Below are 144179 nucleotides of genomic sequence, written 5' to 3' on the forward strand. Positions count from 1 at the left end.
AGCCAAGAAGGTAAGATATATATGTGTAATGGCCATGTGAAGCAGTTTATTGATATCTATATACTCCACACCTGGAAGTTAGTCAGCCAGAAGTTACCTCAGCCTAAGGGGTTATAAGAGCCTATACCTCTCAAAGAGCCTATTACTTGGATTACAGCCAAAGCTAACTGTATGTGCATTATATGGATTATAACTACCTCTGCCATGTAAATGAACTGCAAGATCTATCTCCAGGCAATTGATTTAGTAGTAAAAGTTCCAGTTATTTAAACAAACTGTCTTTTCTTCATTCTTCACTTCATTTGCACCTAACGGTGTTGGCGTCACGAACACCAGAGACCCTGACTCCACGGCATCTAAAAATCATACCACCAAGGGTACCTCAACCACCATCTGGCGGGAGTCCCTGGACAACAAAGTGTGCCCCAAAGGAACTGGTGCGGTCCTTCCATTCACTGCATGCCGGCCCAGGGAGCTGCTAACCGTGAGTAAACTACTACTACACCCATTGGCCGACCGTAAGGCTCCATTCACACGTCCATACTGTGTTTTGCGGATCCATGGATCCGCAAAACACGGACACCGGCAATGTGCATTCCGCATTTTGCGGACCGCACATCGCCGGCACTAATAGAATATGCTTATTTTTGTCTAAAATTTCGGACAAGAATAGGACATGTTCTATTTTTTTCGGGAACGGAAATGCGGACCCGGGTCCGCCATTTCGAAGCCGGACCGCACGTCGTGCGGCCCCATAGAAATAAATGGGTATGCAATTCCATTCAGCAAATTGCTGAACGAAATTGCAGACGTGTGAATGGACCCTAACTCACATATTACACCCCTGCGGTCACGGTTGCTGCAAGTCCACCACCTAGCTCTCCAAGCAGAAGCACTCATTAGTCACCCTGATACCGACCTGCAATTCTGTCCCTCTCCTGCCTTTGCAGCTTACAGTGGTTGGGATAGACTGGGGAGGGGAGAGTCTATAGGCATTGAAAATAGCAGCAAAGTACCAATACAATAGACTGTAAAGACCTGTCCTGTCCTCCGTTCCCCCATTTTGTTTGCACCCCTATGTCTCCCCATTCCCTCATGGCTGAGTTTGAGTGCTAAAAGCCTTACAGCCAATGGACAAATGGAGTCAGGATTTTTTTTTTTCCTTAAAGGGAATGTGTCTTTAGAAGATGACCTGCTGTTTAAATCACTTTCTTGTGTTTAACATATTTTGAAATAGTTTTTGATGATATTATTTTCAATTTTCCATGTCACTTTTTATATTTAAACTAAAAAAAGCAAATATCCTGCAATTTTTGCACTGGCCACTATGTCTAATAATTTGGTGCCACTTCTTGGTTTGTACATATTACTTTACTGCAGTTATCTCATTTTAATGATGTCTGTAATGATGTGTATACTGTAGATAAGACAGGATCCACCATTCACAATAGGTGATTGTCAGAGCTTATCTATTCTTTCTTTGTACAATGACCTCTGCACAGGTCACAGAGCATCCCTAGAAAACTCTTCCATAGGAGTCAATTGGGTCTCCTCCTGTCCATTGCATCTATGGCTCATTGGGCATCCTTAAAGCAATTTTTTTAATGCTATGTAAATGCTGTTAAGAACAACTCAGGCAAGATGGCAGCCCCCATAAAAATGTTCAGGAAATAAAATAAAAAAATCTACAATCAGAAATTAGGAGATGACCTACTATCTGGTTTTAACTTGCTTCTACTATATACACTCACCTAAAGAATTATTAGGAACACCTGTTCTATTTCTCATTAATGCAATTATCTAGTCAACCAATCACATGGCAGTTGCTTCAATGCATTTAGGGTGTGGTCCTGGTCAAGACAATCTCCTGAACTCCAAACTGAATGTCAGAATGGGAAAGAAAGGTGATTTAAGCAATTTTGAGCGTGGCATGGTTGTTGGTGCCAGACGGGCCAGTCTGAGTATTTCACAATCTGCTCAGTTACTGGGATTTTCACGCACAACCATTTCTAGGGTTTACAAAGAATGGTGTGAAAAGGGAAAAACATCCAGTATACGGCAGTCCTGTGGGCAAAAATGTCTTCTGGATGCTAGAGGTCAGAGGAGAATGGGCCGACTGATTCAAGCTGATAGAAGAGCAACGTTGACTGAAATAACTACTCGTTACAACCGAGGTATGCAGCAAAGCATTTGTGAAGCCACAACACGCACAACCTTGAGGCGGATGGGCTACAACAGCAGAAGACCGCACCGGGTACCACTCATCTCCACTGCAAATAGGAAAAAGAGGCTACAATTTGCACGAGCTCACCAAAATTGCACGGTAGGAAGACTGGAAAAATGTTGCCTGGTCTGATGAGTCTCGATTTCTGTTGAGACATTCAAATGGTAGAGTCCGAATTTGGCGTAAACAGAATGAGAACATGTATCTATCCTCTGATGGCTACTTCCAGCAGGATAATGCACCATGTCACAAAGCTCGAATCATTTCAAATTGGTTTCTTGAACATGACAATGAGTTCACTGTACTAAAATGGCCCCCACAGTCACCAGATCTCAACCCAATAGAGCATCTTTGGGATGTGGTGGAACGGGAGATTCGTGCCCTGGATGTGCATCCCTCAATTTTCTATCTGCAAGATGCTAGCCTATCAATATGGGCCAACATTTCTAAAGAATGCTATCAGCATCTTGTTGAATCAATGCCACGTAGAATTAAGGCAGTTGTGAAGGCAAAAGGGGGTCCAACACCGTATTAGTATGGTGATCCTAATAATTCTTTAGGTGAGTGTGTGTATATATATATATATATACACTGCTCAAAAAAATAAAGGGAACACTTAAACAACACAATGTAACTCCAAGTCAATCACACTTCTCTGAAATCAAACTGTCCACTTAGGAAGCAACACTGAGTGACAATCAATTTCACATACTGTTGTGCAAATGGGATAGACAACAGGTGGAAATTATAGGCAATTAGCAAGACACCCCCAATAAAGGAGTGGTTCTGCAGGTGGTGACTACAGACCACTTCTCAGTTCCTATGCTTCCTGGCTGATGTTCTGGTCACTTTTGAATGCTGGCAGTGCTTTCACTCTAGTGGTAGCATGAGACGGAGTCTATAACCCACACAAGTGGCTCAGGTAGTGCAGCTTATCCAGGATGGCACATCAATGCGAGCTGTGGCAAGAAGGTTTGCTGTGTCTGTCAGCGTAGTGTCCAGAGCATGGAGGCGCTACCAGTACATCAGGAGACGTGGAGGAGGCCGTAGGAGGGCAACAACCCAGCAGCAGGACCGCTACCTCCGCCTTTGTGCAAGGAGGAACAGGAGGAGCACTGCCAGAGCCCTGCAAAATGACCTCCAGCAGGCCACAAATGTGCATGTGTCTGCTCAAACGGTCAGAAACAGACTCCATGAGGGTGATATGAGGGCCCGACGTCCACAGGTGGGAGTTGTGCTTACAGCCCAACACCGTGCAGGACGTTTGGCATTTGCCAGAGAACACCAAGATTGGCAAATTTGCCACTGGCGCCCTGTGCTCATCACAGATGAAAGCAGGTTCACACTGAGCACATGTGACAGACGTGACAGAGTCTGGAGACGCCGTGGAGAACGTTCTGCTGCCTGCAACATCCTCCAGCATGACCGGTTTGGCATTGGGTCAGTAATGGTGTGGGGTGGCATTTCTTTGGAGGGACGCACAGCCCTCCATGTGCTCGCCAGAGGTAGCCTGACTGCCATTAGGTACCAAGATGAGATCCTCAGACCCCTTGTGAGACCATATGCTGGTGCGGTTGGCCCTGGGTTCCTCCTAATGCAAGACAATGCTAGACCTCATGTGGCTGGAGTGTGTCAGCAGTTCCTGCAAGATGAAGGCATTGATGCTATGGACTGGCCAGCCCGTTCCCCAGACCTGAATCCAATTGAGCACATCTGGGACATCATGTCTCGCTCTATCCACCAACGTCACGTTGCACCACAGACTGTCCAGGAGTTGGCAGATGCTTTAGTCCAGGTCTGGGAGGAGATCCCTCAGGAGACCGTCTGCCACCTCATCAGGAGCATGCACAGGCGTTGTAGGGAGGTCATACAGGCACGTGGAGGCCACACACACTACGCCACACTCGCCAGGCTGAGAGACCCCGGGGCACTGTGACAGCCCAAAGTTTGGGGAACACTGTGACGCTGGGATTCAAAGGTCACAAGTCCGGAGTCGGGAGGACTGTTGGGCCACACTTCCTCATACAGGCCCGTGATTGATTACAGCTGGAGAGGCTGGGGAACTACAGGCTAAGAAAAAGCCGCATATGGGATCCGTGTGTGAACAGGGTTCTATAGCTGAGTCAGGGCCACGTTAACAGGTGTAGTGAGAGCCCAGCCGGGCAGGTATTTGTTTGATGTATGTGGGAACCTCACCACACAGTGATTATTAACTGGACTGTGCCGTGTATGAAAAATGTCACAATAAATGCAATGTTTGGCCCCAAAAGCTGCGGTGGACGAGGATTCTTGTGAGAATGACCCCCCAAGTACAGCGATCCCTTACAATATATATACAGTTGCAAGAAAAAGTATGTGAACCCTTTGGAATGATATGGATTTCTGCACAAATTGGTCGTAAAATGTGATCTGATCTTTATCTAAGTCACAACAATAGACAATCACAGTCTGCTTAAACTAATAACACACAAAGAATTAAATGTTACCATGTTTTTATTGAACACACCATGTAAACATTCACAGTGAAGGTGGAAAAAGTATGTGAACCCCTAGACTAATGACATCTCCAAGAGCTAATTGGAGTGAGGTGTCAGCCAACTGGAGTCCAATCAATGAGATGAGATTGGAGGTGTTGGTTACAGCTGCCCTGCTCTATAAAAAACACACACCAGTTCTGGGTTTGCTTTTCACAAGAAGCATTGCCTGATGTGAATAATGCATCGCACATAAGAGCTCTCAGAAGACCTACGATTAAGAATTGCTGACTTGCATAAAGCTGGAAAGGGTTATAAAAGTATCTCCAAAAGCCTTGCTGTTCATCAGTCCACGGTAAGGCAAATTGTCTATAAATGGAGAAAGTTCAGCACTGCTGCTACTCTCCCTAGGAGTGGCCGTCCTGTAAAGATGACTGCAAGAGCACAGCACAGACTGCTCAATGAGGTGAAGAAGAATCCTAGAGTGTCAGGTAAAGACCTACAAAAGTCTCTGGCATATGCTAACATCCCTGTTAGCGAATCTACGATACGTAAAACACTAAACAAAAATGGATTTCATGGAAGGATACCACAGAGGAAGCCACCGCTGTCCCAAAAAAACATTGCTGCACATTTACAGTTTGTACAACAGCAGCTGGATGTTCCACAGCAGTACTGGCAAAATATTCTGTGGACAGATGAAACCAAAGTTGAGTTGTTTGGAAGAAACACACAACACTATGTGTGGAGAAAAAGAGGTAGAGCACACTAACATCAAAACCTCATCCCAACTGTAAAGTATGGTGGTGGGGGCATCATGGTTTGGGGCTGCTTTGCTGCGTCAGGGCCTGGAAGGATTGCTATCATCGAAGGAAAAATGAATTCCCAAGTTTATCAAGACATTTTTCAGGAGAACTTAAGGCCATCTGTCTACCAGCTGAAACTCAACAGAAGATGGGTGTTGCAAAAGGACAACGACCCAAAGCATAGAAGTAAATCAACAACAGAATGGCTTAAACAGAAGAAAATATACCTTCTGGAGTGGCCCAGTCAGAGTCCCGACTGCAACCCGATTAAGATGCTGTGGCATGACCTCAAGAAACCGATTCACACCAGACATCCCAAGAATATTGCTGAACGGAAACAGTTCTGTAAAGAGGAATGCTCAAGAATTACTCCTGACCGTTGTGCATGTCTGATCTGCAACTACAGGAAACGTTTGGTTGACGTTATTGATGCCAAAGGAGGTTCAACCAGTTATTAAATCCAAGGGTTCACATACTTTTTCAACCTGCACTGTGAATGTTTACATGGTGTGTTCAATAAAAACATGGTAACATTTAATTCTTTGTGTGTTATTAGTTTAAACAGACTGTGATTGTCTATTGTTGTGACTTAGATGAAGATTAGATCACATTTTATGACCAAGAAATCCATATCATTCCAAAGGGTTCACATACTTTTTATTGCAACTGTATATATATATATATTTTTTATTTTTTTTTGCCTTTCTCTGGATCAACTTGCAGGATAACAGGCTGAACTGGATGAACAGATGTCTTTTCTCAAGTCCATCTCCCCTACTCTAGAACCCACATGGAATCAAGGTCATGCGAGTGACCTGTGTAGTTCGGAAGAAGAGGTGGTTGTCGCACAGAGCTACCAGCACAGCAAAAGAGGGAGCAGGCTACAAAAGAGTCTGTTACATTCTTGGGTGACATCTTACCATTTTTGCCGTATACAAACCTCTGCTCTGCATAGGTGACAGGGACCTAAATTTCTAAAAATCGTCTGTTACATTCTTGGGTGACATTTTACCATTTTTGCCGTATACAAACCCCTGCTCTGCATAGGTGACAGGGACCTAAATTTCAAAAATTCGTCTGTTACATTGATGGTTGACATTAACTCATTTTTGCTGGTGAAAAACCCCTGCTCTGCATTGCTGACAGGGAAATAAATTTAGTAAAAATGTATGTTACTGATCAGAAGATGTGCGACTACAAGCGCACGCTGGTAGACCCGCTGCTGATGGCATTCCCACCTGAAAGTAGCAGCTCAGTGGAAGCACAAGGCAAAGGCTGAGGAGGAGGAAGAGGTCACCAACGCAGCTGGGGCACCGCCAGCACCTCAGAAGGCAGGGTTAGCATGGCCAAAATGTGGAAAAGCTTTGTCAGCACGCCACAACAACCAGCACCACCAGCTGATATGGTACGTCTTAGCAGTAGGCATCATTTCAGTAACATGGTGGAGCAGTATGTGTGCACACGCCTACACGTACTTACTGATAGGTCTGCTCCCTTCAACTTCTGGGTCTCCAAATTGGGCACATGGCCTGAGCTTGCCCTTTACGGCTTGGAGGTGCTGGCCTGCCCTGCAGCCAGTGTATTGTCTGAGCATTTGTTTAGCACAGTAGGAGGGGTTTATCACAGACAAGTCGCCTGTCCACAGCCAATGTGGACAAACTCATGTTCATGAACCAGGCAGGGATCCCACATGACTTGTCCGTACCTTGCGCAGAATAGACATGTATACCGGCCTCACCCAGCTATTGTTGTACTCCAGCGCACTTTCTCTTTGTTTTATTTTTTATATTTCCGAATGTTTTGGGGTCTACCCAAATTTAAACAAAAATAAAAAAAAATAAAAAAATAAAAACAAATCCAAAAACCAGTGTTGGCTAACTCCTCCTACTCCTCCTCCACCGCTGCTTTCACCTACACTGTCACATCCACCGCCTCCTCAACCTCCTACTCCATATAGACCTCATCCTCCTAGATCAAGATTATTATTTTTTATTTTTACGTATTTTAAGTTATTTCCCTATCCACATTTGCTTGCAGAGCACTTGCCATGCTCTTAACCACATTTTGCTGCCTTTTGCTGCCCTCTAGCCCTTTCCATAACTTTTTTTAGAGCCATTTTAGTGCTCCAAAGTTCAGGTCCCCATTGACTTCAATGGGGTTCGGGTTCGGGGTCAAGTTCGGGTGCCGAACTCAAACTTTTTTGCAAAGTTCGGCCGAACCCGTCAAACCCGAACTTCCAGGTGTCCGCTCAACTCTACTTTGTTTATATTTTGTTAACCTACCAAGTGTGAATAAACACTGAACTGTTTAAGTTAAAGACTTTGTTGTTGCCTCTATACTGCGTCCGCTATCCTGCCTACCAGAGACAATCCCCACAAATGGAACAGAAAGGTTGGAAAACTGAACATACAAAGTCTGCTCTGGTCTTGGCACATGAATGATGTAAGAATGTTATGGACACAACATGGCTAAAGCATTCAAGAAAGAGGAAATCAGACTACATGAATTTAACATTTTTAATATCCGCTGTGATTCAGGTAAAACCAGGATATTCACATTGCAGCTTAGCCTGATGTATTAGTCATGGCATTTACTGTATTTCAAACATTTTAAACATCTTCTTTAAGAATGTTCAGGTTGGTAGGGTTTCTTTGATTGCTTAGCAGTCAGTAATGCACAGTATGAATGTACTCCTTATTTGTATGTCAGGTGCTTAACAATGTAACAAAGAAAATTAGTATATTGGTTGTAAAGAGCATTACCAAGATATCAGCAGGTAGGTGAAGCTGGAATTAACAAAGAAACGTCAAGCCTTGACACAGCTTTCAACTTTTTTCAACCTCCTTTTCTATTTTCTTTGCTTTTTTCTCCATGTGAAATGCTAAAGAAAAAAATAAAGTGTCCACACTTAATGATTATTCTTAACATAATCTTGTGGCTCTGTGCAACTCAATTACTGACAAGGCCCAAGTTCTAGATAAAGATGCTGAGAGGAATTTCAGCAAACAAACCAAAATGAAAAACAACAAAATGAGAGAGCAGCAGGATTTCCTGACTTTCTTCAAGGAAAAGGTTTTGTGGCAAGATTATTGGGAAGCAATAAGTTGGTTATTATCTTCAGACTGCAGGGAGTCTCTAAGCAGCTGAACTGCTGCAACAGCTTCCATTTGTGGAACCCTAAAGACAAATATAGTACTACATGTGCACTGATTGACTAGATAACAGCTAAACAAAAAGCCAAGTGCTCTACAGTAGGCAGCCAATCCGCAGACAGCCATGCCTGATCCCGCGCGGTTGGCGCCATTTCACTGTGAGCTGAGCATAGGGTGAGATGTGGCAAGCACTTATGCACTAGGGACAGTGTTGCTGAAAACTGTTTTAAAAAGGAATATTGGAGAGGGAGAGACCAGGGAGATTGTAGGGAGAGTTTTTTGAAACTGTAGGGATAATGTAGGGAGACAGAAGGGAGACTGCAGGTATAGTGTAATAGTGGTGTGCATCACATTTAGAATTAATCCCTTATTTAAATTTTACAGTTAGGCCTCTTTCACATCGAGTTTTCTATGCGGGTGCAATGCGTGAAGTAATATTATAGCACCCGCACTGAAACATGACCCATTCCTTTCAATGAGTCTGTGCACATGAGCATTGTTTTTCACACATATTTTCTGCGAATCGCAGCATATTCTATATTCTGCATGTTTCACGCAGCTCGGGCCCAATAGAAGTGAATGGGGCATCAGTCCAGATGCAATGCCTTTTTCACTGATGGTTGGTAGGAGATGTTGTTTGTAAGTCTTCCGTTTTTTTCACGCATGTGAAAAACGCATCAAAACTAATTGCACCCAAGTGGAAAAAACTAAAACACTGAACACAATTGCATACAAAACTGACTGAACGTGCTTGCAAAATTGTGCAAGTTTCACTGAACACATCCTGAACACATCCTGACACAATCTGTATCGTTCGTGGGCCTGAGTATACACTCACCTAAAGAATTATTAGGAACACCTGTTCTATTTCTCATTAATGCAATTATCTAGTCAACCAATCACATGGCAGTTGCTTCAATGCATTTAGGGGGGTGGTCCTGGTCAAGACAATCTCCTGAACTCCAAGCTGAATGTCAGAATGGGAAAGAAAGGTGATTTAAGCAATTTTGAGCGTGGCATGGTTGTTGGTGCCAGATGGGCCGGTCTGAGTATTTCACAATCTGCTCAGTTACTGGGATTTTCACGCACAACCATTTCTAGGGTTTACAAAGAATGGTGTGAAAAGGGAAAAACATCTAGTATGCGGCAGTCCTGTGGGCAAAAATGCCTTGTGGATGCTAGAGGTCAGAGGAGAATGGGCAAACTGATTCAAGCTGATAGAAGAGCAACGTTGACTGAAATAACCACTCGTTACAACCGAGGTATGCAGCAAAGCATTTGTGAAGCCACAACACGCACAACCTTGAGGCGGATGGGCTACAACAGCAGAAGACCCCACCGGGTACCACTCATCTCCACTACAAATAGGAAAAAGAGGCTACAATTTACACAAGCTCACCAAAATTGGTCTGTTGAAGACTGGAAAAATGTTGCCTGGTCTGATGAATCTCGATTTCTGCTGAGACATTCAAATGGTAGAGTCTGAATTTGGCGTAAACAGAATGAGAACATGTATCCATCCTCTGATGGCTACTTCCAGCAGGATAATGCACCATGTCACAAAGCTCGAATCATTTCAAATTGGTTTCTTGAACATGACAATGAGTTCACTGTACTAAAATGGCCCCCACAGTCACCAGATCTCAACCCAATAGAGCATCTTTGGGATGTGGTGGAACGGGAGCTTCGTGCCCTGGATGTGCATCCCTCAAATCTCCATCAACTGCAAGATGCTATCCTATCAATATGGGCCAACATTTCTAAAGAATGCTATCAGCACCTTGTTGAATCAATGCCACGTAGAATTAAGGCAGTTCTGAAGGCAAAAGGGGGTCCAACACCGTATTAGTATGGTGTTCCTAATAATTCTTTAGGTGAGTGTATAAGTAAGGTTTAATATATCGCCTTGTGACTCACGTTCTAGTATACCCACATTCAGAGTTAATCCCTTATTTTAATGATACAGTTAGTGTGCCTGAGTACACTATATAATGCAGGTGTAGTATATTGCCTTGTACAGCTGTAGCCAAGCTAAACTTGACTTTGATAACTCTGATAACACATCATAGTGTTAAATTGTGCCATCTTGTGACAAAAGCCATTGAAATACATTGAAAGAGTTAGTTCACCTTTTTGTGCCATTTTTTATTTAATGCGTTAACCATCAAGTTTAGCTCGACTACATCAATACATAGGGCCAGATTTATCATTAGCTCAGGTCAGAATAATGGAGTGAAAAAGTCCCAAAAAAAGTCCCAAACGCTAAAACTGCGCACAAATTTGTGACTTTTTTCTGCTCTGCACTATGCTCGCCAGTTTTCTGAAAGTGGGCATGTTTTCTTATGTAAATGAATCTCTAGACAGATTTACTATTGGGACTTTTTAAAAAGTCGCAAAAAAGTCGCAATTTCACTCCAGTGAGGACCATGCTTATCTTATGAGACTTTTTAATAGAACATGCGACTTTTTCATAAAAACGTGCGACTTTTTCGTAAAGATGTGTGACTTTTGTAAAGCTGCTTACTGACGGATAAACTGCTACCGTCAAACCACATTTATTAAAGTTTAAAGGGCCGATCATAAATCTGACTTGGCTAAAACTGACTTTAGCCATATGTGAAAGTGGAGTGAGCTGTCAGAGTCATGATAAATCTGGCCCATAATGTTCTAGTGGAACCACATTCTGAGTTAATCCCTTATTTTAGTGATACAATTAGTGTGCCTGAGTATATAAGTCAAGTGTAATATACTGCCGTGTGCTTCACGTTCTAGTGAATCCATATTGAGAGTTATTCTGTTATTTTAGTGATAAGTTAGTGTGCCTCAATTTTAAAGACAAGTGTATATATATATATATATCACCTTGTGCATCACTGTTCAATGCACCGACATTCATTGTTAATCCCTTCTGTTAGCTGTAGCACTACGTTAAGTCCGTATTATGCACAGGTGTAATTTATCCCTGTACATAACTGCAGTGGAGCGAAAATTATCATAACTAATCCATTCTGTTAGCTGTAGCATTACGTTAAGTCAACGGGCAGGTGTAATTTATCGCCCTGTACAGCAGTGGATTGAAAGGTATCATAGCTTATTCCTTTCTGTTAGCGATACAGTTGTTATACAATATGGCCAATAAACAGTTGCCTGGGCCCTCCAAAGGAATGGGTAGAAGCAAAAATGTTGCTGTAACCAGCACAAGTAGCAGCAGAAGAAGAGGAGGTGATATTAGCTGCAGCACAGGCCAGAGCTGCCACTGTAATCCAGTGGTCATGTTTTGACCAACAATTCAGCTGTACTGGAATGGTTGATTCACTCTTTAACATCATCTCAAGTGACAAAAGATACACATAACCAGGAATTGGTAGGTTCTCTCTGACACCACGATTAGTTGGTATGGCCCAGGAACTTCCTCTGTGCCCTCACCTGCCCTCACCTGCCTCTTGCTTTTGCTGTTCCTTCTGCTAGCCATGTAATGATAGCTGCCAGCTCCACTTTTCAGCGACAATGAGCTTTGTGAGTACAGTCAGCAGTTACAGGCCAGCCCAAACCTGGAGGAGAGGTCCGCTGCGGACTCCTTTAGGCAAGTAACTGCCGATGATGACAGTAGGGTAGGAACACATGTAGTGAGAGGTGTCACTGCAATTTAGGACAAATCCCAAACTAAGGGACTACACATCGCTTGTCTGTGGGATTCAAATTGATTCATAACCCCCCCCCCCCCATTGATGTCTATACAATTCAGACAGTGGACAGCCAAACGCTCCCTAGGCTGTTATACCTCACAACTCCCCCATAGGCAAGATACAAACAATACACCAGAGTGTACTCCTCCTGTATTATACTGACGAGATACAGACAATACACCCGAGTCTGCTCCTCCTGTATTATAGTAACTAAATTCAGACAATACACCAGAGTTTGCTCCTCCTGTATTAAGAAGAGTTCACAGTTATTTTTCCGTTCTTTTGATCCATCAGAAGAACGGATATGTGAAAAAACGGATCCTGTTTATCAGTTATGGACGTTTGACATCCGTTTGAGCAATTTCCTTCTGAGATCCGTTATTTTCTGCATGCAGGACCTTTTTTTTCCATCTAAAAAAACCGATCTTCGACTGAAATTGCTCAAATGGCTGCCAAATGTGCATTACTGATACACTGGATCCGTTTTTTTTTTTATAGGATCTGTTTTTTTATTTCTTTATTTTTCTGATGATGTGAACTCTCCCTTAGGGCCCAATTACACGGACCGTATGGCTATGGTGGCCAAGATAGAACCCAAAAGCCAATGGAAGCACTTCCGAGTGATTACTTGGGCTTCTAGTTCATGCCCCCGCTCTACAAAAGATAGGACATGTCTTTTTTTGTGCCGTATCTTGTGGATTGTGGACGCATTCAAGCCAATAGGTCCGCATCCGTTATACAGAATTCACACGGCGGGTGCCTGTGTTTTGCAGTCCGCAATATGGGCACAGCGACCATACGGTTGTATGAATGGGCCCATATACTGACCATACACATATCCCATAGGTTATAGTCGATCTCCTGCTTATAGTGCATATACGGTATAGTGATATATTATATACATGCACTATATGCAGGAGATCTACTATAGTGTATATACCCTATATATGGAATATATGCAGGAGATTTACGATATATACTTTATATGTAAGACATCTCTTTCATATAGTTCATATATAGTAGTATATAGTAGATATCCTGCATATACCGTATACTACTATATATGAACTATATGCAGGAGATCTACTACATATACAGTATTTACAGTAGATCTCCTTTACATAGTGTATATATTGGGTATATATGGTAGATCTCCTGCACATATACAACTATATATGCACTATATGAAGAAGATCTACTATATATAAAGTATTTATAGTAGATCTCCTTCATATAGTACATATCAAGTATTATATATGCAGGAGATCTACTATATACTAGCATATATGCCCAATATGCAGGAGATATACTATATATACAGTAATAGTAGATCCCTTGCATAATTGATAGCATGGGGATCCCTACCTGCAGCCACGATCAGGATGCAGTGCTCACAGGGGACTTCAAGCAGGCATGTGCAAGGGAGGACAGACCAGAAAGGTAGGCACCGAGGGCAGACAGTTGGGAGCAAGGAAGGATGGGTGGGCAGGCATTTAGGTAGACAGGAGGATGGGTGGGCAAGCAAGTATCACAGGCCTGCTCAGATGCTTCCTCATTGGAGGGCTCGGGAATGCTTTCTGTCTGTAAGCTGATTGGTGGAGCGGCAGTGAGTGGTGGTGCTGCTCCACCAATCAACTTACAGTTAGCAGTGCTGTACAGAGGAGAGGTTAGAGAATTGCTCCTCTCTCTCCTCCTCCTCTGCCATTAAGGTGCCGCTAATAGCTTCGCCAAAGGCAAGAAAGTCATGCTGGGGTTGTAGCCTGCAGCAGTGCACCATTTAAAACAAGCCCCCTTCCTCTCAACCTGGATGCCTGAAGGCAGAAATATAAAAAAAAAAATGAAATAAATAAAAAATGTCCTCTGTGGTGGTGCCCCCTGCTTGCTGCCACCCTAGGCGGGTGTCCTATAGTGCCCTATTGGAAATACATCCCTGGTGGCAGTATGTAGGATGTGTGGGCAGAAGGTGAGGTGCAGCCAGGGTGCTAATGTTATCAGGGCAGCCCTGCGTCAACACATTGAGCGTCACCCTGAAGTGTCGTGAAAGAACCATGCCACTCATTTAGTGTTACAGCCTGATGCAGCAACTATGCATCTCTCAACTGCCCACAATCCCTCTTAATCAGTCAGGGCTTGTCAACATCAGCAGAAGGAAGCTGTCATTCCTTCCCGACTTCAATATTGTCTACTGCTCCTGATGCTCCTCCTGTTCTTCGTGATTTGTTTCAACAACGATCAACCACCAAGGCGATTGCAAAAAAACAGCATGTATGCACTCATCCAACGGTGTAGAAGCTGAAAGAGCACCTGGCCAAGTTGCTGGTACTTCAGTCCCTCCCTTTCCATGTAGTTGACTCTGCACATTTCAGAGAACTGATGGCATGTGCCCACCCCAGGTGGAGAGTCTCAAGCTGACAGTACTTTCCCAAAAAAGCTGTACCAGCCCCGCACAGGTACAGTACGTTGAGCAGAAGTTGGGTCAGTCCTTGGGCCTCTCAGTGTCTGCTACACTTCATGCCGGCCCTGAAGTATGGAGTGGTAACTATCAGAGTTGAGCGAACACCTAGATGTTCAGGGTTCGGGGAGTTCGGGTTCGCTCAACCCTATTAACTATGGTTAAGGACAATATATGTAATTTATATCCCACTGGGTAATTGTGGTTCTGGCCCAGGCACACCAGCAACTTGTTCAGGTGAAGGCAATGCCACCTCCGCTTTCTAATGCTGGGATTTCTGTGCCAATGTCCTCAACCTCAATCTTTTCCTCACCCTTCTCTATAGGCATAGTTCACAGTGGTCCTCCAGCATATCACCTATGCAAAGCTAGGCATTGTCACGTGGTTCTGCACCTGGTCAGTGCCACACCGTGGAGGAACTGTTTGGCGTCATATAGAAATCAAACACTGGCTGCCTCTTCGCCAACCGGAGATAGGATCCATGGTTTCTGAATTCTGATAAGGAAGAACATTTTGTCTGCACTGCTTCAGGGAGGACTGATCCATGCACCCTGCATGGCACATGTTTTTCATTCTCGTTGACAACCGGTTCCTCAAGTCTTCCACTGAACTGCAAGAGCTATTAAAAATGTCCAGGAAACTGCAGACCAACAGGTCTAGTCCCCACTATAACTGCCACATTAGCTAGTGGCAGTTTATGCGTGACACGTGCCGTTTGCTCAGGACCTTTGAGGAGGGCAATTTATTTGTAAGTCGGCAGAACTATAGGATGAATGTTGTTATTTCACTCCACACGTTGAAGGTGATGCTGAGAAATATGATTGGCGAGGGGACAGAAGATGTGGCGCCTATATCTCACGGCCACCTGAGCCCTGAGGAAAATGAACTGGCAGAGGACGAAGATGAGAAGGAGGACATAAACACCCACAAAATTTGGTTTATCTGCCCAAGCAACAGGAGATAAGCAGAAGGGTGACGACGAATATGACACAGATACTGCTACAAAAGTAGACACAAGGCATACATACAGGCACTTTATATAATATATTTACAAATAGTCTTTTGGACTAATAATTGCCTTACTTTCACATATGCCTCTTGTTTGTTATTGCTAAGACGTAACTTTTAATACATAGTATATAAAATGTCTTTTAAGAACTACAGTAGTAAATGGGTTTAAAACTCTCAGTTGTGTTGCATTCTTTTTCTCATTGGTAGGATATAATGGCACTGTTGTCTTCTCAGCGCTCCTACTGTAGCAATGGGCCGTGGCAGGCTGGTTGCTGCGCGCTGCTACCAGCCCCCTTATTGTTTCTGTCCCTTGCTACTATAAAGTTTAGGCCACTGCTTATAATCTTTATAATGTTACACCTCTGTACTTAAAATCCCTCAAACTCTGCCCCCCGACATGTTTTACCAGTTACAGTGGTGTCCTCAGGGGAACGGGCAATGATTGTTTGAGATGGGTGGGACGGATCTTTTAATGCCCCCTGACATCATCTGGTAAGCGCCCTATCTCCTTGGGCGCACTTTACGCATATTAGTCCATAGTTTACTATGGGATCATCTATTGGTGCATCTTGCTAAACCCCTCCTTACTCTGATGACATACTCACATTTCTGTACCTCCCATCTATCGCTTTGCGGTGCGCATGTCTCCGGACTTAGAAACCGTCCGTCTCACTAGTTTTACTGCGCATGTCTTCAGACTTAGACTCTGTCCGTCTCCCTCATGTAACTGCACCTGTCTGAGGACTAGCTCCATTCTTGTCTTTTGCGCAGCCCAAAAACGTCACACTCGTAGCTAGTGCCATCTACGCACATCTGGGTACTTTATCATTTTCTTTTTCATTTCCTCTTAAATAGCATGTTTTTACCCATTCCAGGGCCACAATGTGACTTTTTAGCCACACATTAATAGATTTTATTTTATTTTAGTAACATTTTACATAGTCAGGTCCATAAATATTGGGACATCGACACAATTCTATAATGTTTGGCTCTATACACCACCACTATTGATTTGAAATGAAACGAACAATATGTGCTTTAACTGCAGACTGTCAGATTTAATTTGAGGGTATTTACATCCAAATCAGGTGAACGGTGTAGGAATTACAACAGTTTGCATATGTGCCTCCCACTTGTTAAGGGACCAAAAGTAATGGAACAGAATAATAATCATAAATCAAACTTTCACTTTTTAATACTTGGTTGCAAATCCTTTGCAGTCAATAACAGCCTGAAGTCTGGAACGCATAGACATCACTAGATGCTGGGTTTCATCCCTGGTGATGCTCTGCCAGACCTCTACTGCAACTGTCTTCAATTCCTGCTTTTTCTTGGGGCATTTTCCCTTCAGTTTTGTCTTCAGCAAGTGAAATGCATGCTCAATCGGATTCAGGTCAGGTGATTGACTTGGCCATTGCATAACATTCCACTTCTTTCCCTTAAAAAACTATTTGGTTGCTTTTGCAGTATGCTTTGGGTCATTGTCCATCTGCACTGTGAAGCGCCGTCCAAGGAGTTCTGAAGCATTTGGCTGAATATGAGCAGATAATATTGCCCGAAACACTTCAGAATTGATCCTGCTTCTTTTGTCAGCAGTCACATCATCAATAAATGCAAGAGAACCAGTTCCACTGGCAGCCATACATGCCCACACCATGACACTACCACCACCATGCTTCACTGATGAGGTGGAATGCTTAGGATCATGAGCAATTCCTTTCCTCCTCCATACTCTTCTCTTCCCATCACTCTGGTACAAGTTGATCTTGGTCTCATCTGTCCATATGATGTTGTTCCAGAACTGTGAAGGCTTTTTTAGATGTCATTTGACAAACTCTAATCTGGCCTTCCTGTTTTTGAGGCTCACCAATGGTTTACATCTTGTGGTGAACCCTCTGTATTCACTCTGGTGAAGTCTTTTCTTGATTTTTTTTTACTTTGACACGCATACACCTACCTCCTGGAGAGTGTTCTTGATCTGGCAACTGTTGTGAAGGGTGTTTTCTTCACCAGGGAAAGAATTCTTGGGTCATCCACCACAGTTGTTTTCCGTGGTCTTCCGGGTCTTTTGGTGTTGCTGAGCTCACCGCTGCTTTCCTTCCTTTTAAGAATGTTCCAAACAGTTGTTTTGGCCACACCTAATGTTTTTGCTCTCTCTTTGATGGGTTTGTTTTGTTTTTTTCAGCCTAATAATGGCTTGCTTCACTGATAGTGACAGCTCTTTGGATCTCATGAATCTCTAGAGTTGAGAGCAACATATTCCAAATGCAAATAGCACACTTGAAATGAACTCTGGACCTTTTACTTGCTCTTTGTAATTGGGATAATGAGGGAATAATACACACCTGGCCATGGAACAGCTGAGAAGCCAATTGTCCTATTACTTTTGGTCCCTTCACAAGTGGGAGGCACATATGCAAACTGTTGTAATTCCTGCACCGTTCACCTGATTTGGATATAAATACCCTCAAATTAAAGCTGACAGTCTGCAGTTAAAACAAATCGTGTATGTTTCATTTTAAATTCATTGTGGTGGTGTATGGAGCCAAAAATGTTAGAATTGTGTTGATGTCCCACTATTTATGGACCTGCACATATGGTGTTATATTGGATTAATAAGCCCAAAATAAAGGAGAAACAACAACCACCACTTATGATAGAACTTAATCTATATTGGCTGTGCACATACGGTAGACAATAACTTCCAGTTACCAGACTTCCATCATGATGGCCACCACTGCACCACCAATGCTGATATGTTGATTTACAAGCACCACTAGACCCATCTAGTCCTGGACCTGGCAGTAGATTTGGAATAAGGGAAGTATGAATATATCTTCCTCTGTGACTCATATGATTGAGTATACAGACTTGCCCCCCATATTATTAGCTTTAGCTTAAGCTCATGTATTGCTGTATTATTAGCATTAACACCTTTATCATCTGCTATATCTATTGTGGGGTTTTGCTCTGGTAGATAGGATAATAAGGCGCAGTACAGAGGCAAAATACAAGTTCTTAACTCAAAACGTCAATATTTATTCACACATGAGGCAATTGCATAAAACAGCATGTAACTTAGCAGTTTTGGTGTTAATTCACACACAATGGAAATTGCATATAACACAAGTCACCTTGTTCTGCCTCCAGTAGTCCACAGCAGGAATTAGGGGGCCTGTTTCCCCAGCATGCAGCTCTCAGCCCTTCAGCACAGCACAAAGCCTCAGTTCCCAAAAACAGAGACATCTGAGCCCAGCTGCCTATTTAAGTACAGCCAGGTGCTGCCAAACCCCGGACCGGCACTTAAACTGGAAACCAGCCCAGCCGCACATGCTGGGAGGAAAATACCTGCCTTGCCAGACACAACCCCACACTGTGTAACATACCCCCCCCCCTTTTGTTCAACCCTGAGGGGGTGGACACACACCAGACAATGCACCTGGGACACGGTATCCGCACTTCCCTGCAACCGGCCTGCTCTGTGTTCTACCAAGAACTTAAAGTTCTGCAGAGACAAAAACCATCTGGTGAGCCAGGCATTCCTGTCTTTGGCCTGGCTCATCCACTTCAGAGGGGAGTGATCGTCACCAGGCGGAACTTTCTCCCCAACAAATAGTAGTGGAGAGACTCGAGTGCCCACTTGATAGCCATGCACTCTCTCTCCACTATACTGTACCTGCGGTGAGCTTGCGGCTTAGTAAGATAATAGATTCTCCTTCCCATTGATTTCCTGAGACAGTACAGCACCGAGGCCTACTTCGGAGGCATCAGTTTGTACCACAAACTCCCTCTTGAAGTCGGGCGTAACCAAAACCGGTGACCCACACAGGGCCGACTTAAAAGCAGCAAAAGCCTCTTCCACCCGATCATCCCAGCGAACCATCACTGATTTTCGTCCCTTCAAGAGCTCTGTCAAGGGCGCAGCTAGAGTAGCAAAGTGGGGAACAAGCCTCATGTAATAACTCACCATTCCCAGGAATGACTTTATTTGCCTAGTGGTGACAGGTCGGGGCCAATTCCGCATCGCCTCTATTTTGTTCACTTGGGGTTTGATGACTCCATGCCCAATGACATACCCCAGTTACTTAGTCTCTTCTAACCCTATTACAATTTTTTTTGGGTTAGCGGTTAGGACTGCTTTCCGAAGGGAGTACACTACAGCCTGCACTTTGGGTAGGTGACTTTTCCAGTCTTTGCTGTGGATGACAGTATCGTTCAGGTAAGCCGAAGTGTACTGACGATGTGGACGAAGCACAATGTCCATTTGTCGCTGAAAAGTGGCGGGGGCGCCATGCAGACCAAAGGGTAAGACTTTATATTGATACAGACCCTCAGGTGTGATGAAGTGAGTTTTCTCTTTGGCAGCCTGTGTTAAGGGCACCTGCCAGTACCCTTTCATGAGGTCCAAAACAGAAAAATACCGGGCTTGCCTCTCGATTAGCTCATCCACCCAGAACATGGGATACGCATTAAATTTGGAAACCTCGTTAAGTTTTTGAAAGTCATACAAAACCGCAATGTCCTGTCCGGCTTGTGTATCAATACTATCGGACTGGCCCACTCAATGACGTCTAGCTGCAACATTAGCTGCACCTCCTCTGATATGGCTTGTCGCCAAGCCTCGGGTACCCAGTATGGTTTTATTTGGACTTCTACCTGAGGCTCAGTGACAATGTCAAGCTGAATTATGGAAGTGCGTCCAGGGAGGCCTAATGAACTCCCTGGCCTCCACCTCTCTTGCATCAGACAGAGGGGTCGGTACCTCTTCTCCTAGAAAACCCGGCCGCGGGCTGTCCTCAGTACAGGTTTCCCTATCTTTCCACAAGTAAATTGAGTAAATTCACATGGTAAACCTGCTACGGCTTTTGCCACCCTGGCTGGTGTACCTTGTAGTTTACATCTCCAAATTTCTTGAGTACCTCGTAGGTCCCCTTCCACCTAGCCAGGAACTTACTATCCACGATCGGCACCAGAACTAAAACCCGATCACCCGGCTTAAAGATCCGGACCCGAGCCTGCCGATTATATACCTGACTCTAGGCTCGCTGAGCTGCCTCCATATGCTCCCTAACAAGAGTCAACACTGTCTCTATCTGATCTTGCATCTGGGTAACATACTCAATGACACTTTTATGTCGAGTGGGTTGTTGTTCCCATGCCTCTTTGGCCACGTCCAAAAGTAGCAGTTCGAAGGGCGAGAACCTAGTAGAGGCCTGGGGCACCTCTCACACTGCGAACATGAGATAGGGCAGAAGAAGGTCCCAGTCCTTCCCATCTTTAGACACTACATTTTTCAATATATTTTTTTATGTTTGGTTAAACCATTCTACCAGACCGTCCGTTTGCGGATGGTAAACGGACTTCCGTAGTTGTTTTATGTGCAACAACTTACAGAGTTCCCTCATCACCTTGGACATAAAAGTGGTCCCTTGATCGGTCAGAACCTCTTTAGGTAGTCCTACTCGGGAAAACATCTCTATTAACTCCTCAGCTATGAGTTTGGCCAAGGTACGGTATGTCGCAGTGGCACCGCCTCCGTTTGGCTAAGATGTGTTGATGCCCTCTGGTGGACTTCGGTACTGGGCCTATGAGGTCCATAGCTATTCGGTCAAAAGGTACTTCGATAATCGGGAGAGGTACTAGGGGACTAAGGAAATGTGGCTGGAGGCTAGTTATCTGGCAGGTCGGGCAAGACTTACAAAACTCTTCTACTTCTCTGAATATGCTGGGCCAGTAAAACCGCTGTAGAATACAATCCTGAGTTTTCTGCAGCCCCAGGTGACCCCCGAGAACGTGTTGGTGGGCTAGATCTAACACAAGTATGCGATAAGCCTACTTGGTGGTCCCCAACCAACTGTTCAATAGGCTCACACCGTAGTTGTTTTACCCGAAACAACATATCCTGATGAACCACAAAATGGGCAAAAAACTGACTCTCCCCCAGGTTGTTGCGGTTCACCATCTACTATTAAGAAAAATTACTAAAATAAAGTGCCAGACACAACCCCTCAAAGTGTCACAGTATATACCATTAATGGTGATTGTTTTTCAAAAGGAGTATATAGATATGCTTCTCCTATTATCAGCTTAACTTTATGCATTGCTATATCATGAGCATTAAAGCCTTTATTGTCTGCTGTATGTGCACAGCCAATATAGATTGAGTTCTATCATAAGTGGTGGTTGTAACTCCTTTATTTTGGGCGTATTAATCCGATATAACACCCTATGGGTATTGTGGATTTAAGTTGAATCGCACATATATTTTTCCTTTATCGTTAAAGGTTGATAATATTTATGTTGATGTGGTCCCCTGATGAACTGATTCCATTATATGGATCAGGGAAATGCTTCGGAACTAAGTAAAATACCTGGGACATATGATATCTGCTCCAGTTATCTGATGGTAATTATACAATCTTGATGCCATTGTATACTTAGATGCAGATAGAATATGTGCGTGATTACCATATATTAATTTTTGATGTATCTTGACCACTGACATTATATACTGGCCAAATAGATGCAGAAGGTTTCTCATTGGGTCGAGGCATCTATCGCTTGTCAGGGACTTATAGGGCTAATTGGAGGTTCCTGACCTGGGATCGCCGCTATCGGGGCGGCCATTCAGTTTTTATAGGCAGGGACATTAGCATGTAGGGAAAGTGTGAGGGTAAGATATTTTTCTTTTCCTCAGCCTACCCAGCCTACCAGTCAAAACTGTTTTTATTTGCACATTTTGGGTTATTTTAAATATTCGAGATTAACTTAAATATTCGAGATTAAAAATGACTTACTGCCTGAAAAAGAACGCTTAAAATCTATTTTATTTAAATTATTAAAACTATGTGGCTATCCGCCAAATTACTTAAATCAAGCTGCATGCATGAGGGTGGCTACTATCAGTTTAATTATTTATCACATAGTCGCCCTTCTGTCACACATAAATATTGTTACCAAATCTGGAGATATATGAAGACATATATTATACGTGTATTGTATCCATAGATATATCCCCACACAATGTATCTCTCTTCATTTACAACATGGGTAACAATTGGATCTTGGGGAGCTATTCTAAGATCTTATGTACGTTGAGTGCTATTATTTTTCATTCACAAAACCTCCTACAAGCCCCAATCACTCCCACACGTCACTGTATTGATTCCACATAAACCCCTGTATAATTCTGTGTCGACCCGTTTGTATGCCCCTTCGATTTGTATTGGCATGTCATCAGGAGCAGAAGGAGCGCTCCTATGTACAGTCGTGGCCAAAAGTTTTGAGAATTACACAAATATTGGAAATTGGAAAAGTTGCTGCTTAAGTTTTTATAATAGGAATTTGCATATACTCCAGAATGTTATGAAGAGTGATCAGATGAATTGCATAGTCCTTCTTTGCCATGAAAATTAACTTAATCCCAAAAAAACCTTTCTACTGCATTTCATTGCTGTCATTAAAGGACCTGCTGAGATCATTTCAGTAATCCTCTTGTTAACCCAGGTGAGAATGTTGACGAGCACAAGGCTGGAGATCATTATGTCAGGCTGATTGGGTTAAAATGGCAGACTTGACATATTAAAAGGAGGGTGATGCTTGAAATCATTGTTCTTCCATTGTTAACCACGGTGACCTGCAAAGAAACGCGTGCAGCCATCATTGCGTTGCATAAAAATGGCTTCACAGGCAAGGTTATTGTGGCTACTAAGATTGCACCTCAATCAACAATTTATAGGATCATCAAGAACTTCAAGGAAAGAGGTTCAATTCTTGTTAAGAAGGCTTCAGGGCGTCCAATAAAGTCCAGCAAGCGCCCGGATCGTCTCCTAAAGAGGAACGGAGTGCCACCAGTGCAGAGCTTGCTCAGGAATGGCAGCAGGCAGGTGTGAGCGCATCTGCACGCACAGTGAGGGGAAGACTTTTGGAAGATGGCCTGGTGTCAAGAAGGCCAGCAAAGAAGCCACTTCTCTCCAAAAAAAACATCAGGGACAGATTGATCATTTGCAGAAAGTATGGTGAATGGACCGCTAAGGACTGGGGCAAAGTCCTATTCTCCGATGAAGCCTCTTTCCGATTGTTTGGGGGCATCTGGAAAAAGGCTTGTCTGGAGAAGAAAAGGTGAGCGCTACCATCAGTCCTGTGTCATGCCAACAGTAAAGCATCCTGAGACCATTCATGTGTGGGGTTGCTTCTCATCCAAGGGAGTGGGCTCACTCACAATTTTGCCCAAAAACACAGCCATGAATAAAGAATGGTACCAAAACACCCTCCAACAGCAACTTCTTCCAACAATCCAACAACAGTTTGGTGAAGAACAATGCTTTTTCCAGCACAATGGAGCACCGTGCCATAACGCAAAAGTGCTAACTAAGTGGCTTGGGGACCAAAACATTGATATTTTGGGTCCATGGCCTGGAAACTCCCCAGATCTTAATCCCAATGAGAACTTGTGGTCAATCCTCAAGAGGCGGGTGGACAAACAAAAACCCACTAATTCTGACAAACTCCAAGAAGTGATTATGAAAGAATGGGTTGCTATCAGTCAGGAATTGGCCCAGAAGTTGATTGAGAGCATGTCCAGTCGAATTGCAGAGGTCCTGAAAAAGAAGGGCCAACACTGCAAATACTGACTATTTGCATAAATGTCATGTAATTGTCGATAAAAGCCTTTAAAACGTATGAAGTGCGTGTAATTATATTTTACTACATCACAAAAACAACTGAAACAAAGATCTAAAAGCAGTTTAGCAGCAAACTTTGTGAAAACTAATATTTTTGTCATTCTCAAAACTTTTGGCCACGACTGTACACTTGTTCCCAGTAATTGTCCTGAATATCGTGCCGTGTAAAAGATTTCCTGGTAAAAAATTATTTTTAAAGGGAGTCTGTCACCTAATCTGGACCTTTTAGACCACTCAGATCAGGTTATAGACTCCCATGCCCTCATTACAATGGTACCTTTATTTGTTCTGTCCCTTGCCGAGATTTTCAAAAAAAGACTTTTTAAACTTATGCTAATGAGGTCCAGCAAGTACCCAGGCCCCTCGGCAATGTGCCCAGAAAACCACACCTCTTTCACCCCTCTGGCCCGCCATTGTTTCCTATTATTACAGCAGTGTGCAGGTGCGGGACAAGTGTGGAGCAGCACAGGCGCGAGATCTGGGAGGGAGGAGGTAATAATAGGAAACAAGGGCGGGCCAGAGGGGTGAAAGAGATGTGGTTTTCTGGGCACATTGCCGAGGGGCCTGGGCATTTGCTGCAGTAACGCCGCCCCTGGGCACTTGCCGAACCTCATTACCATAAGTTTAAAAATTCTTTTTTTGAAGATTTTGTCGAGGGACAGAACAAATAAAGGTACCATTGTAATGAGGGCACCGGAGTCTAAAACCTGATCTGAGCGGTCAAAAAGGCTCAGATTAGGTGACAGACTCCCTTTAACACGTTCCTGCAGCATGGGCCTGAAACAGAAGATTCATACTTTCCTGCTCCCTGCCGCTCCCACTGTCTCCATCTTCTGGTTCCCGCGCTGTTTACATCCAGTTGGATATGGGCATAGCCACATGTATCTGTCCAGCCAATGACTGGCTTCAGTGGTGATGTGGCCACAAGCATCGTTTCACCGCTAACGTTAGGCATTTGCTGGAGAGCTGCTTCGGTACCGGAAGATGGAGGCAGCGAGAGCAACACGGAGCAGGAAAGTAGGATTCTTCTGTGTCAGGGGCCATGCTGCAGGAACTTGTTAAAAATAATTTTAACTAGGAAACTCCTTTAAATGGCGAAGTTTCCTTCCTGCCTCCTATTCACAAATGAGTATTCACAATAACCAGTAAGCGTTTTCCCTGAAGGCTCATGCACACGGCCATTGTTTTAGTCCACATTTGAGCCACATTTTTTTTTTATGTGGCTTGAATGTGGATCCATTCACTTCAATGGGGCCGCAAAAGATGCGGACAGCACTTCATGTGCTGTCCTCATCCGTTACTCCGTTCTGCAAAAAAAATGGCTGGTGTACTGCGGACCAAAAGAAAAGGTACGATCGTGTGTTTGATGCCTTACTAGCTGGGAAAGTAATTATTGGTTAACCCTTAAATAACGAGGCCTGATTTAGCACACGTGGTTCAAATACTTGTAACTTTTTTATTTTTTGGACTACCAAAATAACTTTTCCATCATAGACATAAACCAAGGTCTGGACATTTAAACCGCAAACAAACTATAATCAAGCAGTAACTGGTGAACAGTATTCAGGATGCACTTTATGCGAATTTTTAAATCAAATATAAAGATTTAGTTCAGTCTCATCAGAAAATTACCCTCATTTATTTTAGGAACTACCTGCATATACGATTTATGACGTATTTTTCCTACAATATTTAATATGTGTGAGCATGCATATGTTTGTTTGATGTTTTTATGAACTTTTAATAGTTTTATAGTGTCATTACGATTGTTTTTCATTTATTAAATTTGAGTGTGATCACCATAATTATTGTGTATTCATTTGAAGCCACACATACAGAGTGCCAGTCCACAATTTACAAGTAATCCTTAAATAACGAGGCCTGATTTAGCACACGTGGTTCAAACACTTGTAACTTTTTAATTTTTTGGACTACCAAAATAACTTTTGCAGCTATTTATTACATAACACAGGGCTTTTTAATATATTTGTTTTAGTTTTATTAGAGGGAAACTGTACAATATTTTTTCTTAAATGTCATTTTTATTCAAACTATAGCTCATTATTTAAATATGCAAATTATTATAATTAGTTCCCTATATGTGTTGGATCATTTTATTATACAATATAATGTATAGTTTCATTATTTCACATTTATTATATAATTTATAGTTTCACATTATATTATATTATATTATATGGTTGGTGTGGGCAATTTTTTTTTATATGGTACTTTACTATTTTTTTCTTTTTTTACCTTATTTTTTTTAGATATTTCTGCTACAAAAAGACCTTTGGGGGACACTGACTTTTTTATTTTCCTTTTTTTTCTATTTATTTGATCTGTTTTATTTATCTGTTTGCTAAAATTTTCTTTTCTTTTTTTAATATATTTTTTTCAGCACTGTATGTCCCCCAAGAGCTCTTTAATCTGAAATGTTTTTGGTTTTTTTTGCACTTTTTTTCCCCTTTTATTTGTTTACTGTGTTTTCAAAATGTATTTTTAACTTTAATATATACAGTATATTTGCACCATAATTTATCCCCAAAAAGGTCTATAAAAGACCTTTGGGGACACAGACTTTTTTTTGCACTATTTCCACTGTTACTGGAGCATCCAAAGGAGCCCCAGTTACAGGGAAAACCAGCCTTCTGGCGAGGCTTTGTACAAGGCAGAGCTCGTGCGGCTCTGCAGTCCTCTGCCCCTGACACCCAACGATCACGTAACATGTTAATACACCCTCTACACCCTCTACACCCCAGACTAGTGGACAATATAGCTGTGTTTGCCATATTTTATTTGCTAGCCAGAGATCCCACTATCAGAGACTTTAGCAAAATAAGGAGTAACCAGAGGGCCATTCCTGCAACCATCTGCCTAGCTTTTACATTGTGAACAGATAACTGCTGGATGAACTACAACTTTTATTTTGCACCCAGTAAAGCAATGCTGGGTTTGATTAATCTGGCCTGGTTACTGACTGCTATAACACCACAGTGCATCATCGTATGCAATGCCTTGCACCAACAAGGCCATTAACATCAAGGGGCGCTCCTCCATCACTGCACTGACCTAGGGAGCAAGAGTCTTAGGCTCCATTCACACATCCGCAAAATGGGTCCGCATCCTTTCCGCAATTTTGCAGAAAGGGTGCGGACCCATTCATTCTCTATGGGGACGGAATGTGCTGTCCGCATCCACATTTGCGGATCCGCACTTCCGCATCCATGCTTCCGTTTCCGCAAAAAAATAGAACATGTCCTATTCTTGTCCGCAATTGCGGACAAGAACAGGCATATTCTATTATGTCGGCAATGTGCGGTCCGCAAAATGCGGAACACACATTGCCGCTTTCCGTGTTTTGCGGATCCGTGTCTCCGTGTATCCGCAAAACACATTGCGGACGTGTGAATGGAGCCTTAGGGACTACACCATGACACATCATCTTTAGATCTACTACCACTCCAATCCTCTGCTCCTGAGACTCACTGCAAATCCAACTGTTAAGGGTTTGTTACTATATATCCTACTATTCATTGCCTTTTTTCCCCACTGGTGTAGTAGAGAAACACTGCAGATAACTTGATACTCTGAACTAATCTAATATTTTTTTTTTATTTTTTTTTTAGGAAAGTTTAAGGGAATTAACACATCAGCTGTAACCCTGGATGTCTATCTGTGCTGGACTTAAATATCACGCTGCTATACCAGACCACTGCAAGTCAGACCTCCACTAATAAGATACTTATCAACTATCCTGTAGATAGGTGGTAAGTTGTTATAGAGGGACATTCCCTTTAATTATTAGTAAGTAATTATAAATAATGTTAATATTGAATAAAATGCAAAATGTAACAAAACTAACTTATATTGCAATATTTATCTCTTTCTACCTGATTGAACATTTTTCTGCCTTGTACTGATAACCTGTATATACAGCATCTATGAACCTTCATGAGTCTTTAAAGAATAAATTGAATTAGAATTTTGGCCCAACATTATATTTAAATACTATGAATACGTACTGGTAATTGCCAAACATCAAACAAAGCAATTTTATGCTTACTAGAAACGATCTGCTGTTGCTGCTTTCTAACCTGTCCTTATTCAAGTAAATTGTACAAGGTCAATTCATTTCTTCACAAAACAGCATGTTACCCAGAGAAGAAATAATCAGATTAACAATGTGTTCGAAAATGTGAGCTATCAGCAGGAAATAGCTGCAATGCAGTAGCACAGTGGGAAATCAACTGAGAAGGAATGAAATCTCACTGAGCAGGGAGATCGTACACCAAGGTGCCCCAGTAACGTACTTATCATCAAGGACTGCATCTGTAAATAATGGTAAAGAGTAGATGTAATATTTAAAGAATCTCGCCAATGTGATTCATGTTCAAAGGGCTAAATTCTCTAAACATGTGGAGGGAAAGTGGAGCTAAAGATTCCTTAAATTAAAATGAAAGTCTTATTGCATAAATAAGGTCATGCTGAAGAAACCACAATCTGTGGTACAAGTTGTCTTTTCCTTTTTGTAATATTCCGTGAAAAAGTATTTGCCTCCAATTTTGAGTCCCAGGAGTATTTTTTTCTGTTTCGCTATAGAAGAACTTTCCAAATGGCCATCAAATACTAATCCAATAGCAAGAGGAATAAAGAAGCTGCCGACTTACTGTGAGAAGAGAAGAATTGAAGGCAACCCTTCACAATGCACACGTGTAATACTTTGGAAATCCTTCATGTGGATCCAATAAATTTTTTTCTTTGTGCATTTCTTGCCCAAGTTAGTTAAAGACATTTGGAGAACTCTAGCTTGTATGGGTGGTGTGCTTATTCTTAATAGTTATATGTCCCTTTAAAGAACTGACTGAGAATCTGGGTACAAAAAGAATTATAAATACTTACAATCACAATTTCTATAATTGGGAATGTAATTAATAGGGGAAACTGTTAAATATAAAGAAAAGTTCTGGAAAATTAATAAAAATCTGATAGCAATAAAAAGACAGAGCCTCCCATAGGCTGGTCATGCACTCAAAGCAAATAATGCACTAATCTGAAATTGCAGGAGTGTTTGATTGTCATCGTAGAAATCCTTACCTGCAAACTATTAAAAACTGCAATATCTCAAGTACCACATAACACTTAATGAAATATAATTGTTTTTGAAAGTACAGCAGTATGATTGAAGAAAACAACACTTTTTCAACGGTTAAGGGCTTGTCAGCATATTTCCTACTTTCTATTGCTATTTTGTGGTAGTAAAACACTGGAGAAAAACTGATGCCCTGAACTGATCCCGTTGATTTCTTTTGGATCATTTCAGGGATTCAATGCATCAGTTGTAATGCTGTATGTCTATCTAGGCTGCCATGCAGTTATGGCACCTGACCAGTGCAAAAATGTCATCAGTTATGTCTTGCTTGGGCATAAAAGAACTGGTTTGAACAACTGATATACTGTATGTCAATCTAGCCTAACCATGAGTGCTATTGCCACTAGAATTATGCCTCAGGAAGAAGATGTAATGAATTCTATTACATTTGAACAAATCCTAGAAGACAAAGTCCTACAGTCATAAGACAAGGACAAGAAAATAATCAGGCACAATTATCAAATGGTTCATGACAATTTAGTGCTGTAAAGAAGTTGTAAAGTATGGTGCAGGGGCATGGATCAGCGGTAGATGGCATGGACTCCTGTGGCCTAACATATTTACAATCATTTACAACTGGTATAAATTATAGTTCAGATCTACACCAACTCATAGTTGGCATAGATTTGATCTTCTGACTCCAGGAAATGTGTCAAATGTAATAAGGGGCCTGTCTGTGCCTCTTAGTAAATTTGGTGTATTTTGTGCTGATAGACATTAAAATAAGATTTTTATATGTAATGTCAGTCTTAGTATATCTTTAGTATAGCTACACAAATGATCCTTCAAAATTAAATTGAAAAAAAAAAAAAAAAGTTGAACCTTGAATTAAAAGAATATATACTCATTAATTTTGAATATTATTTACATATGAGTAAACATACTATGCAAGTAAAGTTTAGTCTGAACTAGAAGCATTCAGCCAGAAAGAGTAGGAAAGAATTCCTAAAGTGCAAATCAAAATTTCAGATTATTAGCTGGTGACAAAAAATACTTGAAGGCTGTGAGTTATAGCACAAGGAGTTCTAGAATTTTATTTCAATATTTATATGATGATCATTTTAGCAAATAAATCATAATGGTACCTTAATGGGTATTCCTGTAATTTGAAGTTATTTCCTATTCACAGGATAGGGGATAACTGCTAGATTGGTGGGGTCTTACCACTCAGACCCCCAACCATCATGACAATCGGGACCGCATATCCCTGAAATGAATTGAGTGGCAGGCTTAGCACTCATTTCTATGAGACTGCCAGAGATAGCTGAGTATAGCACACTCACAGAAGATAGAATGATTTATCTAAAATGGAAGTTTCTATATTCAAAGCCTTAAGGATCACTAATGAGTTAGATAGTACCATCCATACCATCATACTCATGCAAAAAGTTATTTCCCTCAGAAGACGTTTATTCTATCACACATTCACATATAATCAAACAAAAGAATACTGTGTCCTAATTTTTACTAATGCATCACTTTAATTCGTTTTGCCATAATGCACAATCTCACATAATTCTTTAAATTCCAGAAATCTTTTTTATTTTTAAGTTGACTATGCCCCTGTCAACCTAATAATACAAGTTGGCAATCCATCTTCCCCAGGTACTGGGTGCCAGGAGGGGACAAAACCACTCTGTATTAATTAAAATTAGAGATGAGCAAATTTCTCAATAATTCAATTTGGCCGGTTCGCCGCATTTTTTGAAAAAATTTGGTTCGATCCGGATTTATTTGTGGCGAATCGCATTAAAAAAGGCTATTTCCTGGCTGCAGAGAGCCTTTATAGTGGTGTAGAAAACTGTGCCTTTCAGTAACATGCATAGGGAGTCTGCTATGGTAGTTAAACAATACTGTAAATCAGTATCACATGCAGATGACAGGCGTCGCTCTTAGAATCAGTGCACACTTCACTTATTTGGGCAGTTTTGGGGCCAAAACTGACCAAATAACTCAAATGTGAACTCTGCCTTACAGGTCAATGTTAGCGTCAAGAAGAAGAGCACTCCTTTTACACCGTCATCAGCTGATTCCACATAGATGTCGACAGAACCTGTTCTATTAAATGCTTTTACAAGTAGAGCCCCCTCGACAGAGTGGACAGGGTGTCAGCAGTAAGTTTGTGTTGACCTCACTGATTATTTTTCCATTCCTCTGATCCGTCAGAACAATAACCCACAAAAAACGGATCCTGTCTGTGGAGCATCCACCTTTATTCGGTCAGCATTTGGTCATCAGTAATCCATCAGTATTGCTAAAGCCCAAAAAAAAGGAGTGGATCCAAAACAGAGATGACACATGAATAGAATATTTGCATGTCTTCTGTGTTTTGTACCCACTCCTGCTTTTGGCTACCAAATCATAAGCCAATTCTGATGCAAAATAGGGACCATGTCATGCAGGCCTTACAGCTGTTACATAGACAGGATCCATTGTACGTCTCATTTTTCCTTCCTTCTGACAGATCAAAAGAAGGGTCAAATAAATAAGAATTTCAGCCAGGCCGAAAGGCAAAATAGTGGCCCAGTCATTAAGTGGGAAGGGTGGGAACAGCATGAGAAGTCCACAGAGTGGCCTTATGACATAGTGGTGAGGTGGAAGCAGCATAAGGAAACCACAGATTGGCCAATGACAGAGTCTGGAGGTGGCAGCCGCATCAGGAAGAGGCCACAGAGTGGCACAATGACAGAGTGTGGAGGTGGTGGAGCAGCATCAGGACAAGGCCACAGAGTGGCATAATGACAGTGTGGAGGTGATAGCAGCAGCATCAGGAGGCCACAGAGTGTCACAATGACATAGTGTGAGGGTGGCGGCAGCAGCACCAGGAGGAGGCCACAGGGTGGCACAATGACAGTGTGGAGGTGGCAGCAGCAGCATCAAGAGGCCACAGTGTGGCACAATGAAAGAGTGTAGAGGTGGCGGCAGCAGCAGCATCAGGAGAAGGCCACAGGGTGGCACAATGACAGTGTGGAGGTGGCAGCAAAAGCAGCATGAGCAGACCACAGATTAGCACAATGACAGAGTGTGGAGGTGGCAGCAGCAGCATCAAGAGGCCACAGAGTGGCACAATGAAAGAGTGTAGAGGTGGCGGCAGCAGCAGCATCAGGAGAAGGCCACAGGGTGGCACAATGACAGTGTGGAGGTGGCAGCAAAAGCAGCATGAGCAGACCACAGATTAGCACAATGACAGAGTGTGGAGGTGGCAGCAGCAGCATCAGGAGGCCACAGAGTGGCAAGGTGACATAGTGTTGAGGTAGCAGCAGCATCAAGAGACCGCAGAATGTCAAGGTGACATAGTGTGGAGGTGGCAGCAGTATGAGGAGACCACAGAATACCAAAATGACAGAGTGTGGAGGTGGCAGCAGCAGCATCAGGAGGAGGCCACAGAGTGGCAAGGTGACATAGTGTTGAGGTAGCAGCAGCATCAGGAGACCGCAGAGTGGCAAGGTGACATAGTGTGGAGGTGGCAGCAGCATGCGGAGACCACAGAATACCAAAATGACAGAGTGTGGAGGTGGCAGCAGCAGCATCAGGAGGAGGCCACAGAGTGGCAAGGTGACATAGTGTTGAGGTAGCAGCAGCATCAGGAGACCGCAGAATGTCAAGGGGACATAATGTGGAGGTGGCAGCAGCATCAGGAGACCACAGAGTGGCAAGGTGACATAGTGTGGAGGTAGCAGTAGCATAAGGAGACCACAAAGTGGCAAGGTGACATAGTGTGGAGGTGGTAGCAGCATCAGGAGACCACAGAGGGACCAAGTGACAGAGAGGGGAGGTGGGTGGCAATGCCAGTACCAGCTAAAGATGGTGGGTGAAAGATAGAGCACTTGGCATCAGATGTGTGGCATCAGGCGGGTGACAGAATCAGAATAGTAGCTGAGGCAGATAGCCAGAAGAAACAGGTCTCTTTTGTCAAAGTGTTGGTGTGGCACCATGGATGATCAGGCATTGGTGGGTGGAAATCCTGGATGATCCACGTCTGATTCATCTTGACAAAGATCAGTCTCTCCACATTTTGGGTGGACAGACTAGGTCTCCTTGGGGTAACTATGGCCCCTGCCGCACTAAACACCCGCTATGATGCCACACTACTGGCCGGGCAGGACAGCTTTTCCAGGGTAAACTCTTCCAGTTGCGGCCACAAATCCAGTTTGGCTGCCCAGTAGTCCAGAGGATCTTCAATGTGGGTGGCAGGGTGCTGTCCAAGTATGCCACCACCTGCTGGTTCAGGTCCTGCTTCAGGTCTATCTGCTGCTGCTGCTGCTGGTGAGTCGTTTCTTCACTAGGCGGGTGAAGAAAGCTGCTTATCAGCAAATCAAGACTCAAGTTGCTGCTGATGGAGCTGGAACTGCTCCTACCCTCCCACCCTGCCACAGCAGCCATGGCACAGGAACATGAGCACAGAGGGTCCCTCCTGGTCAGACCTGCGAGAGGATAGACGATGGTGCAGATAAGCAGCGACCATCTGACTACATAGAATATCTCTATAGTAGTTCAGTTTGTCCTCATTCTCAGCGGGTGCAAAAAGGCCCCCATTTTGGACCGGTAGTGAGGGTCCAACAAGGTTGAAAGTCAAAAGTCATCCCTCTGCCAAATGGTGGCAATTCGGCTGTCACTACACAAGCAAGTGAGCATGCAGCAGGCCATTTGTGCAAGTGACTCGGAGGGACACCCTGCCTCCATCTCTACTGCATACTTCCACAGTGTGTCTGGGTCCTCTGAGTCATATTCATCATTGCCCTGTAGCTCCTCTGACTGCTCCTGCTCCTCTTCTCCGGTCATCTGTGTATAAATACCACCCATTTTGCTACACATTGCTTGTGCTCCAATGTCCTCCTCCTCCTCCAGTTCAGCTCCCACAGGGCTCATCTAGGTGTCACGTCTCCAGTCCCCTTACCAGCCAGATTTACCAGCATCTGTTCCAGGACATGAAGCAGAGGAATTATGTTGTTCATCCCGTAGTCCTGGCAACTGACAAATAATGTGTAGTGTTGAACGCGAATATTCTAATCGCGAAGTTTTATAGTGAATATCGATATTTTGAAAATTTGCGAAAATCTAGAATATAGTATTATACAGTATCTTCGTAATCGCAAATATTCTAGATTTTTTTCCTTTTTATCCTTATTATGTTATCTGTCATCCATAACCTTCTTTTTTTATAGTTATTAATTTTCCTATCATTAATAAACTTTTATTAGAAGTATTTTTCTACCTATTATCAATTTCTGTTTTATAGATGCTATATTATTTTATTTTTTAAATAAATCATTACCTATAACATACAATAGACAACATATAGCAGACAATCACACAAAGGCTGTATGCCAAAAGCCGGGTATGTGCAATCTAACAACCTATCCATGAGACTGGTACAGTCAGCATACCTTACAATGTCTTTCCCAGTATAGAAAGGTTATTGAATATAAATGTTAGGACAATTAGAAAACTGAACATTTTTATGCAGCCCTCCTAAGCAGTGAAAGAAGAGTTAGCTGGCATCCCAATTTTTTTTTTTTACATTTTTGTCACCCTAATGATAATGATCTAGGTGCGCAGGTCCCCCAAGCCACCCAACAAAAGTCAGGCAACTTTGAGGCTCACTGGCTCTCAAGTCTGTATGGATAGAGAGCTGGTCTTGAATGTCTCATAGTGCACAAGGCTGCCATTGTAAGGTATGCTGACTCTACCTGTCTCATGGATAGATTGTTAGCTTGTACATACCTAGATTTTGGCATACAGCCTTCGTGTAATTGTCTGCTTATTAAATGTTATAGGTAATGAAATTGTGCATGCAATACGTGTACATTACATTACCAATTTTTACAATTATGAATTCTTGAATTATGGCGAATATTCAGCCAAAAATTTGCAAAATATTTCAAATTTGAATACTGCCTATGCTGCTCATCACTAATAGCGTGGCCTCCTCAAAGGGCCAGAGCAAACGGCAGGTGTCATGCATGAGCTGCCACTGGCTGACATCGAAGTTACACAGGGGAGTACTCCTGTCCGCTTGGATCATCAAGAAATCATTTATGGCCTTTCTCTGTTCGTATAGTCAGTCCAACACATGGATGGTGGAATTTCAACTGGTGGAAACGTTGCATATCAGCCTATATTGGGGGATGCCGTTCTGTCACTGCAGCTCAAAGAGGGTGTGCTTGGCAGTGTACAAGTGGCTGAAGTGCATGCAAAGTTTCTAAGCCATTTTTAGGATGTCTTGCAGATGGGTGGAAGACTTCAGGAACCACTTGACAACCAGATTGAACACGGGTTGAGAGTTAGATTACTTTTGAGAGTTAGATTATTATCATTAATACTTTTATTTATGTATAACTTCATTTTAATACATAACATGACATTTAATGCTATGTATATCAATTTTTATTTTTTTTTTTTTTTTTTTTTGTATATGACATTGATTTACTTTACTCTTCCGTTGTAAAGAATAATATTGCTTTTTTGAACTTGGAAAATTTGAATAAAGAAAGAATTGAAACAGATTGAACACGTGTGCCATGCAGGGCACATGGCTCAGCCCTCCTTGACGCAGCGCCAACACCATGTTCTTTACGTTGTCGGTCACCATGGTTCCGATTTTGAGTTGTCGCAGAGAAAGCCAGGATTCGATTTCTTGATAAAGGACCTGGAGCAGGACTCCTCCCCTGTGTGATTCCATTCGCTCAGGCAAACAAGTTGCAGAACAGCATGACACCGCCGTGCCCTGCACATGTGGTATGCTGGAAAGGCACTGTGAATTGTCCCTGCAGTGGAGGCTGAGAACACAGTGAAGGATGAGGAGGCAGAGGCGGACATTGTCGCAGGACCAATGGCGTGAGAACGTGGAGGTGGAAGCAGCATTACCTGGCCAAGTTGCTGGTGTTGCTGTGCAGGAACCATATTCACCCAGTGGGCTGTAAAGGACATGTATTGTCCCTGACCGTAGTTACAGCTCCACACGTCGGCACTGCCATGCACTTTGGCAGACACCGATATGTTCAAAGACTGGCCCACTTTCTGTTCTACATACGTCTGCAGGGCTGGTGCTGCCTTTTTGGCAAAGAAGTGACGGCTTGGGACTCTCCACCTTGGCTCGGCACAAGCCATCAGTTCTCTGAAAGGTGCAGAGTTTACCACTTTGAAAGGGAGGGACTGCATCAGCAGCAACTTGACCACAGAATTACATTCAGCTTCTGTTCTGTTTGCTAAGTGCACGCATACTGTTGTCTCTTGGCAATCGCTTTGGTGATCCATTGCTGACGGAATAATTGACAAGGAGTAGGAGGAAGAGCAGGACCATCAGGACCAGCAGATGATGGGAAAAACAGACAGCTCCCTTTGGCTGAGGTGGTAGAGCCTTGACTGCCTGAAATCGGGTGCATGCCAGTGGGTGATGCAGCGTTTGCTGCTGCAGGCTGGAGCAACATATTGCAGCCACGGTTCTCCCAGGTCACTTTATGGTGACGCTGCATATGTTGACCCAGGGCCATGGTGCCAACATTGGCCCCCTGGTCACGCTTCACCTTCTGCCCACAGATTCTACAAATGGCCATTTTCACCTCCTCAGGCGGCTTAACAAAAAACTGCCACACCACCGAGTAGGTGATTTTACCCCCAACACTTCACACTGACTGACTGACTGATACCGCTTCCGTGAACCCCTGCACCCCTCTTTTCCGGGCAGGTAGGCTCCTGCAAAGCGGGTGGTCTATCCCAGGCACGTTAGTCTCCCGACCTCGCACTGCTGCCACCCTGCTGACTCCAGGCCACGCTAGCAACTTGCTAGCTCTGCCACTTTCTCATGGGCAAGCTTCCACCCTCTTCTCCCCCGATGATGATGAAGCTTCTAATTCACCTGACTCTCAAGTGCGATCAGCTACATCATCATCATCGAGTACTGTCTGCATGTTACTGATGTCCTTCTCAACGGTCTCTGGGTCAGGAGCCGCTTGCAACACCAACCCCTTCACGTCACTCTTCTAATCACTACATTCCCGCCTAGCGGAGAAAGCGGCGGATGTCTCCTTCAGATCTTGGCTGGGCAGTAGCTGCTGACTGTCCTCTAGTAGCTCGTCCTCGCTGTATAGTGTTGCTGAGCCCACAGCATATAGTTCTCTGGCTGAGGGAACAGAAAAGGACAGAGACAAGTTGAGGACAGTTGAGGACACAGGGCCTGCTCGCGGGCCATGCCAACTAAGGGTTGTGTCTGATGAACCCACCGAATCTTGGCTGGGGGTGTCTGATGTAACTTGGGACGAAGTGGATGACCTAGTCAACCATTCAAAAACTGCTGGGTTGATGGTCAAGACAAGACCACTAGATGACACAGGGAGCTCAGGCCACTCGCTGTAACTCCTGCTGTCACGCCCCCTTAATCTGCTGCGACCCGTGCCTGTGCCAGAAACTAGGCCTCTGCCACTCCCCTGTGCAGGGCCTGGCACTTCTCTGTCTGACATACTGTTAGATCAAATAAATAAATAGGAAATTAAAACACCCCAAAAAAGTCAATAATTTTCTCACTTCACCATACAACGGCTAATACGCCCTTTTTTTTCCAATAATACATGCTAAAAAGGGCTTTAGAACATATAACTGAACCTCTGAATGGCAAATAGGCCCTTATTTTTTTTCCACTTATACACGCCACAAAAGGCTTTAGAACTAGAGTTGAGCAGACACCTGGATGTTCGGGTTCGACGGGTTCGGCCGAACTTCACAAAAAAGTTTGAGTTCGGAAACTGAACTTGACCCGAACTTGACCCCGAACCCGAACCCCAGTCAATGGGGACCCGAACTTTTGAGCACTAAAATGGCTGTAAAAATGTTATGGAAAGGGCTAAAGGGCTGCAAATGGCAGCAAAATGTGGTTAAGAGCATGGCAAGTGCTCTGCAAACAAAAGTGGATAGGGAAATGACTTTAAATAACAAAATACGTAAAAATAAAAAATAATAATCTTGATCTAGGAGGACGAGGTCTATATGGAGTAGGAGGTTGAGGAGGCGGTGGATGTGGCGGTGTAGGTGGAAGCGGAGGTGGATGAGGAGGAGGTAGCCTACACTGCTTTTTGGTTTTAAATGTATATATATTTTTTTAAATAGGGTACACCCCAAAACATTGGGAAATATAACCTGTGATAACCCCCTCTAGTCGTGCTAAACACACGTTCAGACAATACACTGGCTGCAGGGCAGGCCAGCACCTCCAAGGCATAAAGGGCAAGCTCAGGCCATGTGCCCAATTTGGAGACCCAGAAGTTGCAGGGGGCAGAACCATCAGTCAGTTCATGTAGGTGTGTGCAAACATACTGCCCCACCATGTCGCACGTCCCCGTGATGATCACGATCCAATTGTATATCTGCTCTATCAACTTTTAATGTTCTTTTCTGCGCCTACCATGTTGATCACGGTTAGCGGCGAATCAGGGTTCCACCCCGGAGAGGGAGCGTGAGAAAGAGAGACCACATCCAAGGGAGATCAATCTGTGAAATTTAATTGTGATCGAGCGGAAATGTGGGAGAAGCTATTAAAACTGAAGAATTGAAGGAAAGCAGCGGGGAGCGCAGCAATTACCCACTCCCGACTCGGGGAGGTAGTGACGATAAATAACAATACAGCACTCTTAAGATGCCCTGTTATTTGAATGATTAATTAAAAATTACAGGGAATATCACTGCAGTATTTTGGATTAGGAAATGTTAGACAGGAGAGGCCCTGCTGCTGCTTTGTAGACTCTAGATAACTTCTGCCTGATCGCACGTCCCTGTGACGTCCACCATCCATTTGGATATCTTCTGTATCAAATTTCAGTGTTCTTTTCTGAGCCTACCATGTTGATCATGGTTATCGGCGAATTAGGGTTCCACGCCGGAGAGGGAGCGTGAGAAAGAGAGACCACATCCAAGGGAGGTTAATCGTTTCAAATTAAATATGATAGAGCGGAAATGTGGGACAACTTGTTAAAGTTTAAGCAATGAATGAAAGGAGGTGGCGCGCAACAATTAAAGAAGAATTTCTGAAATTTAATTCCCTGTCACCTATGCAGAGCAGGGGTTTCTATCCGGCAAAATGTGTAAAATGTCACCTGACAATGTAACAGACGATTTTTTGAAATTTATGTTCCTGTCAGCTATGCAGAGGTGCCCCCGTGACGTCCACCATCCATTTGGATATCTTCTCTATCAACTTTCGATGTTCTTTTCTGAGCCTACCATGTTGATCACGGTTATCGGCGAATCAGGTTTCCACGCCGGAGAGGGAGAGTGAGAAAGAGAGACCACATTCAAGGGAGATAAATGGATGAAATTTAATTTTGATCGAGCAGAAATATGGGAAAAGTTATTAAAGCAGAAGGATCGAATGAAAGGGCCAATTAAAGACGAATTTTAGAAATTTAAGTCCCTGTCACCTATGCAGAGTAGGGGTTTTTCATTGCCAGAAATGGGTTAATGCCACCCACCAATGGAACAGATTATTTTAAAAAATTTCGGTCCCTGTCATCTATGCAGAGCAGTGGTTTAATCACGTCAAAAATTGTAAAATGTCAACCCAAGAATGTAACAGAAAAATTGGTGAAATTTATTAACCTGTCTACTAGGTAGAGCAGGGGTCTATCACAGCCAAAAATTGTTTAATGTCACACCGAAAATGTAAAAGAAAAATTTGTGAAATTTATTAAGCTGTCAACTAAGTAGAGCAGTGGTATATCACACCTAAAAATGGGTGAATTTCACCCGAAAATGTAACAGACAAATTTGTGAAATGAAATAAAATAAAATAAAAATATGTGCAAATAAAAAAATTAAAAAATTTGATTCCATATGGAGTAAGAGTTGGAGGAGGCAGTGGACGTAGCGGTGTAGGCGGAAGCAGCGGTGGAGGAGGACAAGGTAGCTAACACTGGTTTTTGGTTTTAATTTGAATTTTTTTATTATTAGGGTACACTCCAAAAGAGTGTGAAATATCCAAAATACAAGAATGAGCAATTGCGCTGCAGTATAACAATGGCTGGGTAAGGCCGGTATACATGTCAATTCTGCACAGAGTATGGACAAGTCCTGTGGGATCTATGTCTGGTTCATTTTAATGAACGTGAGCTTGTCCACATCGGCTGCGCTTGTCTGTGATAACGCCCTTGTCTGTGATAATGTCCCCTGCCGTGCTAAACACACGTTTAGATAATACACTGGCTGCAGGGCAGGCCAGCACCTTCAAGGCGTAAAGGGCAATTTCAGGCCATGTGCCCAATTTGGAGACCCAGAAAATGAAGGGGGCAGACCCGTCATTCAGTACGTGCAGGCGTGTGCACACATACTGCTCCACCATGTTGGTGAAATGCTGCCTCCTGCTAAGACATTCCATATCAGCTGGTGGTGCTGGTTGTTGTGGCGTGCTGACAAAGCTTCTCCACATTTCGGCCATGCTAACCCTGCCTTCTGAGGTGCTGGCGGTGCCCCAGCTGCGTTGGCGACCTCTTCCTTTGCCTTTTGCTTCCACTGTGCCCCCGCTGTCAGGTGGGAATGCCACCAGCAGCGCGTCTACCAGCGTGCGCTTGTACTCGCGCATCTTACGATCACGCTCCCGTGACGGAATTAAGGACGGTACATTGTCCTTGTAATGGGGATCCAGCAGCTTGGCCACCCAGTAATCAGCACAAGTTAGAATGTGGGCAACTCGGCGGTCATTGCGGAGACACTGCAGCATGTAATCGCTCATGTGTGCCAGGCTGCCCAGAGGCAATGAAAAGCTGTCCTCTGTGGGAGATGTATCGTCTGTGTCCTCTGTATCCCCCGAGCCACGCACCAGTGATGGCCATAAGCTGGTCTGGGTGCCACCCTGCTGTGAACAAGGTTCCTCCTCCTCCATCTCCTCCTCCTCCTCCTCCACCTGGTCATCCTCCAGAACTGTGCCCTGGCTGGACAATTGTGTACCTGGCGTTTGTGGGTGCAGGAACCCACCCTCGGAGCCACTTGTAAATGACTGGCCGGAAACCCCACGAAATGATCCCTCTTCCTCCTCCTCCTCCTGTGCCACATCCTCTTCCATCATCGCCAGCAGTGTTTTTTCAAGGAGGCATAGAAGTGGGATTGTAACGCTGAGAACGGCATTATCAGCACCAGGCCATGTTGGTGGAGTACTCGAAACAGCGCAACAAGGAACACAGGTCTCGCATGTAGGCCCAGTCATTGGTTCCGTAGAGCGACTCACCCGTGCGTGCTGCAGCTGAAACTCCACTATCACCTGCTGCTGCTTGCACAGTCTGGCCAGCAGGTGCAAGGTGGAGTTCCACCTTGTGAGCACGTCGCATATGGGGCGGTGAGCGGGAAGGCGGAAGTTACACTGCAGCGCTGACAGGCGAGCAGCAGCAGGGTGATAACACCAAAAGCGCGCACAGACGGCCCACATTTTATGCAGCAGCTCTGACATATCGGGGTAATTTTTAAGGAATCTCTGCACCAATAAATTCATCACAAGCGCCAGGCAAGGGATGTGCATCAAACCGGCTAGTCCCAGAGCTACTACGAGATTTTGCCCATTATCGCACACCACCAGGCCGGGCTTGAGGCTCCTTGGCACCAACCACTCATTGGTCTGTTGTTCAAGGCCCGTCCACAGCTCCTGCCCGGTGTGGGGTTTGTCCCACAAACAGATAAGTTTTAAAAATGACTGCTGTCGTTTACCCATGGCTGTGCTGAATTTGGTGGTGAAGGTGTTACGCTGACCAGATGAGGTGGCAGTAGAGGATGAGGAAGCAAAGTAGGAGGAGGAAGCAACAGGAGGCAAACTGAAGCACCCTGCAATCCTAGGTGGTGGAAGGACATGCACCAAACTGCTATCCGCCTCAGGCCCAGCTGTCACTGCTTTTACTCGGTGTGCTGTTATGGAGATATAACGACCCTGACCATGCTTACTGGTCCACGTATCCGTAATGAGGTGCATCTTGCCACAGATGGCGTTGCGCAGTGCACACCTGATTTTGTACCCCATTTGGTTGTGCAGGGAAGGGATGGCATGCCTGGAAAAGTAGTGGCGGCTGGGCACGACGTTCTGTGGGACAGCCAGTGCTGTTGTGCTCAGGTTGAGAACGTTTATGCCTCGCTTCAGGCTCTGATTGCACAGCGTGCAAACCCCTCGTGTCTTGTAGTCAGCACATTGTCTGAAGAACTGCCAAGCCAGGGAACTCCTTGGAGCTGGCTTTGGTTTGCTCGGTCCCTTGCTGCGGTGGGCAGTAGCAGGCATACTGTCTAGGGGACGGCCACTCGACTTTTGCACCCTGCTCCATCTTCTGCTGTGCTGGTGGCTCTGTGCGACCACTGCCTCTTCCTCCGAACTACACAGGTCTCTCGAATGACCTTGATTCCATGTGGGGTCGAGGACCTCATCGTCCTCCACATCATCTTCCACCCAGTCTTCACCCCTGCCCTCCTTGTCAGTCTGCACACTTTCGAAAGCCCCAGCAGTTGGCACCTGTGTTTCGTCATCATTCGAGAAGTGCTGCGATGGTCCTCCCATGTACTCATAAGTGGTTGGGCATCGGAGCACTCAATCTCTTCCACTTCTGGGGCAGGGTTAGGTGGATGGCCCTGGGAAACCCTGCTAACAGAGTCATCAAAAAGCAGAAGAGACTGCTGCATGACTTGGGGCTCAGACTGCTTGGCTGATTTGCAAGGGGGTGAGGTGAAAGACTGATGGACATCGGCTGCAGGTGCCAACTCTGATCTTTCAGCAGGAGTCTGGGTGGGAGACAATGTGAAGGAACTGGAGGCACTGTCAGCAACCCAATCTACTATCGCCTGTACTTGTTCAGGCCTCACCATTCGTAGAGCCGCATTAGGCCCAACCAAATACCGCTGCAGGTTCTGTCACCTACTCGCACCTGAGGAAGGGGTTTCACTTGTGCGTGTAGCTGGCACAGATCGACCACGTCCTCTCCCTGCATCAGAAGCTCCACCAGCAGCACCACGACCTGGGCCACGTCCCTTATTTGATGCTCTCCTCATATTTCTCAAATTTAGGATCTTGCCCAAAATGGGTGTTTTATTAATAGCAGAATAGAACCACAGTATGTAAATGGTGTATTTCACACGTACAGATCCAGACAAGGCCGCAATTAAAGATTTTTGCCCAAAATGGGTGTTTTTTCAAATAACAGAATAGAACCACAGTATCTAAAGTGTGTATCTCACACGTACAGATGTTGACTAGGCCGCAAGTAAAGATTTTTGCCCAAAATGGCTGTTTTTCAAATAACAGAATAGAACCACATTATCTAAAGTGTGTATCTCACACGTACAGATGCAGACTAGGCCGCAATTAAAGATTTTTACCCAAATTGGTTGTTTTATTAATAGCAGAATAGAACCACAGTATGTAAAGGGTGTATCTCACACAAACAGATGCAAACTAGGCCTCAATTAAAGATTTTTGGCCAAAATGGGTGTTTTATTAATAGAAGAATAGAACCACAATAGAATCACAGTATCTCACAATGACATATTCAGCAAAGGCTGCAAAATAAAAAAAATTGTCCAAATGACAGAATATGACAGCAGTATATAACGCTTGAATTTCACACGTGCAGATGCAGCAAAGGCTGTAAAATTGTGTATTTTGCACAAAATAAAATTTTGCTGAAAATTATAGCTGTATTTCTAGCTTAAATTGCACACTGACTAAGGCTGCGTTCACACGGGCGAGATTTCCGCGCGGGTGCAATGCGGTAGGTGAACGTATTGCACCCGCACTGAATCCCGACCCTTTAATTTCAATGGGGCTGTTCAGATGAGCAGTGATTTTCACACATCACTTGTGCGTTGCGTGAAAATCGCAGCATGCTCTATATTCTGAGTTTTTCACGCAACGCAGACCCCATAGAAGTGAATGGGGTTGCGTGAAAATCGCAAGCATCCGCAAGCAAGTGCGGATGCGGTGCGATTTTCACGCACGGTTGCTAGGAGACGATCGGGATGGAGACCCGATCATTATTATTTTCCCTTATAACATGGTTTTAAGGGAAAATAATAGCATTCTGAATACAGAATGCATAGTAAAATAGCGCTGGAGGGGTTAAAAATAAAAATAAAAAATTTAACTCACCTTAGTCCACTTGATCGCGATGCCCGGCATCGCCTTCTGTCTCCTTTACTGAACAGGACCTGTGGTGAGCATTCATTACAGGTCAAGGACCTGTGGTGACGTCACTCCGGTCATCACATGATCCATCACATGATCCATCACCATGGTAAAAGATCATGTGATGACTGGAGTGACGTCACCACAGGTCCTTGACCTGTAATGAATGCTCACCACAGGTCCTGTTCAGTAAAGGAGACAGAAGGAGATGCCGGGCATCTCGATTAAGTGGACTAAGGTGAGTTCAAAAATTTCTTTTTTTTAACCCTTCCAGCGATGTTTTACTAAGCATTCCTTATTCAGAATGCTATTATTTTCCCTTATAACTATGTTATAAGGGGAAATAATACAATCTACAGAACACCTAACCCAAGCCCGAACTTCTGTGAAGAAGTTCGGGTTTGGGTACCAAACATGCACGATTTTTCTCACGCGAGTGCAAAACGCATTACAATGTTTTGCACTCGCGCAGAAAAATTGAGGGTGTTCCCGTAACGCACCCGCACATTTTCCCGCAACGCCCGTGTGAACCCAGCCTAATGCGGCAGAGGCCCAAAATGAAGGTTATTGCCAAAAATGGGTGTTTTTTTTAAAGCCAGAAAATTATTGAAGTATTTCAAACTTGTTTTTAACAATCACAGATGCAGCAAGGGCTGCAAAATTATTTTTTTTGCCAAAAAAAAGGTGTTTTTTTTACTAACAGAATATGAAAACTGTATATAATGTTTAAATTTCTCACTTGCAAATGCAGCAAGGGCTGTAAAATTGTGTATTTTGCCAAAAAGGGTGTTTTTAAAAACCCAGAAAATTGTAGCTGTATTTCTAGCTTAAATTGCACACTGACTAATCCTGCAAAGGCACCAGATGTAGGATATTGACAAAAAAGGGTGTTTTTTTTAAACCAGATTATTATTGCAGTATTTCATGCCTGGATTTGAATGTCGCAAAAGCACAGATGCTGTGCTGGTGCACTGAGCTTGCATTAAATCGCCGCTGCCGCCCACCTAACAGAAGGATAAAAGTTATTTTTCTCTGTCACTGGGCTCAAGGCAGGGTAAAAAGATTGTGCACTGCACCCACACAACTAAATCTATGTAGATTGCTGAGTTCAATTGGAGTTCTGATAACAGATTCTGTCCTATTCTCTCCCTCACTGCAGCATCCTCTCCCTACACTAAGCACAGCAGAGTAACGTGCAGCGCTACGTGACTCCAGCTTATATAGAGGCTCGGTCACATGCTGCACTGGCCAATCACAGCCATGCCATTAGTAGGCATGGCTGTGATGGCTTCTAAGGTCACATAGTTAAACGCTTGTTGATTGGCTGCTCTGCAGCCTTTCAAAAAGCGCTAAGAAATCGCCGAACACCGAACCTAAACTTTTACTGAAATGTTCGGGTTCGGGTCCGGGGTCCAAAAATCCTAAAGTTCGGTACGAACCCGAACTTTACAGTTCGGGTTCGCTCAACCCTATTTAGAACATATAACTGCATCGCTGAATGGCAAATATATATATTTTTTTCCACTAAGACATGCCAAAAAGGGCTTTAGAACATATAACTGCACCGCTGAACGGCAAATTGGCCCTTACTTTTTTCCACTTGTACACTCCACAAAAGGCTTTAGAACATATAACTGCACCATTGAACAGCAAATAATATATTTTTTTTTCACTAATACACGCCAAAAAGGGATTTAGAACATATACAGATGTAACAGGGTAACACACATGCTTTATGAGGCATGTTATCTAAACTAAATGCAACTAAATGGGTTAAGCAATTGATTTTCAATGGCTTTTGTTTCAAGATAACATGAGGAGTTAAGAAATTGGAGTTAAGAATGTGTGTGTTACCCCTGCTACATCTGTAACTGCACCACTGAACAGCAAATATATATTTTTTTGCCACTACTACACGCCAAAAAGGGCTGTAATTTTCTTACTTCACCACATAACGGCTAATAAGCCAGTTTTTCCCACTAATACAAGCCAAAAAATGCTTTAGAACATATAACTGCACCGCATAAGGGCAAATAAGATGTATAAATATTTCCTTTTAAAAAACCCTGTTAATGGCTGTATCAAACAGCACTTGCACTCCAATAACAAGAATGGTTTGCTGGAATTACAGAGCTGTATAATGGCAATTTGGATCTGCAGTCAGTGCAGCAAGGTGTAATAGGATTGTTCCTATTTACCCAGGCTGTAAACTCCCCTACTGAACCCTGTTCTGCTTCAATACAGTGGAATGATTCCTCCCTATCCTTTTCCTGAACTTCTATACAGCAAAATAAAAGTTTTAAAGTCTTGTCTTCCACTGTCCCTAGTGCCCACTGGAAAATTGCTGAATCCAAGATGGCTGAGGCTATTTATAGGGCTGTGACATTACAGGGCTGGCTGCTGATTGGATGCATGCATGACATTGTGGGTGATCCCTCGTTCCCAGAGTTCCTTGCTCCATGTCCTAAAATGTGCAGTAGCCATTTCAGGAAAAAATGCAATTTGTTACCACAAAGCGTAATGAAATTCAAATTCGGTGCAAATCGAATTTTTCATGAAATTCGAATCGAATTCCACTTCGTCAACTTCGATTTGCTCAGATCTAATTAAAATGTTTAGACCCAGGGCAAAGGAAGCACACTGAAAGTTTACCCCAAAGGAAAGCCTAGCTACAAATTGAAATTTTTATTGTTCCCTCTAAGTTGTTTGCTCTGGAAAGAAAATAGTTAAAACAGCATACTAATTAGGTCAACCAGCCAAATAACAGCTCTACCTTTCTGCTGGGTTGTTTTTGCAGGAGTAGTTTTGCATGTTGTGCCATGTACAGCTACATTAGCATTTAATTTATATGAGTGTATTTATTTTTTTCCAAAATCCTTTCAATAACAATTTTACTTTATTTTTATGCTGTTAACTGTCCATCATAAGTCTCGGTTTAGGCAAGGGTAATATTGCTGTATTATGGATGCAATTGTAAACTCTAGCTTGACTGCGGGGTTAATGTCCAGAAATATCACCATAAGAGATCATGTGACTACAGATGTAGCATAGCTAACCTGAACTGTTGCAGCATGCTACTTTAGTCAATGTAGTACATCTATGAGTAGAGCATTAAGTTAATAGAGTAGCGTGCCAAATTCTTGTTTGCTGCTTACTACATTTGTATATTTAATTGTTGTTTTTTTATTCTATAGGTTAAATATAATTTTTAATGTGTGATATATACCATATTTTTTGCTTTATAAGATGCAACAGATGATAAGATGCACTCCAATATTTTGGTTTTCATCAGACCTCATATAAGATCCTCAGATTAGACCCCCATAAATATCAGGACATCGGATCAGACCCCCATGTCAGAAGCCCATCAGACCTCCATGTCAGACCCTCATCAGACCTCAGATCAGCCCTCAATGTCAGACCCTCATCAGACTTTATACAGAAAATGCTAAGCAGGTGGCTCACTCTGATTTGTCACGACAGGTGCACAGGTTCAAAAAACACCCCTTAGTTCTGGTAGATAGATATAGATTTGGATAGAACCGGCACTCAAAACAATTGGAATAAGCGTGGAAGTAAATTAAAATTATTTATTAAACAGTAAGCATTAGTTATGCTATATTCTGTGTACATCAGAGTAAAAATTCATAAAAATGACATAAAAAACATAAAAATATATATACCAAATATATATCTCCAATATAAAGGGGTCTCAAATGCTGGGCACAGCAGACTGCATCCGTGTCCCTCCCAGTTGGGTAGGGCTATTAGATCGCAGGCGTCTATGCCAAAGCAGAATATTTGAGATATACACCGTGGTACATAGCATAAAATACTATATTTGAGGGGATTCAATGGCAGGTATCCCACATAATCCTAATTGCATAAATTGCTCCAACGTGTAGGGTAGGGAATCTAAGATAGTCAGATGTGGTCTATATTTTGGACCATGAATGGATCGTCCAGCACCTGTAACAGTCTCAGATTCAAAGTCACTTGTCCAGCACGTCTGTAATCACAGTGCCTGTGCTGTCTCTCATGCGGAGAATCGGTGTAGTTCCTCTGAACTAAGTGTTACTCACTGTGTCTCCGTATAGGATCACTCAATTGGATCTGCGGCGGAATTTCTACCGTGGCGTCCCACGCTTCAGCTTTTTCTCCGCTGTGTTTGTGTTGGATCCGGTTAGTAGTAGGATCCCGTCTCTACTCTCGCGAGAGACCTGTGTTGGACCTGTGTTAGCTATTTCAGCTGTTACACTTCAGTGAGTCTTACAACACTTGCAGATCTTCTATAGGTGGATATATTCTCTCCGTCCTTTTAGTACATGGCCATGTACTGCTGAGATGATTCTTTCACAGGTAATACGCCCAGATGCTTACTGTTTAATAAATAATTTTAATTTACTTCCACGCTTATTCCAATTGTTTTGAGTGACGGTTCTATCCAAATCTATACTCATCAGACTTTATATTAGCTCACAATATCAGACACCCATCAGACCTCAAATCAGCCCTCAATGTCAGACCCCCAATCAGAGTTCTTTGGTAGAACACCATCAGACCTTAGATCAGATTAAAATAAAAAATTCCTTTTACACCTCTCCTGCACTCAGGCTCCTCTCCACCTCTAGGAGAAATTGTGATCCCCTGACTTCTCCGGCCCACGCTACACTGTCACCTGACTGCATGCAGCGTTAGGTCATAGTGCTTGCACTACGTCCTGACACTGTACGGAGTCAGGACAGTGCAGCACCGGCACCAGGAAGGAAGACCAGGGAGGGTGAGTATCGGAAGCACTTGCAGCACTTCACACTCCACTCCTGACACCTAATGCATACTAGTGAGCTCACTTGCATTTGCTTTGTAAGATGCACAGCCACATCCCCCGCAAAGAAATATAAATTGTGTGTCTTATAAAGCAAAATATACTATATATATATATATAGTCATTTATCAAACTGGTATAAAGTAGAACTGGCTTAGTTTCCCACAGCAACCAATCAGATGTCAAGAATGAAAGGTGGAATCTGATTGGTTGGTATGGGCAACTAAGCCAGTTCTACTTTTCACAAGTTTAATAAATGAGAACAATATTACTTATAGGGGAAGAGAGAGATACTGTATATCATATTTTATACACGGTCATAATTCTATAAGCTCAACCATTAGCATGTGTCCTGGGTCAATGAAGATGTTCCCAGATGCTCCCAGATGATTTTTAATTCCACTCCATTTTAACCCATCCTAATAACAAACTATTTCTAAATAATATCCAGCTTTCAAACTTTATATCATTCTTGCTTTCTGTACAACAAACTCAATTTGTAAAAGTCATAAAATATATTTTACAGGCCTTTAAGCTACTAAAATTTACAATAACCTGGTGTAGTAAATTCATTGTTATAATTTAGCCATACTAAGGTTTCATTATTATTTACATATCTAAAACAGAGTTTAAAAGCTTCACTAGTTTTAATATCTGCAATAAAGCAAAGCTGTTACATTACGGGAATTCTTTCTTTTTGTTGTTGTTGAACTTCTCATTATCAAATAACAATCTATTCAGAAAAGCCATTTCACAATCCAATTAAAGTTAATCAAAATCTGTTGTTCATGCTGTTAAACTCATTGAAAATATTTTATGATGTTGCATTTTGTAACAGGATATCGATCTATATTATGATCTCTTCACTGTATCTTATGGTAAGTCCCTAGATATACTGTATGGTGACTGGACTGTGATAAAATATTGAAAATTTTATGTTCTTTCACATGTTTATACCAAAAGATTTAGCTCACAGGAAATCATTATAGGTGAGAAGCTCTAATACCATTCGATTAGGAGTGTTTTTCTGAGATATACAGTACTGTATATGTATTTTTTTATTTATTATATACTTGCAGCATCCCACTACTATGGTGGTGGTACACTGCAAAAGGAGTGTAAAGCTGTGTTTTCATGTAACATATGCATTTCATGTATTTTTGCTGACCAAGGAGTTAATAGGCTATAGCCACAACCACTAGATAGGGCTGTTGTCACCCTCTCTATATAAAGAGAAGTGATTAGAACAAAGCAGTCAGAGTCAGAGTCAATGTGTGTGTAGAGAGAGACAGTGTCCAGACAGTTATGTGAGAGCTGAGAGTAAAGTCAGCCTTGGATGAGGTACCTGCTAGAGCAAAGCAAGAGAAAAAACAAAGAAAGCTAACAAAACATACCGGTGATTTAAGGAGATGCAAAGTAGAGCCCTGTGGAGATAAGCTGTCTGAAAGGACTTTAAAGGCTCTATAGCAACATTGCATAGAAGTGTAAAAGTTTCTGACCCTAGACAAGCTTAGAAAAGGCAGAATCTGGATATGCCCATGATAGTACAGTCCGTCAAGGAAACCTGTAGTAACCCTAACTGTAAGAATGGCAACCTACACAAAAGGTGCAGAGCATAGTCTAATGTTGGAGTCTTTCCTGTGGCTGCATCATATAATAGACAGTGCTGCATAATTTCTGGACGTTGATGCAAAAGTCAGCTGGAGAAGTACAGTGTGAGGAAGATTTATTTTAAAGAGTCATCTTAGCCTATTAACCACCTGTGCAGCAATGTAACCTGTGAAATCAGTGGAATTTGCATTTTGTGTACAAACTGCTGGTCCATGTATGCTGAGAACTGTAACTTATGTACCTGAACTTCATTCTTCAATAAAGAATTGTTCTACTGCCTCATTACTTTCAATGCTGCAGTGGACCCTGCATTGCATCTCCCAGTTTATTACCATTAAGGGCACCATCAGGCCGGAGAACCCAATGAACCAAGGTGTGCCCTAAGGGCTCATGCACACGACCCTTGTTCTGGTCCGCATCCGAGCCACAGTTTTTGCGGCTTGGGTGCAGACCCATTCTCTTCAATGGTACGGAAAAGATATGGACAGCACTCCGTGTGCTGTCCGCATCCCTTGCTCCGTTCCAGGTCCCCTCCAAAAAAATATAACATGTCCTATTCTTGTCCGTTTTGCGGACAAGAATAGGCATTTCTACAATGGGCCGCCCATTTCGTTCCGGAAGGCACACGGGCGGCTTCTGTTTTTTGCGGATCCGCGGTTTGCGGACTGAAAAAACGGAACGGTCGTGTGCATGAGGCTTAAAGGGAAGAAACTACAATCACTTATATCCTCTCATCTGCTCTCCTCTCCTTGGCTTGCAGCATACTTACCTAACCACCACTACTTTCCAAATCCTATACAACATATAATGCAACAGCTCTCTGCGAACCAAATAAAGTACAAAAACATATTATAATGCTTATGCTATGCTAATAAAGTAGAGATGCTTGGCAAATACATTTTGTAGAAAGAATTTTGGGCCCGTCTGCCGCACGTCAAGGCGATCTCTGTAAGACGGGAACCTAACACTAAGTTCTACCTGTTAAGTGCCATGACAGCGAGCATGAAATTCAGGGGGTGTAGGTTCTACATGCATGCTGGGTCCCCTTTGGAATCCTTGCAATAGGATATTGCAATTGTTGGTTTAGTAAAAGACTTCAAAATGGTATAGATGGCTTTCCTGAAATAAAAATGATTACAAATTATGTACTAGATTGATGGAGATGGGTTTTTGATACAGAGATTTGTAAATGGAACCCATAGTTTGTTAATTAAATGTTAAAATAAGCAGCTATTGGCCTCATGCACACGACCGTTTTTTTTTTAAGGTCCGCAAAAACGGGGTCCGTAGGTCCGTGATCCGTGACCGTTTTTTCGTCCGTGGGACTTCCTTGTTTTGGAGGATCCACGGACATGAAAAAAAAAAGTCATTTTGGTGTCCGCCTGGCCGTGCGGAGCCAAACGGATCCGTCCTGAATTACAATGCAAGTCAATGGGGACAGATCCGTTTGACACAATATGGTGCAATTGCAAATGGATCCGTCCCCATTGACTTTCAATGTAAAGTCAGGAGTCCCTTTTATACCATCGGATCAGAGTTTTCTCCAATCCGATGGTATATTTTAACTTGAAGCGTCCCCATCACCATGGGAACGCCTCTATGTTAGAATATTCCATCGGATTTGAGTTAGATCGTGAAACTCAGATCCGACAGTATATTCTAACACAGAGGCGTTCTCATGGTGATGGGGACGCTTCAGGTTAGAATATACTAAAAGAACTGTGTACATGACTGCCCCCTGCTGCCTGGCAGGTGCTGCCAGGCAGCAGGGGGCAGACCCCCCCACTGTATTTAACTCATTGGTGGCCAGTGCGGCCGCCCCCCCCCTCCCTCCCCTGTAGTTAACACATTAGTGGCCAGTGCGGCAGGCCCCCCCTCCCTCCCCTGTAGTTAACACATTGGTGGCCAGTGCGGCCGGCCCCCCCTCCCTCCCCTGTAGTTAACACATTGGTGGCCAGTGCGGCTGGCCCCCCCTCCCTCCCCTGTAGTTAACACATTGGTGGCCAGTGCGGCCGGCCCTCCCTCCCTCCCCTGTAGTTAACACATTGGTGGCCAGTGCGGCCGGCCCCCCCTCCCTCTCCTGTAGTACTGTAGATTCATTGGTGGCCAGTGGGCCCCCCTCCCTCCCCCTCCTAATTAAAATCTCCCTTCCTATCATTGGTGGCAGCGGAGAGTACCGATCGGAGTCCCAGTTTAATCGCTGGGGCTCCGATCGGTAACCATGGCAACCAGGATGCTACTGCAGTCCTGATTGCCATAGTTACTTAGCAATTTTTAGAAGCATTATACTTACCTGCGAGCTGCGATGTCTGTGACCGGCCGGGTGCTCCTCCTACTGGTAAGTGAAAGGTCTGTGCGGCGCATTGCTTATAGCACAGACCTGTCACTTACCAGTAGGAGGAGCACCCGGCCGGTCACAGACATCGCAGCTAAGTATAATGCTTCTAAAAATTGCTAAGTAACCATGGCAACCAGGACTGCAGTAGCGTCCTGGTTGCCATGGTTACCGATCGGAGCCCCAGCGATTAAACTGGGACTCCGATCGGTACTCTCCGCTGCCGCCAATGATAGGGGGGGAGATTTTAATTAGGAGGGGCAGGGAGGGGGGGACCCACTGGCCACCAATGAATCTACAGTACTACAGGGGAGGGAGGGGGGGGGCGGCCGCACTGGCCACCAATGTGTTAACTACAGGGGAGGGAGGGAGGGGGGGCCCACTGGCCACCAATGAATTTAAAACTGGGGAGGGAGGGGGTGTGCCCCCTCCTGCCTGGCAGCACATGATCTCTTACAGGGGGCTATGATACGCACAATTAACCCCTCAGGTGCAGCACCTGAGGGGTTAATTGTGCGGATCGCAGCCCCCTGTAAGAGATCGGGTGCTGCCAGGCAGCAGGGGGCAGTCATGTACACAGTTCAAAGTATATTCTAACTAGAAGCATCCCCATCACTATGGGAACGCCTCTGTGTTAGAATATACTGTCGGATCTGAGTTTTCACGAAGTGAAAACTCAGCTCTGAAAAATCTTTTATGCAGACGGATCTGCGGATCCGTCTTTGTGAAAGTAGCCCACGGCCACGGACCACGGACGCGGATGCCAATCTTGTGTGCATCCGTGTTTTTTCACGGACCCATTGACTTGAATGGGTCCGTGAACCGTTCTCCGTCAAAAAAATAGGACAGGTCCTATTTTTTTTTGACGGACAGGAAAAACAGATCACGGATGCGGCTGCAAAATGGTGCATTTTCCGATTTTTCCACGGACCCATTGAAAGTCAATGGGTCCGCAAAAAAAAACAGAAAACGGCACAACGGCCACGGATGCACACAACGGTCGTGTGCATGAGGCCATTACCGTAGCTTTTCCTTTTTTCATATTAAGAGGATTTTCCAGGATCAGCACATTGAAGGCCTATAACGTGCTCATGAGAGTAATGTTTCCTCTTATTTGTTTAACCTTAGCCTGTCTACCTGTATGCTGTACATATAGTGAAGTAGTGCAGAGTTTTACAGTTTCCACCCATTTAAGTGCATGGGACAAATCTGCAGTACCCTGCACTGGCCGTTGCTACTAAGTAGATGGCATTCAGTAAGACAGGCTGAGGTAAGCATTAAAGAGGACCTTTCACCGATCCTGAAATTGTGAACTAAGTTTCATGACAAATACAGCGGCGCCCAGGGATCTTACTGCACTTACTATTATCCATGGGCGCCGCTCCGTTCTCCCGTTATGTCCTCCGGTATGTTCGGGGACTTGGTTATAGTAGGCGGAGTCTGCCCTTGTTCTGCTGGGCGTCTCCTTCTCCTAGGCTGTAGCCCTGGCCAATCGCATCGCAGAGCTCACAGCCTGGGAGAAAATACCTCCCAGGCTGTGAGCTCTGCGCTGCGATTGGCCAGCGCTACAGCCTAGGAGAAGGAGACGCCCAGCAGAACAAGGGCAGACTCCGCCTACTATAACCAAGTCCCCTAAGTCTCCGCCTACTATAACCAAGTCCCCGAACATACCGGAGGACATAACGGGAGAACGGAGCGGCGCCCAGGGATAATAGTAAGTGCAGTGAGATCCCTGGTAGCCGCTGTATATGTCATGATACTTAGTTCACAATGTCAGGATCGGTGAAAGGTCCTCTTTAACCACCTCAGCCCCCAGTGCTTAAACACCCTGAAAGACCAGGCCACTTTTTACACTTCTGACCTACACTACTTTCACCGTTTATTGCTCGGTCATGCAACTTACCACCCAAATGAATTTTACCTCCTTTTCTTCTCACTAATAGAGCTTTCATTTGGTGGTATTTCATTGCTGCTGACATTTTTACTTTTTTTGTTATTAATCGAAATTTAACGATTTTTTTGCAAAAAAATGACATTTTTCACTTTCAGTTGTAAAATTTTGCAAAAAAAAACGACATCCATATATAAATTTAGCTCTAAATTTATTGTTCTACATGTCTTTGATAAAAAAAAAATGTTTGGGTAAAAAAAAAATGCTTTGGGTAAAAGTTATAGCGTTTACAAACTATGGTACAAAAATGTGAATTTCCGCTTTTTGAAGCAGCTCTGACTTTCTGAGCACCTGTCATGTTTCCTGAGGTTCTACAATGCCCAGACAGTACAAACACCCCACAAATGACCCCATTTCGGAAAGTACACACCCTAAGGTATTCGCTGATGGGCATAGTGAGTTCATAGAACTTTTTATTTTTTGTCACAAGTTAGCGGAAAATGATGATTTTTTTTTTTTATTTTTTTTTCTTACAAAGTCTCATATTCCACTAACTTGTGACAAAAAATAAAAACTTCCATGAACTCACTATGCCCATCACGAAATACCTTGGGGTCTCTTCTTTCCAAAATGGGGTCACTTGTGGGGTAGTTATACTGCCCTGGCATTCTAGGGGCCCAAATGTGTGGTAAGGAGTTTGAAATCAAATTCTGTAAAAAATGACGAGTGAAATCCGAAAGGTGCTCTTTGGAATGTGGGCCCCTTTGCCCACCTAGGCTGCAAAAAAGTGTCACACATCTGGTATCTCCGTATTCAGTAGAAGTTGGGGAATGTGTTTTGGGGTGTCATTTTACATATACCCATGCTGGGTGAGATAAATATCTTGGTCAAATGCCAACTTTGTATAAAAAAATGGGAAAAGTTGTCTTTTGCCAAGATATTTCTCTCACCCAGCATGGGTATATGTAAAAAGACACCCCAAAACACATTCCCCAACTTCTCCCGAGTACGGAGATACCAGATGTGTGACACTTTTTTGCAGCCTAGGTGGGCAAAGGGGCCCATATTCCAAAGAGCACCTTTCGGATTTCACTCGTCATTTTTTACAGAATTTGATTTCAAACTCCTTACCACACATTTGGGCCCCTAGAATGCCAGGGCAGTATAACTACCCCACAAGTGACCCCATTTTGGAAAGAAGAGACCCCAAGGTATTCGCTGATGGGCATAGTGAGTTCATGGAAGTTTTTATTTTTTGTCACAAGTTAGTGGAATATGAGACTTTGTATGAAAAAAAAAAAAAAAAAAAAAAAATCATCATTTTCCACTAACTTGTGACAAAAAATAAAAAATTCTAGGAACTCGCCATGCCCCTCACGGAATACCTTGGGGTGTCTTCTTTCCAAAATGGGGTCACTTGTGGGGTAGTTATACTGCCCTGGCATTTTCCAGGGGCCCTAATGTGTGGTAAGTAGGTAAATGACCAGTGAAATCCGAAAGGTGCTCTTTGGAATATGGGCCCCTTTGCCCACCGAGGCTGCAAAAAAGTGTCACACATCTGGTATCTCCGTACTCGGGAGAAGTTGGGGAATGTGTTTTGGGGTGTCTTTTTACATATACCCATGCTGGGTGAGAGAAATATCTTGGCAAAAGACAACTTTTCCCATTTTTTTATACAAAGTTGGCATTTGACCAAGATATTTATCTCACCCAGCATGGGTATATGTAAAATGACACCCCAAAACACATTCCCCACCTTCTCCTGAGTACGGAGATACCAGATGTGTGACACTTTTTTGCAGCCTAGGTGGGCAAAGGGGCCCATATTCCAAAGAGCACCTTTCGGATTTCACTCGTCATTTTTTACAGAATTTGATTTCAAACTCCTTACCACACATTTGGGCCCCTAAAATACCAGGGCATTATACCTACCCCACAAGTGACCCCATTTTGGAAAGAATAGACCCCAAGGTATTCGCTGATGGGCATAGTGAGTTCATGGAAGTTTTTATTTTTTGTCACAAGTTAGTGGAATATGAGACTTTGTATGAAAAAAAAAAAAAAAAAAAAATCATCATTTTCCACTAACTTGTGACAAAAAATAAAAAATTCTAGGAACTCGCCATGCCCCTCACGGAATACCTTGGGGTGTCTTCTTTCCAAAATGGGGTCACTTGTGGGGTAGTTATACTGCCCTGGCATTTTCCAGGGGCCCTAATGTGTGGTAAGTAGGTAAATGACCAGTGAAATCCGAAAGGTGCTCTTTGGAATATGGGCCCCTTTGCCCACCTAGGCTGCAAAAAAGTGTCACACATCTGGTATCTCCGTACTCGGGAGAAGTTGGGGAATGTGTTTTGGGGTGTCTTTTTACATATACCCATGCTGGGTGAGAGAAATATCTTGGCAAAAGACAACTTTTCCCATTTTTTTATACAAAGTTGGCATTTGACCAAGATATTTCTCTCACCCAGCATGGGTATATGTAAAATGACACCCCAAAACACATTCCCCACCTTCTCCTGAGTACGGAGATACCAGATGTGTGACACTTTTTTGCAGCCTAGATGCGCAAATGGGCCCAAATTCCATTTAGGAGGGCATTTTTAGACATTTGGATACCAGACTTCTTCTCACGCTTTGGGGCCCCTAGAATGCCAGGGCAGTATAAATACCCCACATGTGACCCCATTTTGGAAAGAAGACACCCCAAGGTATTCAATGAGGGGCATGGCGAGTTCATAGAAATTTTTTTTTTTTGGCACAAGTTAGCGGAAATTGATATTTTTTATTTTTTTCTCACAAAGTCTCCCGTTCCGCTAACTTGGGACAAAAATTTCAATCTTTTATGGACTCAATATGCCCCTCACGGAATACCTGGGGGTGTCTTCTTTCCGAAATGGGGTCACATGTGGGGTATTTATACTGCCCTGGCATTCTAGGGGCCCTAAAGCGTGAGAAGAAGTCTGGAATATAAATGTCTAAAAAATTTTACGCATTTGGATTCCGTGAGGGGTATGGTGAGTTCATGTGAGATTTAATTTTTTGTCACAAGTTAGTGGAATATGAGACTTTGTAAGAAAAAAAAATAATAATTCCGCTAACTTGGGCCAAAAAAATGTCTGAATGGAGCCTTACAGGGGGGTGATCAATGACAGGGGGGTGATCAATGACAGGGGGGTTGATCAATGACAGGGGGTTGATCAATGACAGGGGGGTGATCAATGACAGGGGGGTGATCAATGACAGGGGGGGTGATCAATGACAGGGGGGGTGATCAATGACAGGGGGGGTGATCAATGACAGGGGGGGTGATCAATGACAGGGGGGGTGATCAATGACAGGGGGGGTGATCAATGACAGGGGGGTAATCAATGACAGGGGGGTGATCAGGGAGTCTATATGGGGTGATCACCACAGTCATTGATCATGCCCCTGTAAGGCTTCATTCAGACGTCCGGATGCGTTTTGCGGATCCGATCCATCTATCAGTGGATCCGTAAAAATCATGCGGACGTCTGAATGGAGCTTTACAGGGGGGTAATCAATGACAGGGGGGTGATTAATGACAGGGGGGTGATCAGGGAGTCTATATGGGGTGATAACCACAGTCATTGATCATGCCCCTGTAAGGCTTCATTCAGACGTCCGGATGCGTTTTGCGGATCCGATCCATCTATCAGTGGATCCGTAAAAATCATGCGGACATCTGAATGGAGCTTTACAGGGGGGTGATCAGGGAGTCTATATGGGGTGATCACCACAGTCATTGATCATGCCCCTGTAAGGCTTCATTCAGACGTCCGGATGCGTTTTGCGGATCCGATCCATCTATCAGTGGATCCGTAAAAATCATGCGGACGTCTGAATGGAGCTTTACAGGGGGGTAATCAATGACAGGGGGGTGATCAATGACAGGGGGGTGATCAGGGAGTCTATATGGGGTGATAACCACAGTCATTGATCATGCCCCTGTAAGGCTTCATTCAGACGTCCGGATGCGTTTTGCGGATCCGATCCATCTATCAGTGGATCCGTAAAAATCATGCGGACATCTGAATGGAGCTTTACAGGGGGGTGATCAGGGAGTCTATATGGGGTGATCACCACAGTCATTGATCATGCCCCTGTAAGGCTTCATTCAGACGTCCGGATGCGTTTTGCGGATCCGATCCATCTATCAGTGGATCCGTAAAAATCATGCGGACGTCTGAATGGAGCTTTACAGGGGGGTAATCAATGACAGGGGGGTGATCAATGACAGGGGGGTGATCAGGGAGTCTATATGGGGTGATAACCACAGTCATTGATCATGCCCCTGTAAGGCTTCATTCAGACGTCCGGATGCGTTTTGCGGATCCGATCCATCTATCAGTGGATCCGTAAAAATCATGCGGACATCTGAATGGAGCTTTACAGGGGGGTGATCAGGGAGTCTATATGGGGTGATCACCACAGTCATTGATCATGCCCCTGTAAGGCTTCATTCAGACGTCCGGATGCGTTTTGCGGATCCGATCCATCTATCAGTGGATCCGTAAAAATCATGCGGACGTCTGAATGGAGCTTTACAGGGGGGTAATCAATGACAGGGGGGTGATCAATGACAGGGGGGTGATCAGGGAGTCTATATGGGGTGATAACCACAGTCATTGATCATGCCCCTGTAAGGCTTCATTCAGACGTCCGGATGCATTTTGCGGATCCGATCCATCTATCAGTGGATCCGTAAAAATCATGCGGACATCTGAATGGAGCTTTACAGGGGGTTGATCAATGACAGGGGGGTAATCAATGACAGGGGGGTGATCAGGGAGTCTATATGGGGTGATCAGGGGTGATTAGGGGTGATCAGGGGCTAATAAGGGGTTAATAAGTGACGGGGGGGGGTGTAGTGTAGTGTAGTGGTGCTTGGTGGGACTTTACTGAGCTACCTGTGTCCTCTGGTGGTCGATCCAAACAAATGGGACCACCAGAGGACCAGGTAGCAGGTATATTAGACGCTGTTATCAAAACAGCGTCTAATATACCTGTTAGGGGTTAAAAAAAACACATCTCCAGCCTGCCAGCGAACGATCGCCGCTGGCAGGCTGGAGATCAACTCTCTTACCTTCCGTTCCTGTGAGCGCGCGCGCCTGTGTGCGCGCGTTCACAGGAAATCTCGCGTCTCGCGAGATGACGCGTATATGCGTCCACTCGGAATGAATCAACCACCTCCAGGACGCGTCTGTGCGTACAGCGGTCCGGAGGTGGTTAAAGAGGCTGTAGCACCTCTAATGATTAATATGCTAACCCATGAAAACCATTTTATAAAATCCCATAACATTTAATTTAACCTTTAATGTACTGTATATATGTTAGGCTACATGCACACGACCGTAGGTGTTTTGCGGTCCGCAAAAAAAAAAAACGGATGACATTCCGTATGGCATCCGTTTTTTTTGCGGATTAGTTTTTTTGGCGGATCCATTGTAATAATGCTTATCCTTGTCCTCAAACTAGAAAGAAATGGGACATGCACTATTTTTTTTGCGGGGCAATGGAACGGACATACTGATGCGGACAGCACACGGCCTGCTGTCCGCGTTTTTTGCGGACCCATTGAAAGGAATGGGTCTGCATCCTATAATATGCTACCTTCAGATTGCACTGCATCTTGTGGAGACAGTCACTGTTGGATAGTTAAAAACAGTAGCCTTGATGGATTAGCCTAGCCTTGTATATCAAATGTTTTCCAGCATATGCCAGTATTCAGACCAAGTGGTTTGCTAACAAACTCCAGCACTACCATATATGGTATATATGGTGGTTGATTGCTGGTCTCTTTCTACAGACATATTTGTGTGGTCTGTATTGAATTCTATTTCTATTTTAATCACATGATCACTATGGTTTTATCTGGTTTTGTATAATAATTTTTGTATGCTTTAGAATATGCTGTCAACAGAATCCCTGGGATTTCTCCCCATCAGCTGGATTATTTTTCTATCCCCCATTCAGGGGAGTAGCTTAAACAGACATTTTCTTAATAAGCCCAGCTGTGGAGAGATTTCCCACAAGTCATGAGTAAGAACAGTTTTGTTTGAAACGCGTTGACTTTAAGATGGATGTTACTGGATGTCGTTGAATTGCTGCCTGAATTTTACCACTGCAATAAAGGAACGCACAGTTTTATATCTTTCTCGGTGCTGGATTCATTTCATTAGTCAAGCATCTCAAGGTCTTACCTTTTCTGTGCCCCAGGAACACATTCAAACAGAATGATACATCTGGTGAGCTGGACTTTGTTCACCGATTTTTACTTGGATTGTTAAGGTCTCAGAACTCATTAGGCCTTCGTTTCCACTTTTTTAGATGAATTCGTTTAAAAAAACAAGTACAGAAAGAAAAGCAAGAGTATACACAGTCCTATACCGGCCACTCCTCTCACCCCTTGTGCTGTGTGTAAGGGTAAAAAAGAATAAATAAAGGAAATTATATACAATGCATTCAGGAAGTCTTCAGACCCTTTCACTTGTTTTCACATTTTGTTATGTTGCAGCCTTGTGATAATATAAAAAAAAATTCAAGTTTTCCCCTATGAATCTGCACTCAATACCCCATAATAGAGAAAGTGAAAACAGATTTGATACATTTTTGCAAATGTATAAGGATAAACAAAAATTTTGCATGGACATAAGTATTTTCACTTTTTGCTATGACACTTAAGAAATTATCTCTGAGGCCTCCCACCTGTGGTAAATTCAGTTGATTGGATATGATTTAGCATGATTTAGAAAGACACACCCCTGTCTATATAAGCTCTGACAGCTGACAAGCCATGAGGAGAAAAGAACTGCCTCTAGAGCTTAGAGACAGGATTGTGTGGAGGTAAAAATCTGGAGTAAAACTTTCTGCTGCACTGAAAGCTACCAATAACTGTGACAGTGACATCAATAATTCTTAAAGGAAATAAATTTGGAACAACCAGGATTCTTCCTAGAGCTATCCATCTGACCAAACTAAGTAATATGGAGAAAAGGGCTTCGGTAACAGAGGTGACCAAGAACTCAATGGTCGCTCTGGCTGAGCTCCAAAGATCCTGTGTGCAGACAGGTTTTATGGCAGAATAGACAGCAAAAGACACATGAGAGGCAACCTAGAGTTTGCAAAAAAAGGACCCAGACTGTGAGAAACAAGATTTTTTGGTCTGATGAAAAAGAAAGATTGATTATTTTGGCCTCAATTCTAAGAATCGTGTATGCAGTAAACCAGGCACTGCTCATCAGCGGTCCAATAACATCCCTTCAGTGAAGCATGGTGGTGGCAGCATGGTGGTGGCAACATCTGGGACAGGGAAACTGGTATGGGTTGATGGAAATCTAAAAGAGACAAAGTACAATAATATTCTGAATGAAAACTTGATCCAGAGTACTCTATACCTCAGATTGGGCCAAAGGTTCACCTTCCATCAAGACAATGATCTTAAACACACAGCCCAAAAAACACAGGAATAGCTTAGGGACAATTCTGTGATTATCCTTGATGACCCAGCCAGAGAAAAGTGAACGTCTCGTAGATTGGCCTGAACATGTTAGTCCACCAACAGTCCCCATCCAACCACACAGAGCTTCAGAGGATTTGCAGAGAAGAATGTAGAACATCCTCAAATTCAGGTGTGAAAGCCTTGGTTCAGCATACCTGAGAAGACTGAAGGCTGCAATCACTGTTTTAGTGGGGGCACAAGGTCTGCCCGTATTTATACACATGCAAGTGTAAATTATCAAAAGACACAGTGGCTTGTTACTGAGTTGAATAAGCCCAGAAAATGTTCCCTTTTATTTGGGAGCAGCAGCAGTACAACAGAATGTTGTGAATAGGTAATAGTGACAGCAATAGTAGTGACAGAAATAGCAGCACAACATTGAACAGACAAAGCATTAAATGTGTGTGTGCGGCTGTGTTGGGGTAGTAGTAGTGACAGCTGTCTAATGGTAATGACAGTGGCAATAGGATAAATGGAAGTGGCAGTAGGGGGAATAGGAGCAAGGAGTTGTAGCTGTGGCAGTGGTGGCAGTAGTAGGAGCCATACAGTACAGTATTTGATGATATGCAGGCAGACAGCAGCAGTGGCATGATGGCAGCAGCAGCCATACAGTACAAAAAATGATGGTAGGGAAGCAGTGTCCCTGGCATGATGGCAGTTGAAGAAGCCATAGGTTGCAGAACATGATAGCAGGCAGGCAGATATGGTAAAGAAAATCATGGTAAACAGGCTGACAGCATCAGTAGCATGATGGCATCTGCAGCAGCCACACAGTGCAAAAAATCTTGGTAGGCAGACCGACAGCATCAGTGGCATGATAGCATCTGCAGCAGCCATATGGTACAGAGCATAATGGTAGGTAGGCAAACAGCAGCAATGGCATGTTGGCAGCAGCAGCCATATGGTATAGAACATCATAGCAAGCAGGCAGCCAGCAGCAGTGGCAAAAGAGGGAACTGTTAGCAACAGCAAATCAAATTGTTGATCTCAGCCAAAGGTGTGTGAAAATCTGAATCGAGGATTGGTTTATTTTGACAAAAGTGATGTTTTGTACACTGGTGGAGGACAATGTTGTCCATATGGGTGGGACAACGCCACCTGCCATGCTGAAAACCCTTTCTGAGCTGACACTGGAGGCGGGATAAGACAGCCTGGGGAGAGTATACTGGGCCAGTTCTGGGGACTATTTTAATCTGGCTGTCCAGGAGTCCATGGGGTCAGGGAACATGGTATGTGCTGGGAAAGGACCAAAGTCCAGGTAGGACTTAACCTGGTGTTCAGGCGGTATGTCTCCTTTTACTGATTTTCGTCATGCTGGCAAAGCACATCAAAAAATTGCTTCATGATGTTGATTATACTGAATTGGCTGCTGCTGAAGTGGCTTCTGCTGTGGAGAAGACAAAGGGGTGGATGACTCAGCGAGAGGGCAGAGAGGGGGTTACAAGCCAAATATACGGCCAGCTTCATACCCAGTGTATCCTAGTAATAAAGCAATTTGACCCACCTTCGAGTCCCCCACTTTGGTTTGAAAATGAGGGTCTAAAAGAATGCCTAACCAGTAATCCTTAAATTGCTGTATGGTAAGGATATGCCATTATGTAAGGAAGTAAGCATACAGCTTGCCATTCTTGCCAGTGTTCCAGTGGACACAGTTCTTTCTAGCCTGCTCACCCACTCAAATGATTGCTCATCATGGCCAGTTTGATCATCATCATAATCATCAGCAGCAGCCTGGTCCTCCAGCAGAACCAACTCCTATTCCTGCTGCTCCTCATCCTCCACTTCCTGCTCCATGGGATTATGTCCATGTGGGTCCCCAACAGCTATAGTTCAGCCGGCAAAATGCCTAAGCTGTTCTTCCTCCACCATACCTTTTTTCATCAGTGTGAGTCTGAACGTCTTACTCTAAGATAAAAATCATAAAGATTAAATAATTGATGCTGCAGTTGTCCCAGACAAATCTGGGGAGTATGCAACATGCGTCTGTGATGAGCTATCACTGCCTGACCTCAAAACAAGAAATGGTCCCTGATGAGGTGGCCTGGTGCATGATAATATCATTCATGTTTTATGCAGCTTGTACAGATGCTCTAGCATATGCAAGGTGGAATTTCAGTGAGTTGGAACGTCATGGATCAATTGGAGCAATGGCAAACTGTTCGATCACTGCAAGTCCAGGAGGGCATTCCTTGCTAAATAAGAATGGCTGAAATGTGAGGACAATCTCCTGGACATGGCAAGCACCCACTTCAAACCACTTTACTTATTCAAAGAGCTTTGCATGATTAAATTGATCATCTGCGCCATGCAAGGATTATATGTTCTTTCCCCCAAATTCAGTATGGTCATGAGGTTTGTGCCACTGTCGCTAACCACCTTGCTCAGTTAAAGTTGGTGAAGAGACAGTCAGCTGTTTCTTGCTTGTTGCACTTTAGCAAGTGATCGGCTATGTGGCTACTCATGCCCATGCTGATCAGCTCTAACACAGCATTGCAATGCTTGACTTCATACATATAATTGGAGGGACGGTGAGTGACGCTCTGCCCTGCTGCTGTTGGGAATGGGAGGATGTGGAGGAGGTAGGCAATCAAGGAGCTGCTAATGTTCTCTACCATGTGAGAGTACAAGACAGAGATTGTTTTTTTGGAGAAATAATGGTGACAATGTACCTTCCAGGGAGGCTGAATACACCCTATCAGCTCCCTAAAGGAAGTAGAATCTACTTAATGGCATGGCAGTGACTGCACAGTCAGCAACTTAGCCAGGTGGGAGTTAAGCTTGCACACCTGTGGATTTCTGGGGGTGTAAAGTTATTTCCTTGAAACACATTTCGTTATTGAAGGTTCACAATGGAGCAGATTAGGAAGAGTAGTCTGAGCAGGAAAAACAGCAACTGATAATGATGATGACAAGGACACTGTACTGCACATGAATACGGCCGGGCTGCTGTAAAAGTAACCGGAGAAGAAGGGCACCTTTGTTGCGCTAGCTGGTGGCTTCTGTTTTCCCATCAGTTCGTAACAAACCAGGTTTGTTACGAACTTCCCAAAGTTTGGATCTAGTAAAACAGCGCACAGTGTCATTTTACTGAGCACCATTGACGGAGGAAGAAGGGTGCTCACATGACCTTGAGGGGGAAGGGGGGCTTACCCTGATAAACTCACAGGCTAACAGATAACAGACAGCCTGGATGAGCAAATCAGTGCTGCAGCAGGTAAGAGGTGCCCTTGCAGAATGAGTATAGCATAATTATGTGTTGGGCTGTGAATGAGGGTGGATGGGTTTAGCAGTGTCTGACAGAAAATTATCTTAGGGACAGTGTACAGTCACAAAGAAGCTAGTGTCAGAGACAGTTTAGAGAAAGGCTAGAAAGAAGAAGAATTGTTTAGAATAGATAAAGACAGGGTAAGATTTCAGCCAGGGAGTTAGGAGAGATTAGCTGAGGCTGGGTGTGCTAGGCAGTTCCTTTTAGCTGCAGTTACTGCTTTATAACACAGCTGCAGCTGCTGCAGAACCTCAAAAACAGATATCTACAAGGACATTTCTGTTCTTTTTCCCCATTTGAATAGTAATACAGCTTTTTTTCCCCAAACCTGATTTCAAGTATTGGTGTGGGAGAGTATAAGCTCAATACAACTGTTCAACATTTTTTTTTTTTTTTTTTTGGGGGGGATAGCAATACAGGGGATAGTATTTTAATTCTTAGTAAAAACACCTGAAATAATTATCCAAAATCTGGGACAGAGCTTCACCAGACCGTTCAAGTTTTTTTTTTTTTTAGGTGGGTGCTGCATTATTCATAAAGTAAATTGTCAGTAGCAGTGTATTCATTGTGTTTGCAGAAAGGGAATTACATTTTATTGCACCTCTCTCCCTTTAAGTTAAAAAAAAATAGCATTCTTACAAACCATTCAATATTTTATGTGACTGTGTACATTAGGCCAAATGTTTGGAATACAGAATGGTTCCAAACAAAAGACCCAGGGCCAGTTCTTGTCCTCTCATAATCAAAATGGGGGCAGTAGCAGCACCACCTATCTGGTCAGAAGTAGTTGTAGTAGGCCACAGTTCTCCCTGGCTTTGGAATGGCAATACATGATTTTTGAGGAGAAAGAGGATGAGATTGTAGATTGGATGGCTCACTCCTCCTCTCAGTCACAGCACTCCTTGTACTCACCCTCCTTGTAGCCCCAGAGAAGCTATTCAGTGGGGTCCTCTCTGTCTTCACTGCCTCTTCTTAGTGGGGCACCTTATTTTTTTCTAAGAAGAGGCAACAAAACCCCACCATGCCCTATGGCAGGTAGTCAAGAGAGTCTCCTTGTTGACGACTTGTATGAGAGCAGTCAGTGTTTGGACTGCACTGAGAAGGAGGTTCTGGAGCAAGTGGGGGACCCAATGCATAGCTGTGTTGGTGGAAACCGTGGCATCCGTAGCCACAGTATTGGTGGTGGGGGCAGCATACAGATGTAGCAACGCTACCACTCCTATCACAATCGCGAAAGCGAAGAACGATAACGCAAGTAAAAATAGAAACTAAAAAATCAGAACGCAATTTACCTCTGTATCCAGTAGATGGCACATAGAACTATTACATTCTAAGATTTGAACATACCTGCAGACATTTTACAATGACCACATTAGCACTTCAACTATTTTTAATTCTATCATTCATTTATTTTATAAACTATTTTTAATTCTATCATTCATTTATTTTATAAACTATTTTTAATTCTATCATTCATTTATTTTATAAACTATTAATCAAATTTTATAGTTTTTATTTATCCTACCATTTATAATTAATAATTTTATTAAAGTTATTTTTATTTAAATGCCTATTTATAACACAACACAAATAAACACACAGGCTATGTGCCAAAAGCCGGGTATAATGCAAGCCAGCACCTATTCATAAAACAGGTAACCGGGATACCTTACAATGGCAGCCTGGTGCACTATGAGACATTTAAAACCATCTCTCATCTATCAACTTTGAGTCAGTAAGTCTCAAAGTTGCCTGAAAGCTCTTGGATAGCTTGGGGGACCCATGCACCTAAATCTTTATCATTAGGGTGATAAAATAATAATTTTTAGATATATATTTTTTTTTATTGCTAGCTAAATCTTCTCTAACCACTTAGGAAGGCTGCATAAAAATTTACGGGTTTCTAATTGTTCAAATATATATTTAATAACCCATCTATACTGTTTTGTTATGTAAACTAATTTGCATAAATATGAAAGACATAGCACATGTGATTAGCCTACTTTCCATCATGAACAGCGCCATCTATTGGATACATAGTGTTATGTCCTGTCCTACAGTCTGCAGACTATTATCATTTTCCTCATTAACAGCGCCATCTATTGGACAGCTGAAACACTGTTTGCAATATCTTGGCCATATTTATGCAAATGAGCTTACTTGACAAAACATTATAGAAAGGTTATTTTAATTGACTGTAGTTCGGACAATTAGAAAACAGAACATTTTTATGCAGCCCTCTTAAGCAGTGAAAGAGGAGTTATCTAGCGTAAAAAAAAAAAAATTACAATTGTTTTCACCCTAATGGTAACGACAGGTGCACAGGACTTTCTAGAATTCCGAAATAAACCAATATTAAGACTTACTGGCACTCTCCTTTTGGATAGAGAGCTAGTGTAATATGTCTCAGGCTGCCACTGTGAGGTATACTGATGGTACCTGTCTCACAGATAGGACATTGGCTTGCAGATACCTTGCTTATGGCATATAGCCTTCAGTTAAAAAAAGAACTGTTTTGTGTTGTCTATTGTTATTTTGGTAATAAGAAGTTATAAATGGTAGGAATGGAACTATATAATAAGTAATTATTAAAATTAGGTAAAGACAAAAAAACTATTTATTTGTCCTTTGTGTGTGTTTGTCCGATATTTATACACAATTCTAGGCACGTGTGTCTCTTTGTCAGTATTGTAACTGACAAAAATGTATCTCACACCAGTTGTGACTAACACCAACCCCCAACATTGTCCATCTATTGTTCTCAAGCTGTGATGGAAGAAAGGAGATGCACTACGCCCTTTGTTATTTAATATATTTTTTCCTTTGAGAACAATACAGTAGATGGAGAATGTTTAGGTGGGGGGAGGGTTTAGTCACAGCTGGTGACTATGGCAATTCTCTGTGTTTTATGATTTTATGTGTTGATACATCGCGATACCAAATTTATATACTTTAATATTTTACTACTCTTTCATCATAAAATCCGTTTTGTGCTGAACAAATTTATATTTTGAATCGCCATAGACTAAATTCCACAACATTTGTAATTTTTTTGCCAATGTAGGCTTTCATACTCTCGTTTCACGGAACAGATGACATCCTGATGCAAACTGAACGGATTTCTTTCCATTCAGAATACATTGGGATATGCCTGATCAGTTACTTTCCAGCATAGAGCCCCTGTCACATGGACTCTGATGTCACCCGGACATTCATCCCCGCATTTTGGCCTATGTCACATGGACTCTGGTGTCATGCAGACATGCACCCCCGGCGTTTTCAGCAAAGTCACATGGACTCCATGTCCTAGTGACATTGGCCAGAACAACGAGATGTATGTCTGTGTGACACCAGTCTATGTGACATAGGCCAAAACGCGGGGATGCATGTCCGCGTGACACCAGAGTCCATGTGATATAGGCCAAAACAAGGGGATGCATGTCCACGTGGATTGCACGCTGTGCCATCAGAGCCTGAAGCGAGGCATTAACGTTCTGAACCTTAGCACAACCTGCATGACCAGGCATCTGCATGGAAAGCATGGACTGCAGTGGAGTAAACACCTTAAAAACAAGGAACTCACTCAGGCTCCCCCTGCTCCCTCTTCTGCTGCTGCCACCTCGGCCTCTGCCTCCGCCTCGGGAGAAACGTTGGCACCTGCCGCCCAGCAAACAGAGGATGTACCACCAACACCACCACCTCCGTCACCAAGCATCTCCACCATGTCACACGGCAGCGTTCAGCTCTCCATCTCACAAACATTTGAGAGAAAGCGTAAAATCCCACCTAGCCACCCTCGATCCCTGGCCCTGAATGCCAGCATTTCTAAACTACTGGCCTATGAAATGCTGTCATTCAGGCTGGTGGACACACACAGCTTCAAACAGCTCATGTCGCTTGCTGTCCCATAGTATGTTGTTCCCAGCCGCCACTACTTCTCCAAGAGAGCCGTGCCTTCCCTGCCCAACCAAGTATCCGATAAAATCAAGTGTGCACTGCGCAAAGCCATCTGTGGCAAGGTCCACCTAACCACAGATACGTGGACCAGTAAGCACGGCCAGGGACGCTATATCTCCTTAACTGCATACTGGGTAAATGTAGTGGCGGCTGGGTCCCAGGCGGAGAGTTCTTTGGCGCACGTTCTTCCGCCGCCAAGGATCGCAGGGCAACATTCCTTGCCTCCTGTAGCCTCCTCCTCCTACTCGGCTTCCTCCTCCTCTTCTTCCACCTGCTCATCCAGTCAGCCACACACCTTCACCACCAACTTCAGCACAGCCCGGGGTAAACGTCAGCAGGCCATTCTGAAACTCGTATGTTTGGGGGACAGGCCCCACACCGCACAGGAGTTGTGGCGGGGTATAGAACAACAGACCGACGAGTGGTTGCTGCCGGTGAGCCTCAAGCCTGGCCTGGTGGTGTGCGATAATGGGCAAAATCTCATTGCAGCTCTGGGACTAGTCGGTTTGACGCACATCCCTTGCCTGGCGCATGTGCTGAATTTGGTGGTGCAGAAGTTCATTTACAACTACCCCGACATGTCAGAGCTGCTGCATAAGGTGCGGGCCGTCTGTGCGCGCTTCCGGCGTTCACATCCTGCCGCTGCTCGCCTGTCTGCGCTACAGCGTAACTTCGGCCTTCCCGCTCACCGCCTCATATGCGACGTGCCCACCAGGTGGAACTCCACCTTGCACATGCTGGACAGACTGTGCGAGCAGCAGTAGGCCATAGTGGAGTTTCAGCTGCAGCACGCACGGGTCAGTCGCACTGCGGAACAGCACCACTTCACCACCAATGACTGGGCCTCCATGCGAGACCTGTGTGCCCTGTTGCGCTGTTTCGAGTACTCCACCAACATGGCCAGTGGCGATGACGCCATTATCAGCGTTACAATACCACTTCTATGTCTCCTTGAGAAAACACTTAGGGTGATGATGGAAGAGGAGGTGGCCCAGGAGGAGGAGGATGAAGAGGGGTCATTTTTAGCACTTTCAGGCCAGTCTCTTCGAAGTGACTCAGAGGGAGGTTTTTTGCAACACCAGAGGCCAGGTACAAATGTGGCCAGACAGGGCCCACTACTGGAGGACGAGGAGGACGAGGATGAGGAGGAGGTGGAGGAGGATGAGGATGAAGCATGTTCACAGCGGGGTGGCACCCAACGCAGCTCGGGCCCATCACTGGTGCGTGGCTGGGGGGAAACGCAGGACGATGACGATACGCCTCCCACAGAGGACAGCTTGTCCTTACCTCTGGGCAGCCTGGCACACATGAGCGACTACATGCTGCAGTGCCGGCGCAACGACAGCAGAGTTGAATACATTTTAACGTGTGCGAACTACTGGGTTGCCACCCTGCTGGATCCCCGGTACAAAGACAATGTGCCCACCTAACTTCCTGCACTGGAGCATGATAGGAAGATGCGCGAGTACAAGCGCGCGTTGGTAGACGCGCTACTGAGAGCATTCCCAAATGTCACAGGGGAACAAGTGGAAGCCCAAGGCAAAGGCAGAGGAGGAGCAAGAGGTCGCCAACGCAGCGGTGTCATGGCCAGCTCCTCTAAGGGCAGGGTTAGCATGGCAGAGATGTGGAAAAGTTTTGTCACCACGCCACAGCTAACTGCACCACCACCTGATACGGAACGTGTTAGCAGGAGGCAACAATTCACTAACATGGTGGAACAGTACGCGTGCACACCCCTCCATGTACTGACTGATGGTTCGGCCCCATTCAATTTCTGGGTCTCCAAATTGTCCACGTGGCCAGAGCTAGCCTTTTATGCCTTGGAGGTGCTGGCCTGCCCGGCGGCCAGCGTTTTGTCTGAACGTGTATTCAGCACGGCAGGGGGCGTCATTACAGACAAATGCAGCCACTTGTCCACAGCCAATGTGGACAAGCTGACGTTCATAAAAATGAACCAGGCATGGATCCCACAGGACCTGTCCATCCCTTGTGCAGATTAGACATTTATAACTACCTCCCCTTAACCATATATTCTTGTACTCCAGGGCACTTCTTGATTCAATCGTCTTTTTTTAATTTTACCATTATATTGCGGGGCAACCCAAAGTTAAATGAACCTCTCCTCCGTCTGGGTGCCAGGGGCCTAAATATCGTAAACTGGCCTGTTCCAATGGTGGGTGACATGAAGTCTGATTCTCTGCTATGGGACCTCTCTCCTCTGTCTGGGTGCCGGGGCCTAAATATCTCACAGTGGCCTGTTCCAGTGGTGGGTGACATGAAGCCTGATTCTCTGCTATGGGACCTCTCTCCTCTGTCTGGGTGCCGGGGCCTAAATATCTGACAGTGGCCTGTTCCAGTGGTGGGTGACATGAAGCCTGATTCTCTGCTATGGGACCTCTCTCCTCTGTCTGGGTGCCGGGGCCTAAATATCTGACAGTGGCCTATTCCAGTGGTGGGTGACATGAAGCCTGATTCTCTGCTATGACATGAAGCCTGATTCTCTGCTATGGGACCTTTCTCCTCTGTCTGGGTGCTGGGGCCTAAATATCTCACAGTGGCCTGTTCCAGTGGTGGGTGACATGAAGCCTGATTCTCTGCTATGGGACCTCTCTCCTCTGTCTGGGTGCCGGGGCCTAAATATCACAGTGGCCTGTTCCATTGGTGGGTGACATGAAGCCTGATTCTTTGCTATGGGACCTCTCTCCTCTGTCTGGGTGCCGGGGCTTAAATATCTGAAAGTGGCCTGTTCCAGTGGTGGGTGACATGAAGCCTGATTCTCTGCTATGGGACCTCTCTCCTCTGTCTGGGTGCCGGGGCTTAAATATCTGAAAGTGGCCTGTTCCAGTGGTGGGTGACATGAAGACTGATTCGCTGCTATGGGACCTCTCTCCAATTGATATTGGTTTATTTTTTTATTTTTTATTTTTTTATTCATTTCCCTATCCACATTTGTTTGCAGGGGATTTACCTACATTTTGCTGCCTTTTGCAGCCCTCTAGCTCTTTCATGGGCTATTTTACAGTTTTTTAGTGCCGAAAAGTTCGGTTCCCCATTGACTTCAATGGGGTTCGGGTTCGGGGCGAAGTTCGGTTCGAGTTCGGATCCGAACCTGAACATTTTCGGGAAGTTCGGCCGAACTTCTCAAACCCGAACATCCAGGTGTTCGCTCAACTCTACCCATGGCACTTCCATCAGGTTGGACAGGACAGCCAATTGAGACATTTCAGCACATGGACACACCCCCAACCCTATAACAGAACCCAATCTGGCAGCCATTTTAGATTATGTGTTTTGCCAGTGTAGGGAGAGGTTCATTTTGGAGCAGGAAAAGGCTGTTAGGAACTTAGGGACACCAAACGCTAGCTTATAGGGCCACAAAAGTTATTTTAAGGACTGGTAACGTTGTGCTATCGATAGGTGTGATACACAGAGGAGTGTAATATACGTATAATATACTTTCTAACTAGGGATGAGCGAACCCGAACTGTATAGTTCGGGTTCGTACCGAATTTTGGGGTGTCCGTGACACGGACCCGAACCCGAACATTTTCGTAAAAGTCCGGGTTCGGATTCGGTGTTCGGCGCTTTCTTGGCGCTTTTTGAAAGGCTGCAAAGCAGCCAATCAACAAGCGTCATACTACTTGCCCCAAGAGGCCATCACAGCCTTGCCTACTATTGGCATGGCTGTGATTGGCCAGTGCAGCATGTGACCCAGCCTCTATATAAGCTTGGGTCACGTAGCACTGCACGTCACTCTGCTGATTCAAGCATAGGGAGAGGTTGCTGCTGTGACGTTAGGGCGAGATTAGGCAGATTATCTCCTCTAAAAGACTTCATTCTGTGATCGATCTCCAGCTGTGGATCATTGAAGTGCTAATATCGAATTGCTCACTTTTTTTAGGCTGCCCAGAGCGTTTTTATATCACTTTTTTCTGGGGTGATCGGCGGCCATTTTGTGGCTTGTGGTGCGCCAGCACAAGCTACCACCAAGTGCTTTTAACCATCAATAGTGTGGTTATTTTTTGGCCATATACTACATCAGGTGCAGGCTGAGCCTGTGTCACCCAAGTGCATTTAACCATCAACAGTGTGGTTATTTTTTGGCCATATACTACATCAGGTGCAGGCTGAGCCTGTGTCACCCAAGTGCATTTAACCATCAACAGTGTGGTTAATTTTTGGCCATATACTACATCAGGTGCAGGCTGAGCCTGTGTCACCCAAGTGCATTTAACCATCAACAGTGTGGTTAATTTTTGGCCATATACTACATCAGGTGCAGGCTGAGCCTGTGTCACCCAAGTGCATTTAACCATCAATAGTGTTGTTATTTTTTGGCCATATACTACATCAGGGGCAAGTTGAGCCTGTCACCCAGCGCCTAAAAAATAGACCTGACATTTCTATTCAACCAAATCTGTACTGTTTTAGCTGGTCAAGTTATTTGTAGTGACCGTAAAAGCACAGTTTTTGTTCTGGGTTGAAAAACTATTCCCAAATTTGCCATTCTCAAAATAAGTAGTATATGCTATATCAGGCCTACTTGAAATCTATCCCAAAAAGGATATCTTAGATTCAAGGTGCTGATAGTGTCATTCAGAAAAACTTAACACACACGCTACCATGCAGATACAAGACTAATTCTGTGATTAAACGTATACCTGTCACACAGCGCAAAAAAAAAAATTGGCCTCACATTTCTATTCAACCAAATCTGTACTGTTTTAGCTGGTCAAGTTATTTGTAGTGACCGTAAAAGCACAGTTTTTGTTCTGGGTTGAAAAACTATTCCCAAATTTGCCATTCTCAAAATAAGTAGTTTATGCTATATCAGGCCTACTTGAAATCTATCCCAAAAAGGATATCTTAGATTCAAGGTGCTGATAGTGTCATTCAGAAAAACTTAACACACACGCTACCGTGCAGATACAAGTCTAATTCTGTGATTAAACGTATACCTGTCACACAGCGCAAAAAAAAAATAGGCCTCACATTTCTATTCAACCAAATCTGTACTGTTTTAGCTGGTCAAGTTATTTGTAGTGACCATAAAAGCACAGTTTTTGTTCTGGGTTGAAAAACTATTCCCAAATTTGCCATTTTCAAAATTGTGGTGAACGGGATCAATGAGGAAAACATCTAATAAGGGACGCGGACGAGGACATGGACGTGGTGGTGTTAGTGGACCCTCTGGTGCTGGGAGAGGACGTGGCCGTTCTGCCACAGCCACATGTCCTAGTGAACCAACTACCTCAGGTCCCAGTAGCCAGCAGAATTTACAGCGATATTTGGTGGGGCCCAATGCCGTTCTAAGGATGGTAAGGCCTGAGCAGGTACAGGCATTAGTCAATTGGGTGGCCGACAGTGCATCCAGCACGTTCACATTATCTCCCACCCAGTCTTCTGCAGAAAGCGCACAGATGGCGCATGAAAACCAAGCCCATCAGTCTGTCACATAACCCCCATGCATATCAGGGAAACTGTCTGAGCCTCAAGTTATGCAGCAGTCTCTTATGCTGTTTGAAGACTCTGCTGCCAGGGTTTCCCAAGGGCATCCACCTAGCCCTTCCCCAGGGGTGGAAGAGATAGAATGCACTAACGCACAACCACTTATGTTTCTTGATGATGAGGACATGGGAATACCACCTCAGCACATCTCTGATGATGACAAAACACAGGTGCCAACTGCTGCGTCTTTCTGCAGTGTGCAGACTGAACAGGAGGTCAGGGATCAAGACTGGGTGGAAGACGATGCAGGGGATGATGAGGTCCTAGACCCCACATGGAATATAGGTCGTGCCACTGACTTTCACAGATCGGAGGAAGAGGCAGTGGTGAGACCGAGCCGACAGTGTAGCAAAAGAGGGAGCAGTGGGCAAAATCAGAACACCCGCCGCCAAGAGACTCCGCCTGCTACTGACCGCCGCCATCTGGGACCGAGCACCCCAAAGGCAGCTTCAAGGAGTTCCCTGGCATGGCACTTCTTTAAACAATGTGCTGACGACAAGACCCGAGTGGTTTGCACGCTGTGCCATCAGAGCCTGAAGCGAGGCATTAACGTTCTGAACCTTAGCACAACCTGCATGACCAGGCACCTGCATGCAAAGCATGAACTGCAGTGGAGTAAACACCTTAAAAACAAAGAAGTCACTCAGGCTCAACCTGCTACCTCTTCTGCTGCTGCCGCCTCGGCCTCTTCTGCTGCTGCCGCCGCCTCGGCCTCTTCCTCCGCCTCTGGAGGAACGTTGGCACCTGCCGCCCAGCAAACATGGGATGTACCACCAACACCACCACCTGCGTCACCAAGCATCTCAACCATGTCACACGGCAGCGTTCAGCTCTCCATCTCACAAACATTTGAGAGAAAGCGTAAATTCCCACCTAGCCACCCTCGATTCCTGGCCCTGAATGCCAGCATTTCTAAACTACTGGCCTATGAAATGCTGTCATTTAGGCTGGTGGACACAGACAGCTTCAAACAGCTCATGTCGCTTGCTGTCCCACAGTATGTTGTTCCCAGCCGCCACTACTTCTCCAAGAGAGCCGTGCCTTCCCTGCACAACCAAGTGTCCGATAAAATCAAGTGTGCGCTGCGCAACGCCATCTGTGGCAAGGTCCACCTAACCACAGATTCGTGGACCAGTAAGCACGGCCAGGGACGCTATATCTCCCTAACTGCACACTATGTAAATGTAGTGGCGGCTGGGCCCCAGGCGTAGAGCTGTTTGGCGCACGTCCTTCCGCCACCAAGGATCGCAGGGCAACATTCTTTGCCTCCTGTCTCCTCCTCCTCCTACTCAGCTTCCTCCTCCTCTTCTTCCACCTGCTCATCCAGTCAGCCACACACCTTCACCACCAACTTCAGCACAGCCCGGGGTAAACGTCAGCAGGCCGTTCTGAAACTCATATGTTTGGGGGACAAGCCCCACACCGCACAGGAGTTGTGGCGGGGTATAGAACAACAGACCGACGAGTGGTTGCTGCCGGTAAGCCTCAAGCCCGGCCTGGTGGTGTGCGATAATGGGCGAAATCTCGTTGCAGCTCTGGGACTAGCCGGTTTGACGCACATCCCTTGCCTTGCGCATGTGCTGAATTTGGTGGTGCAGAAGTTCATTCGCAACTACCCCGACATGTCAGAGCTGCTGCATAAAGTGCGGACCGTCTGTTCGCGCGCCCCGCGTTCACACCCTGCTGCTGCACGCCTGTCTGCGCTACAGCGTAACTTCGGCCTTCCTGCTCACCGCCTCATATGCGATGTGCCCACCAGGTGGAACTCCACCTTGCACATGCTGGACAGACTGTGCGAGCAGCAGCAGGCCATAGTGGAGTTTCAGCTGCTGCACGCACGGGTCAGTCGCACTGCGGAACAGCACCACTTCACCACCAATGACTGGGCCTCCATGCGAGACCTGTGTGCCCTGTTGCGCTGTTTCGAGTACTCCACCAACATGGCCAGTGGCGATGACGCCGTTATCAGCGTTACAATACCACTTCTATGTCTCCTTGAGAAAACACTTAGGGCGATGATGGAAGAGGAGGTGGCCCAGGAGGGAGAGGAGGAAGAGGGGTCATTTTTAGCACTTTCAGGCCAGTCTCTTCGAAGTGACTCAGAGGGAGGTTTTTTGCAACACCAGAGGCCAGGTACAAATGTGGCCAGACAGGGCCCACTACTGGAGGACGAGGAGGACGAGGATGAGGAGGAGGTGGAGGAGGATGAGGATGAAGCATGTTCACAGCGGGGTGGCACCCAAAGCAGCTCGGGCCCATCACTGGTGCGTGGCTGGGGGGAAACACAGGAGGATGACGATACGCCTCCCACAGAGGACAGCTTGTCCTTACCTCTGGGCAGCCTGGCACACATGAGCGACTACATGCTGCAGTGCCTGCGCAACGACAGCAGAGTTGCCCACATTTTAACGTGTGCGGACTACTGGGTTGCCACCCTGCTGGATCCCCGGTACAAAGACAATGTGCACACCTTACTTCCTACACTGGAGCGTGATAGGAAGATGCGCGAGTACAAGCGCACGTTGGTAGATGCGCTACTGAGAGCATTCCCAAATGTCACAGGGGAACCAGTGGAAGCCCAAGGCGAAGGCAGAGGAGGAGCAAGAGGTCGCCAACGCAGCTGTGTCACGGCCAGCACCTCTGAGGGCAGGGTTAGCATGGCAGAGATGTGGAAAAGTTTTGTCACCACGCCACAGCTAACTGCACCACCACCTGATACGGAACGTGTTAGCAGGAGGCAACATTTCACTAACATGGTGGAACAGTACCTGTGCACACCCCTCCACGTACTGACTGATGGTTCGGCCCCATTCAACTTCTGGGTCTCCAAATTGTCCACGTGGCCAGAGCTAGCCTTTTATGCCTTGGAGGTGCTGGCCTGCCCGGCGGCCAGCGTTTTGTCTGAACGTGTATTCAGCACGGCAGGGGGCGTCATTAAAGACAAACGCAGCCGCCTGTCTACAGCCAATGTGGACAAGCTGACGTTCATAAAAATGAACCAGGCATGGATCCCACAGGACCTGTCCATCCCTTGTGCAGATTAGACATTAACTACCTCCCCTTAACAATATATTATTGTACTCCAGGGCACTTCCTCATTCAATCCTATTTTTATTTTCATTTTACCATTATATTGCGGGGCAACCCAAAGTTAAATGAACCTCTCCTCTGTCTGGGTGCCGGGGCCTAAATGTGTGACAGTGGCCTGTTCCAGTGGTGGGTGACGTGAAGCCTGATTCTCTGCTATGACATGAAGACTGATTCTGTGCTGACATGAAGCCTGAATCTCTGTTACGGGACCTCTCTCCTCTGCCTGGGTGCCTGGGCCTAAATATGTGACAGTGGCCTGTTCCAGTGGTGGGTGACGTGAAGCCTGATTCTCTGCTATGACATGAAGACTGATTCTGTGCTGACATGAAGCCTGAATCTCTGTTACGGGACCTCTCTCCTCTGCCTGGGTGCCTGGGCCTAAATATGTGACAGTGGCCTGTTCCAGTGGTGGGTGACGTGAAGCCTGATTCTCTGCTATGACATGAAGACTGATTCTGTGCTGACATGAAGCCTGAATCTTTGTTACGGGACCTCTCTCTCTGTCTGGGTGCCGGGGCCTAAATATGTGACAGTGGCCTGTTCCAGTGGTGGGTGACGTGAAGCCTGATTCTCTGCTATGACATGAAGACTGATTCTGTGCTGACATGAAGCCTGAATCTCTGTTACGGGACCTCTCTCCTCTGTCTGGGTGCCGGGGCCTAAATATGTGACAGTGGCCTGTTCCAGTGGTGGGTGACGTGAAGCCTGATTCTCTGCTATGACATGAAGACTGATTCTGTGCTGACATGAAGCCTGAATCTCTGTTACGGGACCTCTCTCCTCTGTCTGGGTGCCGGGGCCTAAATATGTGACAGTGGCCTGTTCCTGTGGTGGGTGACGTGAAGCCTGATTCTCTGCTATGACATGAAGACTGATTCTGTGCTGACATGAAGCCTGAATCTCTGTTACGGGACCTCTCTCCTCTGCCTGGGTGCCTGGGCCTAAATATGTGACAGTGGCCTGTTCCAGTGGTGGGTGACGTGAAGCCTGATTCTCTGCTATGACATGAAGACTGATTCTGTGCTGACATGAAGCCTGAATCTCTGTTACGGGACCTCTCTCCTCTGTCTGGGTGCCGGGGCCTAAATATGTGACAGTGGCCTGTTCCTGTGGTGGGTGACGTGAAGCCTGATTCTCTGCTATGACATGAAGACTGATTCTGTGCTGACATGAAGCCTGAATCTCTGTTACGGGACCTCTCTCCTCTGTCTGGGTGCCGGGGCCTAAATATGTGACAGTGGCCTGTTCCAGTGGTGGGTGACGTGAAGCCTGATTCTCTGCTATGACATGAAGACTGATTCTCTGCTGACATGAAGCCTGAATCTCTGTTACGGGACCTCTCTCCTCTGTCTGGGTGCCGGGGCCTAAATATGTGACAGTGGCCTGTTCCAGTGGTGGGTGACGTGAAGCCTGATTCTCTGCTATGACATGAAGACTGATTCTGTGCTGACATGAAGCCTGAATCTCTGTTACGGGACCTCTCTCCTCTGTCTGGGTGCCGGGGCCTAAATATGTGACAGTGGCCTGTTCCAGTGGTGGGTGACGTGAAGCCTGATTCTCTGCTATGACATGAAGACTGATTCTGTGCTGACATGAAGCCTGAATCTCTGTTATGGGACCTCTCTCCTCTGCCTGGGTGCCTGGGCCTAAATATGTGACAGTGGCCTGTTCCAGTGGTGGGTGACGTGAAGCCTGATTCTCTGCTATGACATGAAGACTGATTCTGTGCTGACATGAAGCCTGAATCTCTGTTATGGGACCTCTCTCCTCTGCCTGGGTGCCTGGGCCTAAATATGTGACAGTGGCCTGTTCCAGTGGTGGGTGACGTGAAGCCTGATTCTCTGCTATGACATGAAGACTGATTCTCTGCTGACATGAAGCCTGAATCTCTGTTACGGGACCTCTCTCCTCTGCCTGGGTGCCTGGGCCTAAATATGTGACAGTGGCCTGTTCCAGTGGTGGGTGACGTGAAGCCTGATTCTCTGCTATGACATGAAGACTGATTCTGTGCTGACATGAAGCCTGAATCTCTGTTATGGGACCTCTCTCCTCTGCCTGGGTGCCTGGGCCTAAATATGTGACAGTGGCCTGTTCCAGTGGTGGGTGACGTGAAGCCTGATTCTCTGCTATGACATGAAGACTGATTCTCTGCTGACATGAAGCCTGAATCTCTGTTATGGGACCTCTCTCCTCTGCCTGGGTGCTGGGCCTAAATATGTGACAGTGGCCTGTTCCAGTGGTGGGTGACGTGAAGCCTGATTCTCTGCTATGACATGAAGACTGATTCTGTGCTGACATGAAGCCTGAATCTATGTTACGGGACCTCTCTCCTCTGTCTGGGTGCCGGGGCCTAAATATGTGACAGTGGCCTGTTTCTGTGGTGGGTGACGTGAAGCCTGATTCTCTGCTATGACATGAAGACTGATTCTGTGCTGTCATGAAGCCTGAATCTCTGTTACGGGACCTCTCTCCTCTGCCTGGGTGCCTGGGCCTAAATATGTGACAGTGGCCTGTTCCAGTGGTGGGTGACGTGAAGCCTGATTCTCTGCTTTGACATGAAGACTGATTCTGTGCTGACATGAAGCCTGAATCTCTGTTACGGGACCTCTCTCCTCTGTCTGGGTGCCGGGGCCTAAATATGTGACAGTGGCCTGTTCCTGTGGTGGGTGACGTGAAGCCTGATTCTCTGCTATGACATGAAGACTGATTCTGTGCTGACATGAAGCCTGAATCTCTGTTATGGGACCTCTCTCCTCTGCCTGGGTGCCTGGGCCTAAAGATGTGACACTGGCCTGTTCCAGTGGTGGGTGACGTGAAGCCTGATTCTCTGCTATGACATGAAGACTGATTCTCTGCTGACATGAAGCCTGAATCTCTGTTACGGGACCTCTCTCCTCTGCCTGGGTGCCTGGGCCTAAATGTGTGACAGTGGCCTGTTCCAGTGGTGGGTGACGTGAAGCCTGATTCTCTGCTATGACATGAAGACTGATTCTGTGCTGACATGAAGCCTGAATCTCTGTTATGGGACCTCTCTCCTCTGCCTGGGTGCCTGGGCCTAAATATGTGACACTGGCCTGTTCCAGTGGTGGGTGACGTGAAGCCTGATTCTCTGCTATGACATGAAGACTGATTCTCTGCTGACATGAAGCCTGAATCTCTGTTACGGGACCTCTCTCCTCTGCCTGGGTGCCTGGGCCTAAATATGTGACAGTGGCCTGTTCCAGTGGTGTGTGACGTGAAGCCTGATTCTCTGCTATGACATGAAGACTGATTCTGTGCTGACATGAAGCCTGAATCTCTGTTATCGGACCTCTCTCCTCTGCCTGGGTGCCGGGGCCTAAATATGTGACAGTGGCCTGTTTCTGTGGTGGGTGACGTGAAGCCTGATTCTCTGCTATGACATGAAGACTGATTCTGTGCTGACATGAAGCCTGAATCTCTGTTACGGGACCTCTCTCCTCTGCCTGGGTGCCTGGGCCTAAATATGTGACAGTGGCCTGTTCCAGTGGTGGGTGACGTGAAGCCTGATTCTCTGCTATGACATGAAGACTGATTCTGTGCTGACATGAAGCCAGAATCTCTGTTACGGGACCTCTCTCCTCTGTCTGGGTGCCGGGGCCTAAATATGTGACAGTGGCCTGTTCCAGTGGTGGGTGACGTGAAGCCTGATTCTCTGCTATGACATGAAGACTGATTCTGTGCTGACATGAAGCCTGAATCTCTGTTACGGGACCTCTCTCCTCTGCCTGGGTGCCTGGGCCTAAATATGTGACAGTGGCCTGTTCCAGTGGTGGGTGACGTGAAGCCTGATTCTCTGCTATGACATGAAGACTGATTCTCTGCTGACATGAAGCCAGAATCTCTGTTACGGGACCTCTCTCCTCTGCCTGGGTGCCTGGGCCTAAATGTGTGACAGTGGCCTGTTCCAGTGGTGGGTGACGTGAAGCCTGATTCTCTGCTATGACATGAAGACTGATTCTGTGCTGACATGAAGCCTGAATCTCTGTTACGGGACCTCTCTCCTCTGCCTGGGTGCCTGGGCCTAAATATGTGACAGTGGCCTGTTCCAGTGGTGGGTGACGTGAAGCCTGATTCTCTGCTATGACATGAAGACTGATTCTCTGCTGACATGAAGCCTGAATCTCTGTTACGGGACCTCTCTCCTCTGCCTGGGTGCCTGGGCCTAAATATGTGACAGTGGCCTGTTCCAGTGGTGGGTGACGTGAAGCCTGATTCTCTGCTATGACATGAAGACTGATTCTGTGCTGACATGAAGCCAGATTCTCTGTTACGGGACCTCTCTCCTCTGCCTGGGTGCCTGGGCCTAAATATGTGACAGTGGCCTGTTCCAGTGGTGGGTGACGTGAAGCCTGATTCTCTGCTATGACATGAAGACTGATTCTGTGCTGACATGAAGCCAGAATCTCTGTTACGGGACCTCTCTCCTCTGTCTGGGTGCCGGGGCCTAAATATGTGACAGTGGCCTGTTCCAGTGGTGGGTGACGTGAAGCCTGATTCTCTGCTATGACATGAAGACTGATTCTGTGCTGACATGAAGCCAGATTCTCTGTTACGGGACCTCTCTCCTCTGCCTGGGTGCCTGGGCCTAAATATGTGACAGTGGCCTGTTCCAGTGGTGGGTGACGTGAAGCCTGATTCTCTGCTATGACATGAAGACTGATTCTGTGCTGACATGAAGCCAGATTCTCTGTTACGGGACCTCTCTCCTCTGCCTGGGTGCCTGGGCCTAAATATGTGACAGTGGCCTGTTCCAGTGGTGGGTGACGTGAAGCCTGATTCTCTGCTATGACATGAAGACTGATTCTGTGCTGACATGAAGCCAGATTCTCTGTTACGGGACCTCTCTCCTCTGCCTGGGTGCCTGGGCCTAAATATGTGACAGTGGCCTGTTCCAGTGGTGGGTGACGTGAAGCCTGATTCTCTGCTATGACATGAAGACTGATTCTGTGCTGACATGAAGCCAGATTCTCTGTTACGGGACCTCTCTCCTCTGCCTGGGTGCCTGGGCCTAAATATGTGACAGTGGCCTGTTCCAGTGGTGGGTGACGTGAAGCCTGATTCTCTGCTATGACATGAAGACTGATTCTGTGCTGACATGAAGCCAGATTCTCTGTTACGGGACCTCTCTCCTCTGTCTGGGTGCCTGGGCCTAAATATGTGACAGTGGCCTGTTCCAGTGGTGGGTGACGTGAAGCCTGATTCTCTGCTATGACATGAAGACTGATTCTGTGCTGACATGAAGCCAGATTCTCTGTTACGGGACCTCTCTCCTCTGTCTGGGTGCCTGGGCCTAAATATGTGACAGTGGCCTGTTCCAGTGGTGGGTGACGTGAAGCCTGATTCTCTGCTATGACATGAAGACTGATTCTGCTGCTGACATGAAGCCAGAATCTCTGTTATGGGACCTCTCTCCTCTGCCTGGGTGCCTGGGCCTAAATATGTGACAGTGGCCTGTTCCAGTGGTGGGTGACGTGAAGCCTGATTCTCTGCTATGACATGAAGACTGATTCTGTGCTGACATGAAGCCAGAATCTCTGTTACGGGACCTCTCTCCTCTGCCTGGGTGCCTGGGCCTAAATGTGTGACAGTGGCCTGTTCCAGTGGTGGGTGACGTGAAGCCTGATTCTCTGCTATGACATGAAGACTGATTCTGTGCTGACATGAAGCCAGAATCTCTGTTACGGGACCTCTCTCCTCTGCCTGGGTGCCTGGGCCTAAATATGTGACAGTGGCCTGTTCCAGTGGTGGGTGACGTGAAGCCTGATTCTCTGCTATGACATGAAGACTGATTCTGTGCTGACATGAAGCCAGAATCTCTGTTACGGGACCTCTCTCCTCTGCCTGGGTGCCTGGGCCTAAATATGTGACAGTGGCCTGTTCCAGTGGTGGGTGACGTGAAGCCTGATTCTCTGCTATGACATGAAGACTGATTCTGTGCTGACATGAAGCCAGATTCTCTGTTACGGGACCTCTCTCCTCTGTCTGGGTGCCGGGGCCTAAATATGTGACAGTGGCCTGTTCCAGTGGTGGGTGACGTGAAGCCTGATTCTCTGCTATGACATGAAGACTGATTCTGTGCTGACATGAAGCCAGATTCTCTGTTACGGGACCTCTCTCCTCTGCCTGGGTGCCTGGGCCTAAATATGTGACAGTGGCCTGTTCCAGTGGTGGGTGACGTGAAGCCTGATTCTCTGCTATGACATGAAGACTGATTCTGTGCTGACATGAAGCCAGAATCTCTGTTACGGGACCTCTCTCCTCTGTCTGGGTGCCGGGGCCTAAATATGTGACAGTGGCCTGTTCCAGTGGTGGGTGACGTGAAGCCTGATTCTCTGCTATGACATGAAGACTGATTCTGTGCTGACATGAAGCCTGAATCTCTGTTACGGGACCTCTCTCCTCTGTCTGGGTGCCTGGGCCTAAATATGTGACAGTGGCCTGTTCCAGTGGTGGGTGACGTGAAGCCTGATTCTCTGCTATGACATGAAGACTGATTCTGCTGCTGACATGAAGCCAGATTCTCTGTTACGGGACCTCTCTCCTCTGTCTGGGTGCCTGGGCCTAAATATGTGACAGTGGCCTGTTCCAGTGGTGGGTGACGTGAAGCCTGATTCTCTGCTATGACATGAAGACTGATTCTCTGCTGACATGAAGCCAGAATCTCTGTTACGGGACCTCTCTCCTCTGCCTGGGTGCCTGGGCCTAAATATGTGACAGTGGCCTGTTCCAGTGGTGGGTGACGTGAAGCCTGATTCTCTGCTATGACATGAAGACTGATTCTGTGCTGACATGAAGCCAGATTCTCTGTTACGGGACCTCTCTCCTCTGCCTGGGTGCCTGGGCCTAAATATGTGACAGTGGCCTGTTCCAGTGGTGGGTGACGTGAAGCCTGATTCTCTGCTATGACATGAAGACTGATTCTGTGCTGACATGAAGCCAGAATCTCTGTTACGGGACCTCTCTCCTCTGCCTGGGTGCCTGGGCCTAAATATGTGACAGTGGCCTGTTCCAGTGGTGGGTGACGTGAAGCCTGATTCTCTGCTATGACATGAAGACTGATTCTGTGCTGACATGAAGCCAGAATCTCTGTTAAGGGACCTCTCTCCTCTGCCTGGGTGCCTGGGCCTAAATATGTGACAGTGGCCTGTTCCAGTGGTGGGTGACGTGAAGCCTGATTCTCTGCTATGACATGAAGACTGATTCTGCTGCTGACATGAAGCCAGAATCTCTGTTACGGGACCTCTCTCCTCTGCCTGGGTGCCTGGGCCTAAATATGTGACAGTGGCCTGTTCCAGTGGTGGGTGACGTGAAGCCTGATTCTCTGCTATGACATGAAGACTGATTCTGCTGCTGACATGAAGCCAGATTCTCTGTTACGGGACCTCTCTCCTCTGCCTGGGTGCCGGGGCCTAAATATGTGACAGTGGCCTGTTCCAGTGGTGGGTGACGTGAAGCCTGATTCTCTGCTATGACATGAAGACTGATTCTGTGCTGACATGAAGCCAGATTCTCTGTTACGGGACCTCTCTCCTCTGCCTGGGTGCCTGGGCCTAAATATGTGACAGTGGCCTGTTCCAGTGGTGGGTGACGTGAAGCCTGATTCTCTGCTATGACATGAAGACTGATTCTGTGCTGACATGAAGCCAGATTCTCTGTTACGGGACCTCTCTCCTCTGTCTGGGTGCCGGGGCCTAAATATGTGACAGTGGCCTGTTCCAGTGGTGGGTGACGTGAAGCCTGATTCTCTGCTATGACATGAAGACTGATTCTGTGCTGACATGAAGCCAGAATCTCTGTTACGGGACCTCTCTCCTCTGTCTGGGTGCCGGGGCCTAAATATGTGACAGTGGCCTGTTCCAGTGGTGGGTGACGTGAAGCCTGATTCTCTGCTATGACATGAAGACTGATTCTGTGCTGACATGAAGCCAGATTCTCTGTTACGGGACCTCTCTCCTCTGTCTGGGTGCCGGGGCCTAAATATGTGACAGTGGCCTGTTCCAGTGGTGGGTGACGTGAAGCCTGATTCTCTGCTATGACATGAAGACTGATTCTGTGCTGACATGAAGCCAGAATCTCTGTTACGGGACCTCTCTCCTCTGCCTGGGTGCCTGGGCCTAAATATGTGACAGTGGCCTGTTCCAGTGGTGGGTGACGTGAAGCCTGATTCTCTGCTATGACATGAAGACTGATTCTGTGCTGACATGAAGCCAGATTCTCTGTTACGGGACCTCTCTCCTCTGTCTGGGTGCCGGGGCCTAAATATGTGACAGTGGCCTGTTCCAGTGGTGGGTGACGTGAAGCCTGATTCTCTGCTATGACATGAAGACTGATTCTGCTGCTGACATGAAGCCTGAATCTCTGTTACGGGACCTCTCTCCTCTGCCTGGGTGCCTGGGCCTAAATATGTGACAGTGGCCTGTTCCAGTGGTGGGTGACGTGAAGCCTGATTCTCTGCTATGACATGAAGACTGATTCTCTGCTGACATGAAGCCAGAATCTCTGTTACGGGACCTCTCTCCTCTGCCTGGGTGCCTGGGCCTAAATATGTGACAGTGGCCTGTTCCAGTGGTGGGTGACGTGAAGCCTGATTCTCTGCTATGACATGAAGACTGATTCTGTGCTGACATGAAGCCTGAATCTCTGTTATGGGACCTCTCTCCTCTGCCTGGGTGCCTGGGCCTAAATATGTGACAGTGGCCTGTTCCAGTGGTGGGTGACGTGAAGCCTGATTCTCTGCTATGACATGAAGACTGATTCTCTGCTGACATGAAGCCTGAATCTCTGTTACGGGACCTCTCTCCTCTGCCTGGGTGCCTGGGCCTAAATATGTGACAGTGGCCTGTTCCAGTGGTGGGTGACGTGAAGCCTGATTCTCTGCTATGACATGAAGACTGATTCTGTGCTGACATGAAGCCAGATTCTCTGTTACGGGACCTCTCTCCTCTGCCTGGGTGCCTGGGCCTAAATATGTGACAGTGGCCTGTTCCAGTGGTGGGTGACGTGAAGCCTGATTCTCTGCTATGACATGAAGACTGATTCTGTGCTGACATGAAGCCAGAATCTCTGTTACGGGACCTCTCTCCTCTGCCTGGGTGCCTGGGCCTAAATATGTGACAGTGGCCTGTTCCAGTGGTGGGTGACGTGAAGCCTGATTCTCTGCTATGACATGAAGACTGATTCTGTGCTGACATGAAGCCAGAATCTCTGTTACGGGACCTCTCTCCTCTGCCTGGGTGCCTGGGCCTAAATATGTGACAGTGGCCTGTTCCAGTGGTGGGTGACGTGAAGCCTGATTCTCTGCTATGACATGAAGACTGATTCTCTGCTGACATGAAGCCAGAATCTCTGTTACGGGACCTCTCTCCTCTGCCTGGGTGCCTGGGCCTAAATATGTGACAGTGGCCTGTTCCAGTGGTGGGTGACGTGAAGCCTGATTCTCTGCTATGACATGAAGACTGATTCTGTGCTGACATGAAGCCTGAATCTCTGTTACGGGACCTCTCTCCTCTGTCTGGGTGCCTGGGCCTAAATATGTGACAGTGGCCTGTTCCAGTGGTGGGTGACGTGAAGCCTGATTCTCTGCTATGACATGAAGACTGATTCTGTGCTGACATGAAGCCAGATTCTCTGTTACGGGACCTCTCTCCTCTGCCTGGGTGCCTGGGCCTAAATATGTGACAGTGGCCTGTTCCAGTGGTGGGTGACGTGAAGCCTGATTCTCTGCTATGACATGAAGACTGATTCTGTGCTGACATGAAGCCAGATTCTCTGTTACGGGACCTCTCTCCTCTGTCTGGGTGCCGGGGCCTAAATATGTGACAGTGGCCTGTTCCAGTGGTGGGTGACGTGAAGCCTGATTCTCTGCTATGACATGAAGACTGATTCTGCTGCTGACATGAAGCCAGAATCTCTGTTACGGGACCTCTCTCCTCTGTCTGGGTGCCTGGGCCTAAATATGTGACAGTGGCCTGTTCCAGTGGTGGGTGACGTGAAGCCTGATTCTCTGCTATGACATGAAGACTGATTCTCTGCTGACATGAAGCCAGAATCTCTGTTACGGGACCTCTCTCCTCTGTCTGGGTGCCTGGGCCTAAATATGTGACAGTGGCCTGTTCCAGTGGTGGGTGACGTGAAGCCTGATTCTCTGCTATGACATGAAGACTGATTCTCTGCTGACATGAAGCCAGAATCTCTGTTACGGGACCTCTCTCCTCTGCCTGGGTGCCTGGGCCTAAATATGTGACAGTGGCCTGTTCCAGTGGTGGGTGACGTGAAGCCTGATTCTCTGCTATGACATGAAGACTGATTCTGTGCTGACATGAAGCCAGAATCTCTGTTACGGGACCTCTCTCCTCTGCCTGGGTGCCTGGGCCTAAATATGTGACAGTGGCCTGTTCCAGTGGTGGGTGACGTGAAGCCTGATTCTCTGCTATGACATGAAGACTGATTCTGTGCTGACATGAAGCCAGAATCTCTGTTACGGGACCTCTCTCCTCTGCCTGGGTGCCTGGGCCTAAATATGTGACAGTGGCCTGTTCCAGTGGTGGGTGACGTGAAGCCTGATTCTCTGCTATGACATGAAGACTGATTCTGTGCTGACATGAAGCCAGAATCTCTGTTACGGGACCTCTCTCCTCTGCCTGGGTGCCTGGGCCTAAATATGTGACAGTGGCCTGTTCCAGTGGTGGGTGACGTGAAGCCTGATTCTCTGCTATGACATGAAGACTGATTCTGTGCTGACATGAAGCCAGATTCTCTGTTACGGGACCTCTCTCCTCTGCCTGGGTGCCTGGGCCTAAATATGTGACAGTGGCCTGTTCCAGTGGTGGGTGACGTGAAGCCTGATTCTCTGCTATGACATGAAGACTGATTCTGTGCTGACATGAAGCCAGATTCTCTGTTACGGGACCTCTCTCCTCTGCCTGGGTGCCTGGGCCTAAATATGTGACAGTGGCCTGTTCCAGTGGTGGGTGACGTGAAGCCTGATTCTCTGCTATGACATGAAGACTGATTCTGTGCTGACATGAAGCCAGAATCTCTGTTACGGGACCTCTCTCCTCTGTCTGGGTGCCTGGGCCTAAATATGTGACAGTGGCCTGTTCCAGTGGTGGGTGACGTGAAGCCTGATTCTCTGCTATGACATGAAGACTGATTCTGTGCTGACATGAAGCCAGATTCTCTGTTACGGGACCTCTCTCCTCTGTCTGGGTGCCTGGGCCTAAATATGTGACAGTGGCCTGTTCCAGTGGTGGGTGACGTGAAGCCTGATTCTCTGCTATGACATGAAGACTGATTCTGTGCTGACATGAAGCCAGAATCTCTGTTACGGGACCTCTCTCCTCTGTCTGGGTGCCGGGGCCTAAATATGTGACAGTGGCCTGTTCCAGTGGTGGGTGACGTGAAGCCTGATTCTCTGCTATGACATGAAGACTGATTCTGTGCTGACATGAAGCCAGAATCTCTGTTACGGGACCTCTCTCCTCTGCCTGGGTGCCTGGGCCTAAATATGTGACAGTGGCCTGTTCCAGTGGTGGGTGACGTGAAGCCTGATTCTCTGCTATGACATGAAGACTGATTCTGTGCTGACATGAAGCCTGAATCTCTGTTACGGGACCTCTCTCCTCTGTCTGGGTGCCGGGGCCTAAATATGTGACAGTGGCCTGTTCCAGTGGTGGGTGACGTGAAGCCTGATTCTCTGCTATGACATGAAGACTGATTCTGTGCTGACATGAAGCCTGAATCTCTGTTACGGGACCTCTCTCCTCTGCCTGGGTGCCTGGGCCTAAATATGTGACAGTGGCCTGTTCCAGTGGTGGGTGACGTGAAGCCTGATTCTCTGCTATGACATGAAGACTGATTCTGTGCTGACATGAAGCCAGATTCTCTGTTACGGGACCTCTCTCCTCTGCCTGGGTGCCTGGGCCTAAATATGTGACAGTGGCCTGTTCCAGTGGTGGGTGACGTGAAGCCTGATTCTCTGCTATGACATGAAGACTGATTCTGTGCTGACATGAAGCCAGATTCTCTGTTACGGGACCTCTCTCCTCTGCCTGGGTGCCTGGGCCTAAATATGTGACAGTGGCCTGTTCCAGTGGTGGGTGACGTGAAGCCTGATTCTCTGCTATGACATGAAGACTGATTCTCTGCTGACATGAAGCCAGAATCTCTGTTACGGGACCTCTCTCCTCTGCCTGGGTGCCTGGGCCTAAATATGTGACAGTGGCCTGTTCCAGTGGTGGGTGACGTGAAGCCTGATTCTCTGCTATGACATGAAGACTGATTCTGTGCTGACATGAAGCCAGAATCTCTGTTACGGGACCTCTCTCCTCTGCCTGGGTGCCTGGGCCTAAATATGTGACAGTGGCCTGTTCCAGTGGTGGGTGACGTGAAGCCTGATTCTCTGCTATGACATGAAGACTGATTCTGTGCTGACATGAAGCCAGACTCTCTGTTACGGGACCTCTCTCCTCTGCCTGGGTGCCTGGGCCTAAATATGTGACAGTGGCCTGTTCCAGTGGTGGGTGACGTGAAGCCTGATTCTCTGCTATGACATGAAGACTGATTCTGTGCTGACATGAAGCCAGACTCTCTGTTACGGGACCTCTCTCCTCTGCCTGGGTGCCTGGGCCTAAATATGTGACAGTGGCCTGTTCCAGTGGTGGGTGACGTGAAGCCTGATTCTCTGCTATGACATGAAGACTGATTCTCTGCTGACATGAAGCCAGAATCTCTGTTACGGGACCTCTCTCCTCTGCCTGAGAGCCTGGGCCTAAATATGTGACAGTGGCCTGTTCCAGTGGTGGGTGACGTGAAGCCTGATTCTCTGCTATGACATGAAGACTGATTCTGTGCTGACATGAAGCCAGATTCTCTGTTACGGGACCTCTCTCCTCTGTCTGGGTGCCTGGGCCTAAATATGTGACAGTGGCCTGTTCCAGTGGTGGGTGACGTGAAGCCTGATTCTCTGCTATGACATGAAGACTGATTCTGTGCTGACATGAAGCCAGAATCTCTGTTACGGGACCTCTCTCCTCTGCCTGGGTGCCTGGGCCTAAATATGTGACAGTGGCCTGTTCCAGTGGTGGGTGACGTGAAGCCTGATTCTCTGCTATGACATGAAGACTGATTCTGTGCTGACATGAAGCCAGAATCTCTGTTACGGGACCTCTCTCCTCTGTCTGGGTGCCTGGGCCTAAATATGTGACAGTGGCCTGTTCCAGTGGTGGGTGACGTGAAGCCTGATTCTCTGCTATGACATGAAGACTGATTCTGTGCTGACATGAAGCCAGAATCTCTGTTACGGGACCTCTCTCCTCTGTCTGGGTGCCGGGGCCTAAATATGTGACAGTGGCCTGTTCCAGTGGTGGGTGACGTGAAGCCTGATTCTCTGCTATGACATGAAGACTGATTCTGCTGCTGACATGAAGCCAGATTCTCTGTTACGGGACCTCTCTCCTCTGTCTGGGTGCCGGGGCCTAAATATGTGACAGTGGCCTGTTCCAGTGGTGGGTGACGTGAAGCCTGATTCTCTGCTATGACATGAAGACTGATTCTCTGCTGACATGAAGCCAGAATCTCTGTTACGGGACCTCTCTCCTCTGCCTGGGTGCCTGGGCCTAAATATGTGACAGTGGCCTGTTCCAGTGGTGGGTGACGTGAAGCCTGATTCTCTGCTATGACATGAAGACTGATTCTGCTGCTGACATGAAGCCAGAATCTCTGTTACGGGACCTCTCTCCTCTGCCTGGGTGCCTGGGCCTAAATATGTGACAGTGGCCTGTTCCAGTGGTGGGTGACGTGAAGCCTGATTCTCTGCTATGACATGAAGACTGATTCTGTGCTGACATGAAGCCAGAATCTCTGTTACGGGACCTCTCTCCTCTGCCTGGGTGCCTGGGCCTAAATATGTGACAGTGGCCTGTTCCAGTGGTGGGTGACGTGAAGCCTGATTCTCTGCTATGACATGAAGACTGATTCTGTGCTGACATGAAGCCAGATTCTCTGTTACGGGACCTCTCTCCTCTGCCTGGGTGCCTGGGCCTAAATATGTGACAGTGGCCTGTTCCAGTGGTGGGTGACGTGAAGCCTGATTCTCTGCTATGACATGAAGACTGATTCTCTGCTGACATGAAGCCTGAATCTCTGTTATGGGACCTCTCTCCTCTGCCTGGGTGCCTGGGCCTAAATATGTGACAGTGGCCTGTTCCAGTGGTGGGTGACGTGAAGCCTGATTCTCTGCTATGACATGAAGACTGATTCTGTGCTGACATGAAGCCAGAATCTCTGTTACGGGACCTCTCTCCTCTGCCTGGGTGCCTGGGCCTAAATATGTGACAGTGGCCTGTTCCAGTGGTGGGTGACGTGAAGCCTGATTCTCTGCTATGACATGAAGACTGATTCTGTGCTGACATGAAGCCAGAATCTCTGTTACGGGACCTCTCTCCTCTGCCTGGGTGCCTGGGCCTAAATATGTGACAGTGGCCTGTTCCAGTGGTGGGTGACGTGAAGCCTGATTCTCTGCTATGACATGAAGACTGATTCTGTGCTGACATGAAGCCAGATTCTCTGTTACGGGACCTCTCTCCTCTGCCTGGGTGCCTGGGCCTAAATATGTGACAGTGGCCTGTTCCAGTGGTGGGTGACGTGAAGCCTGATTCTCTGCTATGACATGAAGACTGATTCTGTGCTGACATGAAGCCAGAATCTCTGTTACGGGACCTCTCTCCTCTGCCTGGGTGCCTGGGCCTAAATATGTGACAGTGGCCTGTTCCAGTGGTGGGTGACGTGAAGCCTGATTCTCTGCTATGACATGAAGACTGATTCTGTGCTGACATGAAGCCAGAATCTCTGTTACGGGACCTCTCTCCTCTGTCTGGGTGCCTGGGCCTAAATATGTGACAGTGGCCTGTTCCAGTGGTGGGTGACGTGAAGCCTGATTCTCTGCTATGACATGAAGACTGATTCTGTGCTGACATGAAGCCTGATTCTCTGTTACGGGACCTCTCTCCTCTGCCTGGGTGCCTGGGCCTAAATATGTGACAGTGGCCTGTTCCAGTGGTGGGTGACGTGAAGCCTGATTCTCTGCTATGACATGAAGACTGATTCTGTGCTGACATGAAGCCAGAATCTCTGTTACGGGACCTCTCTCCTCTGCCTGGGTGCCTGGGCCTAAATATGTGACAGTGGCCTGTTCCAGTGGTGGGTGACGTGAAGCCTGATTCTCTGCTATGACATGAAGACTGATTCTGTGCTGACATGAAGCCAGAATCTCTGTTACGGGACCTCTCTCCTCTGCCTGGGTGCCTGGGCCTAAATATGTGACAGTGGCCTGTTCCAGTGGTGGGTGACGTGAAGCCTGATTCTCTGCTATGACATGAAGACTGATTCTGTGCTGACATGAAGCCAGATTCTCTGTTACGGGACCTCTCTCCTCTGCCTGGGTGCCTGGGCCTAAATATGTGACAGTGGCCTGTTCCAGTGGTGGGTGACGTGAAGCCTGATTCTCTGCTATGACATGAAGACTGATTCTGTGCTGACATGAAGCCAGATTCTCTGTTACGGGACCTCTCTCCTCTGCCTGGGTGCCTGGGCCTAAATATGTGACAGTGGCCTGTTCCAGTGGTGGGTGACGTGAAGCCTGATTCTCTGCTATGACATGAAGACTGATTCTGCTGCTGACATGAAGCCAGATTCTCTGTTACGGGACCTCTCTCCTCTGTCTGGGTGCCTGGGCCTAAATATGTGACAGTGGCCTGTTCCAGTGGTGGGTGACGTGAAGCCTGATTCTCTGCTATGACATGAAGACTGATTCTGTGCTGACATGAAGCCAGATTCTCTGTTACGGGACCTCTCTCCTCTGTCTGGGTGCCTGGGCCTAAATATGTGACAGTGGCCTGTTCCAGTGGTGGGTGACGTGAAGCCTGATTCTCTGCTATGACATGAAGACTGATTCTGTGCTGACATGAAGCCAGAATCTCTGTTACGGGACCTCTCTCCTCTGTCTGGGTGCCTGGGCCTAAATATGTGACAGTGGCCTGTTCCAGTGGTGGGTGACGTGAAGCCTGATTCTCTGCTATGACATGAAGACTGATTCTGTGCTGACATGAAGCCAGATTCTCTGTTACGGGACCTCTCTCCTCTGTCTGGGTGCCTGGGCCTAAATATGTGACAGTGGCCTGTTCCAGTGGTGGGTGACGTGAAGCCTGATTCTCTGCTATGACATGAAGACTGATTCTGTGCTGACATGAAGCCAGAATCTCTGTTACGGGACCTCTCTCCTCTGTCTGGGTGCCTGGGCCTAAATATGTGACAGTGGCCTGTTCCAGTGGTGGGTGACGTGAAGCCTGATTCTCTGCTATGACATGAAGACTGATTCTGCTGCTGACATGAAGCCAGATTCTCTGTTACGGGACCTCTCTCCTCTGTCTGGGTGCCTGGGCCTAAATATGTGACAGTGGCCTGTTCCAGTGGTGGGTGACGTGAAGCCTGATTCTCTGCTATGACATGAAGACTGATTCTCTGCTGACATGAAGCCAGAATCTCTGTTACGGGACCTCTCTCCTCTGCCTGGGTGCCTGGGCCTAAATATGTGACAGTGGCCTGTTCCAGTGGTGGGTGACGTGAAGCCTGATTCTCTGCTATGACATGAAGACTGATTCTGCTGCTGACATGAAGCCAGATTCTCTGTTACGGGACCTCTCTCCTCTGCCTGGGTGCCTGGGCCTAAATATGTGACAGTGGCCTGTTCCAGTGGTGGGTGACGTGAAGCCTGATTCTCTGCTATGACATGAAGACTGATTCTGTGCTGACATGAAGCCAGAATCTCTGTTACGGGACCTCTCTCCTCTGCCTGGGTGCCTGGGCCTAAATATGTGACAGTGGCCTGTTCCAGTGGTGGGTGACGTGAAGCCTGATTCTCTGCTATGACATGAAGACTGATTCTGTGCTGACATGAAGCCAGAATCTCTGTTATGGGACCTCTCTCCTCTGCCTGGGTGCCTGGGCCTAAATATGTGACAGTGGCCTGTTCCAGTGGTGGGTGACGTGAAGCCTGATTCTCTGCTATGACATGAAGACTGATTCTGCTGCTGACATGAAGCCTGAATCTCTGTTATGGGACCTCTCTCCTCTGCCTGGGTGCCTGGGCCTAAATATGTGACAGTGGCCTGTTCCAGTGGTGGGTGACGTGAAGCCTGATTCTCTGCTATGACATGAAGACTGATTCTGCTGCTGACATGAAGCCTGAATCTCTGTTACGGGACCTCTCTCCTCTGCCTGGGTGCCTGGGCCTAAATATGTGACAGTGGCCTGTTCCAGTGGTGGGTGACGTGAAGCCTGATTCTCTGCTATGACATGAAGACTGATTCTGTGCTGACATGAAGCCTGAATCTCTGTTACGGGACCTCTCTCCTCTGCCTGGGTGCCTGGGCCTAAATATGTGACAGTGGCCTGTTCCAGTGGTGGGTGACGTGAAGCCTGATTCTCTGCTATGACATGAAGACTGATTCTGTGCTGACATGAAGCCAGATTCTCTGTTACGGGACCTCTCTCCTCTGTCTGGGTGCCTGGGCCTAAATATGTGACAGTGGCCTGTTCCAGTGGTGGGTGACGTGAAGCCTGATTCTCTGCTATGACATGAAGACTGATTCTGTGCTGACATGAAGCCAGAATCTCTGTTACGGGACCTCTCTCCTCTGTCTGGGTGCCTGGGCCTAAATATGTGACAGTGGCCTGTTCCAGTGGTGGGTGACGTGAAGCCTGATTCTCTGCTATGACATGAAGACTGATTCTGTGCTGACATGAAGCCAGAATCTCTGTTACGGGACCTCTCTCCTCTGTCTGGGTGCCTGGGCCTAAATATGTGACAGTGGCCTGTTCCAGTGGTGGGTGACGTGAAGCCTGATTCTCTGCTATGACATGAAGACTGATTCTGTGCTGACATGAAGCCAGAATCTCTGTTACGGGACCTCTCTCCTCTGCCTGGGTGCCTGGGCCTAAATATGTGACAGTGGCCTGTTCCAGTGGTGGGTGACGTGAAGCCTGATTCTCTGCTATGACATGAAGACTGATTCTGTGCTGACATGAAGCCAGAATCTCTGTTACGGGACCTCTCTCCTCTGTCTGGGTGCCGGGGCCTAAATATGTGACAGTGGCCTGTTCCAGTGGTGGGTGACGTGAAGCCTGATTCTCTGCTATGACATGAAGACTGATTCTCTGCTGACATGAAGCCAGAATCTCTGTTACGGGACCTCTCTCCTCTGCCTGGGTGCCTGGGCCTAAATATGTGACAGTGGCCTGTTCCAGTGGTGGGTGACGTGAAGCCTGATTCTCTGCTATGACATGAAGACTGATTCTCTGCTGACATGAAGCCAGAATCTCTGTTACGGGACCTCTCTCCTCTGCCTGGGTGCCTGGGCCTAAATATGTGACAGTGGCCTGTTCCAGTGGTGGGTGACGTGAAGCCTGATTCTCTGCTATGACATGAAGACTGATTCTGTGCTGACATGAAGCCAGATTCTCTGTTACGGGACCTCTCTCCTCTGCCTGGGTGCCTGGGCCTAAATATGTGACAGTGGCCTGTTCCAGTGGTGGGTGACGTGAAGCCTGATTCTCTGCTATGACATGAAGACTGATTCTCTGCTGACATGAAGCCTGAATCTCTGTTACGGGACCTCTCTCCTCTGCCTGGGTGCCTGGGCCTAAATATGTGACAGTGGCCTGTTCCAGTGGTGGGTGACGTGAAGCCTGATTCTCTGCTATGACATGAAGACTGATTCTGTGCTGACATGAAGCCTGAATCTCTGTTACGGGACCTCTCTCCTCTGCCTGGGTGCCTGGGCCTAAATATGTGACAGTGGCCTGTTCCAGTGGTGGGTGACGTGAAGCCTGATTCTCTGCTATGACATGAAGACTGATTCTGTGCTGACATGAAGCCAGAATCTCTGTTACGGGACCTCTCTCCTCTGCCTGGGTGCCTGGGCCTAAATATGTGACAGTGGCCTGTTCCAGTGGTGGGTGACGTGAAGCCTGATTCTCTGCTATGACATGAAGACTGATTCTGTGCTGACATGAAGCCAGAATCTCTGTTACGGGACCTCTCTCCTCTGCCTGGGTGCCTGGGCCTAAATATGTGACAGTGGCCTGTTCCAGTGGTGGGTGACGTGAAGCCTGATTCTCTGCTATGACATGAAGACTGATTCTCTGCTGACATGAAGCCTGAATCTCTGTTACGGGACCTCTCTCCTCTGCCTGGGTGCCTGGGCCTAAATATGTGACAGTGGCCTGTTCCAGTGGTGGGTGACGTGAAGCCTGATTCTCTGCTATGACATGAAGACTGATTCTGTGCTGACATGAAGCCAGAATCTCTGTTACGGGACCTCTCTCCTCTGTCTGGGTGCCTGGGCCTAAATATGTGACAGTGGCCTGTTCCAGTGGTGGGTGACGTGAAGCCTGATTCTCTGCTATGACATGAAGACTGATTCTGTGCTGACATGAAGCCTGAATCTCTGTTACGGGACCTCTCTCCTCTGCCTGGGTGCCTGGGCCTAAATATGTGACAGTGGCCTGTTCCAGTGGTGGGTGACGTGAAGCCTGATTCTCTGCTATGACATGAAGACTGATTCTGTGCTGACATGAAGCCAGAATCTCTGTTACGGGACCTCTCTCCTCTGTCTGGGTGCCTGGGCCTAAATATGTGACAGTGGCCTGTTCCAGTGGTGGGTGACGTGAAGCCTGATTCTCTGCTATGACATGAAGACTGATTCTGTGCTGACATGAAGCCAGAATCTCTGTTACGGGACCTCTCTCCTCTGTCTGGGTGCCTGGGCCTAAATATGTGACAGTGGCCTGTTCCAGTGGTGGGTGACGTGAAGCCTGATTCTCTGCTATGACATGAAGACTGATTCTGTGCTGACATGAAGCCAGAATCTCTGTTACGGGACCTCTCTCCTCTGTCTGGGTGCCTGGGCCTAAATATGTGACAGTGGCCTGTTCCAGTGGTGGGTGACGTGAAGCCTGATTCTCTGCTATGACATGAAGACTGATTCTCTGCTGACATGAAGCCTGAATCTCTGTTACGGGACCTCTCTCCTCTGCCTGGGTGCCTGGGCCTAAATATGTGACAGTGGCCTGTTCCAGTGGTGGGTGACGTGAAGCCTGATTCTCTGCTATGACATGAAGACTGATTCTGTGCTGACATGAAGCCAGAATCTCTGTTACGGGACCTCTCTCCTCTGCCTGGGTGCCTGGGCCTAAATATGTGACAGTGGCCTGTTCCAGTGGTGGGTGACGTGAAGCCTGATTCTCTGCTATGACATGAAGACTGATTCTCTGCTGACATGAAGCCTGAATCTCTGTTACGTGACCTCTCTCCTCTGCCTGGGTGCCTGGGCCTAAATGTGTGACAGTGGCCTGTTCCAGTGGTGGGTGACGTGAAGCCTGATTCTCTGCTATGACATGAAGACTGATTCTGTGCTGACATGAAGCCTGAATCTCTGTTATGGGACCTCTCTCCTCTGCCTGGGTGCCTGGGCCTAAATATGTGACAGTGGCCTGTTCCAGTGGTGGGTGACGTGAAGCCTGATTCTCTGCTATGACATGAAGACTGATTCTCTGCTGACATGAAGCCTGAATCTCTGTTATGGGACCTCTCTCCTCTGCCTGTGTGCCTGGGCCTAAATGTGTGACAGTGGCCTGTTCCAGTGGTGGGTGACGTGAAGCCTGATTCTCTGCTATGACATGAAGACTGATTCTGCGCTGACATGAAGCCTGAATCTCTGCTATGACATGAAGACTGATTCTCTGCTGACATGAAGCCAGATTCTCTGCTATGGCATGAAGAGACTGATTCTCTGCTGACGTGAAGCCCGATTCTCTGCTATGGGACCTCTGTCCAATTGATATTGGTTATTTATTTATTAATTTTTTTAAATTCATTTCCCTATCCACATTTGTTTGCAGGGGATTTACCTACATGTTGCTGCCTTTTGCAGCCCTCTAGCTCTTTCCTGGGCTGTTTTACAGCCTTTTTAGTGCTGAAAGGTTCGGGTCCCCATTGACTTCAATGGGGTTCGGGACGAAGTTCGGGTCGGGTTCGGATCCCGAACCCGAACATTTCCGGGAAGTTCGGCCGAACTTCTCGAACCCGAACATCCAGGTGTTCGCTCAACTCTATTTCTAACATAGATTTTGTTAGTTGAAGCTGGTATATCACGCTCAAGCAATAATTTTGTGGATGCAGCGGGACCAACAGTTCCTAACCATGACGAAGAAAAAGGAAGCCAAAGTAACTGAGAAAAAAAATCCAAGATTGCACCAGAGCAGCAACTCCGGGGAGCCTGGGCCGTGCAGCAGAAGCGCAACGTGAGGCTGCAGCAAAACTGGAGAAATATGCCCGAACATCTTCTGCCCTATCTGGAAAGGGAACACAAAAAAAGCAAGTACATACACAACATGTGTTAACTATGTAGTCCGATACTGAAGGAGACGGGGCTGAAGGGGTGCAGACTGATAGACCTAATTGATATCACGTCCTACTAATAGATGACAAGGATGTAGATTCGGGGGCACAAGATTCAGATTCAGATGAACTGACCCTAAAAGATGTTATGCACGCTATCACTAAATGTGACAAATCTCTAAGCACCCTCACTGTACAAGTGGAAGCTATAAAGGAATACATAACCATTGTCCGGCATGATTTGAAAAAGTTGGCAGAACGTACAACAGCCCTAGAGGGCCAAATGGTAGATGTGGAAGATGTCATACCATCAATAAAAAGAGATTTAAAGGAATATAGCCAAACAAGATGACTTAGAAAACCTGTCCCGCCGAAATAAAGTTAGACTAGTGGGGGTGCCCGAGAAAGAAGAAAGGGGCGGATCCTATGGAATTTTTTAAATTATGACTCAAAGAAAAAATTGGAACAGAGGTGTTGGCTCCGCTTTTTGCTGTCGAACGGGCTCATAGAGTCCCAACCCGCCCATTACCATCGGGTGCACCTCCAAAACCTGTATTGATGAAAATACTGCACTACAGAGATGGGGACATTATCTTGAAGAAAGCTAGAGAAATGCCTGACCTTACCATTAACGTACACAAGGTGTCGTTCTTCCCTGACTACTTCCAGAAAATACAGAAAAGTAGAAAAGCAAGATTCCTGGACATTAAACGACGCTTGAGGTCACTAAATGTATCGTACTCTATGATATATCCAGCTAAACTGAGAATAGTCACATTGGGGAACACTACCTTCTTAAGCGACGAGATGGCTAGATCGTTATGAGCGACAATTGGCAGAGGAAAGAAACTAAAAGACCCACAGTGATAAGAACTATACCCAAGCACAAGTAACAAGTCTGCTCAAAGTGCGGCTGTATGTATGTACGTACGTACGTACGTACGTGAGAATGACTAGACCAAGTGCATGGTACAGCGAGACAGGCAAATGGGTCAGCTCTATAAGATAAGAATGAGAGATATGAATAACATAGCCTAAAGGTTATAAAATTTGGCAGTCTACAGTATAGACTTTCTGAAAGAGGTGCAGAGGGCTAGGATGTGTTTTATTTGCTAATTAAGGTAAGAGTTAAAAGGTTATACAGTATAGTTATTTGCCTTAGCGCCACCCTGTGATTCGGTGGTGAAACTAACCAAAAGCAGTCGACCTCGGTGGCAGGTACTATTTTGTCCAACAGACCTATAATAAAGATGTTTTAGTGGGGACCTGCTGGGGATCTCCGAAGTTTTGAAAAATTGTCTTTCTACAGGCAAAAAGTTTGAGGGGTGTTGTATTCTGTATTGCGGGAATTGCAACCATGTTATTTGAAGTTAGAAAGGAAAGAGGTCAGAACCATTACTGAGCACTGAGGATATGCCATTTTCAGGCCACTTTCCCTGGACAGGACCAGAAAATAATTTACTACATCAAATTTACATATGTCAGGGATGGTTAGGTTTTTGAGCTGGAATGTTAGGGGAGTAAAAGAAACCAATAAAAGAAGGGCCATATTGGATAGCATAAAACAATATCAACCTTTAATAGGTTGCCTACAAGAGACCCATTTAATGCCAGACCAAACCCAGTTACTTAATCCTTAATGGGCGGGGCATTGTTTTCATGCCACTTATTCTACATATGCGAGAGGAGTGAGTATCCTTATTCATAGGAATATAGCATTTACATGTCTATCCCAAAAGATAGATGCCGAGGGGAGATATATTTGCCTACAGTGTAAAATCTATACAACCCAATGTATTATAATAGGTGTATATGTGCCACCGCCATATTCGCTGCTGGTGCTTGGGAGTGTTCTGGCTTTTGGAGCGGAGCTTCCTGACATTTCGTTAATAATATTGGGAGATTTCAATAATGTTATACACCCAGGTCTGGATAGGATGAGTATGGGTCAGCAACAAACGGCAAGTGAAATCACCTCATTTGGGAGATTAATACAAGAAGCACTCCTGCTAGATTACTGGAGATTGAAGAACCCACAGACAAAACAATACTCCTGTTATTCCAGGATAGATTTAATCCTAGGTAATGCCGCCATGAGACTAACGCTTCAAGAAATACATTACTTGCCCCGCAGATTATGGGACTATTCTCCGGTATTGGCGGTAGCCAATTTTTTGCCTCCCAGGTTACGAGGCAGTAGGATTTGGAAATTTAATCCATACTGGTTACACATACTGCCAGATGTTGGTGGAATAGGAGATACGATAAAATAATTCTTTGAATATAACTTACCTTCAGCTTCCAAACTAGTGGTTTGGGAAACGATGAAAGCCTTCTTACGAGGGTTATTGAAAGCAGATGTAAAAAAAAATATGAAACCAGGGCCACAATACAGAAACTAATAACAGATGTAGAGACAGAGGCAGAGTATATTATTCACCAAGAGACTGAGCTAGAGAAAAAAATCAAAAGAGGCACAACAAAAACTGAATGATAGACTGATATTAAATGCAAGGAATAAAATATTTTTTTCAAAAACAATTATATTATGAAGGGGAAAAGGCCGGTAGACTGTTAGCAATGGTTTCTAAAGCTCAACAACAATCAACTTAAATAGCTGCTCTTCGAAACATAGATGGGGAAATTCATACGTTGCTGCAACAAATACTTAGGATCATGCACTCGTTTTACTCTTCTTTATACGAGTCTAAGATGTGTGCATCAGATGAAGAGATACAGAGGTTTCTCCATCCATTAAAACTTTGCACCTTATCTGTAGAACAAAGAACTATGCTTGAGTCACATAACTAAAAAGGAAATGGAGGTGGCTCTGGGAGATATGTCTAATAATAAGGCCCCGGGGAGGGATGGGCTACCGGTGGAAATATATAAAAAATATGCTTCGATACTTCTTCCCCAACTATTAGAAGTTTGGAAGGAGGCCAAACAGACAGAGCGTTTACCGGCATCGATGAATGAGGCTATAATAGTGTTGTTACCAAAACCTGGCAAAGATATTCTGGAAGCAGAATCATATCGACCCATCTCTCTACTTCCGGTAGATGTAAAAATACTATCAAAAGTAATGGTAAACCGTTTAAATATCGTAATAACCCATCTCATTCACACTGACCAGGCCGGCTTTATGCCAAATATGTCGATAGCGGTGAATATTAGGCGATTATTTATGAATATCCAGGCAAGCCAGGTCCACACCTCGAATGCAGCGTTGGCATATCTTTATGTGGCCAAAGCATTTGACAGTGTGGAATGGCGATACCTGTGGATTGTGCTTGAGAGAATGGGCTTTGGTCCTGAGTTTATAAAATGGGTACAACTGTTATATGCTTGCCCCAGGGCTACAATAAGAGTGAATGGTAGTCTCTCAGATTCGTTTGAGCTGCATAGAGGGAAGAGACAGGGGTGTCCGCTGTCGCCGCTACTGTTTGCGGTGGCAGTGGGACCTCTGGCAGAGGCCCTGAGGACAGTGAGTGCGGTCACAGGTTTTCAATATTAAACCCTAACTGAAAAAGTCATGCTATATGCGGACGATTTGCTTTTATTTCTAGATAATTGGGAATCATCTCTCCCGGAAGCCATGACAATTATAAATCATTTTGGTAAGCTATCTAGACTAGTCATCAACTGGTCAAAATCTGTCCTGATGCCACTGGCTAATGGGGGAAATTCAACCCCGTATAGTAGTCACTAGAGATGTTGCGAACATAAAATTTTCAGTTCGCGAATTTCTGCAAATGTTCGCGAACCGGGCGAACCGCCATAGACTTCAATAGGCAGGCGAATTTTAAAACCCACAGGGACTCTTTCTAGCCACAGTAGTGATGGAAAAGTTGTTTCAAGGGGACTAACACCTGGACTGTGGCATGCCGGAGGGGGATCCATGGCAAAACTCCCATGGAAAATTACATAGTTGATGCAGAGTTGGGTTTTAATCCAAAAAAGGCATAAATCACCTAACAATCCTACATTTTTTTGAACAACGTGGTTTTAAACATCCAGTGTGTGTATACGATCAGGTATGATGTTGTATCGATCAGGTAGTGTAAGGGTTACGCCCGCTTCACAGACATTGACAGACCAAACTCCCCTTTTAATGCACCGCAAACAACCGCAAACAGTCCATTTGCCTAACCGCAACCTCCGCATTTGCACAAGGTTGGATACCAAGTTAGCCATGTCCCGTTGATGTCATTGAAGGTTTCTTCCTCCACCCAGCCACGTACAACACCAAGGGTCCCGAAAGGTGAATTGAATTGATTTTTCGAACGGGGAGATGGTTAAAAAAATGCTGGCTCCCTCCCCTTTGTTTGAATCCACGCCACGGTAACTGCGTCTGCGCCGTGCAATTTACTCTCACACCTGATATGAGTGGTATTTTCTGTAGTTCTCTCTTCTCATCAGTTTAATCCCTGTTACGTCCCCAATCTGGGGTCTATTTATTAAATTGATTTTTCGAACGGGGAGATGGTTAAAAAAACGCTGGCTCCCTCCCCTTTGTTTGAATCCACGCCACGGTCACTGCGTCTGCGCCGTGCAATTTACTCTCACACCCGATATGAGTGGTATTTTCTGTAGTACTATTTTCATCAGTTTAATCCCTGTTACGTCCCATATCAGGGATTGCCTTTTGTGAAAAAAATTTTAGGCCGGGTACCTTCGACTGCCTTCACAGTGACAGACCAAACTCTGATACACCAAAATGAATTGATTTTAGGAACCGGGAGATGGAAAAAGCAGCTTGGCCGATCCTCTTACTCCCAAGTTGGGGCACTGCACGTGCACGGAGCAATGTGCTGTACACCCTATATGAGTGGTGTCTTAACTAGTACTATTCCTATCAGTTTAATCCCTGTTACGTCCCCTATCCGGGGACGTGTGTAGAATTGATTAACCATTGTCGAATTATTGAACCATTACGACATCCTGCAATAATTTAGTTCTGAGCTTTGTACTTGCTTTGTATTGGAATTGATGGGGATTTTTTTAATTGTCTGCATTATTTCTAATAAACTATTAAGAGACTTTATTATGTTTTTTTTATTTTATGTATTAAAAACCCATACCAGTGGCCACAGTACAGTCTGTGTGGGCCAGACACACACTGGCTTGCAACTGGGATTATATCACAGAAAAATATTAAATTGAATTTTTTTTTTATCTGCAAGGTATTTGTGAGTGAGTGACACCCTGTAACGGTATGAGTGGTGGGCTAGCCAGTGGCCACAGTACAGTCTGTGGGCCAGACACACACTGGCTTGAAACTGGGATTATATCACAGAAAAATATTAAATTGAATTTTTTTTATCTAAAAGGTATGTGTGAGTGACACCCTGTATGAATGGTGTGCACACAGTACTGTCTGTAGGCCAGACAGTCACTCACTGGCTTGCAACTGCTATTATATCACAGAGAAATAATAAATTGAATTTTTTTTATCTGCAAGGTATTTTCTGTCACACCCTGTATGAATGGTGTGCACACAGTACTGTCTGTGACTGAGCCTGCAGCCTCTCACACAACACGGGCAGGCAACTGCAATATATATAAATATAAAAAAATATAAAAAAAGCAGACTGATGTACCAGCCCTGAAAAGGGCTTTTTGGGGTGCTGTCAGGATGCTGTCCTTACAGCAGATGAGTCTTTGGACACAGAACACTGCCCTAGCTAACGCTTTCCCTATTAGATCAGCAGCAGCAGCAGCACTCTCCCTCCTCTCACTAAGAATGCAGCTTCCGAATGAATCTAAAATGGATGCTGTCCAGGAGGTGGGAGGGTCTGGGAGTGAGGGTCTGCTGCTGATTGGCTGGAATGTGTCTGCTGACTGTGGTACAGGGTCAAAGTTTACTCAATGATGATGTATACTGTAGGGGGCGGACTGAACATCGCATATGTTCGCCCGCCGCGGCGAACGTGAACAAGCTATGTTCGCCGGGAACTATTCGCCGGCGAACTATTCGGGACATCTCTAGTAGTCACTACAAGTAGTCACATCCTTTAAATATTTGGGAATACAGGTATCTACCAATACACAGGAACTTGAAGACTTAAATCTAACACCACTGATTAATGAGTTTAGAGGAAGTACAAGCATGGACTAGACTGCCTCTCACTATAATTGGATGCACTAATCTACTAAAAATGATTCTTATGCCACAACTTCTATATCTTATACATAACGCTCCAATCTGGATTCCACTCAGGTTCTTTTATAAGGTTAATGCAATGTTTAGATATCTAATATGGAAAAGAGGTACCGCACGTATAAAACTTACTACACTACATAGGCCAAAAACACAAGGGGTACTAGCTGTACCAGACCCGTGGGTGTATTATCTAGCAGCCCAATTGCAACATATTGGGAGGTTGGGGGAATGGCAAGAAGATAAATACAGCAGGAATGATAGTTGTGACAGTCACGTATACTACACACAGGGGGGAAAATAGTGACCACTGCGCTCCACCCTCACCCCTGGTTCTGCCTACTTGCCTCGCAAGTCCTAATGACAGGGGACAACTAGACGGCAGTCCCTAACTTAGGATACGTGCTGAAAAGACAGACAAGACAAATAACGGAACGTGAACGGACCGGATCAATACCTAGAGAGCTACGCAGTACTATGGAATGAGCAGAGAATAGTCAGGAAAAGCCGAGGTCAAATACCAGGAGAGAAAAGAAGTAAAACAGGAGTCCGCAAAGAATCGTCAAGTGGAAGCCGGGGTCAGGATACCAGGAGAGATGCGCAGTACAGGAGGAGCAGGCAAAGGATCTTCAGGGAACAGGATCAGGTAGTATTCAGTAGTCCAACAAATAGCCAGGAACCTAGAATTAACAGGCAACCTGTGGCCAACAGGCTGCCTGTATTTATAGTGGGGTCTGAGGGTCATGGGACGTGGCCAGCGTCACATGACCGACAGACAGACAAGTCATATGTGATATAATATTATTTGGTATTTAATATAAAGGATTTATTATACTACACACTGACCCCATCTATATTGATAAACAAGGGCGATGGAAGGTCTGTATGGGAACGTCAAGACCTATATTTGAAGTCTCCATATATGACAATATAGAAGCACATACATTAGTAAAACACTCCTGTATCTATGGCATAAATGACTGACAGAGACAGACAAGGGGGTGGTCTTCTTACTCTCACTCTGTTGGGGGTTGCCGCTGAAGAGGATGGAAGACACACATGAAGCCTGAGAAGGAGGTTCTTACCCTTCAACAAAGATACTTTATGGACTTTCATATTCACACATGGACAATAGACTAAGACTTCCTAAACTATTCTTGTAAGCAAACAACTTCTATGAAGACCGAAAATAAATTGCATTATTCATTTTCTATATAACTCTTGTTGAATCCTCCGGGTGTTCCTTACTCCAAATAATGCATACACTATATCTGTCACTATGCATGTCATTGCATTCAAGAGCTTAGGAAGGGGGAGAAAAAAAATCTAAAATTCATAAAATATGAATGAAAAGAGATAGCATGGCTTCCTAAAATTCAGACTTCTAGGAGACTAGAGGGCGTTATATACCAATTTCCAGGGCAATTGGAGTCAATCTGGTTTGGCCCAAACTGAACTTTTTAAAAAATTCTGCAAACTGAACTGAATCTCAAAAGGTTTGCTCATCTCTAGTGTCTGTGTTTGTGTTGGATTGCCCATGCAGATCTTTCACATGGCAATCCTTTTGTCTTCTGGAAATCTGGAAAAAACTGCCAGGTGGAGATATTCTCACTTTTGGCACAGAGCTAGCGACAGCTGAGCTTGCCTTAGGTCTTGAACATTTTGAACCTGCAGCCACACTATTGACAACATCACCAGGTCCCTAACCAGAGTTGCTGTTTTGTTGAGATTCTGACAATATGTTGTCTCTGCTCACGACTTTTGTCCTCTGATGTCAGCACCCTGATCTGGCTTCCAGGTCCTGTCTGACAAACAATTATTGTCATCCTCACTTTAAATGCCACTTTTATCAAACTGTGATATGTCATTGTGGGCTACTTTGCTCCCTTACCAAATTCTTGCTCTATGTTTGCCCCAAGTGCCATTTTTGCTACCATTGATCCTACTGCCACCACTGGCTAGAGGTGCCACTACTTCCACTACCGACCACCGCCAAGACAGCTCATGGCTGTCCAAACTCTTTCTGTTCTCACACAACTCATCAAGAGGGAAGTTCTTTTGAGTATCTACTAAAGCGCATGATGGAGTTCTGTTGCTTCTTCATAGGAAAAAATAAAGCACCCCACTAGGAGATGGCAGTGAAGACAGAGAGGATGCAACAGAAAGGCTTCTCTGGGATTGCAGATAGGAGGAGCAGGAGGAATTATCTATTCACTGGCTCCAAGGCACTGAATAAGACTCAGAGGTGATCTCCACATCATCCTGCTATGACTGAGATGAGAAGTGAGCTATCCAGTCTACAATCTCTTCTTCTTTGTCCTCAATAATTATGTTATGTCTTTTGGATGCAAGGGAGAACTGTGGACTTCTACATCTACTGGCTGAATGTGTGACTGCTGCTATTACCCACAAACTGACTCTGGGAGGACGGGACATGGGTCTTTCATTTTGCACTCTTCTGTACAAACATTTTATTATGAGACCTATACAGGGAGTGCAGAATTATTAGGCAAGTTGTATTTTTGAGGATTAATTTTATTATTGAACAACAACTATCTTCTCAATGAACCCAAAAAACTCATTAATATCAAAGCTGAATATTTTTGGAAGTAGTTTTTAGTTTGTTTTTAGTTTTAGCTATTTTAGGGGGATATCTGTGTGTGCAGGTGACTATTACTGTGCATAATTATTAGGCAACTTAACAAAAAAAAAATATATACCCATTTCAATTATTTATTTTTACCAGTGAAACCAATATAACATCTCAAAATTCACAAATATACATTTCTGACATTCAAAAACAAAACAAAAACAAATCAGTGATCAATATAGCCACCTTTCTTTGCAAGGACACTCAAAAGCCTGCCATCCATGGATTCTGTCAGTGTTTTGATCTGTTCACCATCAACATTGCGTGCAGCAGCAACCACAGCCTCCCAGACACTGTTCAGAGAGGTGTACTGTTTTCCCTCCTTGTAAATCTCACATTTGATGATGGACCACAGGTTCTCAATGGGGTTCAGATCAGGTGAACAAGGAGGCCATGTCATTAGATTTTCTTCTTTTATACCCTTTCTTGCCAGCCACGCTGTGGAGTACTTGGACGCGTGTGATGGAGCATTGTCCTGCATGAAAATCATGTTTTTCTTGAAGGATGCAGACTTCTTCCTGTACCACTGCTTGACGAAGGTGTCTTCCAGAAACTGGCAGTAGGACTGGGAGTTGAGCTTGACTCCATCCTCAACCCGAAAAGGCCCCACAAGCTCATCTTTGATGATACCAGCCCAAACCAGTACTCCACCTCCACCTTGCTGGCGTCTGAGTCGGACTGGAGCTCTCTGCCCTTTACCAATCCAGCCAGGGGCCCATCCATCTGGCCCATCAAGACTCACTCTCATTTCATCAGTCCATAAAACCTTAGAAAAATCAGTCTTGAGATATTTCTTGGCCCAGTCTTGACGTTTCAGCTTGTGTGTCTTGTTCAGTGGTGGTCGTCTTTCAGCCTTTCTTACCTTGGCCATGTCTCTGAGTATTGCACACCTTGTGCTTTTGGGCACTCCAGTGATGTTGCACCTCTGAAATATGGCCAAACTGGTGGCAAGTGGCATCTTGGCAGCTGCACGCTTGACTTTTCTCAGTTCATGGGCAGTTATTTTGCGCCTTGGTTTTTCCACCCACTTCTTGTGACCCTGTTGACTATTTTGAATGAAACGCTTGATTGTTCGATGATCACGCTTCAGAAGCTTTGCAATTTTAAGAGTGCTGCATCCCTCTGCAAGATATCTCACTATTTTTGACTTTTCTGAGCCTGTCAAGTCCTTCTTTTGACCCATTTTGCCAAAGGAAAGGAAGTTGCCTAATAATTATGCACACCTAATATAGGGTGTTGATGTCATTAGACCACACCCCTTCTCATTACAGAGATGCACATCACCTAATATGCTTAATTGGTAGTAGGCTTTCGAGCCTATACAGCTTGGAGTAAGACAACATGCATAAAGAGGATGATGTGGTCAAAATACTCATTTGCCTAATAATTCTGCACGCAGTGTAAATTTGTGTGCCTGTGGAAAATTTATGAAGTGGTGCACCTTAATAATATATTTGGCATGACTGCAATGTAGTTTACACCTTTATGTGTAAAAATACACCATTGACTTGCCTGGTGTAGGTTGCGGCTTTTTTGTGGCTTTTGCATGAGTCGAACATAGTAAAAGTGCCATAATCCATGTCTAATCTCTCTCTTAGCTCTTAAACATAGACCATTTGGAAAAGAGGCATGGAACTGCAAATGTCACAAAATTTGACCAAATGTTACAAAAAACACCAGAATCTGCATCACATGCAACATTTTTAAGACAAAAAAAACTGATGTATCAGATTTTATAAATATCACCCTATGTGTTTAATATCAATGGTTCAATAACGTTTTGTACTAAAATTTCTATCAAACACATGATCTGATGCACTAATACATCTGCAAATACAGATATAACAATAAAGAATTTGTGGTGAAATATCTTTGAACTATGCATTTAATATCACTGGTTCAACAATGAAATTTAGTACTAAAATGTCTAATGCAGTTATGTGTCTGCTAACACGGATATAACAATGCAATGTTTGCAGAGAAATGTCTTTGAAGTATAGAAATGGCGTGATTGCTATAAAATGCTCTTGCTATAATGCAGCATTTTTAATGCAAAACAGATATAATGCATTGAAAAAAGTGTGCAATTGCTAATTGTTTGCTGCAGAATGCTATTAGGGTGCTGTGCTGGCAGTAAGCCTATTTAAAAACTAAAGGTTTAGGCTTTGAAAAAATGTATCTGTCTCTGTTACACTACATTAGTGGCTTGTATCCATAATCATTTTTTGCCAGACAGTGCCAGACACACTCCTTGCAGGTCAGAAGCTGAATACAGTAGGGTGCTTCTTCTTGTTAGCATAGGGATCTATCTGCCTACTGCTCTGCTTGGCTGATGATGCTTTTTTTCAGCCTCTCAGCCAATCAGGACAAGCTGTCGGCTCCACTTCTTCCCAGCACAATGTGATCTTCTTCCTACCACATGGTTTCCCCCGCAAATATTCACAATAAAGTTCTAGGTGCTGTTTGTACAGGATTCATTCAAAACTAAACAAACAACTTTGTATTTGTTTCACTAAAATGCTGTGAAATGATTCCTCCCTATCCTTTCCCTGCAATTATAAATCGTTTTTTTCTGGGATTTTTTCACAATGAGGTTTTTCCTATTGCTGTCCCTAGCGCCTTCTCACGTACGTTGTCCCTGCATTCATAACTCTGGAAAATGTCTGATTCTAAGATGGCCGCCGTATTTATAGGGCTGTGACATCACAGGACTTGCTGGCTGCTGATTGGCTGGATGCATGGCATTATGGGTCAGCCCGCCTTCCTAGAGTTCCTTGCCCCTATCCTCACATGTGTGACCGCCATTGTAGCCGCCATTTTAGGAAAAATTGCGATTCGTTACCACAAAGCGTTAGTATATTCGCATTCATTGCGAATTGAATTTTTCCTGAAATTTGGATCGAATTCCTCTTTGTCTAATTCGATTCGCTCATCTATAGCCATCACTATCCCCTGTATGCCACTACTCTGACCCCTGTATGACTATTGTGCGAAAAATACAATGGCCTCTAGAAAACTCTTGCTGTGTTTGCAGGATGAAAATCATCCAAGGCAGGAGATGTGGATCCCCTTCAGTGTGCTGCTTCATAGATTATATTTGTTAATTGTTTCATATTTTTGTCTCCTCCTTATCTATTATACTGACTGTTTCCACACATTGACCTCCAGATAGTCATAGGCCCCTCACTCATGATGCAGGAGTTGAGATTCATCTTAAATTTGTTGTGTCATTTGATCATGATGATGTTGCCAACTTGTTCTGCCATATCTGGCTTTGTGGCATTTAGCATGAGCTTGTTCTGGCATGAAATGACTTTTTTTGGATGTGCCATTGTTTGTAGAAGTAAAGTAATGTTGTTGTTTTTTTTTTTCTGTAGTGCGTTCAAACAAACACACACAGTTTTTCTGTTAGACAGTTTTGATTAATTTGCTCTAATAAATACACTTTGCAGAGCAGATACTGGAGATGTATAATGTATAGACTGTTACCATAGATTCATATAAATAATCATTACAATCAGGTGTTTTATTCATTCCCATTGCTCCAGGGGTATAACACTGCCAACTTGTGCATTCCAAGGGGAAGGACTTAGATGCCCCAATTTTAACAACTGGAACATTGGTAAGTATGGTATAACATCAAGCCTCTAGCCATGCTGTCTGCCTTTACAAACATTTGTAAAAAGAATGGATCATTCTAAAGATCTCACTGAATTCATGCATAGTACTGTTTAACTGGAAGCAACCAGTTCATAAATTTTCTTCCCGCCTAGATAGTTCATTATGAACTGTGGGGAACATTACTGCAAAGTAGAAGTGTTTAGGAACTACAACAACTTTTAAGGCTACTTTCACACTGGCGTTTTGGCTTTCCATTTGTGAGATCCGTTCAGGGCTCTCACAAGCGGTCCAAAACGGATCAGTTTTGCCCTAATGCATTCTGAAAGGAAAAGGATCCGCTCAGAATGCATCAGTTTGCCTCCAATCAGTCTCCATACCGCTTTGGAGGCAGACACCAAAACGCTGCTCCGTCTGACGAAACTGAGCCAAATTGATCCGTTTTGACACTCAATGTAAGTCAATGGGGACGGATCCGTTTTCTATGACACAATCTGGCACAATAGAAAACGGATCCGTCCTCCATTGACTTTCAGTGGTGTTCAAGACGGATCCGTTTTGGCTATGTTACAGATAATACAAACTGATCAGTTCTGAACGGATCCGTCTGTGCAGATCCATGACGGATCCGCACCAAACGCGAGTGTGAAAGTAGCCTTAGCCAGAAAGTGTCAGACCATGTAAAGGAACAAAGTAGGGTTGCTGATTGCTGAGACAAATATTGCATAAAAGTCCAAACCTCCTCTGGGATTAACATCAGCAAAAAAAAAAAATGTGTGCCTGGAGCTTTGTGGCATGGGTTTACATGCCAATTGTAATGTTTGGGCGAGGAGTAATAATGTCAAGGCCCCTTAACTCCATGGAAGTGAAATCTTAGTGCTGCAGCATACCAAGACATTTTGGACAATTATATGTATCCAAATTTGGTGAATAGTTTGTAGGAGGCCTTTTTATGTTCCAGCATGACTGTGTCCAACTGCACAAAAGCAAGGTCCATAAAGGCATGGTTGGGTGAGTATGGTGTGAAAGAATTTGACTAGCCTTGATAGAGCCCTGACCTGCCAAGCCCTCTCATACAACATCAGTGTCTGACCTCACAAATGTTCTTCTTGATGAATGGGCAAACATTCTAACAGACTCTTGTACAAAGTTTTTCTAGAAGGGACCAACTTCATACTAATGCCTATTGATTAGGAATGTGATGTCATAACAGTTCCTCTAAGTGTTATTAGTTGGATCCCAATGCCAAGTTAAAAGGGCATGGTCTGAGATGACCCTAAATGGTCTACCCACCAAGTAGTACCTAAGGGTATCTAGTTAATGTCTAGACATTCTTTTTCAAAATTTAATAGTTTCTATCTTACAATTATCTATGTACTGTAGGTAAACCACAAGATGATCTTCCCATTCACTACCTGTGACAACACTGCTCTGAGTCTTACTTCTGAAGCATCAGTCTGAATGATACATTCTTTTTTTTTATATCAGACACTATCAGAACCAGTTGCTGACACAATTCAGGTTTTAACATTTTAAAGACTTTCTCCATATCAGGTGTCCACTGTATTGAAGTAGGCCAACACCCTTGTGTTAGGTCTATAAATAATGCTAAAAGTTTTACCTAAGTGGCATAGACCCTTTGTAATTGTGGAGAAAATGGGCCAAGTGAATTTTAAGGTGTTTCAAACATGAAAAACAGAATAAAACCAGATTTACCATGTAAATTTGATGAATCAATGGAAAGAGAAGGAGACATTGGCTACAGTCATGCCTCATCAAGAGTGTAATAATGAGAAAAACAAAGTGAAAGTGGCTACTGTCTTGTACCAAACCCTCTACTCCTCTGATAATATTTTTAAATACAATCATCACAGAAGAATCCATTAACAATCCTAGCTATGACCCACATACTGTAAACATGAAGATTAAATATTGATCCTAAAAATGTAAGTAGAGATGACCGAATTTCATATTTTGAAGTTCGTTCACGCTTCATTTGGTGGTAAAAGCAGAATTGTGGTATGGATTCCGTTACGCAATTCTATGACGGAATGCATAACGGAATGCCTCCATAATAGAAGTCTATGGGCTGCAAAAGGGAGTCCTCTCCTGCATAACGGAAATGAGACGGATCCGTTATGCAGCCTATAGACTTCTATTATGACGGAATGAATAACGGATTGCCTCTAAAAGGCATTCAGTTATGCATTCTGCCATAGATTTGCATTATGGTCCGTGGTAACGGAATCCATAATGCAATTCTGCTTTTACCACCAAACGAAGCGTGAATGAATGTCAAGAAATATAGCACTGGCCATGCAAGAATGCACACTGGAAATCTCATTTACCTTGTCAGAATGGCAAACTTTACTCATGTAAATTATTTTAATATGAATTTTTATATAAGTCTAGTGGCACGATCCTCAAAGGATTTTCTGGGAATTTTATATTGATGGCCTGTTTAATTATCCGGGTTTTGTAAGCAACCAGCCTGATATTGATTTCAAAAGTAAGGGTGTATGCACATTATGTGCATTCTTTCCACATACTTTTGCATTCTGTAAATCTGCCCCGAAATTCAGTACCAACGAAATTAATGAGATTTTCCAACTCTCATGTACACAGGATTAGTGATGAGCGAGCATGCTACGCCGAACACCTGTTCGGCTCGAGCATCGCCATGCTCGGCACATGGGGGTACTCGGCCAAGTAACGCATGCGCTCGAGCGCCATGCTCGAGTCTCCTCCCCGCACGTTTCGCGGCTGCTAAGCAGCCAATAAACGTGCAGAAAAGTACAGCCATCACTGTAATGCCAGTAGCCATGTTGGCTTCTGGCATTACAGTGATTGGCTGGCCGGAACGCGTCATCGGGTACTATATAGCACCCGATGACACGTGCTCGGATCAGTCATAGTCAGGGAGAGCAGAGCGTAGGAAGAGAAAGGTAGTGTAGGGACCAAAATTCACAGTTATTATTATAAGAAAGCTTTTCAAAGACCCAAAAGTCCTTTTAAGGACTACTGTGTGTGTTTTAGAGCAGCAATATATTTTTACCTGCGCTAAATTGATCAGTCTCAGGGACATCCGTGCTGAGGAACGGACAGATAGTGCAGGGAGAGAAATTTGCTCTTTTTACTACCAAAAGCTTTTCAAAGACCCCAATGTCCTTTTAATCTAGTGTCCATAGTGTGTTGTTTTCTGTTACATATACAGTACTCCATCTGTAAACAGTTTTCTTTAGCGTAAATTAAAATAATCTGGGCCTAATCTAGTGACCATAGTGTGTGGCTTTCTGTGACATATAAAGTTTGCCATTTGAAAATGGTTTCTTTAGCGTAAATTTAAATAATCAGGGGCCAGCCCTCATCTACTGTCTCTGTAGTGTGTGCGTGTAATACACATCCGTGACATATACAGTACTCCATCCGAAAACACTTTTGTGAGGAAACTGCAGAGGACAAAAGAGTGGTAGTTTGCAACCTGTGCCGTACCAAAATGAGCCGGGGCGTGAACACTAGCAACCTCACCCTAATAAGTAGGCCAAACACCTGGGTCCACAATCTGGGTCTGCAGGTCACACCACTGCCTCCTCTTCCCCTGTGTTGCTCACTGCTGGCCAATCCCCTGTCGAAGGCGCAGGCCCGGATGCCCCTCACCCTGCACCTGGACCTTCGCATGAACCATCAGCAGCAACATCCACTTCCCTGTCCCAGCGCAGCACCCAAATGTCCATAACACAGTCATTTGAATGCAAGCACAAATACCCACCCACCCACGCACAGGCCATAGCACTAAATGCTCAACTTTCAAAATTACTGGCCCTTAAAATGTTGCCATTTAGGCTTGTGGACACTGAGGCCTTCCGCAGCCTGATGTCGGCAGCCGTCCCTCGGTACGCAGTCTCCAGCTGCCACTATTTTTCATGGTGTGCCGTGCCCGCCTTACACTAGCATGTGTCCCAGAACATCACCCATGCCCTGACCAATGCAGTTTCTGGGAAGGTCCACTGACACATGGACAAGTTGCTGGTGGGCAGGACGCTACATTTTCTTGACCGCACACTGGGTGATTGTTGTGGAGGCCGGGAGTGAGTCATACCCTGGAATGGTACAAGTGCTACCCATGCCAAGGAATGCGGGCCCTACGTCCATCAGGGTCTCCGCCAGAAGCTATGTTACTGGTTCCAACCCCCACTTCTCCTCCTCCACCGCCTCCTCTTCCACTTCCACCTCGCTAGCTGGAAGCAGTGTAGCACTGCTGTGGGTAAGCGTCAACAGGCCATGCTGAAGATGATCTGCTTAGGCGACAAACAGTACACTGCCGCAGAGCTGTGACAGGGTATAAGGGACCAGACCGAGCTGTGGCTCTCGCCACTCAACATACAACCAGGCATGGTTGTGTCTGACAATGGGCGTAACTTGGTGGCGGCTTTGGTACTCGGCAACCCGACACACATCCCATGCCTAGCCCACGTCTTAAACTTAGTGGTTCAGCGGTTTATCAAAACCTACCCCAATTTGCCAGAGCTACTAGTGAAGGCGCGCCGCATGTGTGCCCATTTCCGCAAGTTGTCCACAGCTTCAGCCGGTCTGTCAACGCTGCAGCAGCACTTGCGGCTTCCAGCTCACCGACTGTTGTGCGATGTGAGCATTAGCTGAAACTCTACGTTGCACATGTTGACCAGGCTATGTGAGCAGCAGAGATCAGTTGTGGAATACCAGCTGCAACATGGCCGTCGCCTTTCCTGCCACTATTCACAAGCGAGGAGTGGGCATTGATGTCAGACCTCTGTGAGGTTTTAAAAACCTTTAATGAATCCACACAGATGGTTAGTGGCGATAACGCTATTATCAGCGTAATCATCCCACTGCTGTGTCTACTGAAAACGATCGCTGATCACAATTAAGGACGACACTCTGAATGTTGCAGACGAGGAAATGGGGGAGGACATTACACAGGGTGATAGTCAGACCACCTACAGTTCGTCTTCTCAGCGCAAATTGGAACATGAAGAGGAGGAGGAGGAGCTGGAGACAGTTGCCTCTGCTACAGAGAGTACAGTAGTACCCATGGAACTTTAATTCCATCGGTTCAGCGTGGATGGGCAGAAGAGGAGGAGTTGGATGAGGAGATAGAGAGTCATCCTGATGTCGATATCGACGTCTTGCCTGTTGGTACTCACGTTAGGCTGCCTTCCCCGCCACCCTTCTCGACCCCGCTATAAAGAGAACTTCTCATCTCTAATTCTTGTGGTGGAGAGGATGGGTAAAACGGTGCAATACCAGAAGGTACTTGTTGAGAGATTGCTCCAAAATATTCCATCTGACAACACGGCCGGCAGAGTCTGTACTTCCTTAGGCAACCGAGGAAGGGAGACAAGGGGAACACACAGCAGTTCTAACAAAGGTAGGGCAACACTCTCCAAGGCATGGGACACTTTCATGACACCCCGCATAGCAACCTCACCCTGAAGCGAGGCCTAGTGGTTCAAGGAGGGAAAAAATTTGGAAGATGGTGAAGAAATACATAGCAGATCGTGTCAGCATCCTAAATGATCCCTCAGTGCCTTACAACTACTGGGTGTCCAAGCTGGACATATGGCACGAAGTTGTGCTCTACGCCTTGGAGGTGCTGGCCTGCCCTGCTGCCAGCGTTTTGTCTGAGTGTATATTTAGTGCTGCTGGTGGCATTTTAACAGATAAGAGTATCCACTTGTCCACTGGCAATGCTGACAGGTTGAGAGCAGAGCTGAGCTGATGATGAACATGAAGGCAGTTTCAATCTATCATTTATAATGTACTCAATCTACTGTAGTGTATTCCCATGCACCTTTTCCACCACAAAAAAAAGAGTATATGGTTGAATCTTGTTTTCTCCTCCTCATCATCCTCATTCAGATCATCTATATTCCCTCCACTATAATTTTTTTTTAATAGGGTCAGCTCAACTGCAGGCCCTCAACTCAATTTTTTTTTTATAGGGTCCGCTGAAAAGCATGCACTCGCATATAATGTTTTAGAGCATCAGCTGAACTACATGCACTTGAAAATAATGTTTTAGAGCGTCAGCTCACCTAAAGGCACTCGCAAATAATGTTTTAGAGTGTCAGCTGAACAATATGCACTTGAAAATAATGTTTTAGAGCGTCAGCTGTACAGCATGGACTCGCATATAGTGTTTTAGAGCATCATTGGAACAGCATGCACTCGCATATAACGTTTTAGAGCATCAGCTCACCTGAAGGCACTCACATATAATGTTTTACAGCGTCAGCAGGCACTCGCATATAATGTTTTAGAGCATCAGCTCACCAGCAGGTCCTCTCCCCTAATGTTTTAGAGGGTCAGTTCAGCAGCAGGCCCTCGCATATAATGTTTTACAGGGTCAGCTCAACTGCAGGCCCTCGCATATAATGTTTTACAGGGTCAGGTCACCTGCAGTCCCTCACCTAAAATCTTTTACAGGGTCAGCTCAACTGCAGGCCCTCGCATATAATGTTTTACAGGGTCAGGTCACCTGCAGTCCCTCACCTAAAATCTTTTACAGGGTCAGCTCAACTGCAGGCCCTCACATATAATCTTTTACAGGGTCAGCTCACCTTTTAATGATGACAGCGAAGTCTTGCCTACTGGTACTCTGGCACACATGGCTGACTTCATGGTAGGCTGCCTTTTCCACGACCCGCGCGTTATACGCATTTTAGACAACATGGATTACTGGTTATTCACCCTTCTCAACCCCGGCTACAAAGAGAACTTCTCATCTCTCATTCCTCTGGTGGAGAGAACAAGCAAAACAGTGCTATACCAGAAGGTCCTTGTTGAAAAATTGCTCTAAAGTTGATAGGGCAGACATCAAAATGTATTGTCGCCATCACAGGGACGTGCGATCGCCTAGAAGTTATCTAGAGTCAACAAAGTGGCAGCAGGTCCTCACCTACAAGTCCAGTCTCAGTAGCCAAGAGTCTGGTCAACACAATCCTCACCATGATGGCACACTGGGAAAACATTGTGGAGGCCTGGAGCAAGGTGGCTGCTGGCACCAGACTTGCCCTCTAAAAGATCCTCGTTAACAGAAAGTGTACTCATTCCAATAACAGGGCTGCGTAGGAGTGCTGTATTGTTATTTATCGTCACTACCTCACCGAGTCGGGAGTGGGTAATTGCTGCGCGCCTGCTGCCTTCCTTGGATTCTTCTGCTTTAATAACTTGACCCACCCTCTCTAGTTGGTTCACAATTAGGAAAAAAAAGGCGCAAGGCAACAATAGCCAATCAGATTTCATCCATTGACCTCCCTTAAATGTGGTATCCCTTTCTCAAGCTCCCTCTCCGGTATCGAACCCTGATTCCCTATTACCCGTGATCACCATGGTAAGCGCAGAAAAGAAAATCGAAAGTTGATAGGGCAGACATCCGAATGGATCGTCGCCTTCAGGGGACGTGCAATCGCCCAGAGGTTATCTAGCGTCACCAATGCGGCAGCAGGCCCTCGCCCCTAAGGTTTTAGATGGTCCGATCAGAAGGTCCTTGCTCCAAATGTTTTTGAGGGTCACAAACAGGCCATCAATCATAATTTTTTTAGGGTGTGTATGATGCCCTCTTTTATGTGTAACAAAGGGTGCTTTGGAGTGCCGGTTCCTTGCAATTTTTGGCAGCCCTTTCACTTAGTGCATAGGCTTTATGAGTGTAGAAGTCCCACTACCTGAACAATTGTACCACAATGTGAATGAGGCCCTCCTTTATGTGATATACAGGCTGTTTCGGAGTGCCTCTTGCTTGTAATTTTTTGCCACATTTGCACTTTATATACAATTGAATATACAGGAAAGAATATTTCCTAACAAATTTTCCTGTAAAATACATTTATTGGCGGGTTTTGTGCGTATTTTTGTCAATCTGTAAAAGTGGCATACAACTCGGAAAACATGGTTTCCAGCAGCAACCTGGGAGTCAAATATGCATCCAGACATTGTCCCCATGCTGTTCCCGATCCATTTCGGTGGTGTTTATGTCACTTTCTGACTTTTTACATTGGACCAGGCACCCTCCCGTCTTCAGAGCAGGGGGTGCCTGGTTGTCTCCCATTGACTTCTATTATACTCGGGTGCTCGGCCGAGCACACGAATATAGCAAATGTGTTCGGGCCGAACACCCAAATACTTTGGTGCTCGATCATCACTACACAGGATATATTTTTTACATCCGGATAATGACCTGTGGTGTGGCTTTTAAAATCTGCAGCATGACAGCTATTTGTCAGACCTCGTGGCTGATGTATTGTAGTTTTGTCCTCATAGACTTCAATGGGGTTGCTAAAATACCCAGAAAATCCACAGATAGACAGTTTGATGCAGAATTTGATGCATTTTTCCACAGTGGAGCTGCAACAAATGCCACATAAAACTGCAATAGGTCAGATTCATTTGTCGGGTTAATTGAATTTTTTATGTGGTTTTCCACATAGAAATCTGCACAATGGGCATTGACCCTTACAGTGGTCCTTTTTAGTAAATACCACACTGATGTGTGCTTTGCTCTGTGTGACTAAGCATCAGGTCAGACATTCTAAAGAATAACAGGGTCATTTATCAAACTGGTGTAAAGTAGAACTAGCTTAGTTGCCCATAGCAACCAATCATATTTCTCCTTTCATTTTCCAAAGGAGCTGTCCAAAATGAAAGGTGGAATCTGATTGGTTGTTACTATGGGCAACTAAGCCAGTTCTACTTTACACCAGTTTGATAACAATATATGCATCCAGACTCTCCAAGACAGATGCTGTAATTAGCATCCATGTTTCTTTTGAACGATAGTGATAGGAGAAAACACAGACTTTGATTCTGTGATAGTTAGCGGAATTCCCTCCGAAGTTTATGAAAACTTCAATTTGCAACAAATCTGAATTTCCTCGCGCTTCATGGGAACAAATCAGATTTTTCTAAAATGGTCGCTGCACATGTTACAAACTAAGGGGGTCATTTATGAACAGATATACACCCCTTTTGTGGCATATATCTGGTGCAGATTCTGCCACAAGCCATATTGCGGCAGAACCTGCAACTACTTTCCCGCTCACGCCACAGCTAAAAAAGGGGGCATGGCGTGGGCGGGGAAGGGGACGGGCCGGCAGACCCATCTCATTCATCATTTTCTACACCTGGTTTAGGCATAGAAAATGGTCTAAATGTAAGACAACAAGGAAGCTATCTTACATTTAGAAGTGTCGGTGGATCCGCTGAAGTTAGAAGAGACAACCCCAGGAACGCAAGATCAACCATAATGTCGTGCAGCCAGCCAATCCGCTGTAATGTCACAGCCCTATAGAAGCCTCATCCTGCACAGTCTTTGCCTTTGTCTTGTAAGCTGAGCATAGGGAAAGATGTGACAAGCGCTTATGTGCTAGGGACAGTATTGCTGAAAGAGGGAGAGTGCAGGGACAGTGCAGGAAGACTTAAGCTGCATCAGTTTTATTTATTCATTACATTTACTTATTTCTACATCAGTCGTAAATGTAATTTAATACCAGTAAGATGGAAGTCTTTATTATTCCAGTGCCAGCGTGCCAACCAGTACCATCCAGTCTGCACCCCTTAGCAAGGCCAGTTGTTAATAAAGACCATCCCCATCCTCATGATTTGCTGGCTTTTCTTCTTCCAAATCATCCTTCAAAGTTTCCTAGAAATATCAGCAAGATGCAGAGAGAGGAGGAGCTGAATGTTCCTGATGACATATTCGCATTGATATTAGATGATGTGGAAAAGGAGGAAAAGCAGATGGCAGTAGAAGGGCTTCCAACTATAGGGCAGGAGAGAGCCGAGTTTGGAAAACTGGGTACAGCCCATGTTTAAAGGTGCATTAAAGGTGTCGCATAGCCATTAACAATGAAGCGTAAATTGGCAAAGACAATACACAGTGGACAGATTGTGTTGCTCTGGCACCTATTTCAGAGCTGCTCCTGAACAGGTCATCACCAGGGGTGTGGAGTGTCAGACCTCCGCACCCCCAGCAATCTGATATTGATGGTCTGTCCATAAGATATGCCATCAATATAAAACCCCAGAAAATCCCTTTTAATATGGCTGAATGAGTCTTTGAAGACCAGGACATTTATACTGTAAATATATATTGTATTATGAGGCACTAAGGAATATGCACTGCAGATATAATTTTATGACAACAATCTTTCTGAAAATATAACATAAAAAAATTCTGGAACTAATATCCTTACTCCGTGGACAAGAAATAAACCTTTATCCACATGTACTGTCATTTTTACTTAAACCTATTGTATATTTATCATTAAAGGGGGTTCTGCACTTTGTTTTAACTGATGATCTATCCTCTGAATAGATCATCAGCTTCTGATCGGCGGGGGTCCGGCACCTGGGACCCCTGCCGATCAGCTGTTTGAGAAGGCAGCGGCGCTCCACCAGCGCCGCGGCCTTCTCACTGTTACCCTCCGGCCCACTGACGTCACAACTAGTATCAACTAGCGTGGGCGGCGCTAAGCTCCATTCAAGTAAACAGAGCTTAGCCCCGCCCACGCTAGTTGATACTAGTCGTGACGTCAGTGGGCCGGCGGTAATCAGTGAGAAGGCCGCGGCGCTACTGGAGCACCGTTGCCTTCTCAAACAGCTGATCGGCAGGGGTCTGGGGTGTCGGACCCTCGCCGATCAGAAGCTGATGATCTATCCAGAGGATAGATCATCAGTTAAAACAAAGTGCAGAACCCCCTTTAAATTAGTATGTTGATCAGTTGTCCTAACAGAGCATATAACATACGTATAAAAATAAGCAACCTCCCAAACTGTAAATCATATATTATCTTTATTGCTCATTATAAATAAGAAAATTCATAGTTAAATGCAGACCAGTCGATGTGTAAAATGCTAATCACATTTTCATTGATATTTCAATAAATATAAATTCATTCCATCAATTATTAAATATGAGGGTGTAATGAAATCAGTTTTCGATCCAATTCGAAAGTGCTTCAATTGGCCTGAAAATTTGTTTATGACACTATGAAGTCTCTTAAGGTCTCTTTTTTTTCTTTTTTCTCTTTCTTTTTCTCTCTTTTTTTTCTCTCTCTCTTTCCCCCCTTTCTAGGTCTTAAACCCCTCTACCCCAGGGCAGTTCTCACCTTCCTGCCCAGGCCTATTTTTGCAAATCTGATGTGTCACTTTGTGTGGTAATAACTTTGGAATGGTTTTACTTATCTAACCAATTCTGAGCCTGTTTTCTCGTGAGACATTTTACTTCATGTTAAAGGTATATTTGAGGCAATATTTTTTCCTTTATTTACTAAAAGAAATGACAGTAAATTTGCAAAAAAATCCCAAATTTCTGAATTTGATTTTCTTTACTTTTATGACAGATAGTAATACCTTATAAAATAGTTATCAGTCAACATTCACCATATGTCTACTTTATTTTGGCATCATTTTATAAATGTCATTTTATTTTATCTTATTGTAGGACATTAGAAGAAGTAGAATTTTAGAAGCGAACTCCACCTGACATACTGTATACCCTCTCTGACAGCACAACAGAGGGTGGACAAGACAATACACTAATAGCAAGCTGGACCAGTTCTGGCCACTGTTCCAACAGAGTATGTGTCAGAGAAAGGGCAGATTCAAGGAAGGACTGAACCTGATTGCTCAGGTCCTGAGTATCCATTTGCTGATGTGCGTCAACTTAGTGCAGCACTTGAAAAAACTGTTCCATTATGTTACTCAAGCTGAATTGGCTGTTGCTGGCGCTGCTGCACTTTCTGCTGCTTGTTGTAACAGGGCAGCAGGAGGTCAGTGGCTTAGTGGGGTCAGAGAGTGGTCTCTTGGCCAGACATGTGGGCGGCAGGTGTCTGCTTGGCGAAAGCTGCAGCAAGGTCTGTACACAGTGTAACCAGGTTATACAACAATCTTGCCTGCCTTTTGACATCAGGAAAACATTCCTCCATAGTGCTTTGATAATGAGGGTCTAAAAGCATGGCTAGTCAGTAATCATCAGACTGCTTCATGTGAATGATATGGCTATTTTTGCATAAGCAAGCAAGTATACAGCTTACCATTCTGACAAGCTTGCCCGAGGAACCAGTTCTTTCTGGCTCTGTCCCCCACTGCAATAATTGGTAATGAGAAGTAGTGATGTCCCGAATAGTTCGCCGGCGAATAGTTCCCGGCGAACATAGCTTGTTCGCGTTCGCCGCGGCGGGCGAACATATGCGATGTTCGGTCCGCCCCCTATACATCATCATTGAGTAAACTTTGACCCTGTACCTCACAGTCAGCAGACCCATTCCAGCCAATCAGCAGCAGACCCTCCCTCCCAGACCCTCCCACCTCCTGGACAGCATCCATTTTAGATTCATTCTGAAGCTGCATTCTCAGTGAGAGGAGGGACAGTGCTGCTGCTGATGATTCAATAGGGAAAGCGTTAGCTAGGGCATTGTTCTGTGTCCACAGACTCATCTGCTGTAAGGACAGCGTTCTGACAGCACCCCAAAAAGCCCTTTTCAGGGCTGGTACATCAGTCTGCTTTTTTTATATATATATATATTGTAGGGATTTGCTCTGGTAGGCAGGGTAAGCAGACGCAGTACAGAGGCAAGAACACGGTAGTAAAGCAAAAAGTTCAGTGTTTATTCACACCCAAGGAAAAACATAACACAAACACTTTGCAGAGTCCTGGTGTTAATTCACACCACAGGAATTCCTTGTGTTATTTCACACGCCCAAAGTCCACAGAACTCAAAACAAACACGTCACCTGGATATCCACAGCAGGCTTTAGGGCGCCTGGCTTCCAACTGGTGGCTCTCATGCAGCTCCCAGAGACACAGAGCCTTCACAGCTCCACTTTCACTTGGAGGAACATACCACACCCAGCGGAGCTGCTGGCTGGGTTTTTAAACCCCAGCCCAAAACCTGGCCTGGACGTGGGGAACAGCCACCCACCCTGCTCTTTGGCTGCTCCCAATAAGAACCGGCCCGGATCGGCTTTTCAGCCACACTAAGAATAAACAGTGTCAGCAAGCACTAGCTGCGGCTGACACATAAAATAACCGGTTCTTATCTCACCGAGGCCAGGAACCTCAGTGACACGTACCTTCCGTCAATGACGGACCCTTGCGCCTTCCTACAATATATATATTGCAGTTGCCTGCCCGTGTGTGAGAGGCTGCAGGCTCAGTCACAGACAGCACTGTGTGCACACCATTCATACAGGGTGTGACAGAAAATACCTCGCAGATAAAAAAAAATTCTATTTAATCTTTTTCTGTGATATAATCACAGTTGCAAGCCAGTGTGTGTCAGGCCCAGACTGTATTGTGCCCACTGCCCACCACTTATATAGGGTGGCACAGTACCTTGCACACATAGTAACACTTATCTAATAAAAAATGACAAGCAGAGGCAGGCCACCCCGCAGGGGCCGTCATGGTCATGGTGCTGTGATTTCCACTGGCCCTGGAATAATGCCCAGTGTTCAGAGGCCACGTATATATCAAAGACAAATTAAATGCGTGGTGGGTAGTTGTATATAGAAAAGTGTATCACAGGAGCCAACTACCTAAAATATAACTTTTAATATAAATGCTTAAATAATTACACAGAGGACCCTCACATGGGGACTAATAGACATACAACACTTACAAACAGACACTGGGAGCCAGTTAAAAGTGACAGACAGGGTGGCTGATCGTGATGGTACACCCAAAAGACAAACCATCCGCGTCCCTATTGTGTCCCTATGGTGTCCCTGACCTTGTCTCAGCCCAGAGATGCACCCTGATGGTGGGAACACTCCGTCCCCGTGCCTAGCCACGTACCCTGAACCCAAAAAATTCGGAGAAAATAGTTGACCGGCTTACACAGGACACCCAATCTTCCACAGCTTCCGCTAAGAACCTTGACGCACCATCCTCCTCCAGCTCAGCTTTGGTCACCTGCTCTCAAGTTACCACTCTCCCGCCCGCCGCCACCACCACTACTACCACCACAGCCACCACAGCCGCTTCACTTGATCCCTCAGAGGAGTTATTTACACATCAGTTGGATGAAATTAGTGATGCGCAACCATTATTGCCAGAGGATGGAGATAACAGGGATATGTCTCAGTCAGGCAGCATTACACACATGGACGTACAGTGTGATGATGATGATGATGTTGTACCCGCTGCTGCTTCCTTTGCTGAGGTGTCAGATACAAGTGAAGTGGTTGATGATGACGATGTGTCCGTGGATGCCACGTGGGTGCCTGCTCGAAGAGAAGAAGAAGAGGGGGAAAGTTCAGAAGGGGAGACAGAGAGAAGGAGGAGACGAGTTGGAAGCAGGGGGAGGTCGTCGCAAGGAGCTAGTGGCACAGTCAGACAGCATGTATCGGCACCCGGGGTCAGCCAGACAGCACGCCAATCAACGCATGCTGTTGCCACCACCAGAATGCTGTCATTTCTAAGCTCAGCAGTGTGGCATTTTTTTGGTGTGTCTGCCTCTGACAATAGCGATGCCATTTGCAACCTGTGCCAAAAGAAACTGAGTTGTGGGAAATCCAACACCCACCTAGGTACAACTGCTTTGAGAAGGCACATGATCGCACATCACAAACGCCTATGGGATCAACACATGATGACGAGTAGAAGCAGCACACAAGCTCAAAGCCACCATCCTCCTCCTGGTCCAGCATCTTCAGCCACGTCAACCACTGCTGTCCTCCTTGCCCCCTCTCAACCACCCGCCACTCCGCCTCTCACCTTCAGCAGTTCCATCTCATCTGCCCACAGTCAGGTGTCTGTAAAGGAAATGTTTGAGCGTAGGAAGCCAATGTCACAGAGTCACCCCCTTGCCCGGTGTCTGACAGCTGGCTTGACGGAACTCTTAGCCCGCCAGCTTTTACCATACCAGCTGGTGGAGTCTGAGGCCTTCAAAAAATTTGTCGCTATTGGGACACCACAGTGGAAGGTACCCAGACAAATTTTTTTTTCAAAAAAGGCAATCCCAAACCTCTACTCAGTGATTGAAAAGGAAGTCATGGCATCTCTAGCATACCGTGTTGGGGCAAGGGTCCATCTGACCACTGATACCTGGTTTGCAAAGCACGGTCAGGGCAGGAATATCACCTACACTGCGCATTGGGTAAACCTGCTGACGGCTGCCAGGCATGGAATGCGTGGCTCTGCAGCGGAGTTGGTGACACCACCACGACTTGCAGGCAGGCCTACTACCACCTCCTCTACTCCTCCTACTCCATCCTCTTCGATAACCTCCTCGGCTGAGTCCTCTTCTGCTGCGGCGTCCGGCTGCACATCAACTGAATCCCCCCAGCTCCCCAGGGGCTATTCCACATCCCGGATACGACAGTGTCACCCTGTCTTGGGGTTGACTTGCCTGAAAGCAGAGAGCCACACCGGACCAGCACTCCTGTCCGCCCTGAACGCACAGGTGGATCAGTGGCTGACCCCGCACCAACTGGAGATCGGCAAAGTGGTGTGTGACAATGGAAGCAATTTGTTGGCGGCATTGAATTTGGGCAAGTTGTCACATGTGCCGTGCATGGCACATGTGTTGAATCTCATCGTACAACGCTTTGTGTCTAAGTACCCAGGCTTCCAGGACGTCCTCAAGCAGGCCAGGAAGGTGTGTGGCCATTTCAGGCGTTCCTACACGGCCATGGCGCACTTTTCAGCCATTCAGCTCCGAAACATCATGCCAGTGAGGCGCTTGATTTGCAACAGCCCGACATGTTGGAATTCAACACTCCTAATGTTCGACCGCCTGCTCCAACAAGAAAAAGCCGTCAATGAGTATTTGTATGACCGGGGTGCTAGGACAGCCTCTGCGGAGCTGGGAATTTTTTGCCACGTTACTGGACGCTCATGCGCAATGCCTGTAGGCTCATGAGTCCTTTTGAGGAGGTGACAAACCTAGTCAGTCGCACCGAAGGCACCATCAGTGACCTCATCCCATTTGTTTTCTTCCTGGAGTGTGCCCTGCGAAGAGTGCTGGATCAGGCTGTAGATGAGCGTGAAGAGGAAGAGTTGTGGTCACCATCACCACCAGAAACATCCTTGTCATCATCGCTTGCCGGACCTGCGGCAACGCTGCAAGAGGAGTATGAGGAAGAGGAGTCAGAGGGGGAATGTGGCTTTGAGGAGGAGGAAGACCAACCACAGCAGGCATCCCAGGGTGTTTGTTGTTGTCACCTATCTGGGACCCGTGGTGTTGTACGTGGCTGGGGTGAAGAACAGACCGTCAATGACATCAGTGAGGACGAGGAACGGGAAATGAGTAGCTCGGCATCCAACCTTGTGCAAATGGGGTCTTTCATGCTGTCATGTCTGTTGAGGGACCCTCGTATAAAAAGGATGAAGGAGAACGACCTGTACTGGGTGGCCACGCTACTAGACCCCCGGTATAAGCAGAAAGTGGCGGAAATGTTCCCAAATTACCGAAAGTCAGAAAGGATGCAGCAGTTCAAAACAAAACAAAAAAATATGCTTTACACAGCTTATAAGGGGGATGTCACAGCACAACGGGAATCTAACAGGGGAAGAGGTGAAAGTAATCCTCCTCCTACCACGACCACGGCAGCAAGGACAGGATGCTTTACAGATGTGTTGTTGATGGAGGACATGCAGAGCTTTTTCAGTCCTACACATCGCCACAGCCCTTCGGGATCCAGCCTTAGAGAACGACTCGACCGACAGGTAGCAGACTACCTCGCCTTAACTGCAGATATCGACACTCTGAGGACCGATGAACTCCTTGACTACTGGGTGTGCAGGCTTGACCTGTGGCCTGAGCTATCCCAGTTTGCGATAGAACTTCTGTCCTGCCCAGAAGTGTCCTGTCAGAAAGGACCTTCAGTGCAGCAGGAGGCATTGTCACTGACAAAAGAAGTCGCCTCGGTCAAAAAAGTGTTGATTACCTCACCTTCATTAAGATGAATGAGGCAAGGATCCCGAAGGGACTGACAATGTGGGATACGTTTGACTAACAAAAGGCCTGATGACATGCCTTGGCCTCAAAATGGTCCCCACACTGCTGTATTTAATGTCTGCATACCTGATGACTTTCGTGAATTCTCTGCCACCAACTAGGGTTCAAGCCGCAATGTTTTAGTCACCCTTCCGCCTTGAAAACATCAATTTTTCCGGCCGCTGCTACAACGGAGGCTGCAACAATAACATTATTTTTCAGGCATGTGTACATGCCTAATTTTTCTGGCCTCTGGTGCTGCACTGTGGCTGCAAAAACAAAACAAAAAAAAAAGCCACATACAAGTGTCATTTCCCCTTCGTGATCGTTACCTTGTTGTGGTGAAGGGGCTTGCATATCACAATGAAGCGATCATCACCTCTGAGTGTGTTGGCAATGTTGCCACACCCCAGATGATAAGGCCGTTGCTTCATTATGATCAGACCAAAAGCAATCGGCTGGATAATTTTTCATAGAAAATTATTTTTTTTAATATTTTTTTTTAAGTTGTATGGGTGGGTTTTTAATACATAAAATAAAAAAATCATAATAAAGTCTCTTAATAGTTTATTAGAAATAATGCAGACAATTTAAAAAATCCCCATCAATTCCAATACAAATCAAGTACAAAGCTCAGAACTAAATTATTGCAGGATGTCGTATTGGTTCGTTAATTCGACAATGTTAATCAATTCGACACACGTCCCCGGATAGGGGACGTAACAGGGATTTAACTGATAGGAATAGTACTAGTTAAGACACCACTCATATAGGGTGTCACAGTACATTGCTCCGTGCACGCGCAGTGCCCCAACTTGGGAGTAAGAGGACCGACCAAGCTGCTTTTTCCATCTCCCGACTCCTAAAATCAATTCAGTTTGGTGTATCAGAGTTTGGTCTGTCACTGTGAAGGCAGTCGAAGGTACCCGGCCTAAATTTTTTTTCACAAAAGGCAATCCCTGATATGGGACGTAACAGGGATTAAACTGATGAGAATAGTACTACAGAAAATACCACTCATATCGGGTGTGAGAGTAAATTGCATGGCGCAGACGCAGTGACCGTGGCATGGATTCAAACAAAGGGGAGGGAGCCAGCGTTTTTATAACCATCTCCCCGTTCGAAAAATCAATTTGATAAATGGATCCCAGATTGGGGACCATACCGGGATTAAACTGATGAGAATAGTACTACAGAAAATACCACTCACGGGTGTGACAGTAAATTGCACGGCGCAGACGCAGTGACCGTGGCGTGGATTCAAACAAAGGGGAGGGAACCAGCGTTTTTATAACCATCTCCCCGTTCGAAAAATCAATTTGATAAATGGATCCCAGATTGGGGACCATACCGGGATTAAACTGATGAGAATAGTACTACAGAAAATACCACTCACGGGTGTGACAGTAAATTGCACGGCGCAGACGCAGTGACCGTGGCGTGGATTCAAACAAAGGGGAGGGAACCAGCGTTTTTTTAACCATCTCCCCGTTTGAAAAATCTATTTAATAAATGGACCCCAGATTGGGGACGTAATAGGGATTAAACTGATGAGAATAGTCCTACAGAAAATACCACTCATATCGGGTGTGAAAGTAAACTGCACGGTGCAGACGCAGTGACCGTGGCGTGGATTCAAACAAAGGGGAGGGAGCCAGCGCTTTTATAACCATCTCCCCGTTCGAAAAATCAATTTGATAAATGGATCCCAGATTGGGGACCATACAGGGATTAAACTGATGAGAATAGTACTACAGAAAATACCACTCACGGGTGTGACAGTAAATTGTACGGCGCAGACGCAGTGACCGTGGCGTGGATTCAAACAAAGGGGAGGGAGCCAGCGTTTTTTTTTAACCATCTGCCCGTTTGAAAAATCTATTCAATTCACCTTTTGGGGACCCTTGGTGTTGTACGTGGCTGGGTGGAGGAAGAAACCTTCAATGACATCAACGGGACATGGCTAGCTTGGTATCCAACCTTGTGCAAATGGGAAGTTTGCGGTTGGGCAAATGGACTGTTTGCGGTTGTTTGCGGTGCATTAAAAGGGGAGTTTAGTCTGTCAATGTCTGTGAAGCGGGTGTAACCCTTACTCTACCTGATCGATACAACATCATACCTGATCGTATACACACACTGGATGTTTTAAACCACGTTGTTCAAAAAAATTTGGGATTGTTAGGGGATTTATGCCCTTTATGGATTAAAATCCAACTCTGCGTCAACCATGTAATTTTCCATGGGAGTTTTGCCATGGATCCCCCACTGGCATGCTACAGTCTAGGTGTTAGTCCCCTTGAAACAACTTTTCCATCACTACTGTGGCTGGAAAGAGTCCCTGTGGGTTTTAAAATTCGCCTGCCTATTGAAGTCTATGGCAGTTCGCCCGGTTCGCCCGTTCGCGAACATTTGCAGAAATTCGCGTTCGCCGTTCACGAACGGAAAATTTTATGTTCGCGACATCTCTAATGAAGTGTTTTTGTCATTATCATTATCCTCATTTTCCTGCACCACCAAATCCTACTACTCCTGCTCCTCCATTATTTGTTCCTCATTGTCCTCCACTTTCTCATCCATAGTACTTCATCTATGCAGGCCATTAGCATCTACAGCAGGGATCAGCAACCTTCGGCACTCCAGCTGTTGTGAAACTACAATTCCCAGCATGCTTCATTCATTTCTATGAGAGTTCTTAGAAGAGCAGAACAAGTATGCATGCTGGGAGTTGTAGTTTCACAACAGCTGGAGTGCCGGAGGTTGCCTACCCCTGATCTACAGGGTGGCAAGCTAGATATGGAAGCTATTCTTCTCCCACCATTCCTTGCTGCATGAGAGTGAATGCTCTGATATAAATATCATGGGGAAGACATTGTTGATGTTGCTGTACCTCCTACTCACAAATTTGGTGACCTCTTTGAAGGACCTGAGGACATGACATGTGTCTCTGGTTAGTTGCCACTGCCTGAGCTCAAAATAACACGTGCTCCCCTCTGTGCTGGCCTTGTGCACGATGTAATCATTAGCTGTTTTACACTGCTTGTACAGACTCTCCAACATATAGGAGGTAGAATTCCATTTGAAATGTTACGGATCCAGCGGCAATGTGGCAATAACTTTGGAATGCTTTTACTTATTCAAGCGATTCTGAGATTGTTTTCTCATGACACAATGTACTTTATGTTAAAGGTCAATTTGAGTCAATATGTTTTACCTTTATTTATTTTAAAAAAGTCTAACATTTAAGGAAAATTTAGTGCACAAAATTGGCACACAAAAACGAATATGATCATCAATTTTTGGCGGCGGATAAAGTGACCAAAAAATGGCAAATCGCAAATCGCGTGCCACAGGTTGCTGACCCCTGAAATAGGTTTTATAAACTGGTCAACCACTTCAATCTTTATTAGGCTACTTTCACACATGCATCAAAGAAATCTGGCATACTGTCTGTTCTCCAGATAAGGCATAGCCAGATTGCGCCATGTGCCCGTGGACAGCAATGATTAGCCCAGATTCGGCAGACTATATCCCGATATATATTTCGTGGGGCAGCAAGAACCCAGTTGCAACCAATTATAGTGAATTGAATACAGCGGGCACACAGTACTATCCAGCTATGCCAAACAAGAGAACTCCAGAAGGTTATTCTCTACTGGAACAGCATGCTAGATCTTTTAGATGTATGTGTGAAACTAGCCACAGACAACAATTCTGACAACCAATACTAATAAACTGTTTCTGCTTCCTATTCTTGCTAACCTACAGACATATCATAAACCATGTGAACTGGGTATAATTGAAATATAACTTATGCTATGGTATTTTTTAAAAAGGACCATAATTAAACCACATTGCAGTGAGAAGATAGACAAATAAGTGAATGCCACCTGTTAATTCCACAGTGTAATAGAAGGAAAAAGGGTGGATCTTACCACTTTCAGTAGGAGAAAAATCTGCACCAGATGGCGTGGATGTCCTAATGTTTGGTGTTAAAAGAACATTTGTGACCGGCACTCTTGTAATCCATGGCAGTGTATGATTCTCCTATTGTGCCCTAGAGGTAAAACCCTACTTAACAGAAGGATCAGGGGCTAAAAAAGCAACCTGCCTAACAGACACAGAGCACCCGCCCCGATAGGAACGACCCCATACGGAACCTGTCCCTGTATTGGGGCCTAATCCTTATATAAACTCTAATTACAAAGCCTACTAGTTTTGACTCAAGGAAGATTCCTTGCAGTGTACAATGTAGGGACTTTCAATGACGAACGTCCGTAGCAAGGTGTGGGGAAGTGTCCCCAATCCACCTTTGTCTCACCGCAAGTTGTGGGTATTTGGGAGAGCACGCCATCTCCAATTTAAATAAGAAAGGTATCTGGCTTGATACCCCCACGTAAGTCCGCCTCACCTGGCTGTCATGACCTGCAAGTGGGACTCGTGAACCACAGGTGGAATGCACACTGACAGCGTGCGTTCCACAGCACCGGAAGCAGGCACCATGTGATCTACTGGTTGCCGGAAGTGAAGTGAAAACTGTGTGTTCGCGTCACCCGTAGCTAAGCAACCGGGTGACGCTCAAACACACAGTCCACCTACGCCATCAGTAACATATGACATAGAAACATAGAATGTGTCAGCAGTTAAGAACCATTTGGCCCATCAAGTCTGCCCAATATACTGAATACTATGAATAGCCCTTGGCCCTATCTTATACAGTTGCAAGAAAAAGTATGTGAACCCTTTGGAATGATATGGATTTCTGCACAAATTGGTCATAAAATGTGATCTGATCTTCATCTAAGTCACAACAATAGACAATCACAGTCTGCTTAAACTAATAACACACAAAGAATAAAATGTTACCATGTTTTTATTGGACACACCATGTAAACATTCACAGTGCAGGTGGGAAAAGTATGTGAACCCCTAGACTAATGACATCTCCAAGAGCTAATTGGAGTAAGGTGTCAGCCAACTGGAGTCCAATCAATGAGATGAGATTGGAGGTGTTGGTTACAGCTGCCCTGCCCTATAAAAAACACACACTAGTTCTGGGTTTGCTTTTCACAAGAGGCCTTGCCTGATGTGAATGATGCCTCGCACAAAAGAGCTCTGAGAAGACCTACGATTAAGAATTGTTGACTTGCATAAAGCTGGAAAGGGTTATAAAAGCATCTCCAAAAGCCTTGCTGTTCATCAGTCGACGGTAAGACAAATTGTCCATAAATATAGAAAGTTCAGCACTGCTGCTACTCTCCGTAGGAGTGGCCGTCCTGTAAAGATGACTGTAAGAGCACAGTGCAGACTGCTCAATGAGGTGAAGAAGAATCCTAAAGTGTCAGCTAAAGACTTACAAAAGTCTCTGGCATATGCTAACATCCCTGTTAGCGAATCTACGATACGTAAAACACTAAACAAGAATGGATTTCATGGGAGGATACCACAGAGGAAGCCACTGCTGTCCCAAAAAAACATTGCTGCACGTTTACAGTTTGCACAAGAACACCTGGATGTTCCACAGCAGTACTGGCAAAATATTCTGTGGACAGATGAAACCTGAAGTTGAGTTGTTTGGAAGAAACACACAACACTATGAGTGGAGATAAAGAGGCACAGCACACCAACATCAAAACCTCATCCCAACTGTGAAGTATGGTGGTGGGGGCATCATGGTTTGGGGCTGCTTTACTGTGTCAGGGCCTGGACGGATTGCTATCATCGAAGGAAAAATGAATTCCCAAGTTTATCAAGACATTTTGCAGGAGAATTTAGGGACATCTGTCCACCAGCTGAAGCTCAACAGAAGATGGGTGTTGTAACAGGACCACGACCAAAAGCATAGAAGTAAATCAACAACAGAATGGCTTTAGCAGAAGAAAATACGCCTTCTGGAGTGGCCCAGTCAGAGTCCTGACCTCAACCTGATTGAGATGCTGTGGCATAACCTCAAGAAAACGATTCACACCAGACATCCCAAGAATATTGCTGAACTGAAACAGTTCTGTAAAGAGGAATGGTCAAGAATTACTCCTGACCACTGTGCTTGTCTGATCTGCAACTACAGGAAACGTTTAGTTGAAGTTATTGCTGCCAAAGGAGGTTCAACCAGTTATTAAATCCAAGGGTTCACATACTTTTTCCACCTGCACTGTGAATGTTTACATGGTGTGTTCAATAAAAACATGGTAACATTTAATTCTTTGTGTGTTATTAGTTTAAGCAGACTGTGATTGTCTATTGTTGTGACTTAGATGAAGATCAGATCACATTTTATGACCAATTTGTGCAGAAATCCATATCATTCCAAAGGGTTCACATACTTTTTCTTGCAACTGTATGAAGGATGGCCTTATGCCTATCCCATGCATGCTTAAACTCCTTCACTGTATTTGCAGCTACCACTTCTGCAGGAAGGCTATTCCATGCATCCACTACTCTCTCAGTAAAGTAATACTTCCTGATATTACTTTTAAACATATGCCCCTCTAATTTAAAACTATGTCCTCTTGTAGCAGTTTTTCTTCTTTTAAATTTTCTCTCCTCTTTTACCTTGTTGATTCCCATTATGTATTTAAAAGTTTCTATCATATCCCTTCTGTCTCGTCTTTCTTCCAAGCTATACGTGTTAAGGTCCTTTAATCTTTCCTGGTAAGTTTTATCTTGCAATCCATGTACTAGTTTAGTAGCTCTTCTCTGAACTCTCTCCAAAGTATCAATATCCTTCTGGAGATATGGTCTCCAGTACTGCGCACAATACTCCAAATGAGGTCTCACTAGTGCTCTGTAGAGCGGCATGAGCGCCTCCCTCTTTCTACTGGTAATGCCTCTCCCTATACACCCAAGCATTCTGCTAGCATTTCCTGCTGCTCTGTGACATTGTCTGCCTACCTTTAAGTCTTCTGAAATAATGACCCCTAAATCCCTTTCCTCAGATACTGAGGTTAGGACTGTATCACTGATTTTATATTCTGCTCTTGGGTTTTTACGCCCCAGGTGCATTATCTTGCGCTTATCAACATTAAATTTTAGTTGCCAGATTTTTGACCATTCCTCTAGTTTTCCTAAATCCTTTCCCATTTGGTGTATCCCTCCAGGAACATCAACCCTGTTACAAAACTTTGTGTCATCAGTAAAAAGACACACCTTACCATCGAGGCCTTCTGCAATTTCGCTGATAAAGATATTAAACAATACGGGACCCAGAACAGATCCCTGAGGTACCCCACTGGTAACAAGACCATGGTCTGAATATACTCCATTGACTACAACCCTCTGTTGTCTGTCCCTCAGCCACTGCCTAATTCATTCAACAATATGGGAGTCCACGCACAAAGACTGCAATTTATTGATAAGCCTTCTATGTGGAACAGTATCAAAAGCCTTACTAAAGTCTAGATAAGCGATGTCTACTGCACCTCCGCCATCTATTATTTTAGTCACCCAATAAAAATAAAAAAAGATTAGTTTGACATGACAGCTGGTAAGTACGGCTGAATCGCATCACAGTGAATTTCATAGGCAAGAGCCGTGAGTAAATTTTTTGTTAAAGATTATAACCACTGATAATACATCGGAGAAGACAATTACATATCTCTAATTGCTCAGGAAACTTAAGCACTAGATTAGATGCGTATGCAATATAATGATCTATTCACATATGTGACATTTTAAATAAAGCTGCTAAAATTCAGCTGCTCATTAAGACCTAGGGGGTATGCGGTTTTGAGATAGAAGATCCATTTAGCTTCACACTGGAGGATTCTCCTATCCCAATAACCGCGTCTCGCCTTTGGTTTGATCTTTTCAATGCCCATAAAGGAAAGGCACTCTGTCTTCCCACCATGTTCCATTCTTACATGGCACGAGACAGAAGTGTTCCTTGCATTGTTCACGTCCCCAATATGTTCGCCAATCCTCCTCCTTAGTTCCCTTGTTGTTTTACCAACATATTCTTTACCACAGGCGCAAGTGATTTTATATACCACCCCTGTGCATTTACAATTAATCAGATCCCTGATTGTATATGTCTTGTGGGTGTTGTTGCTCCTGAAGGTTTTACCACACTGCATGTACTTGCATGCTACACAACCCCCACATTTGTAGTTTCTGTGAATGCCTCTCTCCAACAATGTTCTTTGTGCTGGTGCTGGGGTGAAGTGACTATTCACCATCCAATCACGCACACTTCTACCTCTTCTGCATGTGATGCTGGGGTGTTCTTTTATAACTCCACAAATGTCGGGGTCCATTCTGAGCACGTGCCAATGTTTTGAGATTATCTCCCTTACTGCAGTGGACGCCCCATTAAATGTACTAATAAGGCGGATCTCGCGTGTATTCCCTTGGGGCTATTTACCACCGATTGCCTTTTTCTGGAGTAAGAAGGGATGCACGATCACAGTTCAGGGCTGCCTGATAGGCTGGTGTGCGTATGCCCACAGGGAAGCCACGATCTGTGAACCTGGTTTTCAGGTCATCCGCCTGTCTCAGGAAATCAGAATGTCTAGAGCAATTCCTCCTTAGCCGCAAATATTGGCCTCGGGGGATCCCTTTTTTGAGGGGGAAGTGATGGCTGCTCTCCCACCTCAGAAGGGAATTAGTGGAGGTTGGCTTACGAAAAATTGAGGTGTCAAGTGAACCATTATGGTTTTTAATGATGCATATGTCTAGAAAAGGCAGTTTTATCGGATTGCATTCAGATGTAAAACGCAAACCGATATCATTGATGTTGACACTATTAACCCATGTGGAAAACTACTCCGGACACCCCTTCCAGATGTCAAATATGTCATCAATAAAGCGTGCACACATCTGGACACTCTGGAGTTCAGATGTCAGTTCATCCTTGAAGACCAGGGTGTTCTCCCACCAGCCCAGGAACAATTTTGCATACAATGGGCGAGACGCGGTTATTGGGATAGGAGAATCCTCCAGTGTGAAGCTAAATGGATCTTCTATCTCAAAACCGCATACCCCCTAGGTCTTAATGAGCAGCTGAATTTTAACAGCTTTATTTAAAATGTCACATATGAGAATAGATCATTATATTGCATATGCATCTAATCTAGTGCTTATTAAGTTTCCTGAGCAATTAGGGATATGTAATTGTCTTCTCCGATTTATTATCAGTGGTTATAATCTGTAACAAAAAATGTACTCAGGGCTCTTGCCTATGAAATTGACTGTGATGCGATTCAGCTGTATTTACCAGCCGTCATATGTTAGTGATGGCGTAGGTGGACTGTGTGTTTGAGCGTCACGTGGTTGCTCAGCTACTGGTGACACAAACACACAGTTTTCACTTCACTTCCGGCAACCAGTAGATCACATGGTGCCTGCTTCCGGTGCTGTGGAACACACGCTGTCAAGCGTGCGTTCCATCTGCGGGTCACGAGTCCCGCTTGCGGATTATGACAGCCAGGTGAGGCGATCTTATGGGGGTGTATCAAGCCGGATACCTTTCTTATTTAAATGGGAGATGGCGCGCAACTCACCGCTCTCCCAAATACCCACAACTTGCGGTGAGACGAAGGTGGATTGGGGACACTTCCCCACACCTTGCTACGGACGTTCGTCATTGAAAGTCCCTACATTGTACACTACAAGGAATCTTCCTTTATATCGAGACTAGTAAGTAGAACCCTATACTGATGACCAATTTGGTCTTTCTATGTGGAGTTTGTTATATAGGATTGTAAGTGACCATTGTTTTATGTACTTTTTGTTTCCCTTTTATTTTTTCTAGTATACCCTTCATTCAGTCCCCTGATGAGTTCCGGCTATTTGGAACGAGACATGGTATGTAGGGCTTTGTAATTAGGGTTTATATAGGGATTAGGCCCCAATACAGGGACAGGTTCCGTATGGGGTCGCCCCTGTGTCTGTTAGACAGGTTGCTTTTTTAGCCCCTGATCCTCCTGTTGGGTAGGGTTTTACCTCTAGGGCATAATAGGAGAATCATACACTGCCATGGATTACAAGAGTGCCGGTCACAAGTGTTCTTTTGCCACCAAACATTAGGACATCTACGCCATCTGGTGCAGATTTTCCTCCTACTGAAAGTGGTAAGATCCACCCTTTTTCCTTCTTTTACAGTGTGGAATTATCAGGTGGCATTCACTTATTTGTCTATCTTCTCACTGCAATGTGGTTTAATTATGGTCCTTTTTTTAAAAAATACCAAAGTAAAAGTTATGTTTTAATTATACCCAGTTCACATGGTTTATGATATATTATTTGGGGTGTGACATTATACCTCTGCATGTTCATCCTTAGTGCGGAAGGTATCATTGATATTCCTAACCTACAGACAGCCAAAGTGGATGCAGATAAAGGAAGTAACACATAGCTGCTGGATCAGACTTCAGACAGGGTGGGTTTGTTTGTAGTCTGTAGCTATGGCAACACACCGCTCCAAATATAATCTGCAAACACAAAACGGTAAGATTTTCTTTTTTGACTCAAGACTATTTGAAATATTGCTTTATTTTTTGTTATATAGTTTATGTACTACAGCAATAAAGAAACATGTGTAATGAAGATTACATAACACTTTGTAGAGTGCTTTATGGAAAGGAAGAGTTTTTGCACATTCATACCTATAAGATCTGCAGTTTTCACATAAAACATATATGGATTTGGGATTTTATGCAGTACACCTTATTGATATCAAACCATCTCAATTATTAAAGAGTCAAAAGAAAAAAAATTCCAAACAGCAAAACTGGATGAAACAGACAATCTTTCTTGCTGGTGGGATTAAAGTAACCATCTATTTTTACATTATGTGCTGACTCGCTGTAGCTGGGAAAGTGCAGTGTTTCTAGATCAAATTCTCCTGTACAACTTGGCAGGCTATAGTGAAGCACTTTAAAATCCAATTGCATTTGGTGACAAGAATTGGATTGTAATTAGATTGCAATCATTGTAAATCAAAAACATGGCCCATCTCTCCTTTTAAACCCTCTATCAACCGTGCGGCAGCACAGAATGGTGTTGCTTTGTTCGTTTTTTGTTATTAGAAATGAATCCCACTGTTATGTAAGACAGCTCCTGATTATCAATTTCAGTGGTCTCGGGGTAGTGGTATATTGTTCAGAGCCTTGACAAAAAAATTGCTACAGTACTGTTTTATGTGCTTCTTGGCAGGAGAAAGAAATGCTGCAGTTCACAGAGCAACATACTGATCATAATAGGAAGGGAGATAAAATGAATCAGCCTGTTATTGAATTAAAATGTTACTATTTTACACTGTAGCAAATAATGATTGGTAACATTTTAGACTATCATTTCTATTGTTCCAATTATTACTGTTTAGAGCCATTATCTAGTTTGTAAACTATTTTTGTTTGAAAGGTCCTTGCTATAATTGATGATTGGAAGACTCCTAAAGCCGGTATACTTGACTGTCACTGCCAGGGCCAGCCGTCAGTGCGTCCTTATTTTGCGGCAGCGAAAATTATGGGGTGTGCTGTGATACTGACAAACCTCAGTACCTGTGTAAAATATTAAGGGGACGTAATGAAAAATAAAAAAAAATACAATCCCTCTCTGATCATGGGTCTAAAAAAAAATCTAACTAAGGGCTCGTTCACACGAACGTTTTTGGCGTTTCGTATACGGGCCGTTTATTGCGTTCCGTATACGGTCCATATACGGAACCATTCATTTCAATGGGTCCGCAAAAAAAACTGAATGTACTCCGTGAGCATTCCGTTTCTGTATGTCCGCAATTCCGTTCCGCTAGATTTTGAGTCTTGTCCTATTCTTGTCCGCAAATCACGGTCCGTGGCTCCATTCAAGTCAATGGGTCCGCAAAAAAAACGGAACACATACGGAAATGCAGCCGTATGTCTTCCGTATCCATTCTGTTTTTTGCGGAACCATCTATTGTAAATGTTATGCCCAGCCCAATTTTTTCTATGTAATTACTGTATAGTGTATATGCCATACGGAAAAACGGAACCGAAACAGAAATAAAACGGAAACAAAAAAACGGAACAACGGATCCGGAAAAAAACCGCCCGCAAAACACTGAAAAAGCCATACGGTCGTGTGAAAGAGGCTTTACAGTATCATAAGGCTCTATAATCCTGTGAGGTCTGAAAGGAGCAGTAAAGGTTAAAGAAATACATTACGAAATTACAGCTACCTTCATAAATGATTACTATAAAGAATTTTGAGACAAACAGGAAAATCCTTTAATTTTTATTTTTTTACAGCAGTTATCGAATGAGTTAAATAATGTGATTATTTAATATGTGAGGTTATTACAGATGCAGCAATACCAATGCTTATCTTTTTTATCCATGTAATGTCACCGCCACTTCTGTGAGAAGGTCTGACAGACGTCCTTTTCTACCTCTTCCATGATGTTCTTTGTTTTGGTTTCACTTTGTCATCTCATTTCCTTCTCCCAGGTGTCACCTATTTAGACTATTCCTCTTTCCTTTATATTCCCTCCCATACTGCCTCACTTTGCGGTTTATACTACTTCCTGGATTGAAGTGTTCACTGCTGGAGACTTCTGTTGCTGCTTGTTCAGATAAGTCCTTTCATGTATTGTGTTTCCTTGCTGGCTTGATTCTAGGTGACCCTGACTCCCTCCGTATTAAGTGCAGGGAGCCGGTGGTCGTGTCCTCTCACTATTATAGGGTTTTCAGGTGTCACACAGTCTAGGTACGTGGGCATGCAATCGTCTACCTCTGAGACCCTTGTATGTGCTTAGCAGTCAGGGTGAGCTCTTAGGGTTTTATAGGGGTCACCTTTATGCTTCTTAGTTTGGGATCAAGCCAGTCGGATGTTTATCCATAACTTCCAGCTATCTGCAACATCATCCGTGACAGGTAAATTGTGAAAAGGTTTTTTGAATACGTAATAATTTTTAATAATTTTTTTATAACGTCATTAAAGTGTTTCCCCATTTTTTAGTACACTCAGGAAATTGAACCTGAAGTAATCTGATCGCAAAATGCAAAAATTCCAGCGTTTATTGCATCATCTTAAAATACATTAGTCGACCAGAGAGCAAAGCGGTCTACGCGTTTCGACATAAAGGCTTAATCATGATTCAGGATTTTTAGATGATGCAATTTTAACAGTGGTCTGATTGATGGAATTTTAGCATTTTTGCACTTCGGCTGGATTGCTCCCTGGTCCGGGTTTTCCGTGCACAGCTCTGGCATGTAAGGGTGAGCTGAAATTATTTATTTGTTTGTGACTAGGGTTGAGCGAACCCGAACTGTAAAGTTCGGGTTCATACCGAACTTTAGGATTTTGGGACCCCGGACCCGAACATTTCCGTAAAAGTTTGGGTTCGGGTTCGATGTTCGCCGCTTTCTTGGCGCTTTTCGAAAGGCTGCACATCAGCCAATCAACAAGTGTCATAATACTTGCCCCAAGAGGCCATCACAGCCATGCCTACTAATGGCATGGCTGTGATTGGCCAGAGCAGCATATGACCCAGGCTCTATATAAGCTTGGGTCACGTAGCGCTGTACGTCACTCTGCTGTTACAAGTGTAGGGAGAGGATGCTGCTGGACTTGTGATTTCAGGGAGAGCATAGGAGAGAATCTAACTCAACGATCTACAGACAAATAGTTGTGTGGGTGCAGTGCACTATCGTTTTACCCTGCCCTGAGCTCATTGACCAAAAAATACTAACTTTTCAAAATCTGTTAGTTAGGTGGGTGGCGGCGGCCATTTTATGCATGCTCAGTGCACCAGTACTGCATCTGAGCTTTTGGGACATTGCAAATCACAATTTTTTGGGGGCAAACTACAACATCTGTATTAGTCAGTGTGCAATTTAAGGTAGAAATACACCCATCATTTTCTGGGGTTTTAAAAACAATTTTTTTTCTTTCAAAAAACAGTATTTTCCAGTTCTGCAAGTGTTAAATTTAAGTTTAATATCTACAGCTTTCATATTCTGTTAGCAAAAAAACACTTTCTTGGCAATCTACAACCTCTGTATTAGGCCTCCTGCACACGGCCGTTTTTTTTCCTCGTTTACTGGCCGTTTTTTGCGTTCCGTACACAGAACCATTCATTTCAATGGTTCTGCAAAAAAAATGGAATGTACTCCATATGCATTCCGTTTCCGTATTTCCGTTTTTCCGTTCCGTTCTAACATAGAACATGTCCTATTATTGCCCGCAAATCACATTCTGTGGCTCCATTCAAGTCAATGGGTCCGCAAAAAAAACGGAACACATACGGAAATGCATCCGTATGTCTTCCGTTTCCGTTCCGTTTTTTGCTGAACCATCTATTGAAAATGTTATGCCCAGACCAATTTTATATATGTAATTACTGTATACTGTATATGCCATACGGAAAAACGGATCAGAAACGGAAACACTACGGAAACAAAAAACAACGGATCCGTGAAAAACGGACCGCAAAACACTAAAAAAAGGGACATTGCAAATCACTATTTTTTGGGGGCAAACTACAACATCTGTATTAGTCAGTGTGCAATTTAAGGTAGAAATACACCCATCATTTTCTG

The sequence above is a fragment of the Bufo bufo genome, chromosome 4, assembly GCF_905171765.1.
Source record: "Bufo bufo chromosome 4, aBufBuf1.1, whole genome shotgun sequence".
In the NCBI taxonomy this organism is placed as follows: Eukaryota; Metazoa; Chordata; class Amphibia; order Anura; family Bufonidae; genus Bufo; species Bufo bufo.